General features: G+C 41.2%; 2 protein-coding genes across 3 annotated transcripts; both read left to right on the top strand.

Moving 5' to 3' along the window:
• Nucleotides 1-4357: 4357 nt before the first annotated feature.
• FUNDC1 (FUN14 domain containing 1) lies at nt 4358-17859 on the top strand. Its single transcript, XM_074814508.1, has 5 exons — nt 4358-4502; nt 6779-6935; nt 8851-8926; nt 15456-15584; nt 17212-17859. Exons 1-5 carry the CDS (start codon nt 4472-4474, stop codon nt 17287-17289), a joined length of 471 nt encoding a protein of 156 aa, XP_074670609.1. The 5' UTR covers nt 4358-4471; the 3' UTR covers nt 17290-17859.
• A 28252-nt stretch (nt 17860-46111) lies between these two features.
• EFHC2 (EF-hand domain containing 2) lies at nt 46112-109952 on the top strand. 2 transcript variants are annotated; one of them, XM_074814509.1, is made up of 15 exons: nt 46112-46333; nt 55561-55749; nt 60154-60304; nt 68043-68266; nt 71042-71293; nt 72842-72940; nt 73270-73408; nt 81431-81596; nt 82606-82748; nt 88949-89145; nt 93576-93709; nt 98734-98931; nt 99517-99609; nt 106420-106525; nt 109629-109952. In XM_074814509.1, the coding sequence occupies exons 1-15, from the start codon at nt 46292-46294 to the stop codon at nt 109722-109724; spliced, it is 2229 nt and encodes a 742-aa protein (XP_074670610.1). In that variant the 5' UTR covers nt 46112-46291; the 3' UTR covers nt 109725-109952. The 2 variants fall into 2 exon arrangements, with proteins under 2 accessions (XP_074670610.1, XP_074670611.1); XM_074814510.1 differs by lacking the exons at nt 99517-99609; nt 106420-106525; nt 109629-109952 and having other exon boundaries at nt 98498-98824.
• The last annotated feature ends 34227 nt before the right edge of the window (nt 109953-144179 follow it).

A 144179-nucleotide genomic window follows, 5' to 3' on the forward strand; every position in this document is an offset into this window, starting at 1 on the left:
AAGTCTCACATGGAGATGGCACAAGACAGAGGATATGTATTTCTTCGCATAGTAACTACAGGGAAGATGATCTTCATTTTAACATCTTCCTAGTGCATCACAGGTCAGATTATGGCCCCTCTCTGCCAGGCAAGCAGGAAAGAGCTGGGATAACTCCTGGTGAAAGCTTTCACTCCTGCTCCAAAACCAATCTGGCGGCTGTTGCAGAAGGGTTGTAACCTCCAAAGTGTCAGTCTGCAGCCTTCCCACAACAGCCCTTGCCCACGATCTCGATGAACTGAGAACCCAAATCCCTCTCTGTATCTGAGAAGACGTTTCTCTGCCATTTGCCAGACTATTGAGCTTTGAATAACAGCAGGTCTGCTCTGTTTTTTGAAAAGGAATCATCCACTCCTTTATTGCCACGTTATTAAAACTGTATTTATTAGGTTAAATCTGCTGAGAATGTAATTTTTACTCAATATATGGCCTAGTGAAGATGGCCTGCAGTGTGTGTCATCTTTAGTTTTTATAATTAACCATGCAAGATGGTTAAAAATTCAAGTGTGTGTGACCCAGCTTCGAAGTGCGGTCAGCAACACAAAGGACCTGTTAGGATTGGAGTCACGCAGGCGTTTGAAGGTTAGCTCTCCTCTGCTTTTTGGTTTTTGGGTTGCTTATTGAGGGGATTTTTTGTATTTGCAAGATAGTATGCCATGTATGTTCTCTTGCAAGCCGTGGTAGTGAACTTGCTTGTCACAGATATGTGGTCAGATGGTGGATGCACAGTCTGAACTTGTAGCCAGGACTTATAGAGCAAAGACAGCAATTTTTCTGTACAGTCCTTCTGATGCTACAGGGAAACTTTTTTGTTTCTAAGGAGCCTTCAAGGGTGAAGCCAAAGCATGGCCTGAGTTTAAATTGCCTACCTTTCCTTGAAAAATTTGTCCCCGTGGATACCTTGAGGAAGGCACTTATGTGCACTTAATTTGAATGGGTTTGGGGGATTTTATACATCATGATGGGGCTGGTCAAAGGCTCTCCAAGATATTCTGCATCTCTGGAGCCACTAGGTTTGCTGTCTGTGCACAGGTTGTGAAGTTTGCAGGAAGAAAGAGCAATCCTGACGCCGACGGCGTTTTCTGTGCTGGCATCAAGTCAGACCCACAGGCAGTGCCTGCAGACCCCGCGCAGCTCTAAGTCCTGCTCAGCAGCCACCCAGGAGCAGCTGAAGACCTGGCTGAACTACCCACTGTGGCTGTGGGTGCCAGAGACCTACTGCACCTTCCACAACTGGTACCCCCTTGGGAAGTGCCTTGTGTTAGGAAGTGGGTGCATCCTGATCCCAGAAGAGAGATACCAGAGTCCTGCAACCTGCCGAAAGGTCTTTCTCTGGCTCTTTCCCAAACTCCTTTCTATCAGCTTGTCACACTGCCCTGACTCAGCAAGAGGGGTGCAAAAGGAGGCAGGGCTGCCTGCTGTACTTGTGTGATACACCCAGGTGCGATCCAAAGCAAGTGCAAGGACGGTCTTGCCAAAAATGCTGCAAAGGTTTGTGGACCGGGCGATGTGTGAATGCACTTGACAAGATTTGTGGGTATCCTGAGAGTACAGCACTGTGGGGTTTGGCCGAGAGAAGGGTGCGTACGTGGCCATTTGTACCAATGAGGAGAGTGAACCCCAGGATCAGAGGGACCTCAAGTGAGGAGAGTGAACCCCAGGATCAGAGGGACCTCAAGACAGTAGCATTAGGTCTGGAGTAGTAGTTGGACTGCTAATGGCATGTGAGGTGCAGACACAGCCAAACAGATATGTCACAAGACAATGCTTAAACTTCAGACCAAATTCAGTACCCAGCATTTTGTCAATGCGCACCTAAATATTTAAGACAAACTCCATTCAACAAGCACAGCACCACTTCCTAGCTTCAGTCTCCAAGTTGATGCAAACAGAAGTTGCATATAGAACATAATGCAGTTTCTAATATTAATCTTTTAAAAAGTATTGATCATATAAATCTCTCCATTCTGAACGGAAATTAATATAATTGTTTGTACAGACATGAGGAAGGTCATCTGAGAAGTGCCGCTGCATGATCAGTTAAAAATAGTGAAACCGAATACTGAGAATTTGAGCAACAGAAAGTGGAAAAATATCTCAGCCAGTGGGTTCATACAGTCCAAGCACAGCTTACTAGCTGCCTCCCTTACCTTATTGGCATCTGACTTGGAAATCTTGCACAGGCTTAAGACTGTCTGTGTCAGGCATGGGATAAGAAATTTCAAAGCACTGACTGAGATGATATGAAACAAGGTGGCTGCAATGACCATCCTGAAAATCCTTTCTATTATCTCTCTATAGCCTCGCCTACACAAGGAACAAGAGAAGCAAAAGGTTGCAGGAGCTCCACAGGGATGCGCTCAGACAGAAGAGTAAACAGTAGTAAAAAATTATCTCCTGGGATCTCCCCGAGAGATAGAAATAGAGCTGCTGAAAGCCAGCTGCACAAACTGCTGCAGGGTTTGCAACTGCATCGACAGTTGTGAAACTGAGAATGGCCAACAGGTCTGTCTGCGCTAGTTGAAGCACCTGCCCTGTCCTCCTGGCCCGGAGATCATCTGCCACAGCAACCAGCATCGCGCATGCATACGCTCAGGTGTAAACCCAGACTGACAGCACTCAGGAAGACCCAGAATACCTCAATAAGGGGAACCTTTTCAAGAGATACCATGGCTGAGTCAGCTGGGTTGCCTTTTGTCCAGTCTTGGCATCATGAAGGAAGCCAAGAAAGAAGCTATTTTTAGTTTTGTTAGCATGCTTCCTTCCACTGTTAATTATAAGGACTGCATAACACACTCCAAACTCTTTTTTTATTTTTTTTTTTGACAAACTGCTAGTGTTAGAAAAAAGACTGTAATTCATTTAGCAGTAAAAGTCAACAAGCTTTTCATTATGATTGGGAAACGAATACCAAAAAAGCATAAAATTTTATGCATGAAAAGTCCAGAGATGCTAGGTGTTTGTCAAAACAAATTGTAAGAGACATATTTGTGTTCCATACAGAAATAGATTTTTTGAAAGTCTTAAGGAAAACAATATATTACTTAGTTCTGTCTGGCATGCTATTACTTATCATAATGGCAAATGTTTGTAATAAAAATCGGTTAATACACAAACTGCTATTTTATACACTAACTTCAAATTTTATATGCTAACTTCAATCTCAGAGCTGATTTAAAAAGTGCCTTCACGTAGAACATATGTTTTTGGGTTTGGTTTTTTTTTCATGTCTGTTAAGGCTGGTGTAATTAAGGGGTTAATTAGAATCTTAAATGCTTAGTTTGCATGTTGCCAGATAGATCTCTCTATAAAAATAGCTTTACAACATGGGAAAAAGTGAGGGTTTTTTCATTATAATTGCCTGTCTTGTGTATTGGCAGCATGAGAGTCCAAATGAGAGACTGTTAACATTTTTAAATAGTCCAATTTTCTTTTATTATTTATAATTGAACTCTTGCTTTCTTGACATTCATATTGCCACAACGTTCCTGAAGCTGTACTTACTGTGTCAGCTATCTCTACATTATGCCTATAAAGGTTGCATGGAGCTGCACACAATAAAAACAAAGCAGTAAAATAAAATTGCGTGGCTTTTAGCCCACCAAAACAACACTGACAGCACCCACTGTTGCATCGAAGGAGGGAGTAAACTGGTGGTCAGGCGATTCCACATGTCATTTTTTCAAATGTTTTCACGGCTCACACTGACTTTGACTTTTGTTGTTTGAGGGGCTTTGCGTTTTGTTTTCTTTTCCGGTTATTAATTTTTACGGGACACTTAGTGCCCGTGTGTGCTGCGCTACAGCTGCGTGTGGCCCCGTCGCCCAGCCACGACTGCCGCCACCCCTTAACTTCTCATCCACAGCAAGTTCTGAGGGTTTTGGAGGACCAGGGTGAGCTAGTCGCCCCGTGTGCAGGGAGGAACCCCCCGCTGCCAACCCCCCGGGCCACCCCCACCACCGCAGCGGCTCCGCGTGCGAGGCGCGCCTCAGGCCTGCAGCCTTCACCCTTCCAGCCCAGCGGGGACGGGACGGGACGGGACGGGACGGGACGGCCCCCCCCCCGCTGAGGGGCTGGCCGCGGAGAAACCGAGTCCCCCAGCGCCGGCCCCGCGGTGTAGGAGGGCGCCGAGCTGCCCCCGCCCGATGCCCCCCCCCCCCCCCCGCCAGGGAACTACAGCCCCCACAGCGCTCCCCGGCGGGCCTGCTCAGCCCGTGACGTCACCCGCCGCCCCCCGGAGGTCGCGCGCCGGGCGCTCCCGCGGGGGGGGGGGGGGGGGGGCGCATGCGCGCTGCGGGCCCGCGGCCGCAGAGGGGGCGGCGCCGCGGCTGGGGGCGATCCTAGAGCGGCGCGGCCGTTGGTAGCGTAGAGCGGCCCGCGGGGGGCGGAGCGAGCGGCCCCAGGCCCGGCTCCGCTGTCAACACCGGCCAACATGGCGGCGCGGAGGCCCCGCACCGCCTCAGGTCAGTGGGCTCCGGCGCGGCCGCAGCCACGCGTCCTATGCCGTCCCCCTGCGGGAAAGGGGAGGGGGAGGAGGCGGCATGGCGGCCGCCCTTCCTCTCGGGGGCGGGGGACGGCCTGCTCCCCTCGCCGGTGCCGGCGCCCGGGGGCGGGGGAGGGATGTCCCGGGCTCTGCCCCTCCCCCGTCCGTCCCCGTCCCCCCCTCCCGTGAGGCCGGTGGGGGAGGGGCGGGGCGCCTGCACGTCGCCGTCGGTTCGTCCCTGGGCGGTCTGGAGCTGCGGGCACCCGCCTCCCGGCATCCCGCTCCCGGCCCCTGCCTGCTGGCGGCCCGCGGCTGAGCTGCCGAGACCGCCGCGAGGCGGGAGGGAGCAGCGGGGGCTCAGGTGGCAACCGCCTCAAAACCGAAGCTCCGGCAAAGCCCTCGCGGCGGCGGGACGGTCGCAGGTGCCGGGCTCTGGCCTCGGTGGAGGCCGCGGAGCTGAACCCGGCGGGGGCTCGGGGAGGGGTTTCCCCGGCCTCCGTCCTCTCCGCAGCTTTTAACGTGCATCGGTGGAGCCCGGCGAGGTCGCGCCTTTGTGCACAGGCACGGCGTTACTGCCGGACGAGTACGCGTAGTGTTATCCCGCAAGGAAGGGAGTGCTTTTCATCAGCAGAAAATGCTCTACCATTATTATTTACCACACAATGTGTTACACTTGTGTGAGTTTTGATTTGAATAATATTAATTTAGGGGCAGAATGAACATAACTAGCAGTCTATGACAGCGGTTTTGGGTTGGAACTAGATAATCTTTCCCTTCCAACCAAACCATTCTACGATTCTGTGGTTTAAAGGAGTTAAACAGTTTTCTCTGAATACCTCAAAAGTTTGGATTAAAGAACATTCAGTAAAAACTTTTTATCATTATGGGTCTTGCTACTTATGTTTTAGTACTCAAGAACACTTAGGTGATAATAAAGGGAAATAATTCATACCTACATGTGTATTTCTTGCATTCTTCAACGTTTTACTTATGTTTGTAGTAAGAGTTTAAAAAAGCTGCTTAAACTCTAATAAAGATATTTATATCTACAGTCCTACTTCATAATTCTAGGTTCTAATTAATATTTAATTAATTATAATTTAAGCTTCTGTTCCTCTCTGTAATGTCCCAGCATCATTGCTGAACTTATATTTCACCTTAAATATATTTAATGGAAGTGAACTTTAATTCATGTATGTATGTCCATAGAGCTATGATATGCTTTTAAAATATTTTTCTTTAAAAAATTTAAAACCACCTCTTCCCTTTGATCTTTGAGTGTACATGGTATTTAGGATCTCTAATTTGAAGTTGTAGGAGGCCTATTTTGAAAATGTTGATAGACTTGTACTGCAAATACGGAACTTAATTGAAGTCCCAGCTTCATCTGTTTCACCTTTTGTGGAAAAGGAACAGAAGTGTCTGTCCTTGGTGTATTAGCATATGCTAACATCTAGCCCTCCGAGGAAAACACTAAGCCAGAACTTCTCCATCTTTGAAAGTTTGGTATATCCAGAAGAGATATGTGTGCTCTCTCTTAAGTTACTTGCTTAAGATCATAAAAGCCATTGTAGCAGGTCAGATGAAAGCCCAGCATCCTGTGTCTGAAAGCCATCAGCTGCAGCATGAGCTAAGAAATATTTAAGAGGGTAAGCACGTAATGATGCTTTCTCAGGATGTTTTTGATGATTTTTAGCCCAGGACCTCATTAGCCATGGTGGCTGTCTTTGTGTCTGACAGCCCTTGGTGGATTTTCCACCCCACCACCCCCCTTTAATTTGTTCTGTTGTTATTTGGAGTCCACATCAGCGTTTGGTATCTACAGCATCCTGCAGTGAGCTGTTCCACAGGTTAATGGGGGCTTCCAGCAGGTGGGGGGTGAAAGGAGGGGAGAGGAGGGCTTCGTCTTTTATGGTGTTGAACTAGCTACTTTCTAGTTTCATTTGATACCTCTTGGTTCCTGTACATGAACAGGTAGGAAATTCCTGTTTACCTTTTCTGTGCCAGTCGTGGATTTTATAGATTATACCTTCCCTGTAGTCTTCTGTTCCTTACCTTGAAGGTTATGGCGTAAAATCTCAAAATCCTTTGTTCTGTGAGCTGTTGGACCATAGGTAGCCAGTATGCTGCAATTTAAACTATTGGTCTAGCCAGTTAATACCAGATACAATTCTGTTAATGTTTGAGGTTTTTACACAGATTGTTAATTTACCATATAACTGAGAAAAACCACTTTTTTTCTTTTTTCTTTTTAAGAACATGAAAGTGACGATGATTCCTATGAAGTGTTGGATTTAACAGAATATGCACGGCGTCACCATTGGTGGAATCGTGTGTTTGGCCGGAATTCGGGACCAATTGTAGAAAAATATTCTGTAGCTACCCAGATTGTGATGGGCGGCGTGACTGGCTGGTGAGGGAGCATCACTTTTCATAACTGTCCTAGACCTTTTACTGTGTTACAAGATCCCTTTCCAAGGCTGTTTGAAGCAAATACATTTATCTTCTCTAATGGGATTTCCTTTATCATTGATCAAGATTATTCATGTGTGAGCAATTTCTTAACGCTTTACTCTGAGTCATCATTCTGAAGTGTTTTGTAGTATTGGTAAAATACCAGTTATCTAAGGGAACTTGTTCCAGTTACTGTGAAAAGGATTTGGGGAAGTGTCAGAGCTCTAAAACTACAAGGAATAAATGGAAAATTACTGCATGTAACTTTTGTTTGTATGGAAAAGTTTATTTCCCTACTAGTATAGATACAGTTGTGATATTATGGCTAAGACATATTTTATAGGTAAAAGAAACGAAGAAGGAAAAAAAATGTATGGCAGAATATACTCTTAATTAAGAGCCCCATTTCATAGAGACGTTTTTGCCCCTGAATTCAGCTGGAGCCATTTTGAACAGATTAACAGTCTGCTGTCATGTTAACTGAGAAGAGATAATACAGTGTAGTTACACTAAAATAATGCATGGTGAGAGCTAGACAGTAAAGTTGAGAACTTAAACTGGAAAATGTGGCCACAGCCTTAGCGGCTGTGTCAATGTATTTTTTATTTGTCAAAGGTATTTGAATCATATATGTCTATTCCAGTACTCTAAAAAAATTTATGTTCAGTGAAAAACAATGTTATGGTAGCACAGTAACTTCTAAAACTGAATTATGCAAGATTTGGAAGATGAAAATGACTAAAAAATAAATTGTCATGTCCAGGCTCAGTACAGCTTTGAGGAGTGTAGGCTTAGCTTCAGTCTGATTTTTTTTTTTTTTTTTTTTTTTTAAATTTGCCTCTGTAGCCTTAAAATTATTTTTAAAAGTTAGATGTGTACACATAAACCCTGAAGCTTCTAGGGAATAGTTCATCTGGCATTCATAAGAGCCGGCTTATTTAAAGAGCTGGAAACTGTGTATTTCAATATCTGTAGATGTGTATACCTCTGTGTGCGTATTCATGTGTATAAATATGAATTCACTATTCATATGCAGGGGGGAAAAAACTCCCCTCTGTGTGTGGGCCGGTGGGCGGGGCAGGTCAGACACCAGCAGAGTTGCCCAGGGAAGTTAGGGAACCATCAGCCTTGGAAATGTTCAGTGCTTGCCTGAGTAGGGCCCTGAGCGACCTGGTTTAGCCTGGAGGTTGGATGGGACTTTGCAGCTGACCCAGTTTTGGGAAAGCAGCTGGACTAGATGACCTCCAGAGGTCCCTTCCTGCCCAAACTGTTCTATGATATCGATATCTGTGCTGTTCTCTATTTGTGGGAGTGTTTGGAGACTGCGAACAGGGTAATTAATTTTCTGGTTGTCTTGATCCATTAAAAAATAGACTGAGGCCATGTCCCAGTAGAGGGGAGCTCTGCTGATTTTAACTCAGTGGTAGGGATGAAACTTCTTTTTACTTGAGATATTTAAGTTATGGGTTGTGTAGTTAATATAAATGACAGTATAATGTATTTACCTTCCATTTGGGAACAGTTATAACGGCACTTTTATATTACTCCATTGTGCTTTATTAACATGCTGTATTTAATAGCAGCATACAGCTTTTGTGTATAGACAAGGTCTGGAGATCTCAAGCTTACTTTAAAGGGGTCATCAGACAGTCATGAACTAGCAACCATTACTCACATTGTCTTATGTTAGACATAATTAATTAAATATTGTTTGTATTAAATATTCTGATTTTAAAACTGAAAAATGTGAAATGTTACATTTGCTTTGTTAAATGAAAAGAAATAGTAATAGTTGTAGTTGGGAATTTTGGAGTGTGGCATTGTTCAGCAGACAACTTCATTGGACTGGGTTTTTTTTGTTTTGTTCTCCTAAGGTGTGCGGGATTTTTGTTCCAGAAAGTCGGAAAGCTTGCAGCAACTGCAGTAGGTGGTGGCTTTCTTCTGCTTCAAGTATGTAGCATTTCATGCTTTATAAGTTGGCAAATGTTATTTACTAAACAATAGGAAAAACACAGCTGTTGGGTAACATTTAATTAGGAAGGCTTCTTATCTACTTCATCTTTTTAGTCTTATCAGTCCAAAACTTACATTTCAGCTGGAGTATTGTGTGCAAAAGAGACATTTCTAAAAATCAGTGGTAAATCAGAATCTACTCTATCCTGTAAAATAGTTTGCAGTAAGCCAAAAGAAACCTCTGTGCAGAAACTGAGGTGCTGTGTGTGATTCAGTATTGCCAGGTTAGAGGAACTGCCTGTAAACCTGTAGTTAGGGAGATCAAGGAATTTAAGCTGTGTTTATTTTAAATAGGTTTGAGAATTTTATCAGTACTTTCAAAGAAGTAGGCTTCTTTGGTAGTTGCTTGGAAGGCTTACTCTGGTCCCATTATGAAGCCATGTTTTTCTCTTTTCTCCCTGTGGTGTATTTACTAGTTCTATCTCTTGAACCTCTCAAGCTTTGCTGCTTTCTGATGGCTTCATTGCATTCCTCTTCAACTGAGGAATTCAATTGGATTTCAGATTTTTTTAATGATGTTATCTGGCATGACCATTTGCATTTTTCATCAGATACTGTGGTTAGGGGAGGACATATTTCCAAAAAGCCTTTAAATGAGATGACAAAACTTTAAGTGAAGGAGAATTTCACATATTCTTCTGTAAGATGCCAAGTAATTCTTAATGTCTTAATACCTGTGAGCTTATAGTTTTTCCTCAAATCATTCTAGAGGAAATAGACTGGTGCCTACTTAGGTTCAATAATATACCGGGTTTTGAGACAGGATGTTAAGATTTTTTTATTTTATTTTATTCTTTCCAACATCACCCTGGAGGATTTCTGAAAGGCAGATCCCACTTTTAGTTATTCCTTTGATTGCAATCAACATTGATCAGGAAGGCTTGGGTAATACCTCTGCTGCTGTGTAATGCATCAAAATGTCACAGTTGTGTGAAGTTCTCTTACTTCCTTCACGATGATGTTCTCTACTGTTTTGGGGTTATATAACTGAACTGCAGTACTCTGTGAGAATGTGTGCTCTTGGAACTATTTGGTTTAAGTTGTTTTCAACAAATATAAAGTGTATTTTATTTTGAATTACTCAAAAGCAAGAATCAACAACAATGTAAAAAGTCAAAGAGAAATAGTTTTGATATGAAGCTTTATAGTATTAGCATTCATTCCTTCCACTTCACCACTGTGCATTGGTGACCTTTTAAAATCTCTTGGAAATCACTGGTTATTGGGCTTGTACCTAAACATAGGGATGAATTCTACAAGGGTGTTGAATCTGAAATGGTTTAGAATCATCCAGGTGTAAATTTTTGGCAAAATGTGCTATGCCAGCAAATGAATCCATTTGATGGAGTGCTCTGGACTTCTTTAGCCCATAATGTATGTTTCTGGATCGCGGGGGAAGAATTAAATCTTTATATTTTTTTATATATATATGTATATGCAGTGGATCTTGAAGTTCTTGTCATCCTTTTCATCTGGCTAACTTAAAGATCTGAATCTCTCTTCCCATGTTCTATACTGTTGGTCTTAATTCTTTTAATGACAGTTCTTATCTAAATATGACTGAAGAGCCTGCAGAACAGAGGCCTGGCATCCAGGGGCAGCAAGCAGAATGTTGCCTGCAGGTGCCTTCATTAGTACTTCTGACTACAGGAAGCTGAAAAGTTAAAACTAAGACCTAGAGAGAAAGGAAAATAGAAATTGCTTAAAACACATTATTTGTGCAGTATTTTTGATTGTTGATCTGTGAAGTTTGGGGAGCTTTCTTGTACATAACATAGATTTTCCATGTGTTTGAGTGTCTGATTTCTTAGTTGATCTCACTTACACTGTATCTGAAAAGGAATATTATCCAAGAGGAAAAATGAGTTGCATATTTTGATTGAGTTGTCTATATCTTTAATTAAGTAAGATCGGATTCTCTTGGAAGGGAATGAAGTAAATGCCTTGGTCTTTCATTTTAATTCAAAACGTTTTGCATTTTAAAGCTGAGTCATAAATTCTATAGTGTAATTACATTTCTGCAGTCTTTAATTTTTTCATTTAAAGATCACACATCGTGATTTTAATTTCCTTATGAATACATGTTCAGTGCTTCCCCTGAGTGGGCAGAGAAGCGTTTCAGCACATGACTAGAAACTTCCTTTTTATCTGTAAATTTCTCTGAAGTTGCAGATTTTGTTTCAACTGCTGATTGCAGTATTGACTTTGTACTTACCTGCTAAAACAAGAACTACAGAAGGCAAGATTCTTGGCTAAAGCCCATTCAGTGAAACATTTCAGTCCTGAAATTAAAAAAATGCATTTTTTTCTTCATGTGATGACTTCATCTCAAGAAATCTAGTAGGAAACTGAAAGCAACACATTTTGGAGTGTCAGTTTGTACGAGAAGCAAAAAAGATTTTTCAGATTTTTGTAAGTGATCTAGAAGTTTTTCAGTCTTAATACAGATGAAAAGTAGTTTGAGGAAGAGAATAAAAAATTGACATTGAGGAATTTGCATGGTTTTTAAAAATTAAGATCTATTATCACATCTTTGTGCTGGATATTTCAACAGCTTAATCTGATCAATTAACTATCCTTTTTTACTGAAATAGATGTAGTTCTTCAAATATGCTGGTATAAAATCAATACCCATGCGCTGTGTTAAGGAAAATATAATTCATTTCTCATAACAAGGGATTTTCCTTGTATAACTTCTAGTTTATACACCACAGATTAGTGAAATCCTGAACCGTAGGGAAATACAAACTCATGTGGTTCTACTATAATGAATTAGTTAAAAACAATTGTTCTTAATGAGCACCTGATCTCTCTGTGTTTTTAAACTCCTATATCCTTAATAATGGTTTCACTGCTTTTTGCTCTGCAGTCAACATACAAATTACAGGTTTTTCCATTGTTTCCATTGACTTGATCATAAAATTGCATTTTTGTTCAGTGCTTTCACTAATATGTTTTGCCTCATCCATTAATATGCCATTGATTAATTCAATTCTTCGTTAAATTATTTTCTAACTTAAGAAGAGTAAATCTTGGAAAAACAACACAGGAAGCAAAATAAACTCTTAAGATATGCTTGGCTATATCTTGTATGGGGGTTTGTTGATACTGTGCCATGATGATGTTGTGGCATCTCAGTGAAGTGGAGAGAGAGCAGCATGCTTCTGGGGGTGGGGACTTAATAAGAAAGAGTTGTATTCAGTTTTGTGTTGAATATCCCACTTGACAGTGGATGTGTGTAGACTTTGAAGGAACATTCAGTGGAATAGCCAAAGCCAATGGTAGTTGGAAGTTAGCCTTTTAAAGAAATACCATATTTCTGGCAGGTTTGACGTGAAATGGAGGAGCACTGTTTCTCTGCCTTTGTAAATTAGTTTCACTGGTTAGGTGGAGCTTTGCCAGCAGATGATGGCTGAAGATACAGCCTCTGCAGTTCTAATTCTTATGAAAAATGTTGTATCATTTCTCAGTCCCTCCTTGTCTTTGTATATTGAAGTTAGAGACTTGTCAGATCTGTTCTGGAAACTGGTTGAGTGTGGTGGGGGTTGCTGCCTATCTAAATACCAGAGAACACCTAAAGGTATACGTGGCTGCTGTATGCTGTGCAAGCAGTTGAGCACAGGGAGCTCACACGTACCTTCTGGGCTTGGTTGGGCTTTTTTAGTGTGAGAGATTTTGTCTTTGAGGAAATTAAAACTCTTTTGTCTCATATTGCCATATAAATTTTTTGCTCTTAAACATTTTTTGCTTATTACTCTTAATAGTGTTTCACAATAACAAAGTACTTGCATGCCTCTCCACTATCGCCCCCAAAATGAGGCCTTCCCTTTTAGATTCTCTGTTTTCTTTGATTAGTGTAGAGAAGGATGCACATGTTTTTAGTATTTCTGCATTGATGTATTTTTTTCAATTTGCCTTTTTGGAAAAAATCCATTATTTTTTCAACTGTTCTGGAAGTTTTTGAACAAAAATAAATTTTACTAATGTGATACGAGAGAGATGTATATAATATATATTATTCCATTATCATATATACATATATAGATCTGTATATACAGAAAGCTACACCCCCCCAATATGTCTCTTTAAGAATATATATATAGACCTATATGACTTCAACATATATATATAAAGTATGGAACTGATAATGGAATATTATTCTTTTAGTTTGTTGTTATAAGGTCTGAGTTTAAAAAATACTAGAGAACTTTAAGAATTTGTGTTTATGAAATTTACTGTTGTAAGCAAATAGGATTTTTGTGATGTATTAGGGTCTAAAAACTGAAGTCTGTCTCACCAACATTTTGAGTTCAGTGGGATTATTTCTGCACTTACATACAAAGTTACGTAATTAGTAGGCTTGTAGCTAAAGTAGATATGACACAGGCTCTATCGCTGCAGTGAATTACAGGGGTATTTTTCTTCTCAGTTACAAATTTTATATTCAAAACATTGTGCTCTGCTTATTTCATAGATGTGTACTCAGAAGATCTCTGCTACTAAGTTCAGGGAGAAAAGTAGTATAATTTTTATTGTGTAAACTGGAGTTTTGATACAAGTTTATGTTGTAACTGCTGGAGAGCTAAACAGAACTTAATTAAAAACTTCTGCCTCATCTTTGTACTGTATGGATAACTGACCTAATTAAACTAGCCTTAAATGTTTCTTTTAAAATCTATTTGTTTATATTTTTTTACAACCAAGCAAATATATTAGCATTTCTTACATTGTGTTGCACTGGGTAGATCAGTTGCTATTTAGTTTTTGGTTTTATGAGTTAGAAGGCATCAATTCAACACTTGAGCTTTTTTGAAATTCTTGTGGTAATGTTAAATTCATAAACTTTTTTTTTTTTTTTTCCCTAGTATGTCATACAGTGACTGGATGTGCAACAAGTACAGCTCTAAAACTGGTTTCATGTTTTCATAGTGTATAGTCTTTGATTAGGTATCCCTGCCTAAGACTAGTGCCTCTGTGGATAAATGGTTTTACAATAGACAGGCAAGGTCAATGAATTTGTGTTATTCTGAGGTATGAACTGGAGGAGAGTATAATATTTAATAAGTTCATTTTGAATTTGTCCAGTGAATTGTTTTTTTAAATCTTGTGCAAAGATGGAAACTGAAGTTTACTTTCTTACATAGGTGGTCTTTTAGGAGTTTTGTTTTGAATTCAGACAAAAATCTATTGGACACTTAGTTTTTTTCAGGATCATGAAATTCTAATATGTGGTGAAGTATGTTGCTTAATTACTGTGGCTGTTGTAAAACAAGCTAGATGGTCTAATTTTAATTATTTGGTAGAAAGAACTGTGTGAAAGTCAAAAATTCAGTGCCTGTAAGCAATGTGAAACATTTCTTTTTATGCCAAACCTGGTAAATTGTATATTTAAATATCTGTTCCACAAAAGTTCATTATCTGTGAGTTTTATTTACCAGTTGTACTGTTTGCATAGAATGCTGTTAAGTAAGTTATGTGAATTTGCCAAACATGACCTTAAGAATGACCTGAGAAATCTTACTCTTTATGAAGACTTTAACAGTCATTTACCTGCAAAGTTAGTGGTCTGTATCTATTTGTCTTAGCAGTTAAAATAAGCAGTAATCCTTAGTTTTGATTTTTTCCTCTTTTTTTTTTCCAGCTAGTGAGTTGTTTAACTGTTCTTTAAAGCATGCAGTAATTGCCTGATTATTTTTTTAAAACTAGGATCTTATAAACATTTAAATATATATTTCTTTTGTGAATTGTCTTAAGAAAATTGGTGGGACTGTCAGTGTTGGTCAAGTAACAGAACATCTTGCCTCTTTCCAGAATCAAATCTTAGTAAGAGAAATAAGGCAAAGGGTTGGGATGATTGTTAAATGTGCTAAAAATCTCATGGATGTTGTTTAAGCATTTTGGGAGTTTGAGTGTAAATTGGTATGAGCAGTCCCCCCAAACTTACCCATTTTGCTGATGTTCCAGAACTTGTGCTGTACATAGGCCATGTTATTTTTCTACTTACTGGCTTTGTTTTGTAGAAAGTATGAGAATTCTCTTGTATCAAATTCAGTATTTCTAAGGATGATTCTGATTAGCCCCAGATACTCTGTCACAAATCAGAATTCCACAATTCTGAAAGAAGCTGAAACATTTTTTCATTGTCGTCCTATGAGCATGCTTTTCTCTTTCTCAGTAAATGCTGAAGGAAAAACATTGTTATTTAAAGCTTTTATAACTGAAGAATAGAGAACTGGTAAAATTAACAAGAGTCTACTTAATTTTGCCGTTGCTTGTTCTAATTTGAACTGCTCTTACTGTGGAAAATATTAGTGTTTGAAGCAGAGTACCTGCTGTAATTGAAACAAGGTCTTTTCCTGTATCTGTAATAAAAAACAGTAATAAAACTTTGTAGGCACTAAGATACTGTATTTTGACTCGTGTTAACGTTAACTACAACTGTACTGAATACCCTTTATTTTCCTAGATTGCTAGCCATAGTGGTTACGTACAAGTTGACTGGAAGAGAGTTGAAAAAGATGTAAACAAAGCAAAAAAGCAGTTAAAAAAGCGTGCGAATAAGGCAGCACCTGAAATCAATACTTTAATTGAAGAGGTAAGTCTAAGGTGATAAACTGTTTTCTACCAGCCAGTTTTTCTTAACTCCCACTGCAGGTGGTGATTAGTTGAAAATGCAGGTGCAAAACTGGAAAGCCCCAGAAATGGTCTGCCTGTATATTTTATTAAAAGCTATCAGATTGTACTCTTTTATTCATTTTGCTTTCTCTTTTGTTCACTCCTAAAGCTGACAGACAAACTTCAAAGTTAATGCATTTCTACAGCTGATACAGCGTAGGGACTGCCATTGGCTTTGCCGGTTAGTCTGTGTGGGTTCTCAGCGAGTGAGAAAGCCAGTGAAGTCATGACAGGGTAGAAAGTTGAGGGTGTTGTGGTTAAAACATGGTAGCTACAAAGACAAAAAACAAATCTTCTTAGACTGCTGATAATAAAATTACTTGATTGGAAAAGACTGACCTTTCTTTCTGGAGAAAAGCTGTAACTACTTTGTAACTAGAGTTGTGGGGTTTATCTCATTTTTATACAATTCCAAGAATATCTGTCTTCAGAATCTGTCAGTTATAGACTGTGTTGAAAAGAGGTAGCCTGTGATACTGATCAGTGTCACTGGGGCTATTTCATTCTGCATTTGAAGACTTTTATGTAATCATTTTGGGTTTTTTTAAAAAAAGTACATTTAGCCTGTTCTTACATATTTTCACATTTCGTACAGGTGATCTAAGTTTCTTTCTCAGTATCTGTGAATCCTGACTTGCAATATGCTGCAGACAATGTAACAGCAGCCACACTAGCGCTCTGTAATTAAGGGTTTTGACATCTCAGATTTAACCTGTATGGAGTTAACGATAGATTGATTAAAAATTCCCTTAAATTTTAATATGAATGTGAAGTGGAAGTTCAAGAGAGATGGTTTTCTAGCTGCTTCTATACCCTAAATAGCTTAACCTGTCCTTCTCCATTGCTCTGCAGAAATGGATGGGACAGGATGGGGGTTTTGGTTTGTTTTTTTCTTTATTTTTTCTTTTTTTTTTTTCCCCCTCAGATTATGTTACTTTCTTCTAATTGTGTACTAGTACACAATCTGAAGTGTTTAAAGTGGAGGATTTATGAAATGGCACATGTTGGATATAACATGTTATACTCTCTGCTATTCACGAAATGTTGTACACAAATGTCATATATAAGTGGTTTTTGTAGGATTAAATTGTTAGGAAACTGGCTTATAATGGAGTGAAATGCATTTCTTTTCCAATGATGCAGTCTTCCAAAAAACAGTACTTTTAAAACTTTTTCCATTTGATTAAAATTGAAGTCATGGTGGTGCTCATGCTTTTTTGCCAAGGGAGTTTGTAAAACATCTGTCTTGTTTTGATTAAAACAAGAGTGGTGTTGGCATGAAATTGCGATGACAATTCCTCTGTATTTTGACTTAGCAATATATTTAAAATACAGTGAGCATTTTAAAAGACAACTGAGAGTCAGTTTTTACTCCATTGGTGCCAGCAGTTGCCACCTAGCTTTATATGTTTTTAAACACATTGCTTCCCCCCGCACCCACCTCCATAATTTTAGTATTTTTGTTTCTAGGCAATTGTGATAAGTATTGAATGCTACAATCAGACACAATTAACTCTGTTCTTTACAAATACTATTTTTCTTCTCAGTCAACAGAATTTATCAAACAGAACATCGTGGTGTCCAGTGGATTTGTTGGAGGCTTTTTGTTAGGCCTGGCATCGTAAGGACCTGGAGTCGTCTCTTCCTGATGGCATTCGTGTCGGCAGAGAACAGTTGTGGTGACACGCTGTCTTAAAGCAGTGTGGGTCACTGGGCCTTCCAGAGCAAGACGAGTGGACTAGCTAGACAACTTGGAAGCTTTTACATTTCAGGCTTTTGCCTCTTGAAGCTTGGCAAAACTAGGATTTGCTGAAAAACTGTGCAGTGTGCTCATTATAGCATTTCTGGGCAAAACTGGTTCATCTTCATCATGACTCTTTTTATCTATGACCTTTCAAGATCTAGCATTTTTTAAAATGTTATTCTTGGAATATAGATACGTAACCATACTGTAAGAAAGCAAGCTCCATTTCTATGTTTTCAGTTAAATATTGTTTATTTTTAAAGTATTTTTCTTCATGCTGTAGTAGATGGTACAAATGACTACATAATGTATATGATATTGTAGTTTCAGCCTCATGGCTGTTCATGTTCTTTAGAAGTTGCTGCAATAATCTATCAATCTGTAATACCTTTTTAGAGAGTATTAAATAACAAAGAACCATGAGCTTATTAAAGGTGTAAATTAGCTTTGACTCTGGCCTTTGTGTACATAGAAAATAAGAAAGTCTCATGTCCATAGCCTGCAGGCATCTGGTACAAATATTTGCAGAGATACTCGTGATATTTGCGTGCTAAGTACATGTATATATGTTATTTTTCCCAGATGTGTAGACATGCATAAACTCACAGATCTAACTGTAGTACACAGATGATCATTGCAAAGTGCAGACTCCACAGTGACTTGATGCTTAATTGTTTACACTCAGTAAACTACGGAGGTCGTTTCAGACTTCAGTAGTCAGTGAGATGAGGAGATGAGGCTTCTGTCCAAGCACTTTGCAGGGCTGGATCAGATGTCGGTACGATGTACCCTGAACCAACTGAAGGCTGCTCTTGCAAGGCACCTTAGCTGGAAATGACACTCATTTTCATATTCACCTCTATTGCCACTATATTCTCCCCAACTTAGACATAATTTTTCTTTACAGTTGTCACTTAATTTGACTTTCACTGTCTAGGGTATCAGCTATGGAAAAACCAGGGTACAGATTGGCTTCAGTTAGCTTATTGGAAGAGTGCCTGTTTATTCTGAAGCCTGGGAAAAAGGGGACTTAATCTGCTTGATGTGTTTGCTGCCTCTGCCTTTGGTGGATCAAAGCAGGAAGTGGATTCTAGGGGAGATTAGAGTCATTACTGTGGATGGGCTGGAACACTTATTCTCAAGTAGGTTTTTAAGGTGGTTTTGGTAATTCGTTACTAGGCTATTCTAAAGAAGTTGAGAATCCAAATGCTTAATGCATTTTTTCTGCATTTCAAAGTTGTGAACCTTTTAGAAATTTCTGCCCAAGAAGGACTGTTTGCCCCAATTTCTGTTTTTTACTGTACCAACAAGTTAATGTGAAATGGAGTCCCTCTCGCACAGGTCCTGCTGGGTTCATGTTCACGTGTCTGAGCAGCAATAGCGATTCCTTAGCACCAGATGGATGATTGTGAACTGTGGATGGACAGGACGGGATGAACGTCCAGCAGCTGGCCTGTATGTGAAAGGCCTCTGACACAGTAGCCTCGTGTATATTTAGATTAGTGCATTTGTGGACTTCAGAGGTCTGTGCTCTGTGCTGTATGTTGACATCGTATACCTACGCTTCTGGTCAAGGTAAGTTACGAAGCACGTCAGGTGTATCTGAGGTTTAAGGCTTGAGTTAAGCTAAAGCCTGTTTAAGACTTTTGAAAGTAAAACTTCACATGCACACATACACACCCCACACCGCCCCCAACAAAACCCCCAAAACCAAGGAACATAAATGACCACAAATAATAAGTTAGCATCCTAAACATTTTGGTTTAAGGTGAATATCCAAAGCTGTGTAAACATAATTGTTCCAGTTTACTGGAAATGGGAAGCCCAAGGAGGAATGTGCGTGCTTGGTCATCTGGGATTTAAAGGACAATTACTAAAGTTAAAATGTGAAAGTTTCTTTGCCTTAGTGTTCAGTCCAAAGGATAATGGGAAGGTAACCAGTCAGCTCTTTTCTGCTGATGAAGCTAATGGATTTTTGGCATGTCAGAGGAGTTGCTGAGGCCAACTGGCGTGAGTCACCTACCCTGACTGGAATGAAGTGACCACCTCAGTAGCATGAACCCATAAAGTTCTATGGGTTCTATTCTGGGTCTATTCTGGGAAAGGATTTCAAGGGAGCATCTTTTAGTGTGCTTGCTGAAAAGGATGCTCATGTGACCAAGGAATATACTTTATAGTTAAAAGTAGAACTAAAAAAACCAACAAAAAACCATACAGTAGTACGCAAGGCTGATTTCTGCAGAGGAAAGTTGTTCTGCTATTCTGTTGCCATTATCTGAGATTCTCGATAAGGCAATGAATAAAAAACTGGTTGAATTAAATATATTTGGGGTTTTTATTATTATTTTATTTTTTGAAGCCTTTAGAATAAAACGCGTGATGTTGTGGTAGATGTAAAAACTGTCTGAGGGACCAAAAAAAAAAAGGAGAAAAGGTATCCCTGAAAAGGTGAACACTGGTGGTTTGTATGAGGTTTGGCTTTACATACTGCATTCATGACTTGAGGAGAAGAGTGACTTCTGCTGGCACAGCAATACGTGCCAAGTTCTCTGACACAGTTCCGTAGGCTGGTGAGGTGGAGGGGGTGCTGCCAGGACCCACAGCTAGAACCGACAGGGTGAGGAAATGATGGAGTGGCAGACTTTGACAAACGTAAAGTACTGAAACAAATAAATGCAGCTCTTCTTGCAAATCCCTGAGAATTTATACGTGTCAGCTCAGAAAAGACTTGTATATCATTGTACATAAGGAAATGTTCTATAATGTTACAGTCAGAAAAATGAATGCTGATGGGATTATAAAGAATGGAATGGAATATAATAGAAATACTATGTTTCTGGTGGCAAGTCCTTCTCTGGAACGATTTCAAAGATACTGTTACCCTCTCTGACAAACTGATGCAGGCTGAGAAGATTCAGAGAAGGGTGAAGTAAAGACTGAAAATTTTTTTGAGAGCACTTTTTGGGGAAAAGAAAGAGAACATCAATTTTGGAAAGCAGATGATTAGTAAGGAAAGTCTTAGAAATATGTTAATTAATGAAAGGCTGAGCCAGCATCTCTATGCTTTTTATTGTAGAGCTGAAGAACTTGACTGAAAGGTGGAAAACATGAAGGTAGCACAGGGAAACACCTTTTCACATAAGGTGTAATTGGGCTGTGGAACTCATACTTCCATTGCCTGCTACTTAAACCAAGGAACAGGCTTCATTCAGGGAAAGGTGGGGCAACATTGAGGTAAATTGCAGGAGTGCTCAGTTAAGCTAAAGATGCAAGAAAAGCAACTTTAGGTTTCTCTGGCCATAGCTGTTGCTTGGTGAAGTTCATGATAAAACGACTCTAGTGACCAGATTATCCTGCCTTTGCCTTCTAAAGGCTTGTGGTTGGTTTTTTTTTTCCTCTCAAACTATTGTTAGTAGTCACTATTGAAAATTGAACACTAAGCTAAATGATTGACTAAACCACACCATCTATCCCTCTGTAATGTAGTGAACATCTGTTCACTAAATTCACTAAACAATGAGTTTGGGGAGACATTGCTAATAAATCATCTATTTGTTTTGTATTATCTGAATGGGATAATCAATTTTCTGAAGTTATGTCTTTTTAGTTAAAGCAGCATCAGGCAATAGGTTTTAAATTAAAGGGAGATGACTGGTTGGTGTGATTTTATTACTGAACTTTAAAAGGCCAGAATTTGGCTAAATCTTTGAAGGCTGTTTCTGTTTCAGCAGCCAGACTGAAAATTAAAATGTTTCAGTTAAAGACACAGCTGCTTTCTAGATTCAAGTGCATTTATTATGAGGTCTTAAGAAGGAGGGATGCATACAGAGTAAAATGCAGAAGTCAATACTGTAATTCAAAATGGGTGCCTGTGCACATTTCGTAACATACATAGCATATGGTAATGTCAAGAAGCATTAGTAATACCTCCTCCTAACCTTTAGCAAATTGTTGGAAATCTCAAAGAATTACTTTAAAATCAAACTTTTGTAGCATGCAGCTGCCTGTGTGGGGTCTGTAGGTAATAGTGGAAAAAGATAATGTTCACCCAAAGTCAGCACAACTGGAACAAGGTGACATTTTTGGAAGGGAGGTTGATCATGAAAACATACAGGTTTTGGTCACCATGGGACTGTACATGGGGCAGGCGGTGGTGGGGGAGGACTAAAATCAAATCTGCAAAGAGTAGGAGGTGTCATCCTCCCTTGTGTTTTGTACTATAGTTCAAAAATTAGACAGGAATGATCAGCTTAAAGAGCTGTTTTTCCCTTGGGAAGTAGGTCTGACGCAATGTGGTGATGTCTCAGTACTGGGACAAATGGAAAAGTTGATATTTGTTATTTTGGGACAATTTGGGAAGCGGGTGGTGGGTTCTTAACTACAGAGACAGCTGACATTCATTAGGACCTGTAAGACTGGAAGCTGATTTCAATTAAGATAATTGTGGGGTAGGTTGGCACAAAGTGTTCAAGGCTGATCCAGCACAGCCTGAAACCTTGGTCAGGTTTGGCCCCATGTTCAAGCTAAGAGGCCGTCTAAATCTTGGAGCACTGAGGAACAAAGTGCTGAGACTTAACGTGGGCTTTTGTGCTTGCACACTGGACTGGAAACAGCATGGCTAACCCTAGCACAAGTGGTGCCATGCTTTAACTAAGAAATCTTGCTGGACCCAAGCTGGCTCTAGTTTGTAGCTTGGGTTAACCAATACAGCGTTAACAGGTTTGACTAATTCATGGGCTCAGCACCCAGAGGTCCTTTGTCTCCATCACCTTCTTGTCTTGTCCCCTGACCTCTGTGTCCCCAGTTTCTCAGTGCCCCATGTGTTCCTACCTCCCTGCTTTTGTTTTGCCTGTCATCTTTTTTTCACAGCTACCTAAAATAGAGCACAACAACATATGCTATTGCTGATGGCAAATGCAGTGCTTGAAAATGGGGTGAAGTTAGGGAATAAACCCCACAAGCCAATTCAGCTGTTGGACTATCTGCCAGTTAATGCTTCTGGGTTAGAGAGCTCAGGGAAGCGGGAGACCACATTCAGTTACCTCTTCCTGGGAAACCTCTCCTGCTTCCTAGACCAGTACCCTACCTACCAAACCATAAGGTGTTTTGGTATGAGATATCCTTGGTCTCTCCTGCTGACACATTCTGTTGTGTGGATGTGTCTCAGCAGTCATGCAAGCAAGGACAGAAACTTGGGTCTCATCTCTTCAAAGTTTACCTTCAATAACTGCTAAATAGTTAAATATGCTGCTTGAAGCAACAATGATCTAATAGGAGAGAAGGAAGAAAGGAAGACTGGTTACAGCCAGGTTATTTTGCTGCCTGTTTGCTTACCTGAGAACTGGAATATATTGGTAAACATCTCATCCTTGATACAAGAGTTTTTGGCTTCACCATCAAACCCCCACAAAATCAACTGCTCATAGCCTTAAGCTGTAAAAAGCCATTTCTGCATATGTGCACTGTATATTTGAAAAATACTTAACAGAAAATGTTAACATCCACAAAGGAAATTAATGAGTATTGAACCATACAATTCCCATTTAACATAGATGCTTTGAACTTTCATTGCAACAAGAGGCTATCTACATACACTTGCCAATACGCACTCATGGGACCTAGAGAATTAAGAGCTAACATATCTAGTATGATTTTTAATTAAACATTTTACTTCCTAGAAGTATTGTGAAGTGAATGTTACACTGTTTTCTCGTGTGTTTAACAGACAACAAACTCATACTGCAGCCAAATATACAGATTTTATTTTCAGATTTCAGATCCTCTCCAGTGAGACAATCAAAATGCTTTGATAGTTGATGTTGCTTAGACAGAAATCTAAGCCAAAATACATCTGAACCAATCTGTAAATGTAAGAAAAACCTGCAGATGTATGAAAGGAATGTATGAAAATCAGGTGTTGTCAAATACTGTTTCAGAATCTACTTGGGACAATAAAGAGGGGGAATGAAAATTAACAGCAATAAAGGAGTCTATATTTTAATGCTGTTGTAATAGTGTATGATGGTTAAAGTTAAATATTGAGAAATTGCCTTTTGAAACATTGATAATATTTCCTTTTATTTCTATAGCATCAAATATGATACTTAATTTCCATACATAAAAGCTTCTTGTGCCAGCTAAATTGCATGCTGGCTTCTGTAGGAGCTTTGTTTTGAGGCCGCTTTGCAAATAAAGCTAAGCATATGCTTCAATGACTAACTGGTTTGTATATGAAAACAATGTAGAACAAACATTGGAAGTGCTATACACATTTTTTTCTCTTTTTCATGTTGTTACTGGAATCTCCAGTTAGTTTGAGATCCTCAGGTAGTCTGCAGAGAATCAGAAAACCATGGCTGCACAGTGTATAGGATTTGTAGGTAAGGCACAAGAAGAGGAATTTCTCTGTCTGAATGTGGATGTCAAGCTGGGTACCCTATGGACTGCTTATATAAATGAAAGGAAACAGGCATTTCTGAGGCAAATTTACCTTCTAAAATTGACATCTAGAGTGGCTCAGATGAACCTGACCTAGAAGGACCCACTGTTCCTCACTGGTTTTAAAGGCAGCCCCAGCCATGGCTTGCTCAGCTGTAGGTACTGGAGGTTGGGTGAGATAAATTCCATGAAACATGTTTGAACTGCCAAGGGCACAAAGGACGAGGTGATTTGCCAAGGGCAAATCATGCTTGCCTGGCCTGTTCTCCTTCTCTGATGAAATGACTGGCTATATAGAGAAGGGGAGGCTGGTGGAGTGGGCTCTTACATGGGCTGAAAGCTGTCTGCACTGCCAGGCCCAACGGCAGCGATCGATGTCTTGGTGTCCAGCTGGCAGTGGTAGCAAGCGGAGTACATCAGGGACCGCTGCTGCATGAATATTGTTCAGTATTTTCATCAAAGACTTGTGTGATGGGCCAGAATGCAGCCCTTTAACTAAGGGCTGTGGGTGACACCAAATCAGGAGAGGCATTTTGCACACTAAACTGTAGAGTTTTGATTCAAAGGCAAAGCTGGGGAAGTTGAGCATTGCACAAAGAGCAATCTTGAAGAGTTCAGCAAGGAGAAGCAGAAAGTGTCTGGGGCAGGTTAACCCCGTAGACAGGCACTGGCTGAGTAGCAGCTATGTTGGAAAAGACATAGGTGCTATGGTGGACCACAGACTGAATTTGAATGAACCGTACGCTTTCATTACAAATGAAGGGAATCCCATACTGAGGTACCTTAGGAGGAGCACGGTCAGCAGTTATGGAAAGTTTGATCTGCCTGTCTGTACTCAGCACTGGTGAGGCCACACCTGGAATACTGTGACCATTCTTGGGCCCTTCAGTTCAAGAGGGATGTGGAGAAATAGGAAAGGGTCCAGAGAAAAACACCTAAGCTGATTAGGGGCCTAAAGCATAGGATGTACAAGGGGACCTGAAGTTGTTCAGCCTGGGGAAGAGGAGGCTGAGAGGCAATCTAAGGCAGCCTGCAACTACTTGAAGGGAAGTTACAAAGATGATGGAGCCAAACCCTCCTCAGCAAGGGGCAGCAGCCACAAGTTTTGGTTTGGGAGGGTCACGCTGGACATTAGGAAAAGCTGTTCCAGCAGGAGGGTGGTGCAGCACTGGGACAAGTCACCTGGGGCAAGTGTGTGTTCTACCTCCTCAGGGGTTACAAGATTTGGCTGAACAAAGCCACAGCTGACCTGATCCAGTGTTGATGACCACCATCCTGCTGTGAGCAGAAGGCTCCAGTGGTCCCATCCAAGCAGCACATCTATCGGACTGTGAAAGTAGGTGCTATTCCACTCAGCCCCTCAGTCTTTCTCCTGGTTTTAGCCTTGTGTTCCTGCACATCTGAACATATAGCATAAATGCTCTATGGCTGGTCTCTTCTTACTGTTCACACTGAGCAGAAAACATAGATGCTGAGGGTATGTGGTACTGCAATTAATACCAGTTTTTTGCTTTAAAAAAGAAAAGGCAAATTTATTTATTATATCAGCATTGGAAAGGTTAGAGACCTGTCAAATGTTTTTCTGATATTAGATTTGCTTTTAGAAAATTAAGATCCCCTGTTAGGTGACATACAGGAATTTGTGTATGTGTGTGATTTGCTTGGAATTGTTGCAGCAAATTCTCAAATATGGAACAGCCAGGAAAATGCTTTTTTTTTTTTTTTTTTTTTTTTAATAGGCACTCCTACACTAATTTAAAAATAGTAAACTGGAGCAAGGTAAGTATCACAGAGCCTGATGTGAAAAAGTACATTGATAGAAAATAAGGAATAGAATATGTGATGAAGATTGACATTGCAAATGAAAAAGAAAGAGGGAAAAAAATAACACAAAATAACAGAAGATGCAAAGTGATTAGGGAGCACTGAGAGAGAGACAGGAACGAAAAGTTGGTGACAGATGAGGTTGATAAGGCAAAGGGCCTAAAGGAATTCCTCGCCCCAGTAATCACAGAGGCAGCAGAAGGCAACATCCCAGGAACTGGGATTTGTTTTCCTCAGGGAAGGAAGGAAAATGTCAAAAGGTTTTACCCTTGCACTGAAGTGGATAATAAGGCAATTAGTACTATTAAAAGTTGTCAGTGCACCCAGACTGGAGTGATAAATCACTTCCTAGGATTGTAACAGGAGAGGGAGATGCTGGAAAGCTTTTGTGGAGCGATTGTGAAAACTTACTGGAAAGGGAATTATTGAGAACTGGTGGTTGTTTAATGAAGTTTACACCAAAAAATGAGAAGGAGCACTGCAATCCCAGCGTTTACAGATCTGTAAGCTTGACTTCACTTCTGCAAGAGAAACTAAATACTGGTGAGTCATGGCTGTGTACGTTTGTAAGTGGCAAAATGAATATATTCTTAAATATACATTGTTTTAACATGCATGCCACAGGAGAAGTACATGGTTTGGAGTCTGCTGCACAAAAGATTTATGCAAATAATCTCTATTAATAGGATTTCTCAGTGCAAATCCTTTCTTGTCAATATGAGAAGAGGTCTTGGCAATGTTATGCTCATGATTTACCTTTCCAAAGGGTTTTTGATACTTCTACAGTTTCAAATGTTGTTTTCCCCTACATTAATATATTATAGAGGAGGTAACTGCTAACCTTTTGCAAAGCTCTGTAAATATGTGAACTATGCAGTTTATTATCTGCAGGTTGAATAAGGGAGAGGAATACAAATTGTCCATATGCTGTACCTCCATATACCTTCCTTCATCTGGTCTTCACACCTTTTTATTGCTTGATCTATTTTAGATAGGAACGTGATTCCATTATGAAATAGTTTAACTGCTGCTGATAAAAATAAAATAAAAATAGCAGGCAAAATTCTCCACTTGGTATTGCAGGCTGATTAAATCCTGTGTTTCCCAGGGGAGCAAGACCCTTTTACCCACATCCATCCCCAGGGACTGGGGTGGTGGGGGCTCCCCATGGAAGGGCAGCAGCCTGGGCCCATCCCACCACCCCAGCCCAGAGCAGCCGGGGGCACCGGGGTAGCCCCGGGCATCAGGCACCTCCCTGGGTCGAGGGTGTGGGCCCACAGGTGGGGGTCAGGACGAGCGGGTCTGAGGCTGGGCAGGACTGCACACAGCTCAGGTGGGGACCAGGATGAGGGTCTGCACCAGGCAGTAGCTCCCCGAAGAGGCTGCCCATGGCATCTTCTCCCACAGCCCTTTTCCCAGTGCCAGGGTTAGGTGCGTGCTGTCCTCGGGGCCCTGACCATCAGCCTGCATCTCCAGAGATGAAGAGGGGCTGAAGGAGTGAGACCAGGTAGGAAGAAGGTCACAAACTCTGGAGAGTGTGTCACTTACCTTCTCCTAGAGCTCCAGGTAGTACCTTCCTCAGGAAGCACCAGAGAGATCTCTGCTTGAGGGGAAAAAAAAGGGGATAAGGAAATGGGCTGGAAAAATCTGAACCTCTTGAGGGGAGCAGCGTCTGCAGAGCGTGGTTGAATAAATCAGTCTATCTCCAGATGGCAGGAGGACTCATCTGCCAGAAGACTCCAGCCAAAGGGTGGCAGAGATGCTTTGCAGCATGTTTTTTTCGCTGCCCAGCACCAGCAGCACTGCTCTGACTGGAGTGGCTGAAGACAACCAGTGAGGCAAGAACTGTTGGAGCAACAGTCTGTGTTAGAATAATCACCACTGGGAAAGTGAGAGGAGCACTCAGGGACACAAAGGCATCCTTCAGGTCCTCCCCATCTATGGCAACCACCCTGCCCAGTACACTTAGACAGCACCTGCCATGAGGGGTTTCTCTCCAGGACTTGTGCAGGCCCAAATCCTAAACAGGTGTCAATGGGACATGGTCACCACTGCAGGGTGGCTGACAGACCCTCATTAGATACCTGCAGTTCTTGTGTGGTTCAGGCATGTGCCCAAAGCTGGGAGACCTCATGGGACCACTGTGCAGCTGCACTGTAGAGGCAGAAGAACCACCAAGACCAACCCTGCCAGGATACCTGGAGCCATGGCCACCCAGGGCTGGGACCTTGGGCAGTCCCCGTGTACTGCTCCCATCTGAGGAGGAGCTCCCTCCTCCTCGGCTCCCCATGGACACTAGTTCATCCTCCAACACGGCCTCTGCTCTGCTTGGCAGCTGCTGTGCGGGTTTGGATGTCCAGACTCATCTTTGGCTGAATTTCAGGACTTGGGGTAAAATAAAGGCACAACTGAGTCCAGCTGGAATTAGCCTGCTGAGGGCCAGAAAATCTGGTAGCTACCCAGTGTGTGCGTGTGTGTGTGCATCTAGGCAGGCACCGTGTTGCTGGTATTTATGCACTGGTCCAGCAAGTGTGGCCCACCTGTGTCCTTGCTTCACCTCGAGGTGTCAAAATTAATACCTTGTTTTCCACACAGTGCTGCTCAGATAGCATGTTGCCATACCCCTGCTGCTGTTGCAGCAGCATGTCTCCATGAGTGGACCAGAACCCCTGAGGCTGGGGGGGACATCTGGGGCTCAGAGGAGGCTCATGCACCTTTACTACAAGGGACAACAGGCATTTCAAAAAGCTGGTTATCCCCGTGCAGTGGGAGGTAACACCAACGCAACACAACCAACCCCTAATTTCTAACCAGCCCCTGAACAGTCTTACTTTTTTCTCTCTTTTTTTTAAAGGATTCAATACCTTTCCCTTCAGGTGTTTTCCCTCTTGAATTCTTGAGCTCTACAACAAGCCTGTCTCAGCATCCCTGCCTCTGACTAATTTTACCTCTCTTATCTGTATGCTGACTTTCTCATGGCTCCTTTTCAGCAGCCGGACTCAAGGTTACACAGCTGTGCCATATCAGAGCTGGGCTTTGGGTCCTCGGATACACAGACAGCCAAGCTCCCTGGGGGCAGGTTACAGAGATAAGGGGGTACAGCACTGCAATGTCACAATATGGGTATTTCAGGAAGGACAACTAAGCCTTCAAAACCATGCTTAACTCCTCGGGTCACATAACAGATGGGCATTGCTTCAGTTCCTGTTGACTTGGGGGTGACATGGCAGTGCCCAATGCTGTCACCCATCACTTTTGCTCCTCCTTGCTATCATGTCAGACCACCAAGGATCGATATAACATGCAAGACTGGTGTTTTCTGAGTGAAACTTGAGCACAAGTATTTCCACAAATAGCTAAAAGAGATACCATTCCTGTGCAATATGTATTATTCCCAATTTTGGGTTTGAGTTTCTTCCAGCCTGCTCAACATTGGGAGACATACAGTCTTGTTTGCTCCTTGCTTCTTCCTCAAACCAATCCCCTTCAAGATAGTGAGCAGTGATGGACTTAATTTCCCCAGCTCCATAATCTAAACGAACAGTAGTGTGAGGCACCCACAGGTTTTGCGTTGCTTTTCAAAGGCTGTCAGCACTTCTCACAGATGAACTGCAGCAGTGCCAACGGATTCTGGATTTCGGATAGGGTTCCTGTTCCTTGACAAACAGGTCTCATTTTTCAGAAAAGGCAAATCGAGTTTTGTGCAAGAGGTGTCATTCTGAAGAGAGGAGGAGATGTGGACACGCACAGCCCAAGGTTCACACCAGGAGCTGAACATGCACAGCTGAAGTGGCAGCATCAGTCCTACACGGCTGAGAAAATGCTCCTGAGTGATTTCTAAAATCAGTGTATTTTGGTTTTGTTGATTATCTGCACTGCTTTTCTTAATCTCCAGCTTTGTAAGAAGTGGGAAGTCTGTTGTGCTACTATCCAGATTACCTAATAGAGCTTTCCTTGGCTCAGCAACTAGTCACTTAGGCCACTGCAAGTTCAATAAGGGATCAGAGGCACCAGTCAGTTAAAGTCTCCAAACATTTTTGTTGGAACAAAATTGCAAACCTTTATCTCACTAGAAGGATTTACAGATTACACATGACACTGATAAATAAGAGTATCAGTTTAATGTCTGACAGGTCACCTCTCAGAGGACTAAAACCTGCGTTTGCAGAGGGATAGAGATGGTTATCAAATGATCACTCTTGTCTCTTTCTTTTATGAAAACTGCCTATTTTGTGGCCAAGTGGTACAAAAGCAAAATAATTTGGAAGAGTTATTTTAAGGCCAAAACCAAGTTCTCAGAAAATCTGTCTCCTAGTCTTCCAGTATGTACAAGGTTGTTATAAAGCGGATTATGATCAACTGTTCATCATGTCCATCAAAAGAAGGACAAGAAGAAATCAGCTTAAACTGAAGTAAAGAAGATTTAGGCTAGGTAACAGAGAAAACTTCCTAATGGCGTGAATCATGCAGCACTGGAAGACATAACCCAGGGGTGTTCTGTTCAACTTTTCAAAGAGAAGATTAAGAAAACATCAAGCACTGATGGTTCGGAAATGCTCAGCCCTGTCTCAGTGCACGAGGCAGTAAGGTTTGGGAGGGTGTCCCTTCCAGCTGTGAATTCCTGTGACTTTGGGATGTGTTAATCTAATGCATTGAGAGGCTTTTCAGGTAGCCTAGTGTTGCTGAGGGATTCATAGAGGCATAATGAAGTCCTTCAGGCGTTTTGCCCTCTTAAGCATTCAAAATTTCACCTGATGGACCTCTTTAATAAAAAGTGTCATCCCTGCATGCATGGAATTGTTTGTCCAGGATGTTGTAGATCTGGGTGCCACCTCATCTCTGGAGGGGCAACAGAGGGGACAGGACTCAGGTGCCTGAACAGGGTGGTCCAGTGACCTTGGGACACCTCAGGATATCCAAGCCTTTCGTATGGGGTTTTGTGTCATTTCTACCGGCTATACATGGATGACATGGATACTGTAGGGTGTTTCACATGAGACAGGGTGCCTCTGTTTAGACAACTGAATCATAGCCTTGAGAGATCCAGCTTGTCTCTACAGCTGGGAGTCTCACCCTCACCTCTATACAGCTCCTGTTTGAAAACATGCAGCCAACTCCCAAACTGTCTTCTTCCCAAACGTAAAACTGCTGATCCTGAAATGTTTTTTGAAAAGGGGGCTGGGTTGTTTTTCCAAATATCATCATAGTTACTCAAACCTCCTGTACATTATCTGCAGCAAACTAGAGCAAACGTTGCACCCCGAGGAGTCTCTCAGCTGAGAGAGGAGTCATGGCCAGAATGACCACAGTCCACATGGAATGATGTCCCTTCCCTCCTCCAGGACCTTGAATTGACATGATATGATCTGAAAGGCATATCCTTTCTGTGCTCAGCTCTTGCTAGCAGCTTGGCCCTGCAAAAATCTTCATGCCACCATAGCAATCCTCACCATCGCTGCCCAAGCACTGAAAACATAGAAAACTGTGATCAGCCATAGCACAGGACAGAATACGACCTGTTTTTATTGGTAATGGCCTGACATCATGCTATGTGTGACTTGTCACTTGATGGGCAGACTGTAAAATTGTGATTAGACAACCTCGTCTCACCTTCATATTCTCACTTAAGAGAGAAACTTGACAAAAAAATGGAAAATGTGATTGCAAAGCTATATAAATTAGCAGAGGGATCCCAGGATCTGTTAGTTCCTGAATTTATTTAGAATGATTTTTTTTTTAACTGCCTAATTTCAGTTTGATGGGTCCCTTTGAGAACTAAGCAGGTCATGTAGCTAAACTAAGCAAGAGCTTGTCTTCTTTATGAACTGCTTCTGAGTTATGTTTGTACTCAAAGGGAACAGTGTCATGCATTAATTGAGCCTCACTGGTTTAATTTCCGATTGACAAGTAAATAGTTCTGGTTCTTAAAAAATTACACAACAGAAAAAACTCTCAGTAATACTCTGGTGACAGTCTTCCCAGATACATACTTTTTTTTCTTTCCAGATCAGCACAAACCACAAATGCAGTTGATATTGCATCATTCTGTTTCAATGGATGTTATTATAGTTCATTATATTAATCTGATTATGCTGAATTTTGGCTCTTATTTACAGTTAAATTGACTTTACCTATTTAATGCAGCTGCATGTTTAACACTTAATAAAGCTGCTAACCATTTCAGTGAATCTGATTTTGTCCCAGAGCAAAATTCATTAAATCTGCCCAATTGCTGGGTGAAGAATCTGGAAGAAAAGTGGTATGGACACAGATTAAGGGTCAGCCTTTCCCAGCTGTTTACAGATGCAGAAGAGAATTTAGGCCTCTTGATCTCTCCACAGGCAACAAGAAAGTGGGAGTGCTTACTTTCCTGATAAAGATTACAGAGAAACCAGCCTCTCCTTTCACTGGTTTTGAGATCCTGCTAGGGTGAAGTAGTCCTGGTGGAGGAAGATAGGAGGTAAAGGGGGATTGTGGCTGGAATCTTCTATGTGTAGATGTCAACCCATCACCCTAGCTGGGTTGCACAAACCAGCCCAAGCTGCTTTTGCCCCTGTTGCATACTTGCTGCTTTTTGGGAGGGTCCCAGCACAGGGGAAACGTGTGAGATGGCAGTAGCCTGAACACAGAATTTTGTCAGAAGCCTGGTAGGTACCTCAGCAACAAAGGTACGTGCGGAGGAATGGGCCTCTCAGTTGTGTTTAGCTACGGAGGTCTGTGGGCTGAGAGAAAAAGTCTGCTATCATCTTCACCGCTCCATCCCCTGCCCACCACACAGCTGGGAGAAGACCAATGGGCAGTGATAGACATATCCACACCTGGAATACCGAGGGCACTGCACAAATAAACCCCTTGCTAGCAACCATGAGGTCCCATCCATGCATACACCCAACTGGCCGTTACTTTATTTCTATATGACAATCTACAAAAAAGACTGCTTAGTTAATCATTAATTTGTTTATATCCTTGGGATAGGAGTGTCACTGGCTCGCATCGATAAAGTCCAACTATCTGAATAAAACGGAAAGTGGCAATGTACACAGTATACATACAGATCACTGCTTCTTGACATTTGCCCATCCCACTGGAGACAGCTGATGAAGAGAGAAGGCTTTGGAGAGATCTAACAGTCATCTTCCCACACCTACAGGGAGATCACTGAGATGGAGGAGATGGGCTCTTCACAGCAGTGCGTGGCAGGATGGAGAGAGACAACGGGCATGTGCTGAAACAAGACAGTTTCAAACTGGACATAAGGAGGAACTTGTTCCCTTTGAGGACAACCCTGAAGCAGAGCAGGTTGCCAGAGAGGCTCTGCAGGCTGCATCATTGGAGGTTTCCAAGTCCTGTCTCTCTCAAGCCATGACCAACACAGGCTGGCCTCAGAGCTGATCCTGCTGTGAGGACCCCAAGGCCTCTTCTAACTCAAGTTGTCCTGTGATCCTATGATTACTTTAACAATTGCTGTTGGCAATGCATCTCCCACAGGTGGGATCAGCCTGACTGGATCTTTGCCCCCAAGCCCTCTTTCTGCTGCTATCTGACCCCCAGAGAAAACAAGTTATCCTCTGGACAAGGGTACTTGGTGTGGTGTCACCATGGTTGTCTGCTGCAAGGTTGCTTGTAGGTTCTAGGTAAGCAGTAACATACCTGGAACAAGATATGGGACAAGACATGAAGGGGGAAAAGCATGTAGTAGGCTCAATATGAGCCTTGTAACTTCAACACTGTAATTTCCCCCTTTGGTAAAACATACAAATGTGCTTCTCCTTCTGTGTTATGTGCCACATTGTTGAGCACCTTTTGCAGGTCATTTGTGGAGGTAATTCCTTCTTTGTCAGTGCAGCTGCACTACTGAGTATATAGTGGAACTGCTTTTGCAAAAATAACAGAACTGACTATTCGCAAAAATGCCTTTGATTAGGGATATTACTCATTTACTTCACAGTGGCCATGACAGAGTCTGAATACCATTTAGGAATACATAACATCAATCTCACATTGACCATGTTTTCACACCTTGTTTTCCCTGACCAGCAGATGATCAAAAAATAAGGATCCATTCCTAAAAAACTGTACATTTATGAAGTATTTTGCTTCACACAGAGCACATATTTTAATTTACTAATCTGTACCAATTGTGTTCTTCTAAATTACTCAAAACTGTCCAGTATCTGGGCTGATCATCATAGCTTAGCTGTGATGGCTACCAAGCACCATAATTTTTTAAATTTCCAAATATATGACTATGATGAACACAACAGGCACAGAACACAATTAATATGTTCCTACTTTATTAAAGGATAAGGCATTTTCACTCATCTAAACATGCCCTAAATGTACAGGTCTTAGAAAGATAGCTTCTCTCTGCTCTTCTTCAAATCAAATAGAAAAAAAAATAAAGTCCAGGAGAGAATCTTCTACTGCATCTTGAGGTCCCTTTTACATTGTCTGTCCCATCAGCATGGATCAGAAATGGTGCTGCATTTTCTCTGTGCCCATGTAGTGATAGTACATTTAGCCAGAGACTGCACCCTTGGTGAGAAAAATAGTCCACCTAGTCCAGAATCTATACTGCCTTCTAAATGAGAAGGGGTCCTCTAAATAATCATCTATATACCCATAACTAAAACCTACATTGCTGTACAGAGGGATTTAGATCACAACTACGTAAGATGCCTTAATCCTGGCATCTCCTATTTTTGTAACTGGAATGTTTTTTCAGGTTTTTTTTTTAGATCCTGTATTAATATTAATATTCCAATGAATTGTATAACATAATAAATGGTATTTGCAGTATCTCTCTGTGATCTAGAAAAGAGGTGGGGGAGCAACATTTGAAGGTGACACAAAGCTATTTAGGTTAGACTGAGCCAATGGACAGAAAATAATTCCCAAAAGTTTTGTCCAGCCTGAGAATATGGGCAGTGGGCTGGTAAAGCTGTTGGTGCTCATTAATGCAAAATCATGTCCAGTGGATAGACTCACCTGAAGCGCTCTGCACAGTGTTTGGTACTAAACCACAGACAACAAAATCAGGGAAAGACTGGGACATTCACCTGGAAGCTCAGTGTAAACCTGCAAATCACAAAGAAGATGTTGGGGTACATAAAGAATGGGATGGAAAATATACACAATATGATGATATTACAGTGCCATTAAGGTTTAGTGGTTCACCTGGAATATTGCATTTGGTTCTGGACAGCCTAATGCTCTACAGAGACATACTCAGAAGAGCTAATTTAGCTTAAGGAGCTTACTCTCCCTGAGATCCCTCTGCAGACAAGAGCAAGCTTTGGGCTGTCTCCTAGGAGGTATTTCAAGCATCTCTCCATCATCCTTCAGAATAACCTGTTTTTCTCCATTAAAACAAAGGGTAATGTTAGCCCTTTCTCTATCAAGGCACACAGAAATGTAAGGCACAGTTAATGAAAATTGTTAGGGAAGTTGGGAAAAAACAAATTACGATTGAGGAAGCTGCTTGATTCACATAGGGAGCAATCAGAAGTATACAAGCTAAGGAAGTCAAGAGCAGATAGACCTGGCACGTCTCCCAACTTTTTCATAATAAGACAGCAAAACCCATCAGTGACACTGAGAGGCAGAGGATGAGAGAGGAAGGCTGTTCCACCCACCCAGTAAGGGGATGAAGCTTCATTGCCTTGAGAGCCTTGCAGGATTAAAAAAATGTCATCCACTCCACAGCTGACAAGACTACCAAAGTTATGCTAGCAAGGGTTAAAACGTTAGCAGTCTCAGGGCTTGGGTAGCTGTGCTTCAGATTACAATTTAACTTCTTAATGTAGAAGATGGATTCTCATATTTACTCGTCTTCCACCAACAAGCGGTTTATTCTCTGGTTACCCACTTACACGGCTTCTGCATTTCTCCCTGAGGCATCTGGCACAGCTACCCCTGGAGACAAAATATCCCACCCGCTGGATCAGTCTTCTGATCTCCTCAGACATTTCCGAGTGAGTATACAGTTGCTAGCTGTGCAGAAGGAAAAGAGACCACAGGGACAAGCCTGAATGAGAACCTCAGAGCAAACGATGAGCCAGATTGCCATGAGTGAAAGGCCACCCATTCCCTCACCTTTCCGGTGGGGTTCCTGCCAGGCCATTACTGCAGAAGGATACACATCATCATACCCTGGGTGAAAAACAGTGCTGAAGGAGACTGCACAAACTCATTTACAACATCCCACTGACCCTAGGGTGGATCAGCTGTACCTAAGCCATACCTAGCAGAAATCTGTCTAACCTGTTCTTATAAGCACTGGAAGATGAGGATGCTCTGGCTCAGCACAGGCGTGACACTTCACCACCTTCACCGCTCGAGCATTTTTCTGTTGTAACTGGATTCTTTTTGTGTTGTCTTACCCACTATGGACATTAAACACAGGTAAAGAATCTCAGCTCCAGTGAGATATTTTGAACACTGGGCTTTCCTACATGCAGTATCTTGCCCCACATTTGGTGCTCTCCTTAAGGCATTGGCCCAAGCATCCAGGATGCAGAAGCACGGGAAGATGCTGTCAGCACTGGGAAGGTTGGCTCCTTCTTACCTGCAAGGCTTTGGGGGTCTTCTCCCTGGCCACACCTTTTCCTGACATTCAGCTCAGAAGCACAGGGTGCTCAAAGCCATGCAGCAAATGGCCCCACCAGCCTCCAAGCACTCCCTGTGTCCTCCCCTCTTCACTGTTCATCCTCTTTTTCAAAAGGGCCACAACTGCTCTCTCAGCTGCAAGAGCACTGTGAGAGCACACCCACTGCTTGCGTCTCTCTGTCCCAGCTCCTTTGAGCTCTGGTGCTCCCTGCATTGTACAGACCACACAGTCTTCAGCGTGGGCAGCTGCGTAAGCACTGGTAGCAGGAACCAGAGTGGATCTCACATTTTGCCTCTGTTTGAAAGCCTCCCCCCCTTTGAAAGCGTATTTATGGTAGGCCTGTCTGGTTCTGTGCAGCGCACACACACACACACACACACACACACACAACCTTGTGTGTGGCCCATATTATTTCTCTTGTACCTACAATGCCTGTCTGCTTGTCATAAAAGGAAATTTGGTGGATATGGAAAAAGACAAATCATATCAAGCTGCACCTCATTTTTAAAATTAATGGAATTATAAATCACCTGATTATTTGTTTTAGTCTTTTCTCAGGAGTTACAGGGATGGTGATTATTTCTAATTCCCTGGCTCCACAATTCCCTGCCCCTGCTTTTAACAGAAGCACTATGTTTGCCCTCTTCTAGTCTTCTTCAGAAAAGGCGTTAAGCCCTCTGAGCTTCTCAGCATCATCTGTCAATTTTCCTACCCATAAAGTAATTCTTCCCTTGGTTTCCCTTTTTGTTACTATCAAAAATGCCCTTAAAATGCCTTATTTGTATAAGCAAAGAATAGGAGAAGTATTTTATTTTGTGCCTTAAACTTTCTGATTTTGTCTCTGTATGCTCACGCTGAGTTTTTTTTAACATTCATTTTTAGATATTTGACCTAGTTTCTATGTTCTGTACACTCCCTTCTTGCACTTGAGATCATTGAAGAGCTTGTGATTTCACAGATATCTCCTACTGCGTTTTCTATTCTTTCTACAAGCTGGGATATTTTGTGATTCTGCTCCTACTGTCTTTTGTTTATTTTTATTTTAATGAACCACCAATGCTTTCTGCAGGTCTTTTCTTCCACAGATTTAATTCCCAGAGGATTTTACCTGATAATATCCTCTGAGTTCATTAAAGTCTGCTGCCCTGAAGTCCTTTGCCTTCAGGTTTATGTTATCCTTCCTTCATTCCCTGAGGCTTACAAATCCTGTAACTCTCTCACAAACGTTGTCCTCCACCTTCACCCTCCCCAGCTGTTCCTCTCCCGTGGTAGGAACTGACTCTAGGATTGCCACCTGGGAAGCTGCTTTCTTTCTGCATGACAAAGTGCTGGTGACACACTCACCGAGCAGGCTATGCCCCAGTTTATCACGCCCTTCATAACTATCAGAGTAAAGACCCCCCCAAAACCAATCAGCCCTGCTTTTTTCTAAAATTATTCTGCTAGCTGCTCTAGAAAGAGCCTCATCTATCTGAGTATCTTAGTTAGGGGAAAGCAGATGAGTGTAAATGATGTGATTTTTTATCATATTATTTCCTGCTACTATTTAGAGATCAGGTCCATCACACTCTACACTTTTTGTCTAAGAAATGTACATATCTCCTTTTCCCTCTCCAGCTCATATTTCCCCAGTTCACTGCTTTCCATTTCTTCCTCATGTACGCAGTCCTATGTAGACTCTGTGGAGCATCCTAATGGGAGGGGAAGGCAGAGCTATGACAGTCCCTGAACCTTCCCCGCTTGTGAGATGTGAGAGTTGCACAGAGAAGTGCCTCTTCACAGGCAAGACCTCTAAGGGAGATTATTTCACCCTTCCAAAAAGTCACATTAATTAGGCAGTAAGATTTTGCCCAAACCAGCAGCCATGGTTCGACTATGAGGACCACTTTATTCCCCATTTCTTTAACAGGCAGCTTTTCTTCTTGAACCTAGAAAGTTTAAAATTTGGTGCTGAGACGATGCTGGATCACTCAGTTTAGTCCAATTTGATCTTGTCATTTTCATTATGAACTGACCCTACAATCTGAAACAGAAACATCATAGTTATATTAAATACCAATAAAATTACGTGCAAATACAAAGATTAACTCATTCTAACTTGACTTTTCACTGCATGATCCTGTTCTCCTCAACCACATAAAAACTATTCAGCCGCAAAAGGCCCTTGAGCATAACATGACATTTACAGCATCTCTGAGTATTTCTTGTTTATTTCTCATAAATTTCCTTTGGTAATAACTTACTCACTCAGCAACTCTCTACAGTATACACACATATTACATGATTATCTCATATTTTATACAACACACGTTAAAGTAATTAATTTTCCCAGGCAAATGTCATACCATTTAGTTCATCATTAGGAGCCAAATATTTGTGCAACCATTTGTTACAAATATATGCATAACCACGGAACACTCCAGCTCTGTGGTATTTATTAAGTGTAATTTAAAGGGACATAGTTGAGGTTGTTACAGTCTCAACTTCCACATTAGTTTTTGTTCCACTTGAAATTCCCTTGAGGATTCAACCTCAACTCATTTATTTACTTGTTAACTATGCTTGCTGCAGTATTTAGCACACAAAACTAAATATGGTCTCACTGTGGTGTGGAACATGCTAGCAAACAGCTAATGTTATGCCCTAGCATGACAGAAGGGTTTCATCTCTCATTTAAACTTTCTTTATCCTTTTCATTGACAAGAACTGGAGTTTGCCCCATCTTTAAGGTAGAACCATAGCAAATAAGAACAGGTACCTTCTTCATAAAAAGAACTGAGTTTAATCACAAGTTCAAACTGAACTTCAAGTTAAGACATTTCTTTCTGTGCTAATGCAGGTTACCTCCAAACAAACAGACAAAACCCCATCAGGACAGCGGCTCTAATTTCAACAGATGAAAGACAAGTTAGCCATGCACCATCAGGACTGGTTCCCTTGAAAAATATACTTGAAGGGCATGAAACTACCTCTGACTGACAGATAGTGAAGTCTGCTTCTCCCATCCCCTAAATTATGTCTTACCCATACTCCTCACACACCGATCCAAAAGCCCTTCAAAGTACATTTAGAGAGAGGAAGAGCATCAGTGAAGCTGTGCAGTAAGAAATTGTGTTCAGAGAGTCGACAGGCTGAACCAGACGGCTCCATTCAAGCTAACATCCCAATAAATCCTGTTCCCCACAGACCACTTATTCTTCAGCACATTCAATCAACAGGTCTGGAAAGGGGGACCTGACACTTTTCTCACTTATTTTGTCCTTCGATGAGAAAAGCAGCAGTGAAGAAGCAGAACCAAAAGCAGTACAAGTGGGAATGAGAAGGAGTAGGAGGAAGCGCAAACCCAAGAAAGCAAAAAGATAGGAGAAAGCAATATTGAGAAGACACAGCAGAGCATCAGCAGAGATGAGAGTGACTGGAACAGTGCAGCACCTTGGCCAGACTTCTTTTAGGTTGTTGTGAATAGCTACCTTTATTCAAGGAAGATGCACTCAGACTGGAACAGGCAGAGGGAAAACAGACCTGGGTGTTCGGAAGAAAGATGAGTTACCACACAAACAGAGTGCCAAAAAGTCTGATTCACTAAACTTGGCGAAAAGCTGAAAGGAGATGTGATTGCTATCTGCCATTATGTAAGGAGCAGGCATCAAATGGCAAAAAGGAGACACATTATTCAAAGGACAATGTCAAAACAAGGATGAAAAGGATATGTTTCCCATGAACGCCTTTAGGCTGGAAGTTAAAACAAAGTCCTAACCAGCAAAGGGATTAGGTTTGGGGCAAACATCAATTCCTAACTTACTCGTAATTAACTGCTTTCAGTCAGTTTTGAGAAGCTGGTATTGACCAAGACTTTTGATCCACACGGATGACCTCACTATCATTAAGACAGAGCTTGATTAATTTAAGAAACAATTTCTGGTGCGGTGCCTGCTGTTGCAAATATCTTGGTCTCTGTGATGGAGGGGATTACTGTCACTCCTGTTCTTTTATTGTTCTGGCAGACTTCACCAGTTTTGAGACCACTGCTTGGAAACCTAAAATGTACTTGCTGCTTCGATATCTTACACTGCCTTAATTTTTTCTATGGACAATGCACTATCACATTTGAAGCAGAATGGATGAATTCCCGAAGCAGCTTTGATCTGTCCTAGATCCTCAAAGCAGCTTGCAAGGATAGCTTGAAAGCTTTTTATTTAAAATAAGTAGCATTTCCTCCTCTCTCATTTTAATTGAAATAGATGCTGAATGCAGGGCAAATTGTATTGTAAGCTTGATTGCAGAAAGCAAGTATACTTCTAAACCAGCCTTGATCAATAGCAGTTTCTTGTAATTGACTGTAATCTATCTATCTATTTATTGCCATGGGAATTTTAAAAATTGTTGGGTTGTTGGGGTTTTTTTTGTTGTTTTATCCATCAGCTGAAAAGATTAATCTGGAAAATGGAGGATGGAAGGAGAGGGAGGAATTGATCAGTCATGCAGCCTCAACTGATGGCGTATCCTCAAGGCAACTTGCAAGACTTGGAGAAATGCCGACAAAATTTTCCTAGGCAGAAGGAAACAGACTGGTAAGTCTAGCTGAACAGAACCAGGGCTGGGGTTTTTGAGTGTCTTGTGGTGCCTCGTTGACTGGATGGGAGAGCTTTGGCAATGGGCGTGGAGATCCAGGCTACAGGCAAGTTACACCACTGGTGGGAAGGAGGAAAGATGTGTATTGACACTTCTTCTGAGCCAAACCCCTTCCTTTTGTGAGCAAGGCAGTGTGAGAGCAAAAAGAGGAAAGCCAGGAAATGTTCATGACATGGATGGGTTCAGTCCCATTGACATCGCAAACAGGTCAGGAGTAAAGGAAGGAAAACCAAATACAGTCAGGAGGAAAATAGCTGTCTAGTTGGCCATGAGTGCGACCCACTGTTCTGCAGTGTCTGACACTGTCATCAGGTGTCTGGATGCTGCAGCTGAGGTGATAGCAGCATTTCCCCGACTTTCATCATGGGGCTGTCTGGGGGTGGCTGCCCTTTTAGGCTGCTCCTGTTAGAAAGTCACCGTGCCCCCCTGCCACGGGGGCTTTGCGTTCCCAGGTGGTTTGTCTTCACTCTGAAACAGACGTTATCTGGAGGGAGGAACACCTGCTTCGCTCTTTGCGCAGGTGATGATGTAACTTGGAGGCCTTGACTGTATCTTGACGAATGGTTATGTTGCTGCCGAGTGCTGTATTTGTACTTTTCTCCTGTCAGTTTGTTAGGTGTGTTACTTATCTTGGGGTTTTCCTACTCTTCCCAGCAACTACTGAGTGCTGTATTAAATGCGTGTCTATGGTTTAATTACAAAAAAATCTGCATTCCATTTCTGAATTAAATTAGAGGCTTTTCTGTCAGGTTCATTTTACTAGCGTGGCTGCATCTCAAACCAGCCCACGTAAGGAGGGTGAAGAGGAACCGAACAGTTACTCCGTACTGCAGATCTCACTGAATATATGCAGCGGGGGCAACTCAAAGGTAACTACCAGGCCCAGAATATTTCTTTTTCATGTACTTCCAAAAGCGTGGGGGACTTAGGAAATCAGCCCCTCATAGTCTCCACGACTTCAATGACAGGGAAGCCAGGCTGATTGCAAACATCCCTGAAAAGCTCACACCTTATGTAAAAGAGCTGGGTATCAGATGAGTAGGAACTTCAAAATGCTTCAAACAGGCATGGCAAAGTGAAACACGCCCACTGAGCTTGTTCTGTGAGACAGCAAACTTCTTCCATCAAGTTTCCAGAAGCTGATGAATTTGTGTGTGATGGTGTGATGGGGTGGGGACAGAAGGGGAGGAAAACAAGCCTACTGCATGGCCTCTAGCACACAGGCTGCACCAGGGAGGTGGCACCAAAGGGGGTACTCTGGCTCCCACCCTTCTCCCTGCCCATCACCTCACTTCCCCAAAGGACACAGCAGATCTGAGCAAGGTGACTCATGTGCAAACATGCCTTATTAGGACATAGTGAATTGGAGCAATTAGCTGTGGAAAGGTCATCCCAGCTAAGGAAACCTTCCAGTGAGACGAGTCTGGATGTAACTGCTTTTCTGTTCTCCTATTCCCCACAGCATCAGCAGGAGAAAAAGGTTATGGGCCTTTTCCCGATGTGGAAATTCATGCTTAATACCTTGTCTTCTTGGGGCAATGGGCAGCTGCAGCAATAATGCACCAAGTGCCCATATGGTCCACGGCCAGCACAGACCCGTGGCCGCAAAAATGCTCACTTTACCCTGGGTGGGTTGTCTGGAGCACTCCACAGCTGCAGCTGAAAATTATGGTCTGAGCACTGTTTTCTGGCCACCGAAGAAGTATCTTCATGTGCTACATGTTCATTGACCGGTGAAAACAAAATGAATGAGGTAATAAAAGACATGGGAAAACATAAGGGATCTATATTTCTAAGGATTGTTCACTGATGGCATCAGTTGACCCACACTGCACCGCAATGAACAGCCACCTCAGGATTTGCCCTTTTTCCCCCTACGTTAGCTAGCTACAGGTAGGGCTGTAGCTCTCTCTCTCTGTGTATGGCAGTTTGATTCCATTATTCCTATCCCCTATGTGATTTCTGTGATGACTGTCATAGCATTTCGTATTTTACAAAGACAGGCCTAAGGAAGAAGGTATTAATAGGTAATAATTTTCCATTCTTAATTTCTGGTACCTAATTAAGTGTATGTCAGAGTGCAACTTACGTTCAAGTTTTAGTGTGCTTGTGTGATGATCCACATAGAGCCATAATTCACTTTAAACTAGGCAGCCTGGGAACAATCTAATTTTGGACAGCCCAGCCTTAACATGGCCTGTAAAACCAGTCCTAGAAAGAGGATGAAGTAATGCATATGACGGAAGCAGAGACATCTTCACAGTGAAGTGACACTAAATTATGCTGATTTTAGTCAAACTTTCCTGGTCTCCTCTTCTTTCCAAACTTTCTTATTCTAAACTGACACAATTTGGAAGTGTAAGACCTGGTCTACTCCTGCCAAGTGCTTGCCTTTGTTGTTTTCATTTAATAAAAAGCTTTTCTCAAAAATGGTTTCCAGGTCTTCCACTCAGACAAATGGACTAACAAGAGCCTGGAGCCAACAGCATTTGGTCAGAGTAAAAACCAGTATTTTTTAAAAAACTAAGCCTTTTCTGGAAAGTTTTGGGTTGCGAAGAAGTTTATAATTTAAATACTTTTACTGATTTCCAGCCTGCTAGTAAAACTCAATCCCAATACAAAGAGACTAGAATCTCTGTCCTTTTATCACAAAACCAGTATTTTTGATGTTTTACCCGGCTTTAGCTTCCCTCCTGCTTTCTTCCTCCTTTGAACCGCAGTCTTACGTACATTCACCACTATTATCTGTACTGTCAGAACATACAGTTAATTTGCTACTGCCAACTGCTTGCCTTTGTTGTCATTAACAATCTTCATTTAACGAAAGCTTTTATCAAAAATGGTTTTCCTCTAGTACTTTTATTTTTCCCAGAAAAGGCATTAAAATTAATTTGTTTTCACTAGGTCTGTATTCTTGAGTGAATATAGCAAGGAATAAAAAAGATAAACATGTGAGAGAAACCCCAAAGAGAAGGTAATGTAGAAAGAAACAATTCTGTTCTGAAGTAGAATATACTCTTTTTTTTTTTCACTTTTGAAAGCAAAAAGATTATTGAAGACTGACAGAAAACATCACATTGCAACCATGCTTTTAGTGTACAAGGCAGATGCTCCCCTTCTCCACAGGTCCCTGTGGCTTCTTTACTGGGTGAGGCAGATGGAAAACCTATGCAGAAAGATTTGACCTGAAGGTTAGGGACAATTCATGAGATTTTCTGCTGGAAATGCACTGGACTCTCTACTGAGGCCATGTACTTCCCTAACCTTCCTAAAGAAGTGCTGATGTTTCCCTTGGATGTTTTTCACATACAGCCTCTGCCTATACTGCCTAAAACCTTGGAGCAACAGTTTATTATTGATATCAGAAGACTATTAAGACATTTCAGCTGCCCTGCTTTGTAAGGAGCCACAAACACTAAACAAAGAGATACCAATTCTGGAGGATAAATGAAAAGAGACAACAACTCTTCGCTATTGTGTTTTGAAGATGGTTGCTACCCCAAACGAGAAGTTGCAAGGGACCTATGGGGATTCTGCAGGAAGCCGCAGCTAGGCTGGTTCACTAATCTCAGAGAGACACGTTGGCACACACACGTTACAAAATGCATTGGATCCACTTTCTGAAGATCCTCGCTCTCTAATGACAGCTGCCAAAACTGAAAGGTATGTTTTACGAGTATGCCAGCTGTCTCCTGCGCAATGTTTGTCAGGTACATAAAGACATACTGAAAGGGTATTGGGGGATCACGCGAACGTTCAAAGAACAACGGAGGATGCTGAAGAGCTCCACTGCTGAAGTACGGCAGTGCTGTGTGCCCTGCAATAACCCTTTTAGAATTTGCACAGCTTGCTTTCCTTCTTCCCTTCTCCTTTCCTTCCCTTCCCCATTTCAAACTTTTTGGCAAAAAATAAAAAATGGAAGAATTTTCACTGAAATTACAGTTTTTGAAATCAGAACCTTTTGGCCAAATACCAATTCAGACAGCAAATGCTGCAGAAGCGCTCCACGGGAGCTGTACGGGGAGCGCCTCCTAGACTCATTCAGACTGAACACATCGCCCATGCTGTTCCACGAGCCTCTGTTTCGGGGAGGAGAGATGATATGTTATAGGAATTTCATGGTCTGATGCATTATAGAGTGTGAAATATGTCAGGGGAGATCCATTCCATCTATGAGAATAAGGACATTAAGCAACTGAAGTACAGCTCCTCTGAGACAGTGTGATGGCGTATCAGAATTGAAATATTTGGGTTTCAGCTAACTATTTTATCCATAAACCCATTTTTCTGTAAAAAGCAGTTCTAATTAAAAGCATATATTCATGAACAGCTTTATGTAAAATGGAGGAACATAACATAGCATGGTTGCTGTTCTTTGGAGGCGATCTGGAATGCATCCTCCCTTATTAACAAGGAAAATGTTACTTGCATTAAAGAAAGAAACAACCCTTCCCCCCCCCCCAGCCATCCGTGAGAAACTATCAGTGTATTTTCTGTTTGAAATTTAAATATGAGCATAATACCACCCACTGTATGAAAGGAATGTGATTAAAATGATGGTTCTTTTTATTTTCAATTAAAATACATTTTAAATGTTTACCTTTCAGCACTAAATGCAAATACAGGTGCATAATACAGCACTGGGAAACCAGAAAGTGGAAACCCACTGACCTAGTTTCACCATCCCGGTGGACTAAAATGCAAACAAAACAAACAAAAAGATGTAAAAGCATCCCACCCCCCCACTCCCCCAAGCCCCCGAAGTAAAATGTGCTGTATAGAAGTCACAAAACGGAAAACATTAAAAATTAATGCATGTGGAAAACGGCAAATGTGGTGGGATTTGCCCTGTCCATGACCCCGGTTCCAGTTATTTGGGGGGGGGGAGGGGGGAATGTGCAGACAGAGGTTACTGCACCCCGTTAGGTGGGAGGGAGGGGACTACACAAACCTTTGGGCCTGAGGAAAATTTTGAAAGATTTGTGAAGACGATGGGAATGAATTCTGAAAAATGGGTTAAATGGATTCGTATTTAGTTCTATTTCGGTCCCAAAGGCCGCAAACCCCTGCTCGCCACCACCCGCACCGCCCCCGCCCCCCTTCCGGGCCCGCCCCGCCACACCCCCCGCACTGCCGCGGGGCCGGGGCTCCCAAGGACGAAGGCCAAGGCCCGCCTCCCGCCGGTACCGCCTGGCCGGGCTGTAACGCCGGGGGCACCGGCGGCAGGGCCGTGGGGAGCGGGGCCGGGCCGAGCCCGCGCTGCCCGGGGGTCCCGGGCCCAGAGGCCCCGCTCGGCCCCGCCCGTCTCCTTCGCCCCGCCCCCCCGTGACGCCATCGGCCGGTCTCCAGGCAACGGCGCCCCCAGCGGCCCTGGGCGGCCATGGCGCTGCCGCTGCTGCCCGGGGCCTCCCGCCACCGGAACGTGAGTGACAGCGGAGGGGACGCCCCTGTGCCGGGGCTGCCGGGGCGTCGGTTGGCCCGGCCGCCCCCTCAGGCTCCGCCGGCCTGAGGGGGCTCGAGGGCGGAACAAGACGCGCTTTGGCTGTTGGTGGGGCCGGCCGAGCCGGCGAGGCGCAGGCGCTCCCCGTGGAGTCGGCCCCGGGGGTGGCGAGCCGACGGCCAGGCCTTTCCTCCCCTTTCCTTTCCTTTCCCGGCAGGTGGAAAGCGGGATGGTGTGGAACCCTTCTCCGGCTTTCCCCTGGCAGTGGGAATACTTTGCAGCTGATCCGGGACACGGGGATCTGGCAGCTGCTGAGGGGCAGCTGGAGCTCTGGTTGCATCTAGCAAAGCCAGACGGGGAGAGGCAGATCCCCTCGAAATAAACCAAAAAGTCTTGGTGGGGTGGGGTGGAATGCTAGGGGTGCTAATGTGTTCTCTCAGAGCTGCTGGTACTATTAAATACCGATGGCAGTCTGTGGATGTATAAGATGGTATTTTTATCGTGAGCTACAATAGCAAACAAAAGAAAAGGCTGCCATCGCTACTTCAAACTTGTTCAGCAAGGATCGCTAGAAATTTACTGAATACAATCTGTATTGTGAAATGGTGTGGGAGGTAAGGAAAGATGGGGCATGGCATTGGAGCTGGTGCCTTCAGGAGGCAGAGGAAACAGTGCAGACTTTCTTAATAACGTTAAAATACCTGGGAGGGAATCTGCCATTTTCACACTATGAACATGTTGTGGCCGTTAGAGCCCTTGTTTCTGCATCCTGACTGCTGGGGTGCTTTGGCAGCTCCTGAGTGTGGTCCACCCTATGAGGGAGGTGTTACTGTAGTTCAGGGACAATTTCAAATGATTTGTTAAGACACAGGTATTAATGCCAATGATACTGTGAGCATCAGTACCCCTTCAATATGAGAATTCTCCGTGCTGTTAGCATATCTGGAGCCTACTTCATGAGCTATAAATCAGTCTACGTTAAGTGCAGTCCAGTGTAAAATCTCTGGCAGTTATCTGAAAAACCAAGACTGGTAGATGCAATTGTAACTGCCCAGGTGCTGATAGAGGGAGCATGAAATTGCATAGAAATATATGGACTCCCCAGCCTCACTTGGTGTGTCAGCATTGCACAGGTGTGTCCACACACAGGACCTCTTGCAGCATGAGCCCAGTTTACAAGCAGCGAGGATCTTTCGGGCAACTTCTTCCCCACAAACAGCAGGCTGGGTGCCATTGTTTTAGAAGGAGAAAAAAAAAACGCTCTGGTGGTGAATACTCAGTGTCTCTTGCTGAATTAAAATTTGTATTGTAAAGAGTTGGTTGTGTATATAACACTTCGGGTAGCTGCTGAGTGCTGACATTGGAATAGGTGTGTACCATTGGTAACTGCTGAGTGGAAGCAGAATAGCTCAGATCAGTGTTAACCGTGACTTTGTTGTTCTCCAAATTTCAATCTAACTTATTGGTTTTGGAGTATGATGGAGTGAGTTGTCTCCAGAGCTCCACAGGAGCAGTGAAGAGGCTTTGTGATAGACATGATGCCTCCTTTTTCAGAGAAAAGGCACATTATTTGGCTTCACATGCTTGAGGAGTTACATATAGAGGGCGCTGAACACTTCATGCTGAAGTACCTACAGCGCTTGTATGTGTTATGAGAACTAAAGGTGTGAAAACCGAGTCACATTTGCCACAAGACAGCATTGTAAAACTATGGTTATACCCTTGTTAGGGCCCCAAATTGCTCTTTTTGACAGTCCTTGAGATAGTGGAGTTAATACTGGTAACTTGCCTTTCTTAAAAAGCATTTCTGACCTTCACTTAGTTGTTGGCTATTAGATTTAATTTTATTTTCATATATTTCCACAAATGAGAGGCTCATAGGAGCATATTTAAAGGAAAAAAAGAGTCACTGCTATAGATAAATTGAAAAGGAAGAAAGTATTTTCACCTGTTAGTGCTCTAAGCATTGTTATCGACACCTCTTATTGCACAGAAACAACAGTAGCAAAGCCTCCCCTGAAGAAGGACAAGCAGAGGACGGGAGATTGCTGTTGCTGTCAGCCCTTGGTTTATAATTATGGGGTATTAATTCCACTCTTATCACTGTTCAAGCTACTGCTGCAATCCTCTTTTCTCTGCCCCTAATGCTTCCACCTGCCTCATATACACAACCACAAAAGGCAGTGGAAGAGGAGTACATATGCATTTTGTCTACCTTGGATGTGTTTAATAAGGTGGCTGGGCTGTCTCCAGAAAATCAGAGCTTTAAGGTAGTTAGGGACACGGAGTCTAACTTCAGGGCAGCAGGGACTGTGTTGGCATATGGGAAGAAATCTTTTTGCAGTGCTTATGTCTCTGGATCTAAGAGCCACTGGCCCTTGTATTACCCCTCCATTATGATTATTATTACTTCTAGCCTTCTCTACCAGGAACGCTTACTTCCTCTCCAGTCAGGAGCAGAAAGGCTTCATCTCCAGCCGGGAGCAATGGCAGCGAGGCCGGGCAAGCTCGCAGCCACCCCTGGTGCCGGCACTGCAGAAGGCAGCAGCCGCTGGCGGGTTTCTACTGTTTTTCCTTCCCTTCACTGTAACTGACTGGTGCCCGATTCAGCAACATCACCGTGAGCGATGCTGCCACGGTGGTCCTGCGTAGCTGGGACAAAATCTTGTTGCTTGGGCATCGCAGCTCATGAGACTGGAGGGAAACATAGGAAGGTGATAGATGCTTTTAAAACAGCTGGAGTGGTTCCTGCGGTAACATAAGGTAATGTTTCGTCTGAGCTATATGAAGAGCAGGGATGAAAGGGACAGGCATTGCACAAGCAGTGCCATGTCTGATGTTTGGTTTGGTGGGGTGGAGAAGAATGACGGCTGGCAGAAGGTGTCAGCAACATAAAATATTAACTGTCTACAAAGAGAGTAAAAGGAACCGCCCCTATTTTTTCAAATCTTTTTAAAACCAAAATTACAGTAGTTTGTGTACGCAGAAGCCCTCCCATCAAATAAACCCTCTTCATCTCCTTTAAGACTCCTATTCCTTGAACAGAAGTCTGAAGATAAGGTGCTCATCAGCAGTGCCTGTCATGTTTTCCTGTAGGTGATGAGGCGATCTAAAGACAGAGCAGGCTGGTATTTTGAGCACAGATTAGCCCACCTCCTGCCCACCTGCACGGCCCTGCTCTTCAGGGGGCTGGCTAATGGGCAGAAGTCAGGCCTTTCCCCTTTGCCGAGGCTGGGGAGGCCAGAGCCTGTGCTGGGAGTGCTGCTGCCCCTCGGCAAGGCTGGTGCTCCTCTGTGCTGGCAGCCTTGGAGAAGTGCCCTTGCCTGCCCGGCAGTGGCAGGATGTGGTACTCACACATCATTTATCGTCCTGTTTCATTAAAGAGTTTGTTCATTTTTTTATTCTCATAAACAGATGGTAACTTGTGGGTTACCCCTTCAGAAATTTTGCTACCTGTTGCATACCCTTGAAAAGGGGAATTTCTCAATTCTTTTCTTTTGTTTCTGCCAGTGAAGCCAATGTTTGAGAGCCATGGGGAGACCTAGGTACTGTAGCTTCTGCCTGCAGAGCTTGGCTGATACTGAAATTGTGCAATAATGAGATTTTCAGGTTTGTCCATACAAGTTATATGCGTGTTGCCTGTTTGTCAGGATAGAAAATCACAGATCTTGATAACCATGTTTAATCCTGCATGTGGTGCAAATGTAGCATGTAATAGGTTTCCTCTGTTACTGAAAGAAAAAGTTTGTGCATTTGGAGTCTGGACTGTATCAGGGATGACACTGGTTGCAATGCAACAGCATCGTTACTTCCTTTGTTAGTGTTACTGGTCTACCTCCTGTTCTCAAAGGCCCCTTCTGGTTGATGTTCTTGCCATAAGCAGATAATGGAGAGGACCACATATTCACATGGGTCAGATTTACCAAGTGTATTTTCTTGCCTGAGGTTTGAAATCCTTCTCAAAGAGAGAATTCTGTGCAACAACTCTGCATGGCATTTCTCAGAGACACGGACAATAAGTTTATAGATCTCAGGGGGAAAATGCATCCTTGAGAATATCAGTTGCTGTTGCAAACTTAAGGGGCGCAGCAGAAATTCCACATTTTCCTTGTTTATTGCAGGAGCTTGGAATTGCCCTCAACTGTGCTACTGTTGCTGTCTCTGTGTTTCCTGGCTTGAGTATTTTCTGCTGCTCTGTAATCATTGGCGCCAAAATGGGACATTAGTTTTTCTTGACAGAGTGCTTGCCAGCCTCTTTGTAAGCCTGCCTGCTGTGCTTTCCCTTCTTCTTTCACTGGCCTTCTTTCCTGAATCCCTTTCACTACCTACTATTTCTTAGCCCTACTTGCCCAGATCTCTGTCTGTTCACAAGCCCCAAACCCAAATCTTCCTGTAGCTGCCCGTCAGGGTTGCATTTTGGACCCTTTATATCCATCTGTTGTCTTCTTTCAGGTTGTGCCAGCTCAGTCAATAAGAGCAAGCTAATAGAGTCATAGAACCATAGAATGGTTTGGGTTGGAAGGGACTTTTATGGGTCATCTAGTCCAACCACCCCCTGCAATGAGCAGAGACATCTTCAACTAGATCAGGTTGCTCAGAGCCCCGTCCAACCTGGCCTTGAACGTTTCCAGGGGTGGGGCATCTACCACCTCTCTGGGCAACCTGTTCCAGTGCCTCACTACCCTCATCATAAAGAATTTCTTCCTTATATCTAGCCTGAAACTACCCTCTTTTAGTTTAAAACCATTGACCCTTGTCCTATGGCAACAGGCCCTACTAAAAAGTCTGTCCTTGTCTTTCTTATAAGCCCCCTTTAAGTATTGAAAGGCCACAGTTAAGGTCTCCCTGGAGCCTTCTCTTCTCCAGGCTGAACAACCCCAACTCTCTCAGCCTGTCCTCACAGGGGACATGCTCCAGCCCCCTGATCATTTTTGTGGCCTCCTCTGGACTTGCTCCAGCAGGTCCATGTCTTTCTTGTACTGATCCAGGCTGTTTGTGTTGATGCACCTTGTTCTGGGATGTGTTAGAGGGGCACCAGAGTTACTGGGAACAATGTCTTACATGATATTCCTCCTTTTACGGTACCGCTTCACCTCTGAACATACCGAAACCTCTGCAGCAAGCTAGGGCTGATAAAAGAGTAGAAAATTGGCCACATGAATTTGACTGGCACCGTGTGCAGCATTTGCATTTATTTTCATTGCTGAAGCAACCAGGAGACTATCAGCAGCCTAGAGTAGTTCAGAAACACCACAGTTCATCCTGATACAGGATTTGAGCAGGACCTCCACAGTGCAGCTGCTGTTCTCAAGGTAGGAATTAAAGATGGATACAGGGAAGAGAACCAGACTGCTACCAGCAGCTTCTGCCATAACTCCCTGTGAGACTTGCTTAAAAACATGGAGCTCCTGAGACAGTGTGTGTCACAGGGCTCCCTCATCACTCCAGCCGCTGCAGTGAGAGATTTCCAGTTGTGTTTGGTTCAGCTGAAGCGTGCAGCTCCCTGATGAGTTTGCTGTGTCTCTGTACCAGAGTATTATTAAAGAGCAAGATGGAGGGAGCATGAGGCAGTGTTCCCCAAGGACTGCAGTGGCTGAGTTTGCAAAGCCGATAGCTGCAGTCAGAGAATCCTGACCTTTGCATTAGTCACTATTGAATGTATCCTCAATATTTATTTCAGGCTCACCGCACAGAAAATGACCAGCTTTGTTCAGCAGATCTACAGCCTGTTCAGTTTAGCTGCATTAGCACAGCAGACACAGTAAAGCTCTTTCCCTGCACTGATACAGATTTGTTTTAGAAGTCATTTAATATTACTGTGGAGGTAACATGATGTTCTGTCACTATTTTAGGCTGAATGTGCTCTTGAGTTCATTAGCTGAAGTTTCCCAAATGTCATTTTTTTTCTTTTGTGATCTTCAATTATAATTACTCTTTTTCTTAAATTTTCTTTTGTTTTTGTTTTTTGTTGTTGTTGGTTTAGGTTTTTTTTTTTAAGAAATAACTGTACAGACTTTTAGATGAGATTATTTTGCATATGGATTTAAGTGCTTTTCATGGAGAAGGGGCTATTAAGTAATTCTTTGATTGGAAATCTAAAATAGTCTTTCTGTTGAACCCTAAAAAGTTACAAGAATGCCGCAAAAGATTCTTAACAGAATTGCAGCTGTTGGGCTGTGTTTTTCATATCAAACTGTGAACGATGTTGCAAATTCATCCCTAAATTCTGGAAAATTTCCAGCAGGAGCAAACCTGGATTACTTTGATGAACACTTTACCACACTGTAGCTCACCAAAACCCAGAAACAGATGAACAGCAAATGCTTCTAGAAGAAGCTTTGAGGACGTGAAAAACTTTCCTTTGCTCAGGAAAACTGCCACCCTCACTGTGCTTTGATAACTATGTCTTTCTCCCTAACTCATGCGTTGGTAATAGGGGGAAAATAATTAAATACTTGCTGTGCCAAAAAGTGGATCTGTTCTATAGCACCTTCAGTATAAGTCAGATGTTTCTGCCTAGAAATTTCCCTTTTAAAACTCAGCTTGACTATAGTTATTCCACATTTGGACTGATAAATGCAGAAAGCTCCCTTCCATTATGACCTCTCCCCAACTCTTTATCCTCTGAGGAACAAAATTATTAAAAAATAAATAAATAGAAGAAAGGGCAGCTCAGTAGCGCCCAAAGAAGAGGGTGGAAACCATCCCAAGTGCAGATGTGTTACAAAGCGGGTGCCAGACCCCATAAGTTCCTGTCTGTTCCAGAGTCCTGTACCAGGAGAGCATCTGTGCTCACTTCTCGTGGGAGGGGTGGGATGACACATGAAGATCTGCTCCTAATGCCTAGATGTCAGTGCTTACACTGTGCACTGTGCATGGTATTTTATATCAGAGCTCAAAAAAAATGTGCTGATATTAAATATTTTATTTTGGGCATTAGTCCTGCAAATATGCAGCTCTCTTTTTAACCTTGTTAAATTCCTGGCTTGAGCAATGCTGTGTGGCAGGGTGGCCTGTGGACTAACTAGTCATTACACAAACAAGTATTTCTTTTTATTGATTTTCTCTTTTATTCAGTAAACCTTGAATTCAGTAACTTCTTGAGTTATAAACATATGGTTCAGAAGTACTTCTTTTTTCCTTTGTATTATTCTTTAAACTATGATACTTGTCATGTGCCCTTTTTGTTCACCTCTATTCAAAACATTGCTTACCTTTGAAATATTTTCTTTGGGGAAGTGCTTCCCTACTCTCGATCATTACTGTCCCCAGTATGCAAACCTTATCTCGTTTTGGAATGACTGCTTCAAAGGGTGCTGGCTAGCCCAGCTTTTGTTAACCTAAGCAAGGTATGGCTATTGATTATTATGGTATTAAAAATAATAATTTGTAAAAGTAGTAAGTCATTTATTATTTTGCATACCACCGTCCTTGCAAAGGTGGTATGCAAAAGGATTTTAAGCCAAGGTTAAGCTAAAGTAGTGATTGAGCTGTTAGTATCACGGGCAGCTCTCCGCCCTGTGTCACTGGATTTAGAGCACCACAAGGCAGGTGAAGAACAGTTCAGACTGTAACCTGCAGTGTGCAGTAGTTTGTATATACGAGCGTTGAATGTTATGAGCCATGATGCTGGTTAGCTGTTGCCTTTCAAAGTCCTCTTTCATATTGGCAGAATGAAATGACTACTTGGTTACTTTCAGGTTTTGATGCTTCGCTGCTTGTGCTTGTTCCCACAACTACTGTGCTGAGCGTGTGTTACGTTATCTTGGAGCACTTGAATGTTGCCATGATGAAAAACTATTATTTGTACTGTTTTTTTGATTTATGATAGTAACTTAAGAGTTGTCTACACCTTTTTGGGGTGTAATGGTTTAAATATATGCATGTGATAATTAGCGATGCCCAGAATTCCAGATGTAGTGGAGGAGGAAATTTTGTCCCTCTGCTACTTTACTGACATACCTGCTCTGGTGCTGCTATGAAAAATTTTGCTGTCCAGCCTTTTCCTCTACTCAGGGCCTTCTCTGTGCTCACCCATAACATCAGTTCCTCCCCCTTCAGCTTCATCTTCCCTCATGTTCACCCAGTCCCAGGCCGAGGGAGGGCACAGCTGTGGTAGTCTCCATGTCCCCTTATTAGGTGTGCTGGGGTGCAGCTACCCAGGGCCCCCCCTCTCCCTTCCGAGACAGTGTTTCCAGGATTTGAGAGGGCGAGAGAGGGAGGAATAGCAGAGCGAGAGGAGCTGATGAGTCAGGATTGCTGCTCATGGGAGGAAGGGTTAGTGGAGCTTTCTGTTGGCTTTTCCCATTTCCCTGTCCTCTCGTGTGAGACTGATGTGTGGGGTCGTTAGGGGATTGCTGCCTGAGTGCAGCTCACACCGGCTGCCTCCGTTCGAGGGAAGTGGCCAGCAAAGCAGGCAGCTCGTGAGGAGGGACATTCCCGCAGGCAGGACTGATACTCATGTGAGGCCAGAGGCTTTTCTGCATTGGTTTAAGACCGGCTTCAGCCCCAGCCAAGAAATGCGAGTAGGCAAGATGGGTTCCTTTGCAGTTGGTTGTGCATATTCTTTTAAACACTCCATCCTTAATTGCCTGAAAAAATAGTAATAATATAAAGAAATCTCTACAGAGACCTTGTTTTGGAATAAGCCCAGACAGAATGAATATTTTGTCTTTTGATTCAGATCCAACCTCCTAAAATTCAAGTGTATTCCCTAGTATAGAGCTATTTATTTTGCACTTGGGGATGCAAGTGTAAATAAGATCTTTGACATAAGTAATGAGAGCAGGCTGTTCTCTGGGTACTCCTGAACTGTTTCCATTTGTCCTCTGGAGATCTATAGAAAAGGCTTTTCCCCTCTACCTTTTGCAACAGTTCTCAGGGGTGACTTGCTTCTTTCTACCACATGGCTCAATCCTTGTTGCAGGGAAGGAGGTAGGGGGAAAACAGCTGGTATCATCCTGTCTCTCAGCCTGGGTAAATTACTGGAATATTTTTCCATTTTCATCTATAAGGTTGGCAAATTGACCACCAAATATGTCACTTCACTTGCAGCATTCCAGTTGTTACAGGTTTTTAGACTCTGTATTAAAAGTAATTATAGAGAAACTTTGACATGATTAATCCCCCTCGCCTGGACTGTTAATACTTACGGATTTAAAAACAAACACACAGATTTTTTTTCTCTTTTTCTTCCAAACTTTTGACAGATAGGGAAAGAAAAGTTCCACAAGTCACAGCACTGGGGTTACTGCAATAATGTTGCTATGCTGGTTGGAGAAGGTAAACCTGGAATAGGAGGTGAACCATTACCTGGTCAGAAGCTGAAATCTACATACAGCGTGTTTCCTGAAGGGATGGGAAGTGATGCTCCTGCTTGGGTAGCATTTGACAAGCAGGTACGTAGAAATCTGATTCTGTTTTTTATGAATGGCTACAATATGACAAAGATAGTATAAAGGTGAAATTCAGTTAGTCAGATATTTCAGATTATTTTGTGCATGCAAAAAAAGCTTCTAGATAGACAAAAAGAGTGGTAACATCTATTTTTCCTTCATATTGGTATATTGGACAATTAGTATAAACATATATATTGCCATACAGCAACACATTAAAATATTTCTGTATTGGGGTACATCTTCTATAGGAAATAATAAAAATAAAGGAGTGGTTGACACATTTCTTTTTAGTGAAAATAGTAACAGTAAAGGAATTATTTGGCAACCTGGTAAGAATGAATGTAAAGTAGGCCCAGTCCAGGAGAAAAATGTGCATGGGCACTTGGGAACCATTAACCTCAGTGGAGTGCTATAGGCTTGGAATTCTCTTATACCATCATGCTGGCTTGCTGAGAGTGCTCCTGACTTTTGTGTGATCTGTTCATGTGTAATATAGGTAGATTTTGTCTATTATAGACAAGGAATTTAAAATTAATATTTTTTTATTTGCAAGAATGTAGTGACACCTTTAAAGCTAGAGAGTTATCAAATAACTGTAATCTGTGATGGTACAGATTTTGTAGCACACTGTCATTACTTTCCATGTTTAAATTTACACTGAATTCTACTTAGCAATGTTTTATTTCTGAAGCTAAAAGCCTACAATCAGAGAAGGAAAATGATCCAGCAAAAGAAATCATTCAACAGATCGCAGAAATGTTGCATGACTAAATGATTATGGTATTTAAATATTGGGAAGAATGGCTAATCTCATAATTTTTGCTTTAAAAGAAAAGCCATGCAGGTAATTACAGCACAATTACATATTCGTCTCTTTGGCAGACCAGAACTACTACAAGAAAATGTAAGGCTTGAACAGATACATGTGACTTTGGTTAGCATTGCCCCTGAAATCCTGAAGTACTGCTCACGTGGTTTTCAGCAGTGTCCTCATGTATGAATTGGTCTAACGTGCCAAAGTGTTAAGCTTTCAGCCAATCCTGCACTTGCTTTATCTGCATCCTTCTTTCAACGAGGGGGTGTGCATTGGCTTCTCAGGGCCATATGTAAGTTAGCAGGAGTTGGACCCAAGTTGATGAAGGAAAGGGGTTAGGTAGGAGGCAGTGGGGACCTGCCGCTGAGCATCAGGCACTGAACCTGGCTGGTGAGATGACCCAGCTGGCCTTCTGACGTTCCTTCTCTAGTCAGTGTTTTCCTCCACAGGGCAATAGAAGACAGGAGTTTGCAGGTTCAGAATTGGCCTCTGGAGGGCTCATGTGTTTGTATTCATTACAGACTGTTAAAGGGTACTACCCAACTAATATAGCTTCCCCAGTTAAGAGCCAAGAATGCAGCTATGTCCTCCAGTGCTGCAGTTTGTGACTCAGCAGAATTGACTACATGAAAAATGGTTTGAGTAGGTGTTTATCTTTTTAAATGTAGTCTGCTTTCTTGCCATTTTTATTTGGTTTCTCACTTTCAGCAGTACCATAGTAATTGGAGGAAGGACAGGCATAAAACTTCATTATTAAGTAGGTTGAGAAACAGTTTTTGCAATTTCATATGCCTAATAGCAAGCAGGTGTAAATTGAATTTCTTTTACCATTAAGTACACACACAAGGCCTCCTGGGCTTGAAACTATGTTTATAATTTGACTACCACAGGTGCCAGGGAAACCTTGAGCCAACTTTACAAAATGCCACAGAGTTTATTCAATAGTTGTTACTTTTGGTTTTCATGGGTAACATTTAACTTTTTAAGCATGGGATGGGAACTTTGCACACAGCAATGTACTACAGATGAGACATGAGTTAGGAAGTGTTACATTTCAAATATTTTTAAAATTAACTTTGCTTTAAAATGAAAAGTTATCTTCTTTATTGTTCCTTCCCCTCCTCACCCTTCCTGAGTCATCTGTTTTGATCTGCAAAATTGCAGTTGGCTGCTGCATATATTTCAGTCATACACTAGAATGTTGATAAGGGTATAAAGAGAATAAAGAATGAAGTGCAAAAGAACTTGCACAAACTCCTTGAATGGAGTAAACCAGGACATAGGTGTATGCTTCGTGAAGGAAATAAATACAGCGTATTTAGGACCTGATTGTGCTTGGAGATCTGTGCAAACATACCATTTTGCTTGACTGGTGTCTCAGGAGACAACCATTCTCCAAATTAAGAACAATTAGTAATCAAATAGGGCACTTGAACAATATGTTTGTCAAACGACCGTAGTGGGACTAGCAGAACAGGGAGAAGAGGGTACAGCACCTAAGGAAGTTTCCAATCGTTGCATGGTTTATCAGCAGATGGGCAAGGAAAGAAATTCCGCTCCCTGTCAGCCAAACCCCAGGATGTTCAGACCAGGATTTAGTGGTTTCACCATAATTCCTTTTAAGTCCCCTGAAGTATTCAAGAGATTTACACAAGGCTTCTGGTTGTTCCAGAATAGTAACTGGGGGAAGGATACCTTGGTCACCAAAACCAGCACTATACACCAATGTTTAGACAAATGGAAGGAAGAAGAGATGTTAAAGGATGATAGAGTTTGTGTTGGCTCTGTTATACATGAGATGTTGTATCCAGTGGTTTTTTATGTTTGATACATGAAACAGTGAAATCCACAGTTAAAAATTACATGTGGCCAGAACGACTTTTTATTTATATTTTATATTTATATTTATATTTATATTTATATTTATATTTATATTTATATTTATATTTATATTTATATTTATATTTATATTTATTTATATATTTTCAACTATTTTGGCTGTAGGTTGTTCAGAATCTTGCATATTGTACTACTTAAACCATAACTGAGAGTGTCTAGATTCTTTTGAGATTTAATGCCATCAGGTTTAACAGGTAACAGTCATGTAATTTGATTATAATTTAAATATTATTTCTCTAATGATGGTATGTCACAGTGCAGGAGAGTTGATGCCAAAACTAGACGTGTCATATTGTTTGATGCATGCTGAAAATCAGTGGGATTTTAGCCTTTGAAATAGTTTGTGGAAACAGAGTTTTCCTCATCCTGCACTTAACCTGCCTGAGAGAAGAGAGAGTAGCCTATTGAGAAGTCTGACTAGGACACAGGGTGGCTGTTCTTGTGTGCTCCTGAGCAAGCCGCTAGCTCTCTGTCCCCAGCTGTAGAAAAAGAGGTTGTGTTTGTCTATTAGGGTGTTTTAAAATCTCTGTTGTTAGTATTCGTGGAAGTACTTTAAGGTTCTCAAAGGCACATGGTAAAGGAATACAGACTATTAACCGGACTGTTCTGTCATATAGGGATCTTGGCCACCTTACTAGATTTCAAACATTTTCAAGCCATGGTCTGCCAGATGCTCACTGAAACATAGGGAACAGCTAAGTTGTCTTTTTTTCAGTGCTTTGGTTTGTCTAATGGATCAGAAATAAAGGTAATTGAATTTATTAAATAGAATCATTGTGAAGAATGAAGTATGAATTGGCACTGATTTGACCCAAATCTTGTTGGAGGGTTGGAGAGGTGTGCCTTCCTGCACATACTTACCACAGCAAGCATCCTGGTAGATAATTCACTACTAAGTAGATACTTCTTGCACATTCCCTTAAAATTGTTCTTGGTGATTAAAGACCATAAACGATACCAAGAAGTGCAAAACTTGTGTAATAGTTTGCAGAGTTTGAGCTGAGATCTCCAGACATAAAGGCCACTGTAGTAAACCCCTGAGCACCTCACCTATGAAGGGTTTTTTTCTTGCATTATTGCTATTGCAAGAGGCCATGAAGATGAGTTGGCATACTCCCGGAGATTTCCCCACTCGCTGAATTGGAGAACCAGGTAAGTTCTGAAATGCCAGTATTGCACAGCTCTAAATGACTCCTGAAAAATGTCATTTCTCTCTGATAGTCTTCAGTACCATTCATTAGACAGCTTGCAGGATCTGCTTAAAAAGAACTCTCCTTTCCACTTACCTCAATGGTAAAGCTATTACTGTCATAATGCACTTTATTTTCCAGCAATTCATTGAATAGCTGTCTAAAATTTGCTTCAGGACCTAGGTAGCTCATTGTGTTATCAAAAGTGCTTTGTTCAGAAGCTTTTCCAAGCAGCCTGCTGATAGTTTTATATTTGATTTATTTCTTTACTTTAGAGTTCCATCTCTGCTTAGATGTTGTGATAATAAAAATGCCAAGCAAAGAATTTTAAATTTATGTGATTTAATGTGGATTTCTGTTCTTACATTTCTGAGAAATAAATCTACCTCCTGAAATCCATACATGTAGTTACTTGTAATCTATACAAGTTTATTTTATTGACATGTTTTGCAAAAGCACTGGAGATTTTGTTGCTTTATACTTATTTATTGTTTTTAATAGGTATTGTCTTTTGATGCCTATTTTGAGGAAGAAGTGCCTGACAAAAATCAAGAGCTATATAGAATCAGACACTGTAAAATATACTTCTACCTTGAAGATGATACAATTCAAGTGATTGAACCCCAAGTGAAAAATAGTGGCATAACTCAAGGTATCTATTTTTAATAGTACTCTTCTTTTTGCCCTTTATGTCCTTCTTCAGTATAGTCTTGGTCCATTCCAAAGGATACGTAATGTGACTTCTTATAGTTAAAATAGGATGTAAGTGAACAGCTATAACTGCCTTTTCTTGTTATGGATCATAATGTGAACTTTTTTATTGTCTTAGTTTCTGAAGATGTAGGTTTTGTAAGGCAGAATCCTTTCCCATACTCAAACATGTAATTTTTTCTCTTTTGAAATCATATGATAGTAGGTCTTTTGTCAGTGTTGTGTCACTTCTGCAAAAGCAATTTGCGTTCTAGATCTCCATTCCTGAGCCTGGCTCCTCTCATCTTGGCACTGACAGTAAGTTCTCTAGCGGCAGCTCTGTAATTGTTCATTAGCTGCTGCAGTATCTCTGCCCTTATTGAAGGAGAGCGCCTTTTGTGCCTCTGGCTGTTGGCTCTTTTATGATTAAACTGCCCTTGGCACAGTAATTTTTCCTTGATGCCTCTAAGAAGCTGCCTTGCCTCAGTGTCACATCACTGCATGTTGGCCAGCCTGAGGACTTTTGGAGGAGGGTTTACTGAGCTGATTTACTGGAGTATTAATGGACTTGGTTTACATTTAGAAACTGTGATCTAGCGGTCAACATCCTGTTGCAGAAGGGGAACACAGCTGCTGCTTCTTGGTGTTTATGGGTCACTGCCAGAATTAAAAAAGTTTTCAAGGGATATAGTCCAGACAAGCAGGATGTCTTGGGATGAGTATCTTGGGATGACTGCGCCTCCCAGTCCCCAAAGATATTTTGTACATTCTGGTGGATCTTAGCACAGCATTTTTTGAAAATAAGTTAACTATTTAACAACTGTATTTTTTTTCAAGATGAGCAGATACTATCCATTTCTGTCTACAGAGTAGGATAATATTTGACAGTGTTACATGCATTATTACTGTTAGACCTGGGATAAAATTACCTGTGAATCTTTTCTTAAACCAGTATTCAGGCCCTGCTCTCCCTGTGTCAATAGTTCTTCTTGCCAGAAATCTTGTTGGGTCTTCAGCAGGAACTGATTTTGAATTCAGAGAAACTTCATCCTACTCCTACCTGAGCAAGTGCTTTTTCAAGACCTGGAGAAAAGAATGTTGAATCTCTTCTCCTGGGAACTTAGAAGTTACTTGTCTCCTGCCTCACACATATGAGTGCACGGAGCAGGTATCATCTGGTTTAGGTTTTCCTTGACGTGTGTCACAGGAATGGGAGTGGCTGTTTCTGGATTTTGTGGCTTAGAACAAATAACCATCGACAAAGGAAGTGCAGTTAACCTGGGAAGTAGAGGGGATGTCTTTGAGAGTGAAGGTGGAAACCAGGTTCATTAGAGCAGGATAAAGCAAAGTCAGAGCTGATTCCTTTGAATCTAGCTATAGGAATGAGTCATTTTCATTGTCTTTGTAGTATGGGTTGTGCAGGCTGCCCCTTCAGGCCTGATGTTCCTGGCAGTCTAGTCACGTTCCTGTGGTGACAGGAAGGCTACAATTTCCCCCTGTTTCCTTGGTTGTATCTTGTGTTGTTGGATTCACCTTCAGTATGGGATCTAAAATTAACTGAATAATATTAGAGAGAAACAAGAATTCTCTCAGTCTTCCATGCAAGGATGTTTTGAAGGCCTCTACAACTTTGTGTCAGTACTTCAGGTGGCACAAATGTGTACACACAATGTATTAAACTGATGGATTAAAATGTTCTGGGATCTCAAAAGTGCACTTAATTTATTTGTTGCTGTACCTGGGCTGGTAAGGGAGCTCTCTATATTGATGGTGTTTAGGAAGGAAGAGATACTGTAGATTGAAAGGCCCAAGGACTATTTGGAATGTGTTTAGGCTTCAGAGTTGATGAGAAGATCTGGGGCCTATACTTTATCATAAACATCTACATAAATATTCTTATTATCCTAGAGGTTATGATATAGAGGGAAAAAGGTGGTGAAGATGCCTAGCAGAGGATTCTTTTTCACATGCACTTGGACATTGACTTCGTGCTCCAATGACTAAAGAACAAACATAAAGTTGTTATTTTAAAGGCACTATTTGTTGTTGAATATATGCAAAAGCAGTGTGTCTTAAAAAGAAATCCCAAACCATTAACTGCTAGTCTTATTCTGTTTTCAATAAAAAATTGGCCCATTCCTTCTTTTGTTACAATTATATATGTATCTCTTACATTATTCAAATTCCCTGTCCTGACTGTGTATTTGTAAGCCTGAGAACAACAGCAGTGTAACTGTCTGCATTGTGAAGCTGGTAAACTGAAGCACAAAGGAATGAAACCTTGCCCGTGATCAGGCAGAAAAGGTTGTAACAGGATGAGGAACTGAACTGAACTGAAGTTCAGGATCTTAACCATATGCTGTCCTCTGCACATCTGCTAAAATACGATGTTTTAGTTAAATGCCAGAGGTTTGTAGAGGAGAGCGAGTTCAACTGCAGGAGAGCTTGGGTTGTTGAAAGGCGAAAGGCACTGCACAAAAGAGCACAGGCATGGGGATGTGGATGAAGAAAGAAGTGTGGGAGCATAAAGAGCAGGATAGGCTCAGTCTGTGTGAACAGTTGGAGAGCTGCAGTGGCAGGAAAGGGGTTGTGTAAAGAAGGAACAGCAAAAAACAGGGATGGAAAAAGTGGAATTGAACTGTTGAAGGCAGAAGGTGGTGGTGACCTTAACTTGGATGTTTACCCGCATGGAAAAGATGTAAAAGAGACAGCTGAAATGGCTGTTCTCAGGAGTCTTCTTGAAGAATAGATATAGCAGTGGTGGGGTAGATCAAAGGCAGGTGGTGGGGTAGATCAAAGGTAGATCTTCTTAGCTTAGCTGGTTAATGCCTTGAGGCCATGGGATTACCCATGCTTATGCCATAACCCACAAATGAGAGCTTGATGGTCTGAATGGGTGTCCCTGAGCATGGTGGGATCAGAGAAATGTAGCAGTTTCCCACTGTGCTCTCCACGTGGTTAGTACTTGTGGCTTTGCAGGAAAAAAACTTGGAGAGACTTATGGACTGCAGGATGATTTGGTGAAGGAACAGCTGTCAAAGAAGTTAGAAGAATTTCTAGCTTTGATTATAATTTTACAAAACTAAACAAATTGGCTCAGGACAAAAAAAAGCCAGAAAATGTGCTTTTACCATTGATCAAAATCTCCAAGTGACAAAGTAAATGATCTGTGGGAAATGTATTTCAGTGACTTTAAAAAATGCTTTATGGAATTGGCTGCTGTACTTGGACACGAATTTGGACAGATAAGGTTGCTACTAAATAACTGAAATTTAAACTTAATTTAATTTTGGAAACTGCCTTGCTATAGTTTGAACTTTGGAAAATATTAGAAGAAATCTACACAAACAGAGAAATTCAGTGCAAAACACAAAGGAATGCAGAGGCCAACCTGAACTTGAGAAACCAGAATCAAAGCAAAAAATATCAGGACAATCACAGTGCACAAGAACTAACTAAAGATAAGGGAGTACAGAGTGAAAAGGACAGTAAACTTGACCACATAACAAACTCCACTATGTTCTTCCAGAGCCAGAATGCTAATTATTCTTCCCATATAAAAATAAATTCTCCCACAGAGAGCCAGGCTAGATATGGCAGTGCAAGTGTTTTGTAGATCTAATTCCCAGTTAACAGGACTGTGGCTGGCTGATACTGTCTTATCAGAAGGTCGTTTCTGTCCCATGGGGTTGACTGTAGCTTCCAGTGCAATCCAGGCCCTGCAAGCCAGAGCAGAGTGGAGCAGCTGGCTGGTTTCCCCAAGGTCAGCCAGCTGAAAAAGAGAGTGGAGCTGCCTGCTGGCTGGGTTCCCAAGGCCGGCTGGCTGAAGAGAAAAGTACAAGCGGGAAAGTGAAGTTGCAGTCAGCTGCTCCAATATGACCGATTATCTAAGAGTTTAAGACCTCCCCTGAGGCCTTGAAATAATTGTGATTTTGCCATACTTGATGGTGGCCAAATCATGACCTTGCTATGTTCTGACACGGGTGAATAAGTGAATGTAGGAAGCCCCCTTGTTTATTGGGGTGAACTCTTTGTATTGCAGGAATAGTAGTGGTTGCTTCTCCTCCTTTTGGTGCAAGCAGTCAAAGAGTGTATGAACTCCAGGTGTTACCCATTCCTCTCCTCTCTCTAATGCACTCTTGAGTAGTGCAGAGGGAGTCAGAAAGCTGTGCTGAGGAAATTCTTGATACACCTTTATTTCTTTTGCAGAGCAGTGTAGCAGCAGAGACCAAATAATTTGCTGCCCAGCTTCATGAGCTGCCCCATAGTCAAAAGGCCTTCACTACTGTTAAGGTCTCCTTAAGCTGCTGCTGTAGTTGCCAAGTAATCAGAAGCCCTGAGAGAAAAGAAAATACGCCACAAATTATGGCGTGGGAACTCGATGCCACCACCACTGTCAGAGAAAAACAGTACTCCAGCTCCCTTTACAGGAGGAGAGCTTTAGATGTTTAAAATAATGCTTGGTGGTGCAGCAGGATAGCCTGCTCAGTAAACTGACAAAAGACAAAAGAAACATCAAGTACAGCCATCAATCCTGAGCAGCCTGAGTGTTGCACATGCCCAGATCCTCCTTTAACAACTTGCAGCAAATTTCTAGAAGTAGAAATGTAATTATTTTCCAGAAGGAAGGACAATTTAAAAAATGCTGAGACCTAACCTCAACTGATCAGGTTTTATTAAATTTCAAATTCAACAGTATAAAATGTATCCTCTACATGTGTAGATCAAGCACAGTGATACTTAATAAAAGCAAAGGATTGCTACAGATATTATCTTTATAAGACATTTTCCATTAGGAAGGAAATTCTTATCCCTCAGAACAAAATAGGCATGTGTATTATACTTTGAAAAGTGATATGAAAAGCTAGCTGAAGGCTTATTCACCAGTTCTGAAGTGAATATACCCTCAGAAAACACCTCATATTAGAAAATTGTCAACCATTATATTTTCACTAAAATGATGGTTCAACTGGATTTGCATTTATGTGGAGGACTGTTCTGATTTAGTACATTATCTGCTGATTTTTGTAGGAGTGACCCAAGGATTAGCCAAAATCAGGTAACATATTTTAAAGTATGTGGGTTTGCTAATGGTAATGTGATGCAGTTTTGCATCATGCTGAAATGTGCTAATTACCATGTTTTCTAACTAATATTTCCATGAGGATGCATCTTAAATACATGTATAAGCATGTTTAAGCAGATAGAGGTTCAAATTTATTTTACAAAGGTCAGTAACCAGAATGTCGGATTTGGTATACGTGAAACACCAGGATGCTGAATGGGTCTTAAATAATTATTTTAATGGGAACATAAAATAAATCTGCTTTGTTGCTTTATTCCCCTGAAAAATTAAGGGTATGTTTTCATTGTAGGAGTTAGAATTTCACAAACAACTCTGATAATGTAGTAGTGGAAGGTATTTCATACAGATTAGTCCTTAGGGAAATAAAGCTAACAATAAAGAATTTCCATGGACTAACTTAGGAATAAGGCCCTTCAAACACCGAACAAAACCACACAGCGATATCTTTCTTCCTCTTCCTCTGCCTCTCTTTAACCCCTCTCCCCCCAGGGCCCCCCTCCATCCTCACCTACCTCCAAAACAAAATAGCAGTGCTGGAAAATCGTCAGATGGGACTCAGTGGGAAACACTACCAGATGCACAGCTGAAGGGCACTGGAAAGAGATGCAGTTCTGTAGTGAGACATAATGAGGTAGACCTTTTAGATAATTGTGTCTAATAAACTATTATTGTAGTAGTAGGTTAGTACTGGAATTATTTTTAGGTTTGGAATTTTTGTGCGTTTATTGCAGTTGTCTTAAAGTTGCACCTTTTATAATTACTGTAATTCTAAAGTTGTTGGGAACCTATGGTGTCAAGGAATTATTATAATAGTATGGGTTGGTAGTTCCTGTCTGGTCTTAGCCAGTGGGTATCCACATTATGAAGCTGCTGTTAGAGGTGTTGGGGTTGGTAAGCACAGCAAAGAGCCTGAGGCTGAAGACTGGACCATGTTTTTACTCTGCAGGGTATTTTCACACAAGTATATTGAGGTATTGATGGAGCAAAACTTTCACAGTTGTCCTTTTTGTTCTCTCATAATGTTGAAAAAAAGAGTTTACTCCCAGCTATGCTGATCTGCCATTCTTTGTGAACTCTAACTTCAGTTGGAATAAATCATAGCTTGTCATATCTGCAGCTGCATACCTTTCTTTAATGTATGTGTTACATATTTGTTTAACCTACTGAGGCTGTAGCTTATAAGTTGTTTCTGAAATATTTGTAGTATTGCAAAATTGTTGAAGTTGGAAGAGATATCTTAAGAGTGTCTAGTCCAACTCCCCTGCTCCAAGCAGGATCAGCTAGAACCAGATGTCCAGGGCCATGTCCAGTTGGGTTTTAAGTATCTCCGTAATGGAGACTTCACAACCTTTTTGGGCAGCCTGTTCTGGTGTTTGATCACCCTCACAGTAAAAAAGTGTTTTCTTATATTCAGATGGAATTGTATATCTTTTAATTTGTGCCCATTGCCTCTTGTCCTGTAAGTGGGTACCATGGAGAAAAGCCTGGCTTCATCTTCTTCATTCCCTACCATCAGGTTTTTATAAATATTGATAAGTTTTCCTCCCGAGCCATCTGTGTTCCAGGCTGAACCAAACCAGCTCTCTCCACCTTTCCTCATGTGAGAGCTGCTCCAGTCTCTTAATCATCAGCAGTGAGTGCTTTTGAAGCATTACCCAATTCTTCAGCGTATTTGTGAGTTTTCAGCTGATAGATCAATAGCAGATTCCTTCTCTTTTAATGCGGTAAATGTAAACAAACACAGTGCTCTCAGAATAACAGTCCTTTCATTTAAAGACTATCAATAAGCAAATGTGTGTTCGTTTTTTAACAAAGTTAAAATATCTCTCTTTTTTTCTTCTCCTTTCCCCTCCCCACCTTTCTTTTCCTTTTGGACAGTGTTCCTGTTAGATTATGGGTTATGAGTTCCTGGCTCTGTATTTTTGAGATGGATTCTTGACTGCAGCCCAGCAATCAGCCCAACTCATCTCTGTTGTTTCTACTTTCAGTGTGCTCCTTAAGGAAGTTCAGTTGAATGCGCCTGCGTCCATACTTGATAGGTCACACTTTTTTCCTTTGTAGGGCAGGTTTTTTTCTCTAACCTTAGTTACATATGGCTCTCCTCACCCTGCAGAGAGTACAGACAAATCTTGTCCCTCCCATGCCCCCCCCCAACCTGTTTTTTGCACAACTTTTTGTGTGTTTTCTTTTTTAAAGAAAAATCAATTATACTAATGAGTACCGGAGACTGCTGTTGCTTTTCAAAAAAAGTAAAAAAGACTTCTCTCTTCATAATGAGAAAAAAGACTTTGAAAAAATACTAACCTGTTAGGTTTGCACCAACAAATGGGTATTTATTCCAGTGGTTTCCTGTTTGCTCCAGAAGGTGGTAATTTTCTGTATTAACTTCAGTCAAATACTAGAACTTGAGGTTCCAGAAGACAATCAGTGTAAAGTATTGTTGTTAATAAAAAGGATCCTCTTACCTAATAGTTCTTTTGCTGAATGAAGGATAATTTTGTTTGTCCCATGTGGCTTCATCTGTTTTGGTCATATCAGCATAGCAAATTAGCAAGTCTGTGAAGTGATTCTTAGAGCAAAGGATAATTATGAATTTATTCTAATTCTTTTACAGGAACTATTGTTCGACGGCATCGGATTCCACTTCCACCTCCTCATGAAGATCAGTTCTATACTATAGATCACTTCAATATCAACATAGAAGTAATCCTTTATGCCCGAAAATATAAGATTATAGATTGTGACCAGTTTACAAAAAATTTTCTGAGGAAGATGGGAGTTAGATTAAATCCTCCCACAGGTCGTCCGGATGACCCGTACACCAAAGAGCGACAAAAGGTCAGATGACGCAGTAATAATGAAAACTTGATTTTAATAGAAGTGCCATTACTATCAGTAATATGCATTATATAAAATATTTCATTAATAGCAAATAGAAAGTAGCTATTTCAACATAATAAATCCCAAGAGAAAACTTGCTTTTAAAAGTTTTATTATATGACTCACTGTACTAACATAGCGAAGTCTCAAATATAAGTGATTTTATCCTGCTGTGTTCACACACCTTTTGAAACAGAACAAGATTAATTGGTTAAAATAAAATAAAGCTTTCAGTATTAAACAGAAAAGAAAAAAATGGACCTATTATATGTTCTACTAACATTTTTACTTGAGCAAATTTAATGATAATAAACACTTTTAAAGTGTTTAAAGGAAGATCTAATTGGAACTGTGGTTCAAGCACATCCATGGCTTTCTGCAGAGTCACTTGGTCTATTCATATGTCAGCCTTCATCTCTATGTTATTAACAGCTCTTTGCATGTGTAAAGCAAATTCTTCTGCCACACAGAACCCAGCACGCTGCAGTTTTAAGAGTTTTATTTGAACGCAGTTCTCTCTTTTATAAATATATGGGAACACATACACACGTCCTGCCATGTGGATTCCCCTCTGCAGGATTTGGGGTCTCTTCTCTGGGAATAGAAGTGGGAGTGATATTTTCTGTAGGGAATAATGACAGTTTCTTTCAGTTCTGTTTTTCTTGATTAATATGAGTGTAGATGGCACTGTATTTTTCTCTTGACCTGACTCTGTTGAGACTGCTGGCCTACGATATGCAGCATGTTGTGATAGATCCAGCCTAGTACCCTGAAAGCAACAAATACTCCTGTGTCTGTGCATTCAACTTAATCCTCCTACTGAGAAAACTGCTGCAGGTCTCAGCAACAAAAATGGACGGTAATTATGACTGAGATGTGCAGGACAATTTACATGCATCTGAGGCACTCTCAGGCCAACATGTTGGTTTCACTTCATTCATGCTTTCAGGCTTTTTGCAGTCCCCCAGTGAAAAGTATTTGTAATACACCTCCTGGTTCTGTGTAGTCGTGACTTAAGCTGGCCGTGGGTTGCTTTTCCCTTACTCAAGCCTTGTAGGTAACAGGTGTGTATTAACACATGCGGAGTTGTCTTGATGTTGGCAGACTGTGTCAACATTATATAAGGTACTGCATAACCTGCTTAGATTTTTTTTTTTTTTTTAAAACGAGCAAAACTTTCAAGTATTGTGCATATGTGTGCCTAAAGAGAATGGAGAGGGGGAAACGGTTTGAGAAATAAGAGCATCAGGAGACCAAAAATTACTGAAATCTATGTCTTAATATTTTCAGTTGTTGAGAAATTACAGAAAAGTTATCTAGCAAATTCTGGCTGCTTTATGCTTTCACTTCCCTGTGACTAATTTGTGGAAGGTAGGTTTTTTTTATTTATTAAGGGTGGATTGCTCTGGACTGCTTTCAGCAAAATTAAATTGGTTTGCACCAGACTCCTAATAGAAGGCCAGAAAATGAAGGTATGAAGGAAAGTAAGGAATGTGATGAGATAGAAAATGAGACCAATGAAAAATGTAGCAAAGCCCTTAGATTCATATTTCTGTATTATTGGAGACGATATCCCACGGATGATGATGTTATCTGGCTCTGTGGCTGTATTTGGTCTCATTGTACCTTCAAGGGTCAGGAAGGAGGAAAGATGGTACTGGGATGGTAAATACACAAGTTGTATGAGCATGATGATGCCTGAAATGGAAAGAGTGCTGCAGATCAGCAGGGACATTGGCAGGCAAAATTTGGTTCTGCCCTCCTTTTTTTGATTTGATGCTCTGAAAGAACAAGCCTTTTCCCTCTCAGATTTTTAAGGTCAGATGTATCAGTGGATAAATAGAAATTTAGACAATGATATAAACTGCCCATAGTCAACAGTTCTTTCTGTTCAGACAGTTCAGTTTACATTGTCTCATTGATGTCTGTCACCATTCTTCTTTGGAAGCAATTTTGTAGATTTTTGTAGATTAGAAGGACTGTCTTGTCCCTTTAGCCCACTTTGGACACTGTTTATATATGTGACTGTAACTAACAGTATGTAAATGCAGCCCTTGGATTGGATCATCATCCTGGGATCCGATTTAATGCAGTGCTACTGGTTTTGCAGCAGCTGTGACTGTGGATAGCATCTTGTCATAGATCACATCAGCTGGAACGTATCTTTAGTTGGAGATCTCCTATTCCTTTTCAGACCTATGGGTGTATATCGAGAGGAGAACGTACATACCCAGTACCTGCGAACTGTATGGCATAAATCAAAAGTTAATAAACTATGATTTAAAGATAAAAGAAAGAAAACACCAAAGGGAAAAGAAGGAATTAATTCTTTATACCACATCATCTATAAAAAATAATTTTTATGGAAGTAAATCAGGAAGGGTGATGCTATTTGGAGTTGTAGTGATCTGATTACCATGGGCAATTTGTTGAAAATTGAGCTGTACTATAAATAATTTAACAATTCTCTGATCTGAAGGACCTTATTGCAAGAAAAACAAGGATCAAAACCAATCCAAAATTGTTTTCATGTATTTTCTGAGGGCACAGCAACCCTGTAAGTAGTTCTTTGTTAATGGCGTAAATAGTGTTTCATGTATTGTAATTGTGTGGTGTTATTTGAAAATCCTAAAAGCATGTCCTAAGATTAGATGTTACCCTGCAGTTTGGTGTCCTGTTTTTAAGAGCAAATAATTAAAAAGGTGTTTCTCTTAATTTGTCCTTTATCTGCAGATTCTGGATAGTATGAAGCCATTGCGCCCTTATGAGCGCATCGACACTTTGAAACAATTTCTGGACCATGATGGACATGTTTTACGTTTTTTCTGTGTGTGGGATGACCCAGAATCCATGTTTCATGACCCGCGGGAACTTGTTATGCACTATTATTTGTCTGATGATACTATTGATATAAAAGAAATTATACCAGTAAACTCAGGCCGGGATGCAGTTCCACTTTTCCTCAGAAGAGATAAGCTTCCAAAGGTGAGGAATGAAAATTTCAGCTTATTTCAAATTCTTCTGCTAATGAAGAAATATTAAATGCCTTCTTTTGAAAATCCTGTATTAGTATTGTAGTGATATTAATCATAAATGCATGATTTAGGTTTTGCACACATTCATATAATAATAAGTGATGGAATAAAATAAGTTTAGGCTTGTCGTGCTTAAATTAAAAGGAGAGAGAATTTAGGCAGAAAGATATCCTGTGATTTCCTTTCTCCCATATTAGTGTATTAAGATAAATGTATTAATAAAGCTCTACAGTAATTGAAGTCCAGAAAATTAATTAATATTGATAGATAAACAGAGGTGAATTCAGATTTGATCCATGTAACTTATATTTGGAACCTTTGGAAAAGTCCAGGTTTAGTATTCCATAACATTACTTCTTTGTAGCAAATCTAGAGTGACTTCTTAAAACTGAGTTCCTAGATTTGGGACCTTATGCAAAGCTAGTTAAAATCAATAGGAATCCATGAATAAGCTTTGTCAGGCTTATTTGAGAAGGCTCCTCTCAGAGAAATCTTCAAGGGGTTTGAGTCCTTTGTAACCTATTATGAGTATAAAATTAATGAGCTGGATACACTTCTGATTCTGATCCTGATGACAGAATAATGTCAGCCCACAGGTGAAATAAAATACTGGGGAATCTCTTCCCTACTTTCCTTCTAAGACTGGTAATCTATTTTTGATGCCATAGATGTACATGAGATTTTATACTAAAAACCTAACAGCAAAATATTACATTTTTCTCACCTTGTGCATCCTGTGTTCTGAGTTGCTGATTTAGCAGTGGCTCTGTTAACAGACCCCTTCTACCACTGAAGTGCATGTTGCAATTTTAAGGGCTAGCTTCTGCCTCTGAATTCAGTGGAAATGTTGAGAAAGACAGCAGAAGAGATCAGTCAAAAGTTGGGGTGTCAGGGAAGGTGGTAAGACAAAATAACCCACTTTGGTTACCCTGCATCAGCAGTTTGTTCATAATTTTTAAAAATGTAATGTGTTTGTGTATTAAGTTTGATATTACTGGGATAAATTACTAGTGTTAATTTTGAAACTCAGAATAGTAAGAAAAATACTAAAATTTTTGCCAAGAGAATCATGCTGACTTGAATCCCCTGTATTTGTGCAGGGGTTAGCACAGTAGGACAAGCCCTGAATGGTTCTTTTGCATGTTTTTATAATTATTACCAATCAAAATAATAACCTTTAGAGCAGATGTTGACAACAATGTGCTACATTGGGTGTGCTACCCCTTGCTTTCTGTTTGCCTCCAAGAAAAAAGAGACTTTACTCTTGGATACACAGTCAGATTCTGAATGTTTCTTCTGGCATACATACTGGCTTTTGACATATACACTGACTTTTACGTTTGGTGGTGTAATCTTACCTTAGAATTTATGAAAAATTCTCCCAAGAAAATACTATAATATCAGTCAATCTGTAAAAAACCTGCTAGTTCTAAGGTAACTGTGTTCTCTTTCTTCACTGTTAACTGTATTTCTTAAGAATTGGTCTCTTTTCTTGCAGTATGCTCCCACTGGGCTGTATCCGCCAGGCACAATCACCAGTCGCACTGTTCTCAATGTGTTGGGAAAGTTAGGCCATTACATTCTGGACAATCGTAAGGTCAGATATTACTGAATGCCTCCAGCTGTTGAATGTCTTTATAGTAGTTTTTGTAATTTCTGCGGTTGCTATCCTCTACAACAAAGAGAGTTATTTATAAAATTATGTTGCCACTGGAGAATAGCTCAAATGAAAAGTACTGAGATTGACTGTATGTAAATTCCACATTTGTGAAAGTGAGGTAGCTTGGCACGGGGTGAAAAATACTTGCAAATGGACTATGAAGGTTATATTTGAAATCACATGCACTAAATGACCTAGATTTTAAGAAACGTTGTGGGATTCTGAGATTTATAAAGCTGCTGTATAAATGTTCCCTCTTTTATTAGACAGGAGCAGTGCATCAGGAATTTTACAGAGACAGTGACCTGAAAATAGGGGCAGTAATTAATGTTTGGGGAAGGAAGATAATACTCTGTGATTGTGATGAATTCACTAAAGAATATTACAGGACAAAGTACGGAATCGGTAAGTAGTGATAATTATCCTTTCCTTATGAGCATTTTTATACTTCTGAGTTTGATAGAACTGTCTTCAAATTTTATTACTGACAAAACATGTTCATTAAAACTTTTAGCAGTAACAATCTGTCGTAGGCTGTTAACAGCAAAGCAGTAATTTTGCAGGTGATCCAGAAGGGCTTCTTATATGTTACTCCATTGAGAACTAACACATAATGTACATGTTCTGTTCCTAACTGCCTCTGTTTTAAAACTAGAATGACAAAATAGTCATATGGATAGACTGCCAGTTGTTCTTCTCTCCTTCCTCCTCCCATTCCAATATCTGTGTTTGCAGTCAGAAAATAATAAAGAGCATGTAGTGAGTGGGTAGGTAGAACGAGTTCAATTATTCCCCATTATACTATGTTTCATTTTATGTGGATGTCAGAATCCTCACACAATAAGATTTTCTGACACGACAGTAGCAGTCTATCACACTATTGGTTTTTACAATGCAGTTTTGTGTATTCTGGACCATTAGAGTATGTATCCTGTGAAGTTTCAGCACTGAATTCTGGAAACATTTAGCGACCATGCCCAGAATGGAAAAGCATTTTGAAAATGTCTAACAATAGGGGCTTTCGTTTATCTGTCTTTGAATTCCCTCAGTCAAACTTGCTAATGGTTCTATTATGGACATCTTCCTGCAGAAACGACTTAGATAATTTCTGGCAGTTTATTCATTCAGTAAATATAGCTGAGTGTCTGACTGTTCAGAGATGGCTGGAAGAATCCTACCATGGCCTCTCGCTGACATTGTGAAACAAAATACCTGAGTAGACTATTTCTTTCAGCTTGACTTGTGATCAGATAGAGTGTAGTGTTGGGATCAAAGCTTGTCTGCTGCATTAGGGGAATTAAATGATGTAGCGCTGCCATTAAAACACTAGATTTCTTAATTGTCAAAACATGTCTCATTAGGACTTTTTTAATAATAGCATGTCTGTACCAAAATAAATATTTTCTTATACTAGCCAGTGTGTGAGGAAGTCATATTCAATAACCATAGTATTATCTATAATAATAGTGAGTCTAACTCCAGAGATGCAAAACAGGGGGTTCTTCCCTGAGAATTTCTTCAGCCAAGACCGCTGCCACTATTTGGCAGCAATATCCTCTGTCTGAGCAAAATATCCTGTAACAGTGAATGGGGATTTCTTACTCACAGCAGGCAATAAATGAAATGCAGCTGACCATTCTGTATCAACCAAGCTACGCAACAAAGCGTTACACAAATGCAAAGGCTCTTCTCCTGTAATGCTGGCTCAGTAATTACTGGTGATGTCTGTTCCAGTTAGGTGGTTTGCAAGTTAGGAGAAGTCAGAAGTTGCTGATGTGCAAAATTCTAGAAAATTGGGACTATAGGTGATCTAGTCCATTCCCACTGTTCTGAGGCAGGACAGTGTATATACATAGATTGTCAGGAGACTGATATTAGGAAGCATTTCTTTCCAGAATGGGTTGTTAGGTGTTGGAAAGGGCTACCCAGGGAGGCGGTGGAGTCCCCATCCCTGGAGGTGTTTAAGAGTCAGGGTGACATAGCACTTAGGGATATGGTGTAGTTGGGAACTGTCAATGTTAGGTTAATGGTTGGACTGGGTGATCTTCAAGGTCTTTTCCAACCTAGACAATTCTGTGATTCTGTGATGTTTGTATAGCCTTTTATCAGCATCCTCCAGTAGAGGAGATTTCTTTGCTTCCTGAGCTATCTTGTCCTAACCTCATAGTTAGAAATGCCGCTGAATAGTTGCTCTGAAGCTGTTTTGTGTATGCTGAGAGAGTTAACTTTTTTGTCATGGAGAACAACTTCTCAGTACCCTCTTTTTGTAACAAACTTGTACATATTTGAACACTATTCCAATACAGCATCTTACCACCCTACTGCCCTCCCTGGCCATTTGCTGCGAGGGGAAACCTTTCAGTCTTTCTCCATAGTCCATTCTTTTATTATCTGTGATAATTTTTGTTTTTTCTCAGTGCTCTCTCCAGTTTCTCTGCCTCCTTAACACAAAACATACAAAAAGTGCTCTAGCTGAGATCTTTGGGAAACTGGGAAGGTTTTGCACGTACCTTTAAGGAAACATGATGGCAGAGACTCTGGCTAACACAAAAAAACCCCATCCATCTTGATGCAGCCTGTCTTGTTTACAGAAAATACACGCTTTCTTAGAGCTAAGAGATTCTCACAATTTGCTGTGAAATTCTTTCCTGCTTTCCCCAACAGGATTAAAAAAATGTAGGTATGACTTTTTAACTAGGAGGGTCTAGGAGTACAATCAAGGTAGTTTTTGGCTTAGAAGCAGGTTTTGAGAGAGAAAGGGTGAGGGTTCACCTTTTATTCTTAGTGAGTTAGAAATTTTGTTTGTGTCTGGTGGACGTGCAAGGTACTCTCAGTGGGCTCAGTCCCACAAAGTGCCCAGCATTCTGCTCCCATCCAATTAAACACTGAAACGTGCTTAATTGCAGTTTGAGTCTAGGGAGACCATTTACTTGAGTAAGAGTAAGCAAGTGGATAAATTAGTTCTTACATCAAGGCACAGTGCTCAGCACCTGATGGCATCAATCCAGCTGTTTGTTATTGTGTTTTCAGATTACTCCAATTTATACTCTTCTGCCAAAGCCATTAAAGAGGCTGACATTTATTTTTGACTCTGCAGTTTCAGCATAAGTTACTTGCCGATGGAATTTGCCATTTAGGAGAATGAAGGGCAGTTTAGATTTCCCCTGAGGTGTATGATTATGATATCTGATCTATTTCCAATGTTGGTTTTGCCTGTTTTACTCTTTATACTGTTTATGAAAAGCAAAGGAGAGCTTTTCCATGGGTAAACAATAGCTAATCCCTTTCAATAGGAAGCTAATGACATTACTGTCATCTAGCAGTGCTATGAATGCAAGAGAAGATGCCTTAATGTGTGATATTATCTGTCCAGACTTGCTAGTGCAGCCTCAGAGGAGGAGAAAAATACTCTATAGCCATGTAGGTGTTGTGGTCACCCAGGTGAAACATGAAATATACTGATGTGCAGATGGGGGAAGCTGATAACCGTTCTTCTCACTAAATACAGTATCTTAGCACAGAGTTGAGCATAAAGTGTTCTTTCTTGAATAACAGATTGTTCCTGAAGGAACAAAACCAGTAAAATCTGGTTTCCTACTAATTTTTATTCAGTGTCCCAGCACTTCCCAAGCCTGTCTGTTACGCCTTTTCGTAGCACCCTGCGATCCCTCTCCTGTCCCAGCTCTCCTCGCCCTCCCACCCCCTCATTTCTCAGGCTCCCTCTCTGACCTGGGCAGAGCAGCGTGCGGGGTGATCGGCTGGCCAGTATATGTGTGCTTTTGGCCAGGCAGCTGCTGCTGGATAACAGCTGACTTCTTGCTTTTCCCTCAGTGGGGGCATTAAAGCCTGCTGCCAATTTTCACTAAACTCGTCAGAGATCAGAGTCTCTCTGGTATCTAACCTCTCTGCTACATGCAGTGGAGACTGAGCAGCGGCTTCTAAATATACTTGTGCATTTACAGATGCCTTTTTTCCTCAGGTAACCGGAATAATCATGAAGTAAGACTCTGTAAAAAGGATATTTTCTTTGAATCAGAGTACACAGTCATGTTTTAGCTGCATGGATGGTTCTGTGAGCATTACATTTTCTTTAATCCTGCATGTAAAAGTTGTGAAGATGGTGGTATTGCCTTCTTATTTTACTACTTACCTAAACTGTGAATCAGACTCTCACAAAACCAGGTCTCAGCTGATTGTTATACATCTCATATTATGTATAGAGAACATCATGTTATCAATGTCACTCCTCCAGGTTATCGCCACCTCTTACATTGTCCAAGGCTAGTGAGATTTCTCTCCCCTGTTCTTGTCCGTAATGCTCAGAGGTGTCTGTCCTCTTTGTCTGAAGGTAGAATTTCTTGCCTGCCTGCTATATACTGATATTCAGTACAGTTATCACTCTAATCCAAAATATGTAGCACTTGACTCTTCCTTGAAATACGATTTTATCTCACACATGAGGGTTTTCCTACAGTTCTTCGATTGAGGGTGAAAGGTATTCTTACAATGTACACCAAAATCATACAGTGTCTATTGAAACTGAAAGCAGACAAGGTCATTCAAGCTGGTTTAATGTGGCCTCTGTGGCAACAAATTCTTCTTGAGGAATTTAGTTTTTCTTAATGAGAAGACTTTTTATCCTCAAATTGTTTATATGCTAAAGATGTGGCTGGAGCTGTTTTGTTTCTTGCTGTTCCCAGTGCTTGTTCAAATCTCACTCAGGTTTTGATGTTGTGAGAAAAAGTTGCTAATATGTGGTGCATGTTTGACATAGTGGGTGAGATAAAGCCCCTAGTGCCAGCCTATCTCCTGCTGGGCATCAGCTGATGAAGTAACAAGGGGTGAAACTGTCCATGGGGAAAATATCTACACTATTCTTTCTGGAAGTAGAAATTTGTAATCCTGGACTTTCAATTTACCCTCTACCCACTGTAAATTCACACTGAGAATGTTACAGCCTGGAAGAAGAGAGCATTGATTCCTTTTCCAGACTGGACAGAGGTAATTTTCTTAAGAAACAGTGATAACCTGGAGAGGAGTGCATTTGGTGTGTTAGTACAAGCTGTCTGTCTGATTCTACCCTAATGGTGTGTGGCAGAGCAGAGATGACACAAGTTTTGAGCTCGGGTATGGCTATTAGTCTACTGCACCTAGCTGGCTGTTCAAAAGTTGCAGAAATTAGTTTATAACTAGTTTTGTAAACTGTGTTTCTCCATGGCAATTTCTTTCTGAATTTTGATTCACAGGAGAGAATCTGAATATGTAATCCTATAAAATCCTGGAAACTGTAGGTGGCACAAGGCTGGATGTTTGCATTGTTCTCTTTAGTGAACCTGAATGAAGAAAGGTCCTTTTACTTTGGGGAAAGGATGGGAACCAAAGCGCTGAACTTCTCTTTGGTCTTTGTTTAGTCCAAGCTTGGGTTGTGAGGGATTTAACAGTCTCTGAGGCTAACAATATATTCCTCTTAATTTGTAGTTCCCTTCTAGTTTATAAATCTGATTTTGATCCATATGTGCTAAAGTACATACAAAGGGAAATGCTTTAGCATTTCTTAATGAATGCCTTATGCGTGAGTGTCAATGTGGGTACGCTGTGACCTGCATGTAAACACAGTAGCTTGTCTGTAGAGTTTATCAGTTCAGGGGGTGTCCCGGCTCCCCCAGCGCTCTGGGCACAAGCGTGTTATTTGCAACCGTGCAAAGGGAAGGGGCTTGTTTCTGTTACAAACCTCCGGGAGGAAACACTAGTGCAGATTAACATATTGCATAATTTTTAAAAAAATAACGTTAAGGTTTGTAAACAGCAGGACGACCCTAACTACAAGAGCCGCAGCCCCGGTACTGGTCGCCGGGCGCTGAAGAGAGGCGGTGGGAAACGGCGCGCGGGCGGCCGCCGCCGGCCGGCCCCGCCGCGCGGCCACTAGGTGGCACTGTGGGAGCGCGGGAACGGCCGCCTGCGGGCGGGCACAGGCGGCCACGCGCTACCGCCCCTCCCCCTGCCCGCCAAGCAGGGCCCGGGGCGCGGCCGGTACCGGGGGGGGTTGCATTCTGTCGCACGTCCTCCGCGATCGTCGCGACAAGGATTGCGTCTGTAGGTTATGGAACGTGGCGCCCCGGCAGTGTCTCGCGAGGCAGTTTTGCGACAAACGGTGTTTGGAAAGCAGTGTTTTGGTGCGTGTGTGCGTAGACACGTGCTCTTCCGTGGTGAAGGTCGCTTTGAAAACTTCTGAATGGACTTTCTTTTGCATATGGACTTGGCCTTTGTACTTCTGCGTCGCAGAAAGGGCACATGCAGCTTTTGTGGAGAAAAATGTTGGCATGGTTTTGCAAAACCCCTTTTTGACTGATTAAGGTAAGGTATTAGTTTTTCAAGTCAGGCCATATTCTTCTAAGAGATGAAGACCAAAGGCAATCTCATTGTGTTTTCAAGTTAAAGAAAAACTCTTGACATCTGAATGCTTTCTATATTTTTCAACTTCATACTGCTGTTAGGCAAGTCACAGTATGTTGCTTTGATCTTCTAATATAACCATGTTTAAAACATCTTAATCACGAACCGGTTCAGAAAACGTTCCAAGTGACAGCGGTTTTGTCATATGCGCTGAAACCTGTGCTACAAGTTCAGGTTATTCATCTCTCTTCAGTTCTGGGTAGAAAAGTTAAGTTTTAAAGAAAAAACCTTTATTTCATGGGATCCACTTCTATACACTAGTCACTTATATCACTCTTTGCCCCGTGGGCTGTGGTTTGTGATGCATCTTCCAGTTTGCCTCATGTTTGTCTTTCACTTACTAGCCCAGCCAGCCACCCCTTCTTCAGGGCAGCATCTCCAGCTCACGCAGGTGTGGAGGTGATGCCACTCCACGTGGGCAGTACTGCGTCGGTTGGCTCCAACCTTCTTACTACATCTGTGTTGGTGTGGGGAGGGCTCTGCAGGTTGTGGGTGGCAGCCAGCTGGGCTTGGGACCACAGCAAAGAAGGCCAGCTGCAGCCTGGGCTGCCCAAAAATCGAGGAAAGTGACTATCGCCCTCTACTCAGTGCTCATTAGACCTCTTCAAGGTACTGTGTCTGCTTTTGGGTCTGCCATGACAGGAAAGACATGGACAAGCCAGGGCGAGTTCAGGGGAGGCCCCAGGATGGTCAGGGCTGAAGCACACCCAGGAGAGCAGGGCTTGCTCAGCCCTGGGAGGGCCCGAGTGGCTGCCTGTACCCACCCATGGGGAAGTTGCTGAGACCAGGCAGCCTGGCTCTTCATCTGTGACACAGTGGGAAGGCACAAGGCAACATGCATGAGTGGAAGCAAGAGGCTATCAGGAAAAACTTTCCTCCCCGGGGCAGACTGCCAGGTCAGGCTGTGCAGGCTCTGTCCTGGGAGGTATCGAGCCCCAGCTGGACACAGCCCTGAGCAGCCTGGTCTGGCCTGGGGCTGACCCTGTCCTGAGCAGGAGACCACACTAGAGACCTCCCCGTCCAACCTGGATTATCCTGTGTTCCTATATTTATGTCTTCATTTGCCTCAGGTCTGCCCATTTACTTTCTCCCATATACAAGTTACTTTGTTCCTCTCACCTTTTCCATTTTCCATTAACCTTATCTAACCAGCAGACTGCATTCTCTGTTGAAGTTTTATGTGAACCCTACTGGCAACTGGAAGCTGTATTGCAGTGAAAGAGCCGTGCAGGGAAACAACAACGGTACAGCAAGATTTTCACCAAGAGAGGAGTAAGGAGGGACCATAGGGCAGCAGGGCTTTTGGGAGCAACCCTTATGGGAAGTGAGTGCAGGTCCCTGACCAGACATGTCTCTGCTGAGTCAGGAGAGCTCCTGCTGTGTATCTGGGTCAGTCAGGACCATTCATCACTGTGAGGAAATACTTAAGACTGGGGAAGATGAGGAAAAACAAAGCTTCCGACACTGGATAAAGTGAGATGTGGACTGAAGCTATTGGCTTCAAAGTACCAAAGTCTTCTCATATATGTATGATTTAAATAATGAATAAAATCTTATTTAGTTATGTATTTATTTTCCTCTGGCAAAAAGCAGAGAGCAGGAAACTCATAAGCCAAGTATTTACTTAATCATGTTTCCTCAAAGGATAAAACTGAAAAATTAATTTAGAATTATTATTTTATCCCATTTTGAAACTACATTTGTCTTTCCTTTTGCATGTGTATCTTAATGATATTTGTCAAACATTTTAGGATTATGGATTAAATCCTGAAACCCTTGAAGAAACAATAATTTCGCTGTTGGCTTTTATGGAGTCTTTTTCTACCCTGTAACAGTAGGAGGGATCCTGGTTTGACTTTGATCAGTGCTCTGTTACAGAAATAGGCTAATAAGTATTCATATCGAAGGTTTAAATCCTTAGTAGAATGGCTTCATAAGAACAGTAATAAATAAGTCTTGCTGTCTTTGTTGTAGAGGATTTCACTCCAGTTCCATTTAAGGCCCCACCACCGCCAAAATCAGAAAAAATGTTTCCTCCTTATACTGGATTTGGTTCTGAAGAGGATTCTCTGTGCTCCTGTATGGGTCTGCTTCCCAAGCCTCCCCAAAAAGATTTTAAGAAATTCATGGAGAAAGACAGGTATTTCAGTGAAAAAATAGCTCCAACTTTGTAAATTATATCATTTTGTGAAGAAGATAAATGTTAAGTAGAGGTGTCAATTTTTAACAAAATCCTCAGCTCATCAGACTTTTAAGGAACAGGTGCATGAGGACTGGTTTAGTGACACGGTACTCCATTTTTGTCTGAACTCAGCAAAATTTCTCTTTTGAGAAGGCAAATATTCTGATCCTCCCATCCCCTAACTTCTTCTCTTCCGCTGCCTTCAGTGGGAGTTTTAGTCCAGGAATTAGTGAGGAATTTTGTATGCTTCAGCAGTCCAACACTGATTTGTTTTTCTGTTTGACTTTCTGCATTTACTTTTTTTGTCTGCTGAATTTCATGTAGTTTACTATAGCTATATTAAAGTATTAACCCTTTACTTTCCATTGTGGAATGGTTTGTCAGGCAGTGGTTATTGAAGCCCAAGTGGAAAGCAAAGTCACATGCTAGAATTTCACCTGTAGAACCTCCATGAAAGAAGAAAGCTATTAGAAAAAAGTTTGGGAACGTATTGATAGTACATATAGCGGTACTGTAAATCATTTAAAACACAATCACTTAGCAAATATCCAACTAGTAAGATCATCTGGTGGGCCTGATTTTGTGGAGATAATCCTAGTGTGTATTGCTATTCAGAATTTGATCTGAAAATAGACATACCTAAATGTGTCCTTCCTTTATAAATTTTCTGGAAAGAAACTTGGTGCTTGATTTGCAACTGAATTTGAATACAAATTCATTCCAGACTTGTGGCAGAGAAGTAATTTTCCCCTGAAAATTATTCCTTTCTGTCTGGCTGACTCTAGCTGGTTCTGTAAATTTAAGCTGAAAATGGTTTCTGACAAAGTAGGGAATCTTATGCCATTTCCCTTCTTGGTCCAGGAATAACACATTGTATGTTACAAAACTCAAGAGAATGCATCTCTTAGTGATGAAAACTTTTCTCATACTCTTTTTCTGATTCCTTACCTCTTCTTTTGCTTTTTAGAAGTGGCATGGAAAGTAACATACTGCGCTTTCTTGCAAAACTTGTCACAGATAGTCCTATTGACAAGGATCGGAAATTCATTATTTCCTACTTCCTGAGTGATGACACCATTTCAGTTTTTGAACATACACAGCAAAACACAGGTAAGATGTAATAATGTCTTGCAATCAGTCCCAGTTGCCCTGCTCGTTTGATTAGAGTTCACAGTAAACATTGTGGCCAGACTCATCACTAGCAGAAGCAGGGATATGGAGTTCTAAATGGGAATTACATCAGCAGGTCTGCTGCATTATCTTGCATAGCTATATGTCATAGTAATTTATAATCTCATCACTCAGAATAATGCTGTTTGTTGTATGACAGTACTTCACGACATCCTTTGGGAACTGGAAGTTTAATGCATTAGAACTTTTATTACATTTTAATTTGCAAACTTGGGCTTTAAGCATTTGCTTTTGTTGTGGATAACATACAGGAATTGTGTTGTAACTGACGATAAATAGGGACAGGAAATGTAAGAAATCAAGAATGAAAGATTAAATCCTTTGTTTTGCAAGACTGTATTATGGTGTTATGAAACCTATGTAGCATCCATTGTATAGAGGCACCTCATGAAACCAAAACAGCTGTGATATTTTTTAACATACTTTATCATTAATCATGTAGTGTTGAGCATATAAAAAGTGAAGATTGCCCTATGCTAGCATTGGTACGCGTGTATGTGTGTGTATAATACTGAACTGAATTTCAAGAGCCAGGCTACCAGTGTTTAAGTGACAAATGCTTTGTTACTTCTCAGTTGCTTTATCACGTTTATCCTACTGCTGAAACATGGTCACCCAATGTTGTCATGGTTAAATTCTTTTGACCACTGTTGTCCGTTGTAGGCTGCCTCCAACCGAGGAGATGAAAGGTTTTGTGATTTTCAAGCATCTTTTTATTTGCTTGGAGTGTCCTGCGCATGGGAGGAAGGACACAGCACTGGGAAGGATGTCAGGAAGTCATTTTGTAACTCAGAGAGATAGGGAAGCCTTGGCTAAGCATGACCCTGTTGGAGAGATTAGTGTATTTCTGTGAAGCCCACAAAACATCTGCAGCAAGAGTGTCAGAGCAGTTAACATCCAGAAGTGCTCTGGCACCTCTCAACATACACAGTTGAAGGGGTGACTCTTAAAAGCTGCTGTCAGCCTCTGATAAAACCATACAGAGAATAAAATCAGGAAATCACATTCTCTCAAAGAAGAGAAAAAGAGTAATAGATGGTTTCCTTAGTTACCATGTTAGGCTCTTGTGGAACCTCGTGACTAGCTCTTTTGATATTGCTTGAATTGCCCTGTATCAGCATCTTAGCACAGAGCACCTTTGTATGGTATTTCAGGTACACCCTGCAATGGAGACCAGCTCACTGTGCTCAGTACTGACCTGTTTGGTACTCGCAGCTCACTGTCTAGAGCAAAGACTGTCCTAGGGAGAATTGTTCACTCCCCTTTGCTTCAGGCTCTAGCACCAGCAGTTGACTTTCTGAGGTCCAGTTATTCAGCTTACAGTTAAGATATAAGTATTCTTGCGACCCTATGCGTAAGCCTTTACTGTAAATGATTTCTGATGTTAGTTCTTTTCAGATCTATGATGAACATCACATCCATAAAAAATGGAGGTGTGGTGAATATCTAGACCCTTCTGTATTCCTAGAGAACTCTTTCTGTGCCAGTGGTGCTACTGAGTCATTTTGAGTGCCCTGCACACGGGTAGGTTTTTGGAAGACCTGAGCCTTTTCAGTGAAAAGAACTTCTAATGGCATCTCTGCTTGCCTCCAGCTATGTTATGAATGCGTAAATAGGGACATCACCCCCAACTAAAATACAAACAATTCTCTGAGGAATGGTTTGAAAATGTGTAGAGTACCTGCCTAGGCTTCAATGAGCATTCTCAGTTAGCCCTGCTGCACTGCAACATCAAGATTTAGCATTGCTTACAGCACCAGTGTCCTGTCGTCATTATTTCACTAGTTTCCTGCCATCCAGTGGCCTGTAATTTATGCAACTTCTTTTGTTACAGTTAAAGATGCATCACATATGTATATATTTATTATGTAATGCTACTATGAAGCTCAAGAGCAGGTCAGTTGTCCACTAGTGAATGACATGTTTGATTGGCATTCTTTATGTCCGGAGACATAAAGAATGCTAAGGGTACAGCTGCACTGTTAAATTAAAGAAGTCCAGGGAACAGTTTGAATCTTGGACCCCAATCATATGTATTGCCTGTTCAGTCACTCCTGGTTCTCCTTTGCACCACTCCAACTAGACAAGGTCCCAGAGAGCCTGGGGCCCCTCCTAGAGAATGCTTAACTCCAGAAAACTCTTCTGCAAGGCAATAAGGACAAGGCTGCACCAGATTTGGCTTGCTCCACCCTTATCAGTCGTCTAACACTATCCCAGGAGGTTTTACACACTCAGAAATTCAGGTCCTTCTGCCACACCCAGAGGCTGCAACACATACCCTCAGTTTTATGCTGAAAAACACCACTCTGTTGGGCTGCAGCACAGCTCTCACATACCTTCAAACAGTTTGAACACACAAAAATAACAGCTGTGTCTTAAGACCCCAGATTTATCATGTAGCACCCAGAGCAGAGCCAGAGCCACACACTGCAGTGCAGATGTGGTCAGTTGGTCAGGCTCTCAACAGCATGGGTGCCAGGCCAGAGATTGCTTCCTGCCTTCGTTTTATTTTGGGATGAGAATATATGATGGGATTGCAGCTGGGAGCCCACTCTGAACACTGCTTGTCAAACAAGATGTGGAATGATAAATGGCGAGTTTGCATACCAACAATAGCAAATGCTTTAAGACCCCTGTGAAAGGCAAGTATCTGTAAATGGGTTTTTTAACTTCCCTGGGATGTTAAAGTGGATGGAGTAGCTGACTTTCAGAGGTGTAGAAAGGTGAAGTGGAAGGATGTGGCTAAGAGCTGGCCATTGGAGAGTTTAGTGAGAACAGCCTTGAAGAGGCAGGATAAGAAGTAGAATGGAGAGGAGGTAGAGCAGCAGTTGGAAAGAGCTCTGGGACTGCAGAAGTTTCTTTGTTTCCACCTTTCTTCTTTTCTATCTTATACCTTTCTCTTCTCTCTGTCTATCCCTCTCTCGTTTTAGTCATGCCTGAAAGAAAAGTGAATGGATTTCTTCATGGTTAAGGATGAGAAGGCTTTGGAGAGAGAGAATTCTATTCGACACAGTTCCCCATAGAATTCTCACAGAAAAACTGGCTGCCCATGACCTGGATGAGCGAACAGTCTGCTGGGTCAAGCACTGGCTGGATGGACAGTCCCAGAGAGTGGTGATCAGTGGAGCTAAATCCAGCTGGCGGCCAGTCACAAGTGGTGTTCCTCAGGGCTCGGTGTTGGGACCATTTCTGTTTAACATCTTTATTGATGATCTTGATAAGTACATAGAGTGTATCATCAGGAAGTTCGCAGATGACACCAAGATAAGCGGGAGTGTCGATCTGTATGAAGATAGGGAGGCACTACAGAGAGACTTGGATAGATTGGATCGGTGGGCCAACGTTAACAGGATGAGCTTCAATAAGGCCAAGTGCCAGGTCCTGCACTTGGGCCACAACAACCCCATGCATCGCTACAGGCTTGGGGAGGTGTGGCTGGAGAGCTGTGTGGAAGAGAAGGATCTGGGGGTTCTAACTGACAAGCAACTGAACATGAGCCAGCAGTGTGCCCAGGTGGCCAAGAAGGCCAACGGCATCCTGGCTTGTATTGGAAATAGTGTGACCAGCAGAAGTAGGGAGGTGATAGTCCCCCTGTACTCTGCACTGGTGAGGCCACACCTTGAGTATTGTGTCCAGTTTTGGGCACCTCAATACGAGAGAGATATGGAGGTGCTGGAGCGAGTGCAGAGGAGGGCAACGAAGCTGGTGAAGGGCCTGGAGAACAAATCCTATGAGGAGAGATTGAGGGAGCTGGGACTGTTCAGTTTGAGGAAGAGAAGGCTGAGGGGAGACCTCATCACTCTCTACAACTACCTGAAAGGACATTGTAGAGAGGTTGGTGCTGGTCTCTTCTCACAGGTTAATTAGTGATAGAACAAGAGGGAATGGCTTTGAACTGCAACAGGGGAGGTTTAGACTGGACATTAGGAAAAAATTTTTCACAGAAAGAGTGGTCAGACAGTGGAATAGACTGCCCAGGGAGGTGGTGGAGTACCATCCCTGGATGTGTTTAAGGGTCGTTTAGGTGAGATGCTGGGGGATATGGTGTAGGGGAGAACTTTGTAGAGTAGGGCTGATGGTTGGACTCGATGATCCCAAGGGTCTTTTCCAGCCTGAAAGATTCTGTGATTCTGAGAGGTCCGGTAAAAGCAGCTAGAAAAAAGGAGTAAGACATGCAAAATGGGAGCGAGAAGAACATGCGTGTGAGAAGGAAAAGTGTTGAAGTGGTGGGGTGGGAGAAGAGCAAATTTGAGCACATCTCAGAGAGGGGATGAGTTAAAACAGTAAATGACTCCCAGAATAACAACCTGAAGGTCCCTTTTGTGCACAGGTTCAATGGGCTATTTTTGCCTTTTTATTTGCATGATTGATACAAATTGGCAAGTAAAAATGTTTCAAATCTCAGTCCTAAAATGGAACTAATAAATTGCTCTTACTTTTCTCAGTCCTGAAGGCGCAGAGAAGTACTTCACACTATTAGTGCACTGTGAAACTGTGTTTGAAATGCACAGGGCTGGACATCTTGAAGCACTTGTTGAGATGGGGGTCAAAGCATGAGAACTTTGGCTCCCCATGCAGAAGATCACAAGCCCTTTTTTACTCAGTGTAAGACCAAGCCAACAGCTGTACAAACACCTGCAAAGTCCAATCTGATCTTAATGGAAGAGGGTCTTTGGTTGTGGTGTTTATTTTGTGCCTTGAGCCTGGCTCTTGTAGATTTCCATCAAAATTTCTCATCAGGTTTCAGTGTAAAATCTCTTACCTAATGAGATATTTTCGGTTGTTTTCCTTTATACCTCTTCAAATGTACTAACACATAATGTTTAAAAAACAATTATGGGACAGAGGTATCAAGTTTCCAATCTAAGCACACAATTGCAGGGAAATAGAGAGATAAGAGTGAAGTTCCAATCTTACAGAGACCAGTTTTATTTAAATATTACAAACAGTTGCCAGGATTATATAACCTAAAAACTGCATATTTGTTTTAATAGCTAGGTGAAAATAAATGTGTTAAGATTAGAGTTACATTAGAGATTTAAATTGTTTTTTGATTCAAGCTAGATCTGGCCATTGCCATAGTGTTTTTGTCTTTTGCTTTTATGGTGCTAATAAAACAATTAAGACAGACATCTGCTCCAAACTCTGGTTTACTAAGTAGTTTGGTTTCACATTCATTTATAATTTTGACTATAAAAGGCATTTTATTACACTGTTCATCAGCCTTTTATTAGACTTGCATCACTACCTAATATGTAAGGCGTCATTAAATGTTACTAAAGTATGCTTTTTGGCTTTTGGCTTGGAAGCTCAAATATAAACAGGAAGCAAACCCCAGGCACTCCAGAGTTGTTGTAGGGCACATATCCTGATGAAACAAAATGTAACAGAATGCTTGCTAGAAAGCTTGGTGGCATGCAGTGCAGTCTTCTGGTGCACCAGAAGATATTACTGGAAATATACCGAAATATTACTTGAGCACTGTGTGCAGTTTCCAGTGGCATGAATATCATTATAATGTGAAAAGATACAATGTGACATACCCAGCTCATGAAAGAAATAACAGATCGTAATTAAATTGCATTGGCAGAACAGTATGTAGAAGTTAGTGTCACTCCCACTTTTTTTTTTTACATTCAAAAGCCCTTGAAAACAAGTTAGAATTACAGTGCACCAGAATTCATGATCTTTGTAGGACTGTGCTATCCTAAGTTGTGAATTTTTTTTTTCTTTTTTGCTTTAACAGTTCAAGCATAATTGCCTGCATCTTACATTTTCCATCTTACGTTTCTCAGGGGTCAGTCCCAAGGATGGCAGCGGGGTTATGGGAACGATTTGAAGAGGCACATTTCTGTCCCATTTTAAAGAAAAGCGAAAAAAGGAAGGTGTTTGGCAGGCATTCAAATGAGACATGTCACAGAATATGCACAATGTAACTTGCTGTGGACGCTGGCAGAGACAGTTCTTTTAGCAATGAGAAGGAGGGGGAGAGTATATTATAAGACACTCAAGGATGAAAACTGATATTTAAATACAAACCAGTTGGTTTGGGTTTTCATTTGTGGTTTTATTTTCCCAAGTAAAGCCACAATTAATTATTTACAATTCTATTCCCATAGGGATACTTGGTGGGAAGTTCTTGGAAAGAGGTCGCATTAAGAAGCCTGGACAGGAGCTCTTTAAGAGTGAGCCATCTGAATACTTCAATGCTCAGAATCTGTTTGTTGGAGCCAGAGTTTGTTTCCATGGTCACAACTTCTTTCTGGTGGATGCCGATGAGTACACGTTCAACTACATGGAGAAGCATGCAAATGAGGTGAAGCAGGGTCTTGTTATTTTCTATTATCTTTAAGGACTGTACCTTATCTATATATTTTTCAGAACTACTTGTACCTAGTTTCTTCACCCAAAGTTCACATCCCAGTGCTCTCTGTCTAGCAATGGATTTAGGAGACACTAACTAGGGAGTGCATGCAAGCCTGGCCACTCTTTACTGTCCATTCCACTTCTACTTTCTCAGCATCCACTCTTACTGTATTAGGGGTTGTTAGAAGATATATCCCTGCCTGTTCCTTCTTGAGAATGTTTATGGACCTCTTGTCCCTGAATTGCATCTAACCCTTGTTGAACCTACAGATACTGTCTGCTTCCACAGCTTTCTATGGCAGCAAGTTGAAAAGTTTGCTGCCTGCTATGTAAAAAAAATATGATAAAAGAAGTAAGCTTCTTTTATCTGTTTTAAACCAACCTCCCACTAGTTTCAATGCCAGTTCTAGTGTCCTGGGGTTTGGTGAAGATCCCCATTCACCTTATGCACAACTGTCATAATTTTGTAAATCGTAGACATTCTTCTCCCTCAGCATGATTCTCCCCAGTTAAGAGTCTCACCCTATTTTAGTCTGTCCTTGCAAGGCAACTGTGAGATGTGGAGACTGGAACAGTGCACAGCACTTAGGATGTGGGCACATCCAATTTACAGTCTTGCCAATGAGGCTGGTTTATTCCCTGGTTTGATTGTTTGGGTTCATACATATTTATCTGCCAAATTGTTTCCCTTGTAATATTAGAAAGTCATATCACAGTCAAGAATTCAAGCTTACAGTTTGTACTGATTTTCACTATAGTTTGGTGTTGCCTTCAGAGGGGAGAGCAGCAATAAATAGAGAGCTGGGGTGCTTCTGCTGATGTATACTCTATGCTGCCAGTCATTACACAAATGGCTGGTAAAGAAGCTCTCGTCCACTAAAGCCAGAAATGTATCCAATTGGAGGAAATTGATTGTCCTGTAGCAATTGTCCCAGAGGTCAAAAAAGAAAGGATACAGGGATGGACAACCACAGTAGAGTCACAGAGCATTTTGTGGGATTTTATGTTGGTTTAGTAAGAAATGTAGATTATGGTTTCTTTTTATGAAGTTTGTGCTGCAATATTTGAGTAAATGTACTCTGATACACTTGGAAATTCCTGTTATGTGCAGCTCTGACCCCATTGCTCTGAGCCAGCTCAGGAGCCAAGGCACGTCAGCATCCCAATCCCTCTTCTGCACTGTTGCTTCATCACGGCATGATCTTGAACATCAGCCTTTGGACTAGACTGTACTGTGAGGACTTTGGCGTATACTTCATAGCTCGTGATGGGGTGGAAGCATGAATTGTGCTTCAACAGACCTTCTCCAGAGCTGCCCTTTTGCTTAGGCTATTAAAGTATGATAAGGGATTGCCTAGGGAAAATAGCCAGGAGGGTTTATCAAGCTATGGTCCTCTGCCTATTTGTCCAGACCTTTTGTGGATGAAGAAGGGAGAAGGTTCTTAGTGCAAGTTTTAATTGTTCCCTGTCTGCTGCCTCACCAAAGCGCGTGAATCTGCAGGACTCCCAAGACACCAGTAGGCCTAGTGTGGTCTTGGGGACTGCAAGTCTTGATGCCATTGTGCTGCTGAGGCAGAGGTAGATGCAGCCTGACCCTGGTGCTGCCTTTGGGCCACACGTGCTGTTCTCACTCAAACAAAAATAGCAGAACAGCATAATTTCTTTGTAAATTAACGTGGAGTTAGCACCACCTGCCTTCCCTGGAATAATGAGGAAGGTCTGCAAATTGCATGTTGATGTAAAATGCTACGACTGCTAAATGCTTTAAGCAGTAAAACGCAAAGCTGTATACATTATGTTTTCTTACTGCCAGAATATTTCTCCTCCTAGTAGAATCAAAACCAAAGCTATTCTCCAAAATGCAGAGTGCATCATTAAATAGTAAGTGTTCTGTGGAACTGCTGTTTGCACTGATTACCTTGGGTCAGACAGGTGAGATCTTAGTTTTCCAGATGCAATGATTGTATATTATCAAAATAAAATCTGCAAAATGGGAAGAAGCAACACTAAAAATACTACTTTAAAGTGAATTTTGAAATGTTCTTTGCATGGTTAAGATTTGAAAACAGCTGGCAGAAAAAAAGGTTTATTCTCCCGATGATAGATGCTTTACTCACATCCTTTGAATAGAGCTCCAGAAGTAAGGACACACCTTGTTTGCCTCAGTTCATCAGGGGATTGCATACTCAAATCACAGGGACTTCAGCAATTATTAGAGAAGAGTAGAGCTGGAAGATGGTTTGAAGAAGGGGAAACAATTTTAAGATGACTATTTGTCAGCTATTTTTAAAATGAGAAAATAAATAATTTTCCTTCTGAATAGAAAGAAGTTTCATTTTAGCAGAGCACAACAGTACATTTTCTGAAAACTGGTGAAAGAAATCCAGGTGGAATGTTTTTCTTCTGGAAAATGCCATTTTGACCACATTTCTATAGGCATATGTTGATTTAGATGAAATTTTGATTGGTAATCATAGTTCAGGTGGGAATTGATTTTGCTATCATTGAAACATTTGTTTGACACCATGTAAGATATTTGGAAAGTTTTAATTTTTGGTTTCAAAATTTTATTTATTTATATTGATTTTAAGTTATGGGGAGAGAAAAAATCATTGAGTCTTGTCATTTCGATTGCCACCTGTACTGAAAGTAACTTTAAGGATCTAACTCTCAAAACTTTTCAACATTTTTAGTTTCTTTTCCCATTTGAGGAAAAAAAGATATATTTAGAAAGTGTGAATTTGCTTGCAAAACAGAACATGTGTTTTATGCACAGCCCTACCGGTATTATCCAGGTTTGAGGAGGACTCTTTCAAACAAGGCATTGCTGTGCCTCCTTGGAAATGAATTTGTCATCTCTGAAACAGTCTCAGTTGTTCAAACTTTGTAGTCTTCTGCAGCACAAACACGGAGGTTGATTTTACTTCCATTGAATTCAACATAATAAACTTGACTTAAGCAAGACAGTCAAACAAAAGTAGATTGTGACTACTAGCATGTCAACAATTACAGGTCAACAATTACGGGTAAAGATTGCCATGCTACTCAGCTATGCAGTGTCTGCATAGGTGTTTGGAATATGTAGTTTAGAAAAAAGGTGTAAAAATAACTACTTGGATAATGTAGAGAAGACAGGTTCTTAAATAGACAGATCACTTTGTCCATCTTTAAATACTCTGCTCATTGATTCCTTCTGCCCAGTCTTTTCTCAATCTCTGTTCCTTGGCTGTCTCTAAAATTTTTTGATTGCTGGTCCAGCTGCTTCACACCATTGCCCTGCGTGGCATTGCATGCCAGGGTGGTACCTGGAGTTTTTGCATTGGCACCAATTGTCTTCTCTAAATCTGAGCATGTTACCTCTAACCACTGATGTATTAATTAAACTTGGATCAATTTGTACTGCTCTGGCAGTGTCACAGGGACTTTTAAATACCCTTTTCTAGATCCCTTTGAACTGATACAAAGCTGTAGACAGGCTTCAGCATAATTGGGAATGAGGACATTAAAACCAGTCATAATTTCAAATAATTTCTAGTTAAACCAACATTGCTTACTGGAAGAAATGGGAGAAAACTATTTTCAGACAGTTCATTGTGCTTTATAAGTTAGGTGGAGCATACCAGATGTAAGGGCATATCAGATACTCATACTTGGAGTCAACCCCAATTTAATGACTAAATAGATAGATATTTTTTGTTAAAAATGAATACAGCAAATAAATCTTTGGTAGAGCCCCAACACAACAAGCCTAATAAAGGGTGGAAGTCTTAGTGCTCCAGTTCTGTTTATCTAAAATCAAATTTATTTTTATGGCCTATTTAGGAAGAAAATAAGCATTCTTCTTACATGACAGGAAAAATTGGTTCCTAACAGGTTTCCAATCTACTAATTCTCAGTATGTAAGACAACATGGTCTAATATGAGTATCTGTTGGAACAGTTCATTGGAGCCAGTGGTGAAAAAATTAGTTTTAACTTGGTGAAATTTAGTAATTGAGAATTAAATGAGGTGCACCAACATAAAATGAGGACCAAGTTATTAGAACTGTACTTTAAATGTTTCTACTTCTACTTTAGCAATACAATGTTTGAAGCAAAAGTGGAAGTCCATTTGTGTAGCTGGAATAAACTGAGAGTGCATGATCTGACGATTTTTGTTTAATTTTTTATATTCTCAATAGGAAGCAATTTTTTTCAGTAGCAAGCTTCCCTCTAAACTTAACACAGTGCTGATTTAAGCATTTGAAGTGAGACAGTGGAGAAACTAATACTACTTAGCAGTTCAGCACTGCCCTGCATCTTGACAACTCTTGCTGGTACATGCATAGCTGGTTGCATAGTGCTTTTCTCTCTAATCTATGTCTTGCTTTCCTCTGTTAAGTTTTCTGTGGCTGATATTGATGTCATCCTCAAGAAACTGAAAGACATAACTGAACTTCGCTCCCAAGAAATCAGACAGGTGTTTGCAGCCACTGACCCTGAGCATACCAAGGTGATTGAGTATGAGCCTTTCAGGTAAGACAGTGGATTTTGTTTTTTAGTATTTAATGAAGGCATGTTCCCAAAAATGTACAGAGCATGACTGTTTCGTGATGCTTTCTGCACGTGTTAGCTGACAAATGGCATACATTTGTCTTGCATTTACTTGGAGACTGTGTGTGAGAAAGTGAATCCATGCCCCAGAAAAAAAGAGAAATGTGATAGTTTCAAGTAAGCTGAAAAGCACAACTAAAATCTGTCTACTTTTTATGGAGCTGACACAGGGTGTTGTGAAGAAGGACAAGTCAGCAGTAATATATACAGTGAAAGATAAAGAAAAGTCCATCCTGAGAGTCAAACAAATTAATTAGTAGTTTTGAAATTCGAGAAGGAATGTTTGAGTTGCCTCCTGAAAATGACGCTATTTGGGTTTTGAATCATTAATACAGAAGAAAGTCTTCACAGAACCAAGGTGTATTGAAATTATAGAATGCAGTGGTAAGCAACTTTAAAAAAAGACTGGAAGACAGTAGGGAGAGCACTAATTAATGCTTGGATAGTAATTTCAGCATAGATAGGGAGAACAGAAATCTGGATTCTGGCAATGATCCAGATATGGCAATGGGCAAACGTATATTGACAGAGGAAATCATGCTCAAATGCAGGCTGATTTCAGTTTATCCCACAGCTAGAATACTTGAGCATATGAACTGTGTTGGGTACTGGTAAAATTAATGATGTGGAATAGAGGAGGAAATTTCACCTAGAAGCATTTAGTTTTCACAGTGGTAATGCACTACATATTTAGCAACTGTCATAATAACTAAAGCATATAAGTAGATGTATATTGCGTGGAATGTCATCCCTATAGGAATGTTAACCAAGGCAGAAATTGCTTCTGAAATATCTCAGAAGAGATATAGATTGCTGGTAGGTTCTTCCAGCAATTCAAATTGAAAGTAGTGAGATATGAAAACAAGCTGGTACTCAAAAATGAAAAATAAGTGATTAAAAGGTAGGATTTAAACTAAGAGAGGCGGCCACAGTTATTGGCAACTTTGGGTCAAAATATTTCTAGACTCAGATGTTTTACTCAACAGAAGCAAGATTTTGAATTGTTAATTGCATTAAGAGGGAAAATGTTATTACTAGAGAAAGAAGGGGAGAAAATTGAGTTAGTGTATATGTGGAGAAACATTATAGCACTTGGAAAAGGGTTTTAATTTATATGCACAATAACTTTAAAATCAAATAATTATGGTTTTAATTCAAACTATGAAATAATCATCTGCACAACTTTATCTTCTTACACTAAGAGCAGGTCAAAGTTTTAGAACATTTTCGTGATGAAATTGGTGGAGCACACTTTTAGAAGGGATGATTGTGATTTTAAACAGCAGGGAAAGATTTTTATTTTATCAAGAAAAGGCTCAGTTGAGTGTAAATTTAGTCATGGTCATATTCTGTGCAGCTGTGAACAGCCCACCTGTTTAATTTAGGGTAGTGCTGTTCTGTGGGGTGGAGTAAGATCTGTCTAGTTATATGGTATTGAGGCATTTGATTTCGGCAAGAAAAATGAAGTAGTCCTCTCCATGAGCAAGAGAGGAAGCAGGGGAACCCATGAAAGAAATGTTTTCTTGGCCTCAATGCTCACCTGGGCCAGTCTTGAGCACCTGCTAATGGTCTACATCCCTCCTGTGGTGGGAGGGAAGGACGTCTAACAGGAAGCATTCACACTGCCAGAAGAAGGATTTGCCTCGAAGGAATATTTAACTTTTATAGTGATTGTAGATTTTGTTTCTGTTCATTCATATTATATCCAGTAATTTAAAGGCCTTCTTCTAATTATTATCCCTGTATCTTATTTTAGAACAAAACATTTTTAATGACGAAGACGAGAGCACTTCTTTGCATCTATGAAAACTCTTAAGATATTTTTTTTGTGAATAGAATATGTATTTTTCTTTCAGTTTTGTATTTTCTTGTGTACATCACTGTTTATTTTTATTCTGTCATGGCATTTCATGATTATAACTGACTACAAATGATTATTTTTAGTACAGGCAATTATCTGTGTGACAGCTTCAACCAGCATGATAATCCTCTTTTCTTATCTTAAATACAGCTAAAGCTTTACTGTGCTCTAGATTTGGCTGTTCAGATTTCTTCCTTTCTACCTGTGTAAATTGATACGAACTGCATTTGAAAATGCACCTATAAGTATGATGTAGTGAAGCAGAATTGTAATTATACAATTTACTTTAACTACTTTCAGAACCCAAATCTACAGCACATCATCCAGGAAATAAATACATGGCGTACACTGAAGCTATGCCCTAAGTTACTGTTAAAACCACTGAAAGCTTTGTTAAAAACAGAAGAAAAAAATAACTGAAACTTAGATGCCAGTGCATCACATGGTCCTAAACAGACTGCTTTTTCTCCTAAGCTACTGGCAAGACTTTTCCCTGTTAGAGACAAAGAACCGTGTGGGTTTAACAAAGATGTTTATCTTCAATTCAGCTTGAGAAACAGCTCTTTTAAACAGTTAATTATTATTTCTTCTTTCTCTACCAAATTCAGATTGCAATCTGTCTTATTCTTCTAGAACAAAAAACCCAAGTAAAACAAAAAATAACTAAGCTGTGGGAACAATTTTTGCAGCTTGTTTCTTTTTGTCAGGAAGAGTTTAGATGTAATTCTGTTTGCAAATCTTGGGTCTCACTCATTAGGCCCTATCAGTCACTAAAATATTCCATAATTCCCAAACAAGACAATTATTTTATCTGGCGGTTTTGGTGACTTGCTTGTCACTGACTGGCTTGAGAAAATAAAAGACCTTTAAAATCCTGACACGGAAAAATATGTGCCATGTATGGAAATCCAGACTCTGGAAATATTCAGATGGGTGATGTTATCTACATGCTTTCAGCTTCACCAGCCCAAGCATTCAGAGTGCCAGGCTTATCAGGCAGTATTGTCCTCTTCTTTGTGTTCGCAGTAGTATTACTGCAGGCTCCAGGAAAGAGGCTCCAGTTTTGACTGAATCTCTGAATGCTGCTACAATATAAATAGTAATATTCAGTAAGTGGAATAATAATACTGACAAGACAATGATAATATTAATAGATGGACCAAGTTTTGGTCACTGAGTTTGCATAATCTCAAATAAGGTTTGCTACTATCAACACCTTGGCTTCTCCTTATGTTTATCTCCTGCCACTGCAAATAAAGGATCTTTTTGGTTTATTTAATATGAAGAAAGCTGTAGTTGAATCAAAGTAGACGCTGTACAGTGTTTAGCAACCTTTTTTGAATAGCTGTGTAAGTGCAATCATATTCTATGAAGAGATATCTTCATTTGAACAAGCCTATGCAAGCTTCTGAGATGAAGCAAGTGAAAAATTATGTTTGTTGATAAAATTTTGCAGTTTGGAAGGATACTAAGTTTCTGTGCTTTTAGTTCACATGTGAATGTTAAGAGATCCATTATCATATTGATTCAAGAATTTAACTGTTCTCCAGCCAGCAGTCTGAGCCTTATGTCAGAACTTTGTGCATCACTAATAATTTCTTCCATTTGTTTTCAAAGATCAGTATATAATCAGAATTACGTTGAAGTTTATTCTTAGTGCAGTTTATCCAGAAGTATTATATATAATTAATCTAATTTTGACTGAGGCACATAAACCTATGTTGATGCTTGCTATTAAAAAAAAGTCCTGTCGATCATGAGTTCACCAGAGGCAGACATTTGGGATCACAATGCCAATGTAGTTGCACTAAGCCAGGTTTGACAAGAGGCCTTGTAACAGCTGAAGTAACCTACAGTTCAGGTCAGTTTTTTCCAGGAGAGCAGGAAGCCTCTAAGGTTTCCTTGCATACCTTGCTGGTGGTGGTTTTCTTCCCTTATGTTGTGTCAACACCCAGGACATAGGAAGAACTCTGTAATCATTGAAGGCAACAAAACCCCTACTGCAAGGACAATGTAGTCTTTCAAATTAGTCCTTCTCCTCCCCTCCACCAACAACATAAAGCAGAAGGAGATTGTTTTGAACCATAATTACTAGTCCTGGTTCTTAAGCTTCAAAGCTTGTGTCCATTTGCTGATGTGCCTTCAGGAACTTACCCAGAAATCACTCCAACTCTATTATCATCAACAAATTCTTGACATTAACAGGAATGACTAGTCATTCAGTGCCAGCACTGGCCCATCAGGTGGATCTCAGGAACATTTCTTCTTCCTTGGATTGGACTGATATGTCTGAGCAGCACAAGCAGTCTTGGGAGAGCAGATCTCAGGCTCTTCCCTGCATGGGACCTGATTCTCCGCTGACTGTGTCCAAGCATAAACTGGTCTTGCTTTTGCATTCTGTCTTCCATTCTTGCCAGGAGGACTTGTGATTTCAAGTTGGGTGTAATTTTCTGCTCTCTCTCTGTGACCAATTTCTGTTTCCCTTCCCTCAGCTTTCCCCTGAAAGCTACCATCAGGCCAGCTTTTACAATGCTTTGTGAAGTGTGGCCTGATGTTTGATTAATATTCTGTTCTCTGTTGGGATCTTCTGCCCCACTTCCCCTCTGCCTTTGTTAATTCTCTCTTTCTGTTATGCAACTGTTGTGTATGCTCTCTGTTTACAGATAATTAATCATGGTGCTGCAGCATGCAAAATATGATTAGGAACAAAACATGGTAATACCTTGTTAATTCACTATCTTGTTGGACAAATGCAATGACAAAATTAATCTCTGCTAATATTCCATGCCAGTATGGCATCTCTGGTAAAAGACTTAAGTCATGATTATTATGTATTTTTGTATGTATAGCCGACTACTGAGGAAATGTGGACATCCTGCAAAAGTTTCAGAGTTCAGGTAATTTCCATTGTACCTCCTTGAACAGACCTGGATTTCAAAATTTAAGTAGATAATTCTTTTACATGATTTACGTGATTTTATGATGAGTGCGTTTTAATCTTTTTTTTTCCCCCGGAATTTAGGATTATTAACTGTTTTTAACTCCTTTACTTAAAACTAATGTAGGCTGTTGTTTTTGTGAACAGAGATTTGATAGTCAGTATCACTGATGGAGTGTTTTCAGAACATGAAATTAGGACTCTTGGGCGCTATTACAGTGTGAGAGAGGAATATGAAATGGACCTCCACTTCCTCCTTGCAGTGGCTCAAGAACAACTGAAGAAAAATAACTTTGAGAATTTTGAACAACTGTCTGCAGTGCTTATATACAATGACCGTGAAAAGTAAGTTTCCTCTATTTATCTTAAGCTGTTATTTGGAAGCTCTGCTTGTAAACCTACCTACTTTTCTATTTGTTGGTGTGCAAATGATATATTGTGGCCAAAGAATATTATTTGTAATGTTAAGCTTCTGTTAGCACTTCACAGTAGACAAGAAAAGGATAGCCTTTTAGTCTCTTTTTCATTTTGTTTGTGGACTTTTTATTATAGCTGCTCTACTGAACATACTGTGACGTAATCAGATGCACGTTCACAGGCAAAGAGGGAAAATAGTGATTTAAGAGAAAAAAGGAAGGAGTTGTAGCTGACTCTTTATATGACTCATTTGCCCTTTTTGTTCTCTGAGGTCACAGATAAAGAATCACAGAGAATCACTAAGGACCTCAGCATGGGGGAGACAGGCCACAATGTGTACTTCAAGTTTCTTGGCTTTGTAATAGTGAAATTTCATAAAACCTTGTTTTCTTTACCTCTACCTATCTACCCTGATATTCCTCACGTGTTTTCCTATTCACAGCAGCACTCACTTGAAGTAAATGTGGAAAATACCTAATGTACACTCCTCCCCCTCTCTTTCTGTTTGTATAGATGTGGAGTGTTGCCCCATGAGACCTGCAGGACTATTTGCAAGTCCTTTAAGTTGCCACTGGCTGGTGATGATCTGCGAGCTTTACTGACCATGTAAGTTAGGGGCAGTTAGTATGACCTGCATGGGTGGGCGCAAATCAATGCTAAATATCTACTGCAGACACGGTTCTTAAGAATGTGTCATTCATATAATATTAATTGTTTCATGGTGCTGATTTTCTCCCTATACACACGCAGACTTTCCTATTTATAGAATATTAATAATCAACTGAGGTGCATCAATCTTAGCAACTTCTCTTCATTTTGTCTGGCACAGTAGATCATCTGGCTTTGCCAGAATTCTATAGAATTAGTCTTATGGGAATCAGCTACTGATACTTATCATTATCAATGAGTTTTACTTTTTTTGCATTAGTTGTTCCCGTGTATGTGTAAGGTAAAAACAATAATCTTATGAAAGCACATTATGTGAGTTTTAAGAAACATAGCAGGATGACTACAATGAAATGTCCTTGAATCAAGTAGACAGCATCAGTAGTGAATAAAAGTTGTTTGCTACTCCTATTAATCTCACCTGAAACATAGCTCATTGCAATTTTTAAAGAGGAAAAGGAGTGTTGGCATGGTTTTGGTCTTTTTCCATAGCACATTTAATTGTTTTGAGACAAATTGCTTGGCTAGCTGTATTAATGGGAATAGAAGTGAAAAGAACTAGTATTCAGTGCACTTGCGTAAAAGGCTAATGTTCAGAGTAACCTGTGGTGTTTTGAACACTCATGTTGAATTTGGTTTTCATGGCCAAATATTCTGGTAATAGGTTTAAATACATGCTCATTGGTCTCTTCTTTCCCTTGTGGAACATCCTTAAATGTTTTGTCTGTACCTTTGTACTGTGTTAAAAGCAGGAGCAGGTCTTGTCTTCTGTCGTGTTTAGGTGCTTTCAGGTAGATATGCTTTTTGATTTCAGGAGGAATTGCAAACTAAGCATCTGGATTTATTAAATAATGAAAAGACTCTTGTCAGGCAGAAATGTGGAATCCATTTTAATGAAACATCTTCATACTGCAAGCAAGACTTCCTACTTAAATCAGTATCACCAAGACTGTTTTAAGAAGCCTAAAGGGCTATTTTTCACAAAGCTCCTGTTTCCAGACCAAAAACTTTCAGAATAGTTCCCTGCAGTAGCCAAAAAGACGACTTTGGCAATTTGTTTGCCATTCATCACATCTGACAGTTAGGGTACAAGTATTAGTCATCAGAAGCATGTCTGAATTTTAGCATTAATCTAAAACTCATTTTTTAGAACTCCCACTAAGCTGCCCAATACAAAAAGTGTTGGAGGACAATTGACATCCTGTACTAGACAAGGGGTTCTCATAGTTTCCGCTTCATAAGGGCTGAAATTGAATAGATGCACAGACAAGGGACTGGAGGTTTTCCTTTATGTACTAACACAATGCTGATGAAAAACAGGCAAGCCTGACACATCATAGGCTCTAGAGATGTGTTTATTGTTTGTGAATTTATACCAGGGAAAGCTTTTGGGAAATGAACCTCTTCTCTCCTGAAGAGTCTCAGTGCAGGCGGTTAAAAAGAAAAAGCCGAGTACAGTATGATAAAAATTGGAGATAAACTTAGAAAACAAAGAGGAGACTAAGAGCTGGATTTCACCCAGGTTTAGCCAGGTACCCATGACAGCTGAATTAGGATTCAGTCGCTCTAGGTTATTTCTGTATGCAGTGGAGGAGGAGAGAGTTATCTCCTCAGCCTGTGTAAGAGCTGGATTTCTAAATTACCATCCATTGTACTTTGTTTCTAAAGGGGCTGTGGCCAACCTGTATTGCAGATTTCTGTATGAGAAAGGTAAATGGTGTGGAGCTGGGCCTCAGAAATCAGTGTGAGAAGTACTTCATATGATAGAGTGCTATGTGTAATGCCAGTTCTAAGTTACAATATCAGATGCTTCAAAAGATGGCAGTTTATGTGATGAGTCACTGCACTGCAGTGTGCAGTTGGCACTGCTTGGTAAATTTTTTGTTTCATGAGGGTGCAGAGTCAGGGAAAGAATTTTTTGATGTATATTTAATAGGAGTCAGTTTCCAGTAATCTGGAAATTGAAGAGTAGAGTTGGCTGAATGAGATTTTCTCTTCCTTTCCTCTTGCTTCCTGTAGTTTTCTTTGAGACTGAAGAATCATGAACAGTCTCACTCTGGGGGAGTATGCAATTCAGTGTGGGCAAAGTTTGTCGACAATATTCATTTGTGGCTTTTTTTTGAATGAGGAAGCATATAGTTTTGTGTCCATTGATGTTTCTGAACCAAGTGGTGGTGGTGTTCCTACTGTGTGTATCTGTATTTATGAAGGAAGAAAGTGGTACAGTAAAAGTTGTTGGATTGATTCCCACAAAATCAGTATATATAGTTAATGCACTAGCTGGACCCTATTCAGCTATAAAGTGATGCTAGACAGTGTGATCAGATAATAGTCGAAGACTGGAGCTATGTATTTATTCAGCTTTGCTATCTGAGATTAGGTGGCAAAGACTTTCTGTAGGGCTTAATGGTTCTATTTTTCTGTTTTGAAAGGTAATATTCTTAAAGTATTTATTATTTACATTTGTAAACTATACTGCAATGTTCTGTCACTTATTAAAAGCATAGGATGGGACTCGAAGTTACTGTCTAATTTTGTGGTCACCTCCAGATGACCCAAGACATTGTTTATTTTACCCAAAGACCATTCAGTTTCCACAGAGTGCAGGGAGAATTAGCACGAAGACTGAGGTTTCATAAGACTCTTTCATATTGTCTGTCTAGGGTAAATTTGTATTTTTAATTGTGGGATGGTGAAATAGTAGGATTTAGGTACCCAACAATGTGTCCATTTTTCCAATTCACCTGAGCTGGTTTATTAAAAAGTATTTCCTTTCTCCATCAGCATTTTCTCACTTAGTTTTTTAATCACAGGGCAGTACAGACTTCTAATCACAATGTATTAAGCAATGCAGATGGTACACAATTGTTCCTGCCAGAAAACTGCAGTAGTAATTATAAACATTTCTTTAAATTTATGCAGGCATAATGAACAATTATACTTTGTTTAATAAATAAATGTTGCTGAAGTGCTTAAGTAATGAATTTAAGGTTTTTTTCTGTTGTATTTATTTACTACAATGCTAAATGTATGCTGACAAGGACTTTAAAAGATACAGTCCTTCCCCAGAGGATATCTAAACAGCTGGCAGATAAGGAAAGAAAAAATGGAGGGAAGAAAGAATGGATGACAAGTTTACAAGTATTACACGTTGATTGTTTCGCATTAGTTTAGTTGTTAAGTGTATGTCCCTATTTTTTAAAATATGTCTTTTAATTTCTCTTAAAAGCGGCTGTGTAGTTCTTCACGTCTCCACAGTGTGAGACTATTGGACTCTGGAGGGGGGCTTGTTTTTTTGAAAAACTTAATCCCTAGTGTCTCAGTTAGCAGTATCTGATAACAGTGGGCCTCCTACATGGTCATCCCAGTTCTCAAGTCACTAATAGGCCAGGCCAGGCCACTACTGCCTGTTCAGCTTTTCCCTGGTTTGTGGCTGGGTAATAATTTTTTACCTAGTTGTCTACCTATAAGGTTATTTTAGGGCTGATGTATTTATTTCAGGAACTAAACCCTCTTTTCCTGCTACAGGAAAGCAAGGAGTCCTGGTAGCAGCAGCAAGACTGGAAATGGTCACTAAATCGTTCTCCTGCACTCTGTCTTCTGTTCATTACTTTTGATGCCTGAGACTCCCTATGCCATTTGTGATGAAAGGACTCTCTAGCATTAATATTTGGATCTCTTAAAAGAAATTATTTCTGTTAAATGTGTACACAAGATGGTAGCCATTACTTAATTTATACTGGTCAGCTGCATAGACTTGTCTGTGCTTGCAGTTTTAAATCTTTTCATTTGATCAGTTTTTGACAATTTAGGTATATGCCTGTGTTACACAGAGACTATCAAATAGGCTGAAGAATCCCAATATTTTCTCTAAGGTTAAAGCAGCACGATGCTTCTCCTCTATTATTATCAGATTAACTTCTTAATAAATGTTATGCAAAACTAAGGAATTAAACTCTGCATGTACATTAACTTTTTACATAAATGTTTAGGTTACAGATTTCTTGATGGGAAAGAAAAAATATTTGTAAGCAGCCTTTACTCATTCTCAGGAATGGTCATAATGTGATTTAACCAGATTTTTCACATATCTGGAGTATTTCATTATAAATATATTTTTAGAAGCAGAAATGTGTGATTATGTCTGTAATGTCAAAGAAAAAAAAAGCTCTGCAAACTGAGAGGGATGGGGGAGTGACATTCATAGTCTAAAATCACATGCATTGGTGAAGTCATAGGGCAAAACTGAAGAGAAGCATGGTTTGAAGAGATCTTTGTTGCATCTTGATAAAACAAACCTAATTTCCTTTCCTGAAGAGCACTGTCAGTTTCAGCCATATTAACTCCAGCCACTGAAATGTATGACATCTCTGTCCTAATAATGCACAAAGTGATAACATCTCAGTCCATCTGGATACTCTGTGCCAAATTGCAAGTGTGTGCTTTTAGTAGATTGATACGATAAGTCACAACAGGAAAGAGATCTAAAGAGTAGACTTTTTGTTTTTTCTTTCTGGATTATTCCAAAGTAATATTTTAAGCTGCTTTCTGTAGCTATTTAAATGTGGAATTTAGGAATCCCATTTCCTCTGCCCATGTTAAAATCTTTGGTTATAGTTAACTTCATGCCCATGTTGTAATCTCAGTTTGCTAGTGCTGTCACATCAAAGGACTTTTCTCCTTGTTAATGTTTGTTGAAAGCAGAAGCAATGCTTTCCTTGAATTCATTGCCTCAACATAAAGTTTAAGTAGTTACATGCCTTCACTTGTTCTTTATTTAAAAATGCTGCTTATACAGCTCTACATCTTGGCAGTAAACTTAATCTTTTGACTTTTCGCAATGAGCAAAAGATAAATACATATATAGTAAAAGAAAAAATATTGTCATGATAGTTTTGAAATTCAAAATCTCTGTGCCATATTTTTATTCCAGGAGGTATGTTTTTTTTATTGTCCTGTTACTTCTGAGGCAAAACTTTCTTTTCTCAATTGCCACCTGCAAAAAAACCTGAAGCAAACAAGAACCCTGTAGAAGTGGGAATGATAATTTTCTTGTGTAATGGATATATTCCCCAAAAGTAAGGCTTTATGAAAATGTTAACTTGCGTGTGAGCTATTATAAAGAATCAAGCTAGCATAGGAGGATTTCTCAGGGCAATGTTTCAGGCTCCTCTTTAAATACTAGTAACAGTAGCATTCTTTTCTGACTTTGCTTTCATCTTCAGCATAACTCAATGTACTTAACATTCCAGTTTATCGCTAGCATCTCTGTTTATGGCTTTCAGTATATTGTTTTATTATCTCTCCTGCTGACTATTAAATGAAAGGTGTGGGGGGAGGAGAAGGAGAGGATGAGTTGCGGTTTATTGCAGTTTATTTTTGTCACTAGATTTATTTCTTTGCTTCTCCGATATTGTTTTCCCAGTTTGTGCTGTAAATTCTCCCTTAAAGTACCTTCATGCTTAATTTTTACCAGAACCCTCTGCAGTGGTTGAAGGGTTTTGAGACTAATGTTTTGTGCAGTGCTATTTCTTTAAGAACCAGATAAAATGATTTTCTAAAAGACTTGTTTCCTGGAGATGATCTTGCTCCTGTGCAGTAGTTACTTGTTTAGATTACAGATTACAGAGCAGAATTGTTGAACATGGTGTTTCCCACCAACGACTAGGTATTGAGTCTCGCTAATTATATATGTCTCTCCATGGAGTGAAGCACAGACACTTCCAGGGTGTGCTTATATGCCTAAACCAGGTCCCTCTTATATGTAGGTAGTGTTAGGTGAGGCAGATGTCATTCACAGAAGCTGCTAGTATTTATAGCGGAGCAGTTAAGCTGTTCATTTCAAGAATCATATGCATGGTAGCTTCAGCTTGAAGATATCTTTCAAGCATTTGACTAGTTCCACTGAAATAACAGTGGTTCCCAAGTGCCTTAACCACCTAAGTGTTTTGCTGAATTGTAGATTTTTTTTCTGAAGTTGCTTCATCCAAATCAATGACAGAAAGATGATGTGGCTTACAGATTTGCTCCCATGGGGTTTATTAGTCCAGGGTAATGATTTTAGAAATTTGAGCGAGGGAGATAGCGTGTTACACACATATCTGTATACCTTAGCTGGCAGCATGTATATCTTCAAGCATTTAGGCGACCATCATAACCGACACAAATCTATATTTATTCCATAGAAATAAAGAACAATGACATAAAACAACTACCAAATGGCAAGACTTGTGATTCCTAAATCTGGCTATTATTTGATAGGTTAGAGAGCTGTGTGTTTGCAATTTTAAATTGATCCCAAGATGTGTGCGAACAGCATTTTTGAAGGATTGCTTATTATTGGGAAATGATTGTAGAAGCCGTATAAAACAGGTCAGTTGTGTTATAGCACAGCTCTCTCATATCATTCTACCTCTTTCTTTTCTACACAAAGGAATCACACACTGATCATCCCAACTCTGTTTGTCACCAGGTGTGAGATCCCAGTGTTGTAAAAGGTTGAGCAATGCTTCAAAAGTAAAGTGATATTAGTTGAAATGCAATAAACCTGTAAGAATGTGGACTAGAATGTATGATATAGAAGTCCTGACAGTTTGGTAGTGTTTTTCTGTACTCCTGCCAGTGATTGCTAGTAAAGGAGTAAAAAATTATTATCCAGAAGTTAATGTTTTAGTATGCTGTAGATAACATGACACAACTTTGTTAAAAATTTCCTTTAACCTTGAGTAATCTTATGGGTATTCTGCTTAGGTTTGAAGATGACCGTAAGCAAGTGGAATATAAAAAGCTTGTGGATGGGCTGAACTGGAGAAAGAATCAAATTCCTGCTTTCCAGACGATAAAGGATCCTCTCAAGGTAAAACCAGTGTATCTGAGCAAAGGAACAGTAGCGTACATTGATATAATTTGTCCAACTTTAACATGAACATGAGCCAGCAGTGTGCCCAGGTGGCCAAGAAGGCCAATGGCATCTTGGCTTGTATCAGCAATAGCATGGCCAGCAGGGACAGGGAAGTGATCTTACCCCTGTACTCGGCACTGGTGAGGCCGCACCTCGATTACTGTGTTCAGTTTTGGGCCCCTCACTACAAAAAGGACATTGAATGACTCGAGCGTGTCCAGAGAAGGGCAACGAAGCTGGTGAAGGGTCTGGAGCACATGTCATACGAGGAGAGGCTGAGGGAACTGGGGTTGTTTAGTCTGGAGAAGAGGAGGCTGAGGGGAGACCTCATCGCCCTCTACAACTACCTGAAAGGAGGTTGCAGAGAACTGGGCATGAGCCTCTTTAACCAAGTAATAAGCGACAGGACAAGAGGGAATGGCCTCAAGTTGCGCCAGGGAAGGTTTAACTAGATATTAGGAAGTATTTCTTTCCAGAAGGGGTTGTTAGGCATTGGAATGGGCTGCCCAGGGAGGTGGTGGAGTCCCCATCTCTGGAGGTGTTTAAGAGTAGGGTCGACATAGCGCTGAGGGATATGGTGTAGTTGGGAACTGTCAGTGCTAGGTTAACGGTTGGATTAGGTGATCTTCAAGGTCCTTTCCAACCTAGATGGTTCTGTGATTCTGTGATTCTGTGATGAATGCTTTGTCCAATGGAGACTACAACAGTTTTCATATTTGTGTATTTGTGCCTGTTTTCTTCAAGTCATTAATTTTTTCTGGGAGGTTTAGAATGAAGCAGAGAAGTCAAACAGGGATGAGGAGGCCTTTAACACCCCCGTGCCTAATAGGTGTCACATCTCTGTGACATTTTTCTAGAAGAAGAAAAAAAAAGAGAAGGGGAAACAGGTGTATTTGCCCATGAACAATGGGCGTGAATACCGTTCACCCACAAATATCGTTGTCACATGTCAAATGATCTGTTAGCTTGCTGAGATGGTCAGGAAATACTTTAAACTCCACTGACACTGCAGAAAATAGCTATGTATTTTTTATAACTCCATAGAAACTTGTACATAATACACCACATCACTGGTAGGCGTACAGCAAGAACAGTATTGATAGATCAACTTTGTATATCTCCACCAGCCTGCTACTTGGGGTAAATAAAAATGTGGTATCAACAAACTGCAGAGATTAATCTGATCTTGCCATCTTGTGCTGAATGGAACATTTTAAAATAGATGGTGCATAAGGCAATTATGCTGATTTTTAAAAACTTTGTAACAGATAAATCTGAAGCCCTTCTGCCAACACGTAGTTTTGCTGGTCTGGCCTAGCCAGTGTGTTACTATGTGTGTACAGAATGTGTTTGATTGTATCCAGACCGTTTAGAAACATAGCATTCCTTTAAATCCAAGTTCAGTGGTGACATAGTTTAAACCAATATTCCTCAAGTACTGTGCTATTAACCTGACTCCTCTCTCTTACTTGGCTTACCAGCTCTTTCTTCTGCAGCATCTCAAACTGTCAGTGGCGTCTAACGAGGGCCCAGTGCTGCTGGTTTGCTCTGCTTTCCATGGTGGTTTATTTTTCACTTTGTCATTGAGAAGATTTTTTCCATCTTGTACAGATAAAATCAAAGCCCTTCCACATGTTTTATACAGCCGTCCTGTGGTCCAAAGTGTGCATTAGGTTTTGTTCAGTGGATATTCTTTGTTTTTACAGAAGAATTCTGTGCTTAAGTTATAACTCAGTATTTAAACAGTGATTGCTCACAGGAGATTGTGTCAGGATAAAGGGCCTCATAAGCCTCAGTACTACAGAAACAAAAAGAAGGTCAGAGCCTGTGCCTGGAGGATTTTTGCCTTGAAGATGGTGCTAAGCTTAGTACCAAAAAGCAAGAGTGAAAGAAGCAGAGGCACAGATACACTTGCTGTTGAATGTGTTTGACCTTTTTTTCCCCTCACAGGATGGCTTATCTAGCCAGTGAGGATGACCTGGGCAGGTGAGGAAAGGAGATGGCTCCTATGAGGTGAAGGTGGAGTGCAAGTGGTGGTGCAGCCAAGAGGCAGCCTTCACAAGTTGAAGGCATGGAGGAAAAGGTGCTTGTTAAACAAGCACAAGGTTAAAATAGACATTTGTGGTGAAACGTATGTTCAGCATAAGAGATGAGGTTTTGTTTGGGTATGAAGAAGACCTTATCTTTGCTTGGAGGACAGCCAGTGGATGGGCTTTCTGGGAGTGGTTGATGCCTAAGAGCCCCAGTTGAGAATGGTACATGGAGTTATGGGAGGAAGGTTACAGCTGGAATCAAAAAGGAAGAGCATCAATAGAAATGATAATCAGTCATCATCATGCTGCGATAATCAGTTCCTCATGGGCTCCAAAGCTTTGCTGTAACTGTCATACTGACACAGAGCACTGTTTTCAATGAACTGTGCCCAAATTGGTGCCAGTATAGTTTATTGAGTTTTATTGACGCTATTATTTTGTTAGTTAGCTGCAATACCTAGGCTATCTTTGGTACAATACAGGAATATTTTAATGAAGAGATCAATACAAAATGGAAAAAATCAGAGGAAGGAAGGGATTTAAATCTTGTTCAACTTTAGAATCCAATTGTCATTCTGTTCATGACTTACCACGAATTAACAGCAATATTTTGGGGCTATAGTACCTGCATTTGACAGATAGATTTCAGCAACAGAGTTGTGCTTGTTTAGCTGACTTTTTTTCTTCCTTCTATCTCATTATTTTGTATGATTTTTGGTGTTGAGACATAGATGACTTGCAAGACTTTCAAATATAAGCGTCTTAATGAAGAAAATATAGCATTGTTTAATTTGAAAGTATCTGCAAAAGGGCTAATGATAGAAAATATTTTTAATAAAATATTCTTCAAGATTGATAAAAATGTGCATGTAATCTTTTAAGAGGATGTGCTATATAAAGGTCCACCTTTTTACAGATTTGTATGTGGAAATGAAGCAGCTCCTTGTATCTTACGTTGTCCAGCTTTTAATTATTCTTCTTTTCAATATTATATTCTAAGATATTCTCTGGGTTACTAATTTCAGATTGAAGATGACTGGAGAGGACAACCACCGTCCTTTGCTGTGAAACGGATCAAATACTTACCTCTTCTGGATGATCTGTTTGGCAAGGAACAATAATCTGATCTCTGCAAGGCACTGCTTTTAGATCAGTGTTTCAGCGCCAAGGCTTACTTAGACAGATACTGAAAACATTCCTTCTAAAACAAAAAAAATAAGATACAGGTTTTATTATATTTAATTTCTTATTCCAACACAGATGTATACTTTGTGTGTTTTTCTAACTCCTTCTAAATCAACAGTACTGTTTCATACTTATACAAGCATAATTAAAGCTGTATCCTCTAATCTTTGTGTCTGATTATATGGAGAAGTTACAAGTATTGAGAAATCTTTGAGTCAAATAGAGCAAAATCTGACTGATACTGCTTTGTTCTGCAAACAAAGGTTGTTGGATGACCTCTTAAAATACTAGATTGGACTATATTAGCACAATAAGGTAATTCCATTCAAATTTCCTCTCTTGCTCTTTAGCTTATATCTGGTTTTGCTATATCCCTGTGGTGATGTTTAAGTACTGTTTGTGTCAAAGTTTCTTATTTTATGGAGGAAATACTAGCAAGGTTTTAACACAGTATAAAGTTGCTCTGGTATCAGAGATAATTATAGCCTTTCAATGTAGAAGTAAATATTTTGAAGACACGTTACGGAAGCTATGAGTTCTTGCTTTTTGTTTTAAATGTGACTCAGATTAGTAGCCACCCAAGTTTACTTGGGTGAGACATGTATGAAGAGAAGGTGTTTCAGAGCAGTTTTAGCATGCAGCTTTCTTGAAGTAGCACTGTACTTGCCCTTTGAAAATTAATTGATGCCTTTCTCTTTGCTCAAAATTGCGATGACTAAATGGAGTTCCTGTTAGCATTTTTGTATCTTTTTATGCCTGCTCAAATCCATGACTAGATCTGAATTTACTGCAGGGTTTTGTGAGAGAAGTAATTACCCCAGTTTAAAGAATGGAAGACCTGAGGTGAAGCGGGGAGCTGATTCATCCACAGCGATTCCAAAGGGGAAGAGGAAGAGGTGTGAGCCAGCACACCTCTGCTAGTGGCTGGGAAACTCACACATTCAGTAGGCTGAGAACCCTGTGCTTTCTGTAATCTGAAATTACAATTTGGGGAGGAAATGTTTAATTTAGAAGGATGAGAATTCAACATATTGAAATCCCCAAACTGAGGGAAAGACAATAGTTCAAAGAATATCTTAATTCAGTAGATCTATCTTTTTGGAAACTTGGAGATCCCTTTTAGAATTATGATTCCATTTAGAAGTAACTCGCTGGACTTTTGCATGATAGAGTAAATGAAATTTTTAATTGTATGACTTCTCTCTCCCCCAGCTCATGAGAAGAAATTCTTTTCACTCCATATGGCAAAATATGAAGCTTTTGGCAGCTTTTTATCTTTTTTGTCAGAAAAAAAGGACTTGAGGCAAGGCATAATTATGTGTGTTGCTGCTACTTAGGAAGGTGTTTGCAATAAAATGGGTAAGTGATGGTCTGTGTCCAGGGGGTCAAAAATAAAACCGTGAAAACTTGTTAAAGTGCTCCAAGTTGTAGACAAGACCTTGTACTGCTTTTTGATCCAAAAGAGGAAAATGGTTTCTTACATGACAAGAAGAATGTGTGGCCAGGGGGGCAGTGTCAGGAGCCAAAACAATAAGAAGTTGCATTTGAAGCCAGTTTGCTGAAGGTGAAGATTTTTAAAACATGCCACCAAGATTGAGCTTGACGCTTTAAATGAATGTAGTTGCCCTTGTAAATTTTCAGTGTTCCCCAGACTTCAGAAGGATATGTTTGTTGTGGAAATCTTGTACAGCTAAGGGTTTCCAAGAAAGATTGACTCTGAACATTTTAGAACTTCCCAAGTAGCTTTTAAAGATGGGAAATGCACTTCAATTTGTTTCCCTTTATGTGTATAGGACAAAGAGGAGCCTCTTTTCAGAAAAAAAAAATAGTACAAGAAATATAGTTTCTTATACTTTCATGTGGAACCCTGTGTATAGGTCTGGTGAATCATGGTCTAGTCATGGTCAAGAAAGGTGGCTGTAATCTGGAACCAGTGCAGAGAAGAACTAGAAAGGTGACCAAGAGAATGGGGATAAGAAAGGAGACTAAAAGACCTTGGCTTATTTAGTGAAATATAATGAAGTCTCAGAGAGAATATGCCTGCTGTCTGTAGGTACATTATGGCCTGGTGAGGAAAATAGTTTGTTTCAGTTAAGAACTTTGATAGTCTAAGAACAAATGGGTATAATTTTCCACAAATAAACTTAAACTGGACAACAAAAGGTGGATTCTCACTTCTAAAACAACAAGGGTCTCAAACAGCCTTCCAAGTTTTAAGGTTGAGATCGGTCATCTGATGACAGTAATTTTAGGATGTTTATTAATACCCTGCTGAATTATTATTCTCGCTTCTCTTTATCCTCTTTTCCCATGCATCTTGCATAACCCTGACAAGCACAAAAGGATCTCCTAGGAGCAGGGTAGACAGGGCCTGAAAAATATTTTCAGTGCTTGTCACTGTGCTCACAATGTGTCATATGCTGTGGCCTGATGTGTTATAAACACTTTTCACCAGGTTTTCTTTTTTACAAGCAGCAGTGTTTCTAGAAGGGAAAGCCCTAGCCAATGAGCAGTCCAATAATACTCTTTGTATAATGTGACTTACAGCATATGCTGCCCAGAATATTTCAACCTCTCCTCTAATCCTGCCACCAGCTTCTTCTCTCTTTTCACATTGCTGATGAGGGGCCTGAATGAAGACAATACCACAAGATTATGTTTCAAGATGGCAGGAGGCCACAGCTTTAAAGCATGCATCGCATAAAGGGGAAGGCAGCCCTCACAGTTGCCATTAATCTCAGCTCTCGATCTCTGTAGGGAAGCCAAAGATATCTTCTTTCCACAAGTATCTGTGCTGTCCATGGCAGGAGCAAAGAGATTCACATTACAATACCAGCTCCCCATCTCACTGCTGGGGTCTGCTGCGTGTTCAGTGTTAATTTTTATTTCCTCAACTTGGCATTTGAAAATAAGAGGCTTCAAGTTCTCTGGAGTAGCTGCTGCTGCAAGCAAATGGTAGGCTGCAAACGGCAGAGGACCGTGTGCAGGTGGTGCACTGGCTAGCTCATGGCCTCACATCAGCTTCTCCTCCTGTCCAGTTCAGAGCACCTGCTCTTGTCACCTGCAGGTGGGCCCCCTCAGACATGGTAGCCACAAGCAGCCATAGACAATCTGTGGACAAAAATAAAGTTCTTCACCAGGCAATATTTTCTTGTGTCCTGCCCATCATACAGGCATCTACTGTGGTTTTTCTAGACAGAGCCTTTTGTATCCACGTCAGACAGAAGTTCATCTACATAAATGAAAAGATGTTGAAGTCCTCCTTCTGGATTTGTGTCCCTTGTGCTGATGTCAGTTGATCCTACTTCATGGCAGGAAAGCTCTTCACAGAAAAAGTTTGGTCTCAGTTGACTCCTATGTTTGCTCTCTTTGCCTTGTCCTTTTAGCCCAGGAGACGTTTCTGCCTCCCAAAGACGCTTTCTGTGAGAAAACTGCAGAGATCCTAATTCCACAATAACCAAAATATTGGATGTTTTCAGTCACGTGATAGCGTTCAGAGAACAACAGCCCGTATATCACTAATAGTAATGCACTGGTCTCTTGCTTGTTAGACCCTTCTGTGTGTTCCTGTGGTTTGAGACATGGAACTAATCATTAGAAGAATTTTCCAGTTTTTAACACTTTGTAGTCAAATGTAGGTTATTCAGTGACATGGGGGGAAACATTAGTTCTTTAATGTCCTGTACTGTCAGTAACTTATCTGTTGCATATTTATTTGCAGCTTTTCTTCCTCTTCGAGGTGGCTTAGCCAGCAAGCCCCAGTACAATGAGAAAGACAAAACAGCAGCATGTTTGTGAAGAAGTTACAATGTCAGGAGGAAAAAATACCACAATCTAGCTCAGTCAGATTTTTAAAATCATTTTTAGGTTTTGGAGGACAGTATAGATAACATGTGAGAGAAAACTCTCTTGAAAGAAGACTTTTAAAAGTTACTGTTTGGTATGAATTAATTTCTTGTTGTTGTTTAAGATGGTGACTCACACCCAGTCAGAAGCAGCACTCATGTTTTAGGCAGTGGTCAAACAAGCCAGATAGGGGTGTGTGGGGAAGTCCATGTCCCTACCAGTTTTCAATGTAAAGTTTTAAAACCAGTGAGGGAGCATAACCAAGGTGAGGAGGGAAGTTAATATAGATAGAATATATTAAGGTTATAGATTGATTATATAAACTCTTTCTCTGCACAGTTGGTCATTTCTGAATCATCTGGAAGCTTCTGGTATGTATTACACACAAATAAACTAGCTATCCTCATCTGCCCTTCACCATAGCCATCTGTCCTCTGCTCTCCTCTTTCGTCAGGCTAGTTTCATATTAAGAACTATGAACAAAGAGAAGTAAAGAAGCTGATTCACAAACTTCTGAGAAATCTGATGCAGATCCCTGGCAAGCAGCATGGTGGGATGATCTGTAACAGCAAAAATTCATTGTATCACCTAACAGTACTTGAGAGAGAGCTCCCACTTTCAAAGGCAAATCTGTCAGAAGAATGGCATTGTCTTGAAAGACAAGAGGAAAACCTTTTACAGAGCTGCTGTGGTGCAGGTGGGACACAGCCTACTCTAAACTAGCATGGGGTTTATGGGTAAGATGTATGTCCCTTGCCTTCAGATGTCTACACCGCAGATGTCTGCACCTGCACTAGCTCTTTGGATCCCTTACTTGCTGATGGAAGGACGATGGGCACCTCTGGGAAGTCTACGGGAATATCTACAGGAGGCCTGCTATCTGTACACTGCCCCTCCCTCTGCACTGAAGGGAACTAAAACAACCAGCTAAATGTAGATGTTTGCACTGCTGTCAGGTGAGATGAATCCCACCTTTGGGGTCCATCAGCATTGCTAGAGGAGCGCTGAGGTCAACCGTGGTGACCACTTGGCTGCTCCCCACCCTTGCAGCAGGTTGCAGCCACACTGGAGTGAGTTCAGTGTGTGCAGGAAGGGCTGAGCTTCAGCCAGCTGTGGATAGTCTAGGTTGAGCTGGGCAGACCAGGCAGAGGAGAGTGTGAGTCCACGCTACGTGCTGAATGTGTATGTCATCCCTCTCATGGGGTATTCTGGAGCTTAGGCTGAGCAGAGACTCGGTGCCATGCTTAGCAGGTAGACCTGACTGTCCTCAATGAGCTTAACTCAGGTTCTGGCCAGTGTGTCTAGGTCAAATTTTGCTCCAGCTAGGTAAACAGGAAAACCTGGCTTGATTTAAATGGAACTGTAAGGGAAAGAATGTTGTTTTCGCATAATAAGCCTGATGGGAAGGGCAGGAGCGATTCACCAAAGCAATCAACAAGAGCAATTCACAACCATTGAAATCTCTGGCCCAGAGCTAGAAGACAAGTGGTCTTTTTGTCAACTGTGATGACCCAGTACTTGGAACTGGCTTTAGATGGATGCAGATACTGAAAGACTTGGGGAACCTGAATTTCGAACTTTTCCATCTTAGTAGGCTTGCGTGATGAGCTCATGCATATTAACTTCTCCGCCCTGGAGAAAGCCAAGGTTCATTTCCATGAACATGCGACGTATGAACACATACATGAAGGGGCGTATCGGTAGGCGGTTCGGGAAGTCTGTACACCCTGTAGTACTCAGCCAATGAGGAATCAGGGGAGGGAACTCGCGGTTGGGAGAAAGGGATATAAACCATTGCATGATGGCTGTTAGGTGCGTCCACCTGATGGGGCGCCCGGTCTTGCAAGAATGTAATAAGGAGTGCTTCACACCGCATCCTGCCTGAGCCGTTGATAATTGGCAACTGAGCGTTTCTCACAGAACTATGATTTCTCTTGTTAGAGCTCTCTGAGCATCTAATTTAGCAATGTATTTAACCATATGCGTAAGGCTGTCCCTTTTGCACAAAGCCACTCAAGTGTGTGCAGGCGGCTTGCTAAAATCCATCAAATGAAGCACTGGTAGAAATGCTTTCCTGACAAAGAGGAATTCCTCATTTGAGGCATTTAGGAATTAAATCATTGTAATAAAAACCCACACATACAAGAAGGTAGCAGTGTAAGGAGATAATATAGAATTATCTGGACATTTTTATACAAGCTATATATTGTGTGTTGTTATTGTAGTTTTGCAATATAAGCTAGCAATTAGCAATTAAATTCCCATTACGGGATCATGTTGGTAATTGAGATAAACTGTAAGCGTGTAACTGTTTTAAACCTTTCTTTTAACTAACCCAAATACTGTAGTACTTATATAATTTAGAGATAATATCCCCATTAGTAGAGTTTATGACTCAATAAACAGCTCCCACAAGTTCATAAAAGCCAAAACCGTAAACACCAGGACTATTAATGCAATAGAAATTCTGTGCCTTGCTCTTTTCTTGGTGGTCTAGACAGAGCAAAGGGAAATGCTATCTCAGAAAAAAAACATTTATTCTGGCTATATAAATATAAATGAATTGTCTTAAAATCCATCTGGAAATTTCCTCTCCTCCCCATGTCCCAGGTGGTCTGGCAACAGTGATGCATTCTGCTTTTGTCTGCAGGCAAGAGCAAGAGCTCCCATTTGAAATCGTTTACATTAAAGGATTGCATGTAAAAGTGCTGGTGGTATCCTCACCCTGCCTCTCCCTTCTGGATAAATGGGAACAAAATCTTCTTTAGAGTTGGGTTTCAGTGTACTGTTTTTTTTTTTTTTTTTTTTTTTTTAAAGGAAAAGCCTCATCAAAGTGCCTGGACTTCACAGTTTTTGAACCTCTCTGCTGCTGGCATTTTTTCCCCATTTTGACAGCTAAATGAATTTTAGGAAAGAGTGTCTGCTTGCCTGGAGGTTAAAACAAGCAGAACTTTTGTAGCTCAAACCTTTTTCCATTTGGAGCTGAGGGAAGTGATTAATTAATCCATTTGCAACAAAAAATGAACCCTTTCCTTTGTCCAAAAGACCTTTATCTCGCTGTGTAGTAGGGCACCATTCTGCTTAGCAAATCATTGCACAAAGAACCACCCCTATCTGGTCACTCACTTTGCTGCTGAAGGACATTTCTTGCTGTGTTGTTAAAATCATATTGTTTGAATTCATCAAAATGCAGGAAGTTTTTGTCATCACTAGCCAGCTGGGTTCAAATGGATGTGAAAAGCTGGAGGTACACAACGGAGCCACTGCTCTTGCCCTCCCTCTCCCAGTAGGCAACTCATTCTGGGACGAAACACACGGTTTTCATTTGTTTTGCTGTTGCATCATGTCTTCTGTTTTTGCCACTTTTGTGTGAGAGTTTGTTTCCAGAGTAAGCATCTCAAGTGGCTGTTGGGATTCATGTCTGTCACCTCGACGCTGCTGGATTCCTGACCTTTACGCCTACGAGGGAGTTTGGCCTTTAGGACCCCAGGAAAGCTCATTTTCACAAAAGGCAGAAACTCAGACATTTTGTTCTGCGGAAGTGTGGTAAGTAGTGAGCAAACACGGTCTCTCTTGGGCTTCGTGCCATTTGCATTTCACTGGCCTTCCCAGTTTACCCTGAAGTTTTAAGTTTCCATAACAGTGGTATCAAACTGGGAGGCACTCCCTCGGGAATGTGCCTGCCCACTTGCTCTTGCCCCACACGTAACATCTCTCTGTGAAGTTTCATGGCCTCCCAGCAGGTTCAGAGATGCCCGTTTTGATTCCCTGTTGGCAACCACATAATGAAGACAGCCCAAGAACCAAAGCAAATCAAATACTCGAATTAAAAAGACTCAGCATCTTAATGAAGCAAAATTCCGTTTAGGAGGCAAACAATCATGAAGGACCTGAACTGTTACTGATGAGGTCCCAACATTTCACCATTGATTTCCATGGGAACAGGGTTTGGCTTTACTTTCTGGGAAAGGGCAATCGCTTTGCTACTTTCCTACCCTGGCACACAAAATCCTCACCTTGTCTCAGGGTAGTCCACATGCTTCAGCAGCAGCAGTCAGGTGCTAGGACTGGGTCAGATCCTGGCAGATCCCAGCTCATAATGCAGCGTTGCAGATATTCCGGTATGGGGGTCTGTGACAAATGCACTCAAATCCTTCACCAAACTAGCAGTAGTTTGGTACAGGCTACAAAGGAGGTGACTTGCGGAAAACAGACTCTGCAACTCGAATAGAGTTATAAAGCAGGTATGTTTACTCCGGCACCGGGGTGCAAGGGGATTTCTCCACAAAGCTTGCACACCCCCAGCACATTTTACCAAAAACTTACAGAGTGTGGATATACATATTCACTGGATTACATAACACAAACATACATATGCATGAGTAGGGCTGGGTTAGTTCGAAAGGCTGGTGTCAGCAGTTCATGTTCTCTTTGCACCTGCGCATTGCCTCCTGGGGGGCGTCTTTGGGGGTCTTTGGGAGGAAGGCTCACAGTCTTTCTCACCTCGTACTTTTCCCCAGAGCATGCGCAGATTCTCTTGGCCAATTTCTTGAATAACAAGAGTGTTTTTCAGCTGGTTTATTCATTCTGTCTTATCTAAGAGAACCAATGGAACTTCTACCATCTGTATATGGCTATCTTTACTCATTACCAAGACACAACTTGTTAGAGCACATCTGTTTCCCAAGGACAAAAGCATGATATTTTGCTTAACACTGCAGTTCTTGGTAGATTTTCACAGTAGACTGTTTTGTTTTGATGGACACAGTAGTCCTTGGTAAAATTCCACAGCACAGTCTGGGCAAGCAGGATTCTTAGCAATATTCAAAAATACTATAAGTAATACTATAAGTTGTTATAAGTAAGTAAATAAGTTGCTAAGCAGTTTGCTGTAAGTAAATAAGTAAATAAGTCTCAAAACAAGTAATCATTTCTCTGTATCAGAGGTAAAGGCCTAAGCTGTAACCAGGCTAAGAACTTCTGTAGTTCCAATCTGTTCTCTGAAAACCCACGAAGGAGCAGAGTGACACGGTGAGCATTGATGCATATGAGCTTGGAACAACGATCATGTGATAAAGACATGAATAGTAGGTGGCTTTTCCAAGACTAATTTATCAAGGAGCAGAGAAAGTTGTGGGTACAAGAAGTCACATGCTTACCTTTTCCATCACATGTAATTTGACTACAAGCCAACCACATTATCCCATAAATATGACAGCCTAAGTGAGCCGCCTTTGAGCTCTCCCTGCTAAGCAGCCTGGCTGTATGGCAGTGATCTCCCTTGAACTGGGACACCTCTCAAGGTTGCTCCTCAAGGCAGAGAGACCTTTCACCAATGGCAGATCTTTGTTAAGTGATTGATATCATGCATAACCTTGTATTATGGTAACTTTGATTTTGTCTTGGTAACTTTGACTCTGCCTTGGTAGTTTTGAATCATTGTTCAAATGATTGTGAGGTACAGTTAATAGAGTGAACCTTGCACTTTTACAACATCATATTTCAGTAAAACCACATTGCTGATACCTTTGACAGTGGTTCTTTAAGCAATCTAAATCGCCCATTTGCAACAGGGTCACACTGCCTCCTCCATAACCACCGCATTAGTGGCTCTGGCTCCCAGCACCTGGTGGGATGGAGAGCCAGGAGGAGCCGTGCTCTGGCTCCTAGCAAGACGAGAGGCTGGATCAAAGCCTTGTGCAGACAGGAAAGACAGATGGTGACTCCAGTGCCAGCTCCAACCTGTGAGTAGGGAGGTTTTGCAAGTAAAGCTAGCAAGACTGCACAGGGATGGGAAAAGGAGTAATTCCTAGGTATGAGATAACGTTCCTGATGCCATATAAGTATGTTGATGAGCAGGACAGGATCTGAGATTCTGCATCACGGGAAAATGTCTGTAATACTGTCTGCCTGATCTAATACATCTCTATCATCCTGTGTCAACGGAGGGGATTGATGGAGTAACAGAGAAATTTTCATAAGAAATTCTTGTAAGAAGAGAATTAATGACTTTTCATTATGCTAAAGTACACCTTAATCTAAGTATGTGAGTGGGATATTACTTGAATTATAGAGAAGAATATGACTTCTCAAGCTTTTACTTCATTGTATGCAGTTGTCACATGCTCCAAAGCCTCCTGAGAGGTTTTTGGTCATTTAGAGGGAGCAGGATTGGGCCCTTCTCTCAAGTTGGAAGTCTGCAGGTGACTGTGGGTCTTGTGGGTTGCCCAGGACCCTGTGTGTAGCTCGGGAGGCAATGGGGGCCTGTTTTCCCAAAGCAGGACCAGCAATTGCAGGATTGCCTCCTCACCGAGGAGAGGTGGGGTGGTTTGACCTTGACTAAATGCCAGGTACCCACCAAGTCGCTCTATCACTTCCCCCCCCTTCCCCCTTTTTTCTCAACAGGGCAAAGAGGGGAAAGAAAATAAGATAGGAAAAAAAATCCACAACCCTTGTGGGTAAAACAAAAGCAGTTTTAATATAAGCAAAGTGAAGCAAAGGTCCACACGCGGAAGCAAAAACAAAACAGATTTATTCTCTACTTCCCATTAACAGGCGATGTCGGGCCTTCTCAGAAAGCAGGGCTCCAGTACGTGTAGTGGTTGCCTCGGAGGACCAAGGGTGACCCCACCCCCTTCCTCCTTTTTCCCAGCTTTATACTTGAGCAGACGTCATATGATCTGGAATATCCCTTTGGTCAGTTCGGGTCAGCTGTCCTGGTTGTGTCCCCTCCCAAGATCTTGCCCACCCCGTCCCACTGGGGGGAAATGTCGGAAAGAGCCTTGGTGCTGTGTAAGCACTACTCAGCAGTAGCCACAACACCAGTGTGCTATCAACACCCTGCCAGCTCCCAACATAAAACACAGCACCATGAGGGCTGCTACAGGGGAAAACCAATTCTGGCTCAGCCAGACCCAGTACAAGAGGTTTCAGCTTTTTGATCATTCTTTTCCCTTCTGGATTGCTCTGCTAAGTTGCACAGACCTACCAACCTACCACTTCCCCTGGATAAGAAGCAGCACTCACTTTCTTGTGGGTCAGGGTGGTTGTGTATTCTTCCTCCTGCTTCATCAGCTGAGGCTTTCAGATACTCTGAGACTGTTAACCCTGCCCTGCAAAGCCCCTGGCTGAGCTTTCCCTACTGATGGCGCGTGAAGAGCTATAGAAAGAATGAATGGCGTGAGTATTAACACCCGACAAGCAGGAGGAAGAGCTGGACAACTAATGCATGGATGTTGATGAACGCTTCCCTCCTCTCACATTCTTTTTATAAAAATGTCCCGCTGATGGCATTTGAGGCATCTCTGCCTTAGTGTGCCAAAGGCCTGTCGTATTGCAAGATGTAAACCATAAATCACAGTGCAAGATACAATATTTTGGATTTAATATTTCTAATTTAATCCATGTTAGTGATGCTGAGCATGCATCAGCTAAGGAAAACATTTGGTTCTCTATCTCCGGGGAGCATTTTCAGAGTGTTTTCAGGTCCAAAAGGTGAAAACCAGGTTTATGGAACAAGACGTTTCCAGCACAGGTGAGTGGAAATTATTCTCGGGGTGATATGCTATAATGTTGCATTTATCTCAGGAGTACAACTAATAGATAATATACCAGTGCAAATAGATTTTACAGTATGATGTCATAGCAGCCTTTCATCTGTGTGCCTAAATATTCAAACCAGAATAGCATCCTTGAGGGAAATGGCTACTGTCCTTCTGGAAGATAATAATGCATAATTGAGCGTAAAAAGTTGGCCTTGTGCAGTAGACTGGACTATATCAGTTAAAACAATGGTGATAATATAAACAAAAAATAGGGGGGTTTATTAGGATAGTAATGGGACTGCTGCCTCTTCCCTTCCCCTATTTGTGTCACTCCCTGTATCTGCTCTGAGTGATATGGTGGAGAGAAAATATGGACCTCTGAGTCTGCCAGGAAAGAAAGGGTGGGTTGCACTAGGGCACGTTGTTCCTGAGTCAGGCTGTTTTAAGAAGGATAAGCAAGAAGGACTGGGAAAGACTTGCTGCACAAAGATGGTTACAGTTAGGTCCGTGAGTCTTGCTCTGCCCACTGGGAACTCATGGCTTTTGTTTCAAGAAAGCCGATGTGTGTCAGATGGCAGAAGGTGACTAAAATTACACTAGCGTTGTAGTGAGAAGGATCAGGAATGGAAGGTAAAGAGGTAATCAACATTAATTTTCTTTTAACGGTACTGAAATTAATTTTTTTTTTTTTTTTTTTTCAGGGCCAGCTCCTGAAGTTGTTATGCTCCCTGAACCTCTGTTCATGGCTGTTGCTCTTCCTTATCTGGAGTCGTCTTCCACATAGGGTGAAAGCCAGCATTGTGAGTTGGGAACTGGCCGGTGTGACCAAGGAAGGCTGTGTCTCTGCCAGGCTGCACTTGCCATTTAAGTGGTAAAGATTTCAATCTGTACTTTTTTCAATTCAAAGTGTGATGCTGTAATGTTGGACTGGTGGGAACACTGCTGCACACAGTTGCTAGGGAAACATCTTCAAGTTCATTTTCCTTTGAGTTTTGTCATTCAACTCACAGCATGGCTGTAATTGTTCTTTTAAAAGTGGGACGTGTGAGCCATGAAGGGGTGCCAGTCACTGATGTGAGAGCTGGCGTTGACCAAATGCTCTTGCTTGAATCTCACTAAGAGTCTTAGGGTCAGTAAAGAGGTTTCTGCAGGTGCTGAAGGGAGGTGGGAAGCAAAACAGCATCAACATGGATTTGAATAATGTGTTGAGAATTGCAGCAATTCAATTGCAGCAATGATTCAAGCTCATATGCTTGAGATGTTTTGCTAGACTTTGTATTTATGTTTGAGTAGCCTTTTCTTCTGACAGTGATGCCCCTTGTTTTGTTAATGAGTCTGCTAGCAGTGTATTGGTAGGCTCCGTAATGAAAGAAAATATGACAGGAATTATTGACACAATACTCAAAACTGATCAGAAAATTCTCCTCTAAAGAAGTGAAATGACAAGCTTTTTTCTGTTATTCAACCTTGAACGTCATTAAAATCGTTCCTCATCAACATGCCACAGAGGCAGTGATGGAAGTTGTAAACACCAAACTTTGTGGAAGAGGCCTCTCAAAACAGGTTTTCCCAAACATTTGTATGTCTAAACCCTCCCTTGAAGAGATAATCAGACACAAAATCACTCACCACTCTATAGGGACTGAGCTGGGGACTAATTTTCTAATGGACAATTCTAGAAATTGCTCTGTGAGCAGAGGCAAAGTAGATATTTTGGAAAAAGAGTTGCAGTTTTGTCATCATCTCTCTGTAATGCCTGTATGTCAGCAAAGCCGTGTGTAGAGCCTCGTTGTCTCATTGCACAGACACAGCAGGAGTTGGCTTATGATCCTGAGATATCACCCTTGAAGTAGATCAGGCAAAAGTCAGGAAGGGATGCCAAGAAGTGAGATGGAGTGGCATATCCAAGATTAGCACAGCACACCAGAGGCAAAATCCTGGCCCTCTGAACCCCTAAATAGTCCCTTCTCCAGCTGGCTTCATCTTTCCCTTTTTCTTTTTGGGTCTACAGCTCAGGTAACATCTTCATAGGATGGCTGCTCTTGCCCAAAACTTGCCAGCTGAATGAGAATGGGACCTTCTGTGGGTTTTGCCTTCCCTAGGGACCCAGTGTCCTGCCCTGGGTGACGATTTGCATCATGCAGAGAGGGGGACACAAGGAAGGCCCCCACAGCCCCTGGGGCCATGCAGGAGGGTGACCCGCCCCAGGCCATGAGCCACTCCCAGCAGGCTTGACTGCTTCTCCTGCTCCTGTCCTCAGTCTCTCTTCACAGCCACAGGCTGCCAAGCACAAGAAGGCTTTTTTTGGAGTGAGATGGGTTCCTGGATGTCGGAAAGGAAGGAGAATGATCCCATACCAGCTCTCTCATCCCCATCCCCTGCTTTGACAGAAAGTTGGGTCAGTGTTGGTTTTGTTTCTGCTTCTTTCTCCCTTGCCAAAGAAATCATTGTGACTAACTCCTCATCATATGTGTTTGACAATGTTTCTGGGATCAGGTCCTTCTCATGAAAACAAAAATAATCCTTCTTGCCTCCCCTCCCAGCTATCCTGTAACATACGTAAGTGTTCAAAGAAGCCAGGAATGTATTTTAATTCAGATCATTATTAATAAGTTCAGGAGCTATGAGTTTTCCTTTCTTCATTCAAAATGAATTATGTTTTGGAGAAAAATATATCCATCTTACAAAGTTTTAATCCAAAGGGACACCTCTTAATTAAATTAACCAGTGAAAAGGAAATACTTGTAATAAGGGTGCAAGATAAATATTTGTACCGTGCACATTCTAATTTATCACAGCCTTAAAAGAGTCCATAAGGTTTGTTTTTCTTCACTGAAATGTGATGCATTCAGATATCATTCTCATTTATAAATTAGTGTATGCCACATGGGATACCCCCCTATGGCTTAAGGTTATTGGTCTGTGAGTGATATACTGCAGCTGAGAGATCTGCAAAGTGAAGATGAGTAGTCCTGAAATGCAAGCCCTAAATTTAACATTACCCAGAGGCAAACACAGCCCCGAACTGACTCAAGGGTGGAGGCAAGGCTGCACAGCCCTGATGTATTATCATGTGGGAATGCACAGTGCGGTGGTGCTGCTAATTTTGAGGGAGAGAGGTGAAAGCACCCACACTCTCTCCATTAATCTGCATTTGTTTACCTAAATGGTACCATGACACTATCCACTTTAAGCGAGAGCCTATTTTTAAAGCACCTGATAGGTTGCATTAATTTCATAGACAGTGCTTTCATATTTGTAATTATGTTCATGACTAAATACTTGATGCCTTCACTGCTATAGGTAACTTATACCTCTTTGGCTTTTATTTAACATTTTTTGAAATAAAACACAATTCCTGTACACGTACCTTTGTTTACACATTTACCTTCTCTAATGTCTGCATGAATGATCAGGCAGTATTATACACACAAAAGCACATGCACACACTCAGGTGTATAAGATAGACAAATAAGTCAAATATAGAATTGCATATTTTTACCCTATGTTGTACATTTGACTACCTTTTAATAGTATGCAAATTTATACTTTGTAAAATTGGGGATAATCATCTGAAGGAAAATATGCTAAAACATCAATAAATATGCACAATTATTCCAGGAATGGAGTGTGCACAGGGAAAGCTCTGATTTAGGATAGACTAAACTAGACTATTTCCGTTGGAAGGGACCTACAACAATCATCTGGTCCAACTGTCTGACTACTTCAGGGCTGAACAAGTTAAAGCATGTTGTTAAGGACATTGTCCAAATGCTCCTTAAACACTAACAGGCTTGGAGCACCGACCACTCTACCAATATAGATGAAATTATAGAGGCAAAATAATGCTAGTGCATTTTGTAATGTAGGAGTCATTAATTGCAGGTGCCAAATTATATGACAACTTCTGGATGTTCAGTTGGTGCCTTATATTATGTTTGACCCACAAGAGACTATAGGAGCAAAATTGTGAATACAAAAATGGAGTTTATGGGGGAAGAAATTGCGAGTGCATTTTGCTGTGCAAAAACTAAATGAACACTTTATTCAAGGAACAAGGGCAACTTTCCAAATATTTTCATTGTGGGCATACTTTGACCCAGTTTGTGGAAGAAGTTACATTTTTAATCAGCACAGATAACTGAACTTTTCTGTACGGAATATTTGTTGTCCTTCTAATTATTAATAAAACCTCACATTTGAACCTTTTATTCCAGATATATTAACTATAGCCAGAGAAAATTCAAGAATGAACCTGACAACTGCAAATGAACATGCTGGCTTTCTATACCAGGCAAGGTATTGAAAATTATATCACAGATTAGAATTGACAGACATGGATGGATCCCGTGTGTGTCAGGTAGATGGTGAATGGAAAGAAATGTTGCTTCTGTGGGAGAGAGTCAGGCTTTGCAAATTTGTTGTCAGTCTTTGCAGAGGTCAGTAAGTATGTAACTAAGCAAGGCATCACTGATAAAACCTGTCCGACTTTCCAAAAATGTTACTTTGCCCCAGGCACATTGGAAAGCCAAGCTGTGGAGGGAAAAAGGCTCAAGTCCTCTTGCGGAGCTGCTCTAGTCTAGAAAACAGTGTAGATGCATGTGGTATACTCCAGTGTATTAATCAAAGATCTGGAAGAGGGGATAAATAGTGAGTTAACCACATTTGCAGATGATGCAGAACTCTTCAGAAGAGCCAACAGCAAACAGTTGCAGGAAGATCTCACACTGCTGAGTGACTGGGAGATAAAATGTCAGGAGAAAGTCAGTGCAAAGTAATGAAATAGAGGGAAAGCAACAAAATGACCACTGCTTATCCAACAGTTGGCTCCCAGCAAGCTGCTGCTGTTTAGAAAGAAGTTTGGAATAATGTTGGAATGTTGGAAAATTCTCGGATAGCATTGTCTGCTACTTAGCAATGGAAGCAAATTAAATATTACATACTACCAGAAAAGGAAACTGTTGTTTAATTGTAAGTCCAAGCCAGGCCGTACTTTAACCCCCTGAAAATGGATACAGGAGAGCCAGAGGTACAGAGAGAAGAAAAGCAAGAACAAGGAGGACTATAACCAAGGTTGCATGAGAGGAGTGATGAAACAGCTTATGAAAAAAGGCCTAGTCAGTGTTTCTCGTAATATAAGAACTAAGAGTCTTCCAAGGACATTATCAGCTTTGAAAAGAGGGCAAGGAAATATTAATTTCACATGCAGTGTAGCTGCCTCGTGCCTGTGTCTTTGCCACAGGAAGCTGCAAAGGCCAAGAGGGTAGAGGACCTCAAAAGGGCCTTAGACAAATGCGGAGAGGGCTGGGCTGTTGGCAACTGTCAAATCAGTGGCCCAGCTGCAGCTCTGGCTCAGGAAGCCCTGTGACCACTGAGTGCTGGGAGCGCAGCGGGGACACTAGGAAAGGCCCCTGGTCCAGTTTCCTCTGTGCTTTGCTCTGAGCATCTGCTACTGGCCGCCATCAGAGGCAGGATACGGGGTTGGACCAACCCTTGGTCTGACCTCGCAGAGCAGTTCTTATGTTCCTCTGTCTCACTGAGAAATACAGATGTGCTGTGCTGACATCTAAATAAAATGAAATAATCTAACTCTAAATAAACAATGTTCTCCTTGAACTAAAAAAAACCCAAAACAAAACAATAAAAAAACCAAAATAAAACCAAGATAATGTTTATACTGGGAAATGTGCATTTTTTTCTTCCTGGATAATTCAAAAACAGCTGTAGGGGTTTTATTCAGACTCCCCCCCCCCCCCTCCCCTCCCCAAAGTTCACTTTTAGGTTGAGACAAATGTTTTCAGTGCCAAAGAAGACATTTGAAGAAGGCTGTAAATGAGAGAAAACAGAGTTAAGGTGCAAATTGCGTTTTGCTGCAACCTTAACCAGTAATCTCACAATTTACAGTAATTTTTCTAACATTTGCTTATCTGCAAGGAGCAAATGGTTCTGGTTTACCGGAAACTGTTTTACTAGGAGGATAAACAATGGTTTTACTGACTAATCAGGATTTCCCAATGTTGTCTCATGAAAAATGTCTTCAGAATAATGCACTTGATACTAGGGCTGAGAGATTTGAAAGAGAGCATTAGACCTGATAGTGCTTAGCAGCTGCTGGGACAGGCCCTGTTCATGTCACAGAACCTAAGGAAATCTGGAATTAATCTTGGTGGCAGGCTCAGCGGGGGATTTTGCCTTCAGTGAAGACAGGATTGCCCAACACTTCCCATTATAAGCTCTTGCTTATGCTTTCTCATAACATTGGCAACTTTAGCTCTTCAGGCTAGAATTATGCGCATCGGATATCTTTCCCTAGCTTACAAGTTTGGGAAAATGCCAATGCAAATGGAAACTTTGGAGGAGGAGGAGAGAATGGAGACAGAAATAAGGGCTTACAACCCACCTGCCGGCTTATTCCCGTAAAGGTTGCTAAATCCCTCTGGAGGTGCAGCAAAGACTTGAAACCTGGCAAAGGAGCTGGTGTCAAGAAAGTGTGTTTTCTTGCTGTCACCACAAAAACTAACTGTCAGTTAGTTATGTGACACTCTAAAGTCCCATTTTTACATGCTCATAGATGAGCAGAGAGGCTGCTAACGTGTCAGCAGTACTGGGAATGCTCCTATCCCATTATGCAATTCCTGATTGGTAGGCATCACCCTAGGGAAGAGGAATTACCTTAAGCAGTGTTTCGGGGGGTAGGAAGAATCATGCATTCTCAGTTTGGCTCTTCCCCTTGCAGGTAACTAGAAGATGATTTTATAAGAGCACCAGTGGTATTACTTCAGGCCCTGCTGCATTAGGGAGTGCTGGAACTGAGTGTGCAACCTTGGCAAGGCTGGACTTCAAGGACAAGGTCCCAGAACTTCAAGGAGAAATCCCAGCACCTTCCCGTCTTTTAGGTGTGGTCAACCTGGTGCTCCAGCGGCAATGTCAGAGGCAAGATTGTGTGTTAGCAGCCACAGTTCTCCCCCTCTGAAGGGGAGATGAGAAATGACCAAGGGTGATAAGTACCAAAAAGCTCTTGACGTGCATTCAGGAGTCTGGGAAGGAACATAGGAAATTTGCGTTTCCTGTTCTGCCAGAGGCACATTTGATGAAACAACCTTAATATATATGTGCAGAAGGTCTGAATGAAGGGTCATTATATGTTAAATTAACTGTATTGCAAGAGCATTAAAGAAAACAAGAACAGGAGAAACTCTTCAATCCATGAGACAATTTGTGTGATGCTGCAAATAAATAGATCTTCTTGTTAGCAGGAGGCCTATCATTCTTGTGGGGTCATTGGAAGAGACCCAGGGCCTTTTGCACTCTGCATGTGCAGCGTAAAATGGCTTTGCATTTGCTTGATCTTTTTCATTATATTATACAACCTTGAGGAAAGAAGAGCAAGCGTTGAATTTGTGATTTATGGCTTGATATTTACTTGCTGTATCCGGGTGCGAGACCTAGTCCAAGAAGCAAAAAGAGACTGTGAGCCCAGAACAAAAGCTACACGCTTAAGGACTAAATGTATTTTTCTTGGAGCGCTGTCACCACTAGCTCTGCTTGGAAAGCCGACTGCCTGCTCACCCTGCGAGAGTTTCCAAGCTCATGTGCTTCCATGTTGAAGTCTCTCTCTCAACACTCTTCACACTTGGCTCAGTGGACCTTAACCCACATCCTCACTGCTCCTTGTGGAAGAGATTCCTGCACCCCATGACTGGGCTGAGAAAACCCCTTTTTAATAAATTAACACAGTATGATGGGACGTGGGAGCATCTGGTGCTCCCAGTTCTGATTTATTTCTGTAGCAACACACAAAACATCAAGTGATAAATTATTGAAAGTCAATGGGCCCTTGGAGAATAGGGCCATGATAAATAGTGAACAGTTGGCATCCCCCATAACCGTGTGTCTCGGAGGGCTACCTAGGGAGACGGTAAAAGGAAAGAAAAGGCTGAAGCCTTTGAAGGATACAGCTGCTAGGAATGCCTTCCTTTCAATAAGAGATTACTTTGATTTTTAACGCCTTATTTCAGCAATGGGAAATGGGATTAGTAGTCGACTGGGAATAAATAGTAACCACTAAACTCACTTTCACCTGCAGCCCGGTCTGATATAGGATGACAATGAAGCTGAATAGTGATTTACCCTAAATTAATTTTTCATTAAGGACACCAGGGGCTCCCTTAAAAGATGTTGCAGATACCAGAGCTTTTGCAACTTCCAACGCAGGGAAATTCACAGCCTGTGCCTCACCAGTAAAGAAGCCACAATGTGCTTGCTTGGTATGGAAATCAAAATTATTTTAGAGTCAGTGTTTAAAGATACTGGAACAAAAGCCAGATAGTGTAAACACTTCCCAATTGCCCTGGTTATGAAGGATTATCACAAGGAACAGTGGAGAAACCACTGAAAAATACCTTTCCTTAATGATCCTGGAGCTTGTCGTCATGGGGAAAAAATGTCCAGACGAGGGCATGTGGTGACTGGGATCACTGCAGTGTGCTGCTGTCTGGGGCTGCTGGGTGGCACTGGGGCAGGTGATCACTCCCTGTGCCTTCATCCTGTAACTTGGGAGCTGGGTGCAGAAAACTCACTGTCAGTCATGAAAGACCAGATGACAGAAGGTTTGTTGTACATTGGATTGTTACAGTGGCCTTTTCCAAGGCTGTATGTACCATGAGCTTCACTACATCCACTGAAGAAAAATATACCCATATCTTGCATACACGGGTGTGAAAGTTAAAATGAGCCCTGTGCCCAGAGGTGAAAAATTGGAGCCAGTTTGAGAGCAAGAAAGGGTAGTGTTCTGGGCCCCAACCACCCCGGCCTGACTCCAGCTTTTCCTGCTGGATTTCCTTTCAGGAGGGCATACAGGTAGCTGTGCATGGACATCTAGAGCATCCTTGTGCAAGCACTTTGAAAATCTTGAGCTGGTGCTTCAGACTGTCATGCTTTTGGGATTATTTGACTATTTATTAGTATTACGACTGGCAGCCAGGGTGTATCCCACAGTCTTATTTGGGAGCATTCTTATTTGCAAAGATTTTATCTGGCAGCTAATGATAATTTCACTTTGACTCCAAAATTTTAATTTCAGTTGCCACAGAAGCCATCAAATGCTACATCTTCTTGTCTGTTTCTGCTTCAGACAGCTCTGCTTTCAGATACATGAGTTTCTATCTACCTATTCTATCTATCTACCTCAATGAGATAAAAGTCAGTAACAACATTTTCATTTTTGTTTTGTCTTGTCTGCCTCTTGTGTTCTCTTCTCTGCCTCCATCTCCTACTGTAATGGGTATTTGTATTTATTAGTTCTTATTCAGTAACTGGGGAATTCCTTACTGGTAATGTTTTTTCTGCTTTGTTTTTGGCTGAACTACATGTTTTGGAAGTCCCTAAAAACTGCTAGTTAGATGATTCTCATAAAATGCTATGGGTTACTCTAAACAGAAAGGCAGAAACACCAAAACACCAGTGTAATTTATAATTGCTCGTTGGAAACCTCCATGCAGGTTTTTGTTGTAACCATGAATTGCTCAATGGGTGGGTTGAGCTGCTTATTTTAAAACATCACGGGTAGCTGCAGAACTGCAAGTGTGGAGTGGGATGGGCACCCGCAGGGTGGAGGGGGTGCGGGAGGAGCCAGCCACGCACACCCCATGTACATCAGTGACAGCCCTGGCTTTCCCTGCCCGGCCCGGGCTGCGACAGTGTGTTGGCTGATGAAAGCTAACTTTGACTGCACTAACTTGGGAGACACTGTGTATGGTGTGGAATCTGGAGTAGATGAACTTGTACTACTTCTCTGGAGGGCTCACAGCCCAGGCTGGGCTCTGGGCTGGAAGGGGTCAGTTCAGGCTGTCTCTGATGTTTCACTCTGGTTTATCCACTTCTATTTACACCCTTAGCACTATCTTATTGCATTTATCACAAGGCAATGGCTACTGAGTTGCCCCTATGGAGGTGCTTACAACACAGCCGTGTCAGGATGTTTTGGTGCCCATTTAAAATCTTCCTCCTTACCTCTTACTCTCCCTAACTCTCTGTATTTCCAGCCTCTTTCTTCCACAGTGACATTGGTGCAGGTTGTCCATACTGCCTCGCCCTCCTTCCCCTCCATCCTTGCTGCCGGTCAGTGTTTAAAACTCCAGCAAAGAGACCAGGGTCTGAAGGGGCACTAGAGACTAAATTACTTCCGACAACCTATTCTCTTTGTCAGGTCTCCGACTCTTCCTCCTGAGCTGGGAGACACCAGTGGGGTGCAGCGTGTGCCTATTCTTCTCATTCAGGACTTTTTGGTTTTTATGTAGCTAAACCAGCGGTTTTTATTAGTGCACTGCATGAAAGAAAAGCACAGCACAGATATGTCATTTAAAGTATCTTAATTAGAATAAATTCACCACTGATGATATCAACAGTGTTCTTATAGCACAAATCCAAAACATTTATTCTTTCTAATGGACCTTTTTTTTTTTCCTCTCTTTCTCATACCAACAGGGGTTTATTATCACCATTTCCATTCCTATATTCCATATGTGACTCCAAATCAAATTCTGAGTTATTTCATCTCTTGCCTGGCAGAGTCAGTTTAACGTATCAAAATCAGCCTGGCTTACATCTGCTTTGCAGATCATCACTGGCATGCTTTAAAAATTGTTATATGTCTATAACGATGCCTTCCTCCCCTCCCCCAACGCTCCAGTAATGTCAAGATTTATTGAATCTGAAGGTCCAGTTGTGACCTTGGCTCCCACTCGCTAAATCTGAACCTCTGGGATCTATAAATCTTTGTGTGCTGTTCAATTTATAGAAGTGAACATCTGCTTATCATACTATATTTAACTTGCAGGTGTATTCTACCAGTAAAATAAACACATGAGTTCACGACTGCCTAGGCTGTAGGACATTAGACAGACGTTGAAGAGATGGTGATGGTTTTGCCTGTTGGGAGAGCACTCAGCAGGAGCACCCACCATTGGCAGAGCTACTGGGTGGTGAGGTGGCTCTCAGGGCTCTGTGTCACCAAGAAGCGAAGGTGGCATAGCTTTTACCCCAAAACCTCAGCCTCATCATCTTGCCATGTGGAGAGCACTGTCTGGCTGAGATGAACACAAATCATGTAAGGGAAAAAATCTCATCTTCCTGCCTCCTATGTCTGGTGGGAAAGGCATCAGCCCATGTGAGGATGGTTAGCTTTCTTCACAACCTGGGGAACGAGAGGCAGAGCGGTGACTTTATTTCAGTAGTGGTGGTCCTGGAGCAGCCTGTGAGCTGCTTTGCACAGCCTTGCACTGAAAATGGGAACTCACTAATTGGAGGGGTTGGACATGACATGAAGAGTTGCAGTGGTAGAGGATGTATTTTCCTTTGCTTTTGCTCCTGCATATCCCTGGGGAAGGCAGCTAGAGACCATCTCATCAACCTCTTGCACGCATTTTGGAGGACAACCAGCTCAGTTCATTAAGTTGCCCGTGAAGGAGGGCAGGAGGACATCTAATTAATGTAACAAAGCACCTGAAGAAAAAAGATTGTAAAATATTTTAACTCTACTTCTATCAAAACATCTATTAATATATTTCAAGACCTTCCATAGTTGTTTTCTCCTCCCTCCAGGCTAGTCTAACCCCAGCCATAATTTAGCATGAGGCTTGAATATCTTCACTTATTTTACTCATAAAAGAAGAAAATTGGGAATTTGTTCAGACTGCCAGGAATCTGGAATTTGTTGATGAATGGACATTTGGCTGAACATAGTGAATTCCCAGCTAATTGAAAGCAGATAACGAAAGTAATGCATTTACCTTGAAAAACATAATTTTCTTAATAAATAATTGAAATGGCAATCTTCTGACAGATGAAATAAGAAAAAAATACTAAATAAATTCAGGATTAATTCCTGTCCTATATATTACAGCGTACTTAACAGTCATACCTTATGAGGAGATTAAAAACTATAAATCTTTTTTTCAGCACAGTCCCAGAGAGTACTTTGGTCTAGAAAGTGCAAGGGCCATCCTGTTCAGGGGAGTGTGGTTTCAGTCATCATCAGCCCATGTTTCTGTCTCCAAATATCATACCTAGGGAGAAGAATGCAGAAGCTGGGGGAAGAAACCAACCTCAGAAAAATGTAGAAGGTAGCCAGCATGATCACAAACAATTGAATTAGCATCTCTGTAGGTGTTCACTCCTCTCATCTCCTTCCTCTCCATGAGGGTGGGCTAGCAAACCTGTTTCATGTTGCACTAGCGGGGAACTGTGGCTAGATATTACACATCAGTCAAGGGGCAATGATTTCCAGCTAAAGGGAAGTTAATGGCTGAAAACATGTTAACTTGAAACACTCGCAGATGATCTGAGCACGCCCTCCATTTTAAGGAAAAAAATAGAGAAGGATCCAAACAAAAGCGTATGGGTCCAAATATCCTGATCTGGGTAGGGCTATGACTTGGAAACCATTCTGGATCTAGAAGCAAGTTCCTCCCATCTTTATGCAACAGGACAAAATTAAACTGCAGATCTGAACTCCACCAAAGTGTAGAGTTTTCAAAATGCAAAGGTGGATTTTTTTTATAGCTTTAGTTTGGCGGCAATAATTTGTTGTGGGATTGTGGTTTGAGTGGAACAAAATGTTCACAGAGACACGAAACCTGACAATTTTTAATCTGTTAAACTGCAAAACTTGGCCATACTAATTGGAAGCATTATTAATCTAGGTTAAGTTTGGAATTACTTTTCAATGAATTTGCTGCAGGTTGTGATTTTGGGCAAAAGCCATGGAAAACTTGGTAGTTTCACAGATTTTTAATGGGAAAAGGGGGGAGCCATGGTGATTTTGCTTGAACTGTGATTTAAAACTGTAGGCTCGGTCAAACGGATGGGCTGCAAGGCCATGTGAACTAAAAGAACAAATCCTGCAAATGGAAACTTTCCCACTGAGTGCAGCAGATCACAGAGGTGCTTCCAGTCAGATCAGCTCTTTAGCTGATAAGCAGCAAGAGATGCATCCAGTTTCTTCATAAAATCAATGGACAAAAAGTTCTGTGAGGCCACAAAAGGAGCTGAGGAGTATGAAGGAATGGGATAAATGATTTTGAACCTCTAGCTTCCTTGCTACTAAATGCTCACTAGTTTACAAGATCCGTAAGTCCTATTAGCATGGGGAAATTGCCATACTCTCAAGATAGAGGTAAAAGAACAGCTGCTGAAAAACTTGACTAAACAAGTTGCACTAGACAAGATGTCTTATTCTGTCTATCTGTAAGAGCATTGCTCAGTATATAAACTGGGAAGTGTTGACTGGGGGGCAGATTACCGCTCAGGCATCGGTCAGTGGGTGGTGAACAATTGCATTGTACATCACTTGTCTTTTCTTGGGGTTTCTTTCTCTCTTTTAAAATTATATTCCTTTTCATTACAATTATGATTATTATATTTTATTATGGTTATTATTATATTTTAGTTTAGTTTAGTTATTCAACTGTTCTTATCTCAGCCCACAAGGTTTTTTTTTTCTGATTCTCCTCCCCATCCTACTGGGAGGGTGGAGGAGTGAGCAACTCTGTGTGGTGCTTAGCTGCTGACTGGGTTTAAACCACAACAAGCATCTAGCTGGTAGAAGCAAACAGTAACTTTGGGAATGTTTGAGCACTCTGTTGTGTAAAGAAAGGTCTTCCTAGTTGTCTCAGGAGTGAGATAGTCTGTTGGACGAAAGACTCACTGAAAGTGTGTGTCATCACTGACAATCTATTTTCTCAGATTTTTTTAAGGTTAGAAGAGACCTAAGGGTCTTATAGATAGATCTTCATTGTAACACAACCCATGGGACCTACCTTAGTTTCTTCCTGCTTGAAATTTCACAATTTCAGTGTGGGTTTTTTGTCCTATTTTTGTACGTATATTGTACCCAATGTACTTTTTTTTTTTTTTTTTAAGTCCTTCAAGCTTTATTAGAAACTGATCAATAGCAAGGAGCCTATTGGTGGGTAATTCTGGCAGTTAACGATTCTCCCCTCTGAAAAACAATGTCTTATTTCTGTCGGGATGAATCTAACTTCAGCATCAGACCATGAGGTTTTTTAAACATTTGTCCGACAAGTGAAGGAGCCATCTTTGTGAAAGCTCTGCTGTCTGTGCAGCCGTAACTCATTAGTATCAAGTCATTCTCGAGCCTTCCTTTGGACATGTCACATAAATTTAGCTCTTGAGTCTCTCAGAATAATGCATGCTTTCCTATCCTTTAATCAAGTTAGTGTGTTTTTTTCAGAATCCTCTCCATTTTTTTTTTCAGGACCCTTTTTCTGAACACCAGAACAATTGTAGGAGCCATCATACCATTGTGAAACACAGAGGATACCCTGCTTCTTAATGGACCTTGCTTTGCACAGCCAAAGGCAGTCTTGGCCTCTTTAAACACTGAGATCAAGTTTGGCTGACTTCCCACCAGGATCTGGAAATTTCTTCAGAATCATCAATCTCCTCACTTGGTAAGTCTGGCCTCCTTTGCTGTCCCTTTCTTGTGCTGTGTCACAGTTATGGAGTAAACGGGATTCATCTCCCAGATCAGCTGTTACATCTTTGCCATTCATCAGTCCCTCACAGTCTTTGTCTTATTTGCCAGCTCCATCAGCAGGGAACAGTTGTTAAAGAGTCAATGGCCAAGAACCCAGCTCATGAGACTGACCCATTCCCCAAAGGCAGTTTTATTTGAGGACCTATCAGCTGGTAAAGTAGTCCAACAGTGTCATTTACATCCACACTATTACCTTTACCAACTAAACTTGTACATGCTCCAACATTATAAAATTATTTGGATAAGGTCTTTAATAAGGTTTTTGATAAGTTCATGATAACTTCAATGTAATTCTATTTTTCCCCCCTTAGTTCTTAATAGAGTCCCCAAATAACCGTTCTATTATTTTGTCCAGATTGATGTCAGGCTGACAGGACTATATTTATTCATGTCATCCTAGTTACTCTGTTTAAGTGCTGGCACAACATTATCTTTCCTTCACATCTCTAACTTCTCTAGTGTTCCAAGACTTACTCACAATCAGCAGCAGGGGTTCAGTGAACATCTTTGCCTCTTGGATGCAAATTATTCAGGAACTGCCAATTAAAAATTTCTAAGTTTAGAAATTATCATTATAAAAGAAAGGGTTGTTTTTCTTACATAAGATGCAACACATTATCTGGCTTTTCCCCAAATACAAGTGGGAAATATTTACTCAACATTTTTACTTCTTTGGGTTTATTATTGGCATTCTTAGCATGTCCATTCGGAAGCAATGTGATACCTTTCTGATGATCCCATTTGTAGCTAATATACTTTTAAAACTCATGCTGACCATCAGTGTCTACTAGCGTCCTTTTCTTACCATACAGCTATAATTTACAGCCTGTAATTCATATTCATTACCATCAATTTATTCTTTTTTTGATTAGTGACTTCTCTGGATTTAAGCCTTTAGTACAGGTTAGTACAGGTTCTCAACTTACTAGACATCAGAAGATGCCCCCCAGAGAGACCCCTTATGAATAGCTAGCAATAAGCAAAGCCTTATCAGACACCAATAGTCACTTAGTGGTGAAAGACATCCCTCGCAAACCAGGATTCATTAATCCTGGACATCACTGATCTGTTGTCATTAAACAGTTGTGAATCCACATTTCTCTCTTTAAAATCTTTCTTGTGATATTTTCAGTTTTCGGAAGGCAGGCTTTTCAAAATACCCAATCCTGGCTGGGGTTATATGATGATAATCCCAACAAACATGATCCAGCCATGATGACTTGTATCTATGCAACCACTACTTTACACTGTTTGATCTGCTGGTAACCTGTAAAGAAAAAAAACTAGCAGATAGTATGTCACACACTAGATTTTACACACTACATGTTATACACTGCATGTATTTAAGTTATGCTATGTCTTCTGTATGTCTGGACATGCCATAAACATGTTGGTAGATGCAATGGGAGGTCTCTCACTTGCACTACACAGGCTACAGCACCCATCACAGTGTATTTTTTTGTCCCTATGCATCATAATCCAGGGGTCTCAATTCACTCTTCTCTGTAGGCTTTGGAGTTGATGTTGGTTGTACCCATCTCAGACACCATTTCTGAGTACACTGATTTATAACAATATGAGAACATTTGTCCCCCAGTTGCTAAAAACTTGGAAGCAGGCCAAAACCCTTTCCACAAACAGTGCAAGTCCTCCTTAGCTTTTGCTCAGCTGATCCTCCTGAAATATGCAATAAAGATTGATTTAAACATACTAGCCATGGGAATCTTCCCACCAGATTTCAGTGATAGTGACCAGGTCAAGCTTGTGTTCTAAAGGAGCAAAAATTATTGCCAATTCATTATACAAGTGATTACGGAATATCTTCTCTTGGTCTACGAAAAAGATATTTTTCCTAAACTTTCTGATTTAGTGTTAAAGGGATGGTTGGATCTTCTCTTGCTTACCACCCCATTGCTCCAGTGCACTAGGAAGGTCAGTTCCTTTGTGAGATGAAGACTCCTCAGCCCACTGCAGCCCCTGCACCAGAGAACAGAGCCAGCCGAACCACAATCTAATGATAGCTGCTCTTGGCATTTTAAAATGGCTGGTGGTAATTTTGCTTATGAAATAAAGTTTCTAGCTGTTTCTCACGTAGCACAGGAGACAGCCTGTCTCAGTGCAGATTGAATTATTATAATGAAGCAATCATCCTTTTACTGCCAATCTACCCATACTCTGACGGGGTTGTGCCAAGTGATAAACAGAGACAATAGCAAATGCAGCTAAGATATTGGCTGTCTCCCTCCAGAAAGTCCCCTCAGGTCTTTACAGAGGCATGGAAAGAGAGTCTAGGTTGGGCCAATGTTCTGTGGTAATTAGGATGAGGATAAAGAAGTGAAACATGAGGTCATTCTTCTCTGAATGCCTAATTCATTCATTATGTTTATTAGGATAGTCTGGCTGGTTTTCATATTGATTTAATGGAAATGTGTCACTTCTTGAAATTCCCAGCTTTATTTTCTTGCTGATATTCAGTTTGGGGTGAGAATAAGAATAAGTGAATAAGAGAAAAAGAATAAGTTAACTCAAAACAAGCTGGTCATCTATTAGCAAAGGCTTATTCTGCCTTTTACATGTGTTTGTTGAATGACAATGGTGAGGCTGAGGCCAGTCATCTTAAAAATTGTTCTCCAAAATGAAACCAAATTGTACTTGGGGCTGATGGCTTGCTCTGACCGCAGAGGTGTAGTCTACCTGAAGCAAGTAGGCACCCAAGTCTCATATAAACCCAGGGTAGGATTCATCTCACCCAGCTTTAGGAAGCTGGAAGGAAGATTTTGTCATCAGTGAAGAAGAGCAGGTTTGTTCAGGGCCTCAGTCTTCCTTTCCTACAGTAGGTGTCCACAGAGTCTTCAGTTTTAATTAACCACCATTACTCATTCTCAGCAGCCCCAAAGTCTCTGGGCAGTGCTGGTCCCCTCAGAGTCCTTGGGCAGTCCTGGGTGAGGTTGGCAGAGTGCAGGTATAAGCCAGCCTATCCTTTTGCACTGAAAGGGCGGTAATTTGATCAATTTCTTTAGATCTGAGTTTTAGAGAGAACAGTGCAATTCTCGCAGCTCTTCTCTTCTGACTGTCCTGCCAGATTGGACTGCTCTTTGGGCATTCGGGAAGTATTATACTTGCAAATCCATTTATTACTTTGACTTTGGCATTCTCGTTAGAGCCCTGGCTGTACATCTGAACTATTACCCCAGCTCAGTTTACCTTCTTGTAAACTTTGCTGATATGTGAAGTGTTGGATGGGTCCTGTGTAAAGCATATTGTCCTATTAAAACACATTTAAAGAGTCTTGTAAACCCTGGAGATTAACCCTGATGTTTATGGAGAGTTATAGATGCTAATTCTTGCATACTTGTCATTCCAGAGCATGGCCTGGTGGCAAACATTCTTGCTACCCCCCAGCATTTACGTCAGTGGGATTTGTCCATGCTCTGATTCCTTAGGACAGAGAAAAGAAATGGTGGGAAAGTGAGGAATATGGGCATTTACCATCCTGGACTGCATTAGCTGGTCATAAAATCTTATAGCTATCTCATAAGAGGAGACCTCAGACTGGGAAATAGAAGGACCTTCCCCAGAGGACAGTTTTGGTTAAAAGGGTATTGATAAGAGACAGTCTTGGCCTGTTGGAAGAATAATTTTCTCATTCAGTTTTTGTTAATGTTCCTGTGATGGGGCACATCTGTGTACAATCTCCTCTTCTCCCTGTCCTGCCAAACACACTGAGTTGGCAGCAGCAACCCCATAAACCTTCAGCTTCCTCACCACCTGTAGTCATCTTAATCTTCCCAGCACCCACCAGTTTCTTCTCTTCTGGGTTTGGCAGATTCTTAACATCTGCAAGCTTCTGTCCAGTAGTAAAAGAATAAACACAAAAGAGATGAACTCAATTGTTTGGTGTATATGGGTGTAACTGTAGGAAAGTATGTTCTATGTGTTCATATAAATATGTATATATATCGGTTCAGTGCATTCGTGTGTGTGGATGTGCATGTGTGTATACATGTGCGTACACACATGCACACACAGTTTGGCATGTATTTATATGGCTAAATTCAATTTGCCTGAGCTGACACCTACATACCACTGCCTTTGTTGATACTTTAAACAAGTAACTTGGTAGATCTCCATAAAGATAACCCTGGCAACTTTTTGGTGTAACAGAAAGCACGTTTTGGGTGATACTATTTCTTTAGGAGACAACAGATATATCAATTATGACACTCAGTGGATCCACAGCTAGCTCAAGAATTTGAACTTTATGGGCTTTTTGGGGGCAACCGAGATTTATGAGAGAGACCACCATGAGACCACCATGCAAGTTCATGATGATGGTGATGATGATGAGGAAGAGGATGGAAAAGTAGCACAGCTCTGACCAAGTACTTTGGGAACAACTGCTGGCCAGAAAGATTTTGAGGGGTACCTGCAAGGTATTGGGTCTGGCTGAAATGGAGTAATTGTCCCCAGAGCAGCCCTCATAGTGCCGTGCTTTGTATTGATAGCTAGAAAGGTGGTGATAACACACCAGTGTTTTGGCTACTGCTGAGCAGTGCTGGCACAGCATCAAGGCTGTCTCTCCAACATTCCCCCCTCACCAGTAGGCTGCAGGGTGTGCAAGATCTTGTGAGGGGACATAGCCAGGACAGCTGACCCAAACTCACCAAAGGGATATTCCATACCATATGATGTCTGCTCAGCAATAAAAGCTAAGAGAAAGGAGGGGGAGAGGGGACACTCATTATTACGACATTTGCCTTCCAGAGCAACTCCTACGTGTACTAAAGCCCTACTTCCTGGGAAGTGGCTGGATGTCACATGCTGATGGGAAGTAGAGAATATTTTGATTTCCTTTACTTCCATCCGTTTGCTTTTGATTTATTAAACTGCCTTTATCTTGACCAAGTTTTTTTCCATCTTATTTTCTCCCCCCCTATCCTGCTGAGGAGGGGAATAATAGAGTGTCTTGGTGGGCACCTGGCATCCAACCAAGGTCAACCGACCACAACTCCTTTCCTGATGTTGATTATTCCTGTTTTCAGAGAGAACAGGTCTTTATAGTTTTGTTTCCTTTTTCTTTTTGTCTAGTTTGATTAAAAAAAAAAAAAAAAACAAAACAGGTGTCATCAATAAATCAACTGGCTTTATTATTTTCTTAATTTGACACAATCTTCTGGATTCCAAATTTTGGCTGACCGCTGTGATTAAGTCGAGTAAGGTAGATGGAAATTAGTCATCCTCACACTAGCCAATCTAAAACCAATTTTTTTGATGGAGAAGGATTTTTTGAAGCTTGAATGAAGAGAAAAAGTGCTCTGTACAATTGGGAAACCAAGAAGCAAAACCAGGACAATTAAAGGAAAGCAGCTCATACAGTCATTTTTGGTTAGACTGCTACTTGACAAAGCTGGGCTAATAATTTGTCAGCAAAAATCAGTCTGATGAATGTAATATCTTTTTTTCTTTTTAATGTGTTTCCAAGAGAGCTTATTATTTTGAATGCATTCATTAATCAACAATACTTTCTGGATAACTTTTGAAAAATATTTCTTACTCTCTTGGCCTAGGGAATGTCACAGTGGGTAATAGATATTTACGATGCTTTGGTTGCATGCTTCGCTGTGTAGTATGCTTCTGCTATCTGCCCAAGGAAGTGCAGCTTAAAGAATCAGGTTTCTAGAAACTGTATCTATTACCCAGCTATATCTATGATGTAGCATAGAGGAAGGTACACTCACCTGCATAAGATGATTTTATATGCAACATAGATGGTAAAAAAGACATGCTCCCTCTGGCTTTTGGAGCATGCTGGGACTCCTGGTTTCTAGCAGCAGTTAAATCTTCGGAAGCTCAGTAAGCAGCCTCAGTAAACAGATATAACTGAGAGGCATGTGAAATAACTGTTGTGTCCATGATGACCTGTCTGCATATCCCTAACATTTGATTGTTCTCCCAAATTAAAATGCTTGTAAAGAGCCACCAGGCATCCAGCTCCAGGTGGTGTTGAGCACATCCATTTTACACAGATATAGCATGCAGCTAGTAGTTTTCCCAGTTTCCAGTCAGAAATACCACCAACTACCTTAAGATTACCTAGTGCTTCTGATGGCAAGATTTGCCCTGCCTTGTTAGAAGAAAACCTGCCCCCCCCCCCCACCAAAATGGCATCCGGGGTTCCCTTGTTAGTATTCAAAACTACATCTACACTATCTTGCAGAGTGATTCTTGGGGCACTCACGAGAAGACTATCTCTTGGCTGTGCTATTAACCTTCAGGTGCACCCTCAGGTTGGACTGTCTTATAACTCCTGGGAGGAAACATGGATGTACATGGTGTTTCAGGCCCTGTTTATGTGCAGCCTGTGAGCAACAATGCCAAACCTAGCACTCTTTTCTATCAGTGTCTTTTTTTTTTGTTATTCTTTACAATAATTACATTCTCCTGTGAACAGTTGTGTGGGCATTGCATGGAAATTTTACTGATAGTGGTTGAATTTCACCTCTTGCCCTTCCACATCATCTCACTTAGGAAACTTGCCTCACATAGGAGCAGCTACTGTGTCTTGCTGATCCACATGCTTGCACCCAGAGCATGGATTACAGCAAAAAAGAGTCCATAACACCAGCAAAGAGCTAAAGACAGTTTTGCCTTTGGATGACTAAGAAATTTCAGTCTGTTATCTCAAATAGCTAAAACGCAGGGAGCCAAAATTACTTCATCTTGGACTGGTGCAGAGTTGGATGAAGACAGCTCCTCCACAGAGGGAGAAGAAGAAAAGTTCCCCCTCCCAATCATTTGTTAATTTCATGCCTGACATGGGGTGGCTGATAGCTTTAAATAACAAATCCATTAATTGCATTTGCTTATGGGAGCTGACAGCAGCGGCTGATCTTGCCACAGGGCATAGACCAAGGTGCTGTGTGCCTATCCCGTGGCTGTGCAGCATCCTTCCAAGCACCACAGCTTGGACCCTGGAGCTACCAAAACAGCAGCCAGGCATGGGCTAAGTGTGCTGCATCCCACCTAAGTAGAGAGTCTCCCCGCAAAAAGAGAAAAACTGTATAACTGGTAAAGTGTTCAGTGACAGAAGGCTGGCAAGTTTTCCTCATATTCTGGGAGCTACTGTGTCTTGCTGACCCACATGCTTGCACCCAGAGCATGGATTACAGCAAAAAAGAAGCCATAACACCGGCAAAGAGCTAGAGACAGTTTTGCCTTTGGATGACTAAGAAATCTTGGTCTGTTACCTCAAATAGCTAAAGCATAAGGAGCCAAAATTGGTGTAAAAAAGTAGCCCCTTGGTGTTGGTCTCCCCGCTGTTTTTCTCTCAGCGGAGTTATTTTAGACCTTTGTTTTACAAAAAAAGTTATGTTCAGGCCCCGCATGCTCCACTTGAGCCGGAATTTCTTCTGTGGTCACAACAGGTCTTTGTGGGAGTAAGGGTGGCTGCAGGAACAAGGGTGGCCACAAAAGAATCTGTAGTCTCACTCCTTGCATGTGTCCAAAGGGAGTGGAAAAACCTCTGCGCTGCTGTGCAGGGCTCCCTCTGCAAAGGCCTTGGCGGTGAGGCGAGGTGGTGGGCTTTCAGAGTTATGGGGAGAGCCTGAAACTTCAGGATTTCCTAGTCACTGACAAAAGTACCTTGCCTGGATCTGGTTTATTTCTTACTCAATGAAGAAAAGAGAAGATGTTATTTGGGTCTATAAAGAAGGCTAATGGGGAAGAAATCAGCAGAGCCGAGTGGCTTGCAAGCTAAAGCAACACACAGCTATTGAGTTTGGTCTGGGTGAATGATTGCTTGAATGTGAGTTACTGGAAAATGTGGTTTGAGTGGCAGTACAAGTGGTTTGTCGTAAAGCCTTGAGAGATGCTGGGTTCCTGCAAACCATAGGCTCCCTCGCATCCACTGACAAGCAGGGAGCCTCGGGGAGGGAAGTGCGGGAATGCCAGCTGCATGGCAAAGGGTGGCAAATGACGTAGACCCCGAGGATGTTGGCTGTCCCACTGGCTGCTCGGTGATGGGAAAGCCAGCCGGCATTCCTGTCGGAAATGCAGGCTCTCTGTGGAAGCCAAGGCTGCAGCATCACCGAGTGAACAAAAAGTGGCAGCCTCAAATGAAAACAATTTGATGGATTGAGTGAAATTGGTCAAAGACTTATGTTTCTTAGAAACATGCCACTCTGCCTTTCTGCTTGTGAAGGCGTTGAGGTTATAGCCCACAATGGCGACCACAGGGACAGCAACCAGTAGCTCATTGTTTGCGAGAAAGGCCCTCTGTTAATTGTTTGTTGTCCCAAGCAATTGCTTGTTGCAATTAGTCTGTGACTGATCATTGAAAAATCTCTTGCCTGTTTTTAAAATAAACTCTTTCTCCCATACCTGAGCTTGTGGTGTGGGGCTTTAGCTGTCTGAGCACAGGAAGGGGAGGCCACTACTAGGCTGAC

The sequence above is a fragment of the Strix aluco genome, chromosome 2 (assembly GCF_031877795.1).
Source record: "Strix aluco isolate bStrAlu1 chromosome 2, bStrAlu1.hap1, whole genome shotgun sequence".
NCBI lineage: Eukaryota > Metazoa > Chordata > Aves > Strigiformes > Strigidae > Strix > Strix aluco.

Coding starts and splice junctions, on each gene's coding strand:
- FUNDC1 (XM_074814508.1), top strand. CDS start 4,472: ATGGCGGCGCGGAGGCCCCGCACCGCCTCAG. Junction 6,936..8,850: donor ATGGGCGGCGTGACTGGCTG/GTGAGGGAGCAT, acceptor TGTTCTCCTAAG/GTGTGCGGGATTTTTGTTCC. Junction 15,585..17,211: donor TCAATACTTTAATTGAAGAG/GTAAGTCTAAGG, acceptor TTTTCTTCTCAG/TCAACAGAATTTATCAAACA.
- EFHC2 (XM_074814509.1), top strand. CDS start 46,292: ATGGCGCTGCCGCTGCTGCCCGGGGCCTCCCGCCACCGGAAC. Junction 72,941..73,269: donor ACATTCTGGACAATCGTAAG/GTCAGATATTAC, acceptor CTCTTTTATTAG/ACAGGAGCAGTGCATCAGGA. Junction 73,409..81,430: donor CAGGACAAAGTACGGAATCG/GTAAGTAGTGAT, acceptor TCTTTGTTGTAG/AGGATTTCACTCCAGTTCCA.